This window comes from Hemicordylus capensis, chromosome 6 (assembly GCF_027244095.1).
Source record: "Hemicordylus capensis ecotype Gifberg chromosome 6, rHemCap1.1.pri, whole genome shotgun sequence".
Classification (NCBI taxonomy): Eukaryota; Metazoa; Chordata; class Lepidosauria; order Squamata; family Cordylidae; genus Hemicordylus; species Hemicordylus capensis.
Window position 1 is genome coordinate 58,698,493 of NC_069662.1, and position 113,333 is coordinate 58,811,825.

At 47.4% G+C, this 113,333-nt stretch overlaps 2 protein-coding genes and 1 long non-coding RNA gene across 4 annotated transcripts; 1 reads left to right on the forward strand and 2 right to left on the reverse strand.

Moving 5' to 3' along the window:
- Positions 1 to 997: 997 nt before the first annotated feature.
- On the reverse strand, positions 998 to 21,075 carry LOC128331330 (rap1 GTPase-activating protein 1-like). Its single transcript, XM_053264674.1, has 5 exons — positions 21,056 to 21,075; positions 19,790 to 19,919; positions 19,387 to 19,542; positions 15,609 to 15,743; positions 998 to 1,304 (listed from the first exon to the last, which is right to left on the reverse strand). Exons 1-5 carry the CDS (start codon positions 21,073 to 21,075, stop codon positions 1,290 to 1,292), a joined length of 456 nt encoding a protein of 151 aa, XP_053120649.1. The 3' UTR covers positions 998 to 1,289.
- Positions 21,076 to 28,047: 6,972 nt separating this feature from the next.
- Positions 28,048 to 48,013, reverse strand: LOC128331623 (uncharacterized). 2 transcript variants are annotated; one of them, XR_008310371.1, is made up of 4 exons: positions 45,815 to 46,965; positions 45,359 to 45,518; positions 35,910 to 36,034; positions 28,048 to 28,972 (listed from the first exon to the last, which is right to left on the reverse strand). It is a non-coding gene; the product is annotated as an uncharacterized LOC128331623 (long non-coding RNA). The 2 variants fall into 2 exon arrangements; XR_008310372.1 differs by lacking the exons at positions 28,048 to 28,972; positions 45,815 to 46,965 and adding an exon at positions 47,754 to 48,013 and having other exon boundaries at positions 35,992 to 36,034.
- A 37,232-nt stretch (positions 48,014 to 85,245) lies between these two features.
- Positions 85,246 to 108,910, forward strand: LOC128331331 (extracellular calcium-sensing receptor-like). Its single transcript, XM_053264675.1, has 4 exons — positions 85,246 to 85,472; positions 101,403 to 101,633; positions 104,450 to 104,573; positions 107,463 to 108,910. Exons 2-4 carry the CDS (start codon positions 101,442 to 101,444, stop codon positions 108,908 to 108,910), a joined length of 1,764 nt encoding a protein of 587 aa, XP_053120650.1. The 5' UTR covers positions 85,246 to 85,472; positions 101,403 to 101,441.
- The last annotated feature ends 4,423 nt before the right edge of the window (positions 108,911 to 113,333 follow it).

Sequence of the window (113,333 nt, forward strand, 5' to 3'; positions counted from 1 at the left end):
CTGCTCCTTAAGAGAGACAGCAGCAACAGTCACTGGAAGTACTGTGCTGGAGGGTGGATAGGGCCAGTTACTCTCCCCCTGCTAAATAAAGAGAATCACCATGTTAAAAGGTGCTTCTTTGCCAAGTAAGCAGGGGTAACAAGTGGGGCAAGTGGTTTCTGTAGAGATCTGTGTGGGCTTTTTAGCCAGGCTGAAATAATCCCCTTCCACAAGGTTTTTCCTACAAGGAAAATGACATTGCTCAGAGGCTCCCCAGAATGCTCAGGAGCCCCAGTCATCACCCTTGTAATAACACAGGATCAAAAAATGTTACATTCCCTTACAACAACGTAGGAATACTACTACTACTACTACTACTACTAATAATAATAATAATAATTCTTCAATTTCTATACTGCCCTTCCAAAAATGGCTCAGGGCGGTTTACAAAGAGAAATAGGGATATGCAGAATGGATCATTCTGACTGGGAACCAGCCATTTCAAGTGTTCCGAGCTCAGAGCAGAGTGCCTTCAAATGAGCTCAGAACAGAATAACTCGAGCTCAAAACATTCAAGCAAAATGGCACTCTTCTGGCCTCTGCACACACATGGCAGCCATTTTTGTGGTCAGCACCACCATTTTGGAGTCGAAAATGGTGCTCGGAGCGTTCTGACTCAAAACAGGGTCATTCCGTCGGAACAACTGACACGACTGGTTGTTCGGACAGAACTTTCCAGGAATTTTGCATTCCATTCCGAGCTTGGAATGCAAAATCCATTTCATGCACATCTCTACAACAAAGCTTTCCTGTTGTATACAGATCTTAAAGCCTGTTCTGTCAGAGCAGAACTGCTCAAGCCTCTAACTACTATGCTCAGTGGCTGACATGGTGCGCAGCTTACCACCTCCATAAGGAGGATCCACTGTGGGGCTCTGCAGCCCTGAGAGGAAGTGCCAACTGGGGAAACCTGGGGAAACATAACTTCCGCAGATGCTGCCTCAGGGCAACCTTGGAGCTTCCTTTGAAGTCTGCGACTGCAAGAGCCCCACAACGCATCCTTACAGAGGCTGGTGGGCTGCACATCATGTCAGCCAATGTCTTCTGTATTGGTAGGTAGCAACACGGTAGGGATGACCAATTTTTCTATGCTCTACTGAAACCTTTTCCAGCCTCTCCCTTCACAGCAATATTTTGTCTGAACTCACTTGCTCTTCCTGTTAGGGAATTCTGGGGAACTGGGACTGGAGGAACCATCTGACTTGAGGTCAAAGAAGGGTCCTGGACTCTCCAGTACCTTCTGTATTCTTTCAGCAACGTCTTTGCTAAGGAGAAATGAGAAACAGTTTACTACATAGAGCCAGGAGTCCTTCCAAAAGAGCTAGCAATTTCTATAAGGCTCATCAGCAGACGCTCCTCCAGCCCAGGCTGTGTAGGGACCATTTAGATTCTCCAGAAGCTCAAGGCCAGAGAAATGACTCCCCCTTTCACTAGTTTGACTAGTGATCTCAAGGATTCTTGACCCTTTTCTGTAGCAAACAGCACAATTTTCTATAATTATTCCTTGCACTACAAACATCACAGCAATTTCCAGTTCTCTGCTTGTGAGACACCACAGTATTGATACGGGCTAATCTGTCAGAAGAGCCACATAGTCACATTTCCTCTCTGCAATTATGTGTTTAGTGGTACCATAGAGAGAGGAAACCTGACTGGTAGGGAAGAGGGTTGTTGTTGTTGTTTTGTTTAAAGGTCATTTAAATCTCTCTTGGCTTTGTCCATTTGTTCTTTCCAACTAAGCTGAAGAAGGGCAAATGCACCCTAGTCGTTAGGAGTACGCCAGAAATTGTTACATGTAGCCAGAAATTTGGCTTTGTACTGCTCCCCATCCATTCTCATGGACAGTCAGACAAGACACAAGTTTGACATAATAGAAGGTGGATCCGATTTAGATATTCCAGCCCTCATGACTCTAAGGAGAAGGGATGCACACACACACACACACACACACACACACACGTACTTTCTTTGCAACTAAAACTGAGCTTTGCAACTAAAACTGAGCATTACTCTTGGAGAGCAAGGCAGGCCAGCTGCAACTTTGGTTTGTAGACTCCACTGTCACAGTGGAGGGTCAAATTAGAAGTGATGCAAGAGAAATCTCTCTTACTTTAATGCTGCCAAGGGGGGAAGCTGGTCTTGTGGTAGCAAGCAAAACTTGTCCCCTTAGCCAAGCAGGGTCTGCCCTGGTTGCATCTGAATGGGAGACTTGATGTGTGAGCACTGTAAGATATTCCCCTCCGGGTATGGAGCCGCTCTGGGAAGAGGAGAAGGTTCCAAGTTCCCTCCCTGGCAGCATCTCCAAGATAGGGCTGAGAGAGATTCCTGCCTGCAACCTTGGAGAAGCCACAGCCAGTCTGTGAAGACAATACTGAGTGAGCTAGATACACCAATGGTCTGACTCAGTATATGGCAGCTTCCTATGTTCCTAATTTAAATTTGATCAGAGCAGTAGCATTGAGGGAGGGGGTGATTAACGCCTTCCCTATAGGCCCTTTGCTTGATCAAAAACATTCTATCCAGTTGCTTTTCTTCTGACTGGGAAAGATACAGTGGCCGACATCCCCACTAATGAAGTATGCACACTTCAAGAGACTGTGGGGCCATGATGGGAGCCCAATGTTTTGTCCTTAGCCATTCTTGGGTGCTTTTAGCTGTGTGTTTTGGGTCATTATCCTGTTGGAGGATCTATGACCTGCGACTGAGACAGAGCTTTCTGATACTGGGCAATACGTTTCGCTCCAGAATGTCTTGATAGTCTGAAGATTTCATTGTTCCCTGCACAGACTCAAGGCACCCCGTGCCAGACACATCAAAGCAGCACCAAAACATAACTGAGCCTCCTCCATGTTTCACAGTAGGTAGGGTGTTCTTTTCTTTGAAAGCTTCATTTTTTCATCTGTGGACATAGAACTGATGTGACTTGCCAAAAAGCTCCAGTTTTGTCTCATCTGTCCAAAGGACATTCTCCCAGAAGCATTGTAGCTTGTCAATATGCATTTTAGCAAATTCCAGTCTGGCTTTTTATGCTTTTCTTTCAACAGTGGAGTCCTCCTGGCTCTTCTTCCATTGGCCCCACTGTCACACAAAAAGTGATGGATGGTGCGATCAGACACTGATGGACCTTGACCTTGGAGTTCAGCTTGTATCTCTTTGGAAGTTGTCCTTGGCTTTTTGTCTACCATTCTCACTATCCTTCTGCCCATTCTGGGGTCGATTTTCCTTTTGTGGCCGCGTCCAGGGAGCTTGGCTACAATCCCATGGACCTTGAACTTCTTAATAATATTTGCAACTGTTGTCACAGGAACATCAAACTGCTTGGAGATGGTCTTATAGCCTTTGTCTTTAACATGCTTGTCTATAATTTTCTTTCTGATCTCCTCAGACAACTCTCTCCTTTGCTCTCTCGGTCCATGTTCATTGTGGGACACACAATGATAGCAAACAGCAGAGTGGCTGCTTTTCTCCATTTCAATAGGCGGAATGACTGGAGGCACAATTGGAGACATGTGTGATACTAATTAAAGAAATCAGCTGATTTGAAAAATCACTCTAATTCAATTATTTATGATCTTTTCTAGGGGTACCAACAAATGTGTCCAGGCCACTTTAGAATATCTTTGTAGAATAAGCAATACTTTATCTCTTTTCACACTTGCTTTGCTTTGCTCGATGACATACCAAAGGCAGGCAGGTATACATGGGGCAATGTCATGGCCCAGCCCTCTGAGTCAGAAGAGTCAGAGGAGGAGCAGGAGAACCCGGTTGGGAGTACAGGCTCAGAGGCACAGCAGCAGGATTTGGCTGTGAGAACAGACTCTGGAGCTGAGCTGGGGCGGCAGCAGACAGAGCAATCTGAACAGCTGGCAGAGATGAGGGCTGAGGAGACTGATCAGGAGGAAGCTGGAATCTCACCTGTGTTAAGAAGACATCTCAAGAGAAAGGCTCAGTGGGAGACACGCAACTGCAAGATCTCACAGAAGAGGCAATAGAAATGCTGAGTCAGGAAAGCCTGATTGGCTGCTGGTTATCTCGAGCCCTATATCAAGCCGACGCGGTTCCTAAGTCAACACTGTCAGCAACATTGCCTATCGCAGACAGTGTCCGTACTTAAGACTTATTCAACCTTTCATGTTTCAGCCTGTCCTTGTTCTGTTCATTCTTTGTTCCCGTGTTTTCAGTTATTGCTCAGTTATCGTAGAGGGGGGTACCTAGTTTAGTTCAAGGGGCTTTATTTTGTTTATGCTACTTTTCTTTGTGAGTCATTTTTCGCTTTTGTTCGTGCTGATGTGGCAAAATTATGCCACTTTAAACTGCAGGTGGAGGATTGCATTTCTGAATGCGGCCCACCCTGCAGCAAACAAAACAAAACCCAACCATGCATCCACAATATTAGGATATAAGGCAGTCAAGTTCAGCACAACCCTTGCCCTGTGACTCTAGTATACTAGATAGAGGGAGGTGGTTCTGTTTTGTTAAGTGAAAAGTCATTCAAATGTTCACCTGCCACAGAAGTCATGCAGTCCAGAATCTTACCAGCTCTAGAGCCCATTCCTGCTTGTACCCCAGTTCTAAGCACATTTGTGGTTCAGTCTCCTTGCTTTGAATGGAATCTGCTTTCAAGTGAAAATGCCCTTAGGACTGAAACTTTAGCCATGGACTAGTATCATGTACAGCACAAGCAGTAAGCAGAGTCAGTTATTATACATAAGGGCCATCAATAAGCACCAGACCTGAGTGGGACAGATCTTCTACAAAGGAGAGAAGAATTTGGGATGTGTCTATATTGCAAAAAGCCCCAAGACGTAGAGCACTAAGCAGCGGCAGGTTACAGGATGTGCTGTGGACTGCAGCACCTATATCACAAGAGCAGATGTCACAAAGAGCTTGTGGCCAGCCTCCTTGGTTTTTGTCAGCCCTGAGTTTCACTAAACAGGGTGGCCAGCTTGGGAACTAATTTGGTGCCATTGGGAAGAGGTGCCTCTTTCCTCAGATAGACATTTCACATGTTACAGGATCAATAATCTCATGCACTGGAGAGGTTCCATTCTCACTCCAGGGGGGAATCAATTACATTTCTAAGGGTTCCCTGGGAAAATGAATCTAAAACCCATTTAAGTCGGTGGACTTGATATGGTCTGCCACTAGATTCAGTGCCCCCACATTCCCCACACTCCACAGTGGTGCATCCCAACAAATGATACCCTGAATGAGGGTATTGATTATGCTTTTTTTCTCTCCAGATCAGAGGCAGGGAAAGAGTCCATCACAGAAAGAGACCCTTTGCCCTGCTGCTTCCCATCCTCATTTTCTTAGTGAAAAGCCAGTAATGCAGATTGCCTCATTGATTCTTGCCTGATCCCTTTCCCTAGCTAGAGCTAAGCAGAAATATCAGCATCTCCTGCAGAAGTACCACAGGGTCTGATGGAGCTTGTTGAGGGGTTTAAAATGCACTCTCTAGATTAGGGCTGCAGCCTTCCAGCTGTTGGAGTACAACTCTCATGATCATCCCTGACTACTGGCCACTGTGGCTAGGGATGATGGGAATTGTAGTCCAACAGCAGCTGGAGGGCAGGAAGTTGTCTGGCCCTGGTCTAGATATGTGCTATGGAGACGCCTGCAGTAGGAGCGCCACAGTTCTGTGCAAATCCAGACAAGCTGCTGGTATTGGCAGGAATTCAGCATCCTGATCATCTCTGTGAACAGAAAAGCAGGTTTCAGAGCTGGCCAGATCAGTCAAGCAGGCAACGCCTACTCATGAGATACCCAAAGCCAGGCTAGCTAGAGGGAACGGGGGCAGAGGTACAAGTAGAATGCTCGTGGGCTAGGAAAGGGGGCTCCAATGCCTTGCATGGCTCAGTGCTTCTAGCAAAATCAGAACAAAATTGTGCAGAATACGGGAATACATACTGCACTTTTGTAATGTACACATATTGCATAATATGGGTTTCCTTAGGATCGGACATTTTTTGGCTTTTCTATTGCAACGTATCTGCATTCCTTCCTACATCACTGTTTTTGGGATGATTGTAACATTGTGGGAAACATCGCCATTGGGTGACTGGGCTACAAGTCTTGCTGTACGTTTGGTCATCTTGATTACTGTGTATGTGTCTATCCTCATAAGAACAGAAGAACAGCCCTGCTGGATCAAGCCCAAGGCCCCTATCTAGTCCAGCATCCTATTTCACAGAGTGGCCCACCAAATGCCTCTGAGAGGTCCACAGACAAGAGATGAAGGCATGCCCTTTCTCCTTCTGTTGCTCCCCTGCAACTGGTATTTAGGTATTTATTTTGCCTCTTAGGCTAGAGGTGGCTTATAGCCCTCAGATCAGTAGCCGTTGATAGCCCTCTCCTCCCTGGATTTATCTAAGCTAGTGGCCATCACCACATCCCATGGCAGAGGATTCCATAGATTAATTATGTGCTGTGTAAAAAAAGTACCTCATCTTGTTGGTCCTAAATTGATCAGCATTCAGTTTCATGGGATGACCCCTCATTCTAGTGCAGTGAGAGAGGGATAATTATTATTGTGTCTAACCAAGGAGTCAGGGATCTAAACAGCAGAAGGATGTTGAATGTTCCATCTGTAAGTCTCTCTCCAGTCCATGGAATGCAATAGCCATCAGAATTGGAAAGGCAATACCTTCTAACTGTTGGCAGGGCACAGGGAAAACAATTTGGAACCAGTTTATAGTTTGAATCCAGGGCACTTTCCAGATTAGACCCTGCAAAGGGGTCACGGCGTATCTCTGAAGTGTGCTTCCACACTTCCTGCGTCGTGACACCGCAGTCCCTATGCGGACAGCAGAGTGCCTGCCATTCACATTTCCAGTGCCTTGTTTTGAATTTAATCACTGCGATATAGTGCTATGACGTTGTATATCCGGTTTAAGAAAGTTGCTGTTTTTTCAGGTTGTTCGTTTCTGCAAGACTGCTCTCCCTGCTGTTTACGTTCCGAATACAACTTGCTGAACAGAGGCATTTCGCTGCTGTTGAGCAGCTAGTTTGGAAAGCGCCCAGGAGAAACAGAACGATAAATTGGCTGAAGCATCTTTGGGACACACAGGCTCTCTCTGAGGTTCTGACTGAGGGTTACTGGATCTGCTGTTGCTATAAGAACATTCGTTTGCTTTCATAATACTCTGCTTGTATATTTGTAAATGAAGCAATTACTACCAAGACAAGAGAAGTCTCCTGTGTTCTTTTCCATCCAAAGGAAATTAAACCCTTTAGTGCTGCCCCTGAAACTCTGCACCTTTTGGAGGAGTGCTAAATGATTGCCAACCATCATGAAAAAGCAGGAGTTGCATGCTTCAGGGCATTACATCATTTCCTGTCCAATATTCTCATTTCTTTCAAGCTCCTGCCTTTTACACTCCAGAAATCATCAAGAATAACAGATATGTGATCCCATCCCCGAGGCAAGGCACTCGGACAGTAGTGGCATCTGACCTCATCATGACTAGCAGGTAGGCTGCTTCCTGCCAAAACAAATGAGCCGAATTCTTCTTCCCCCATGCTGCTATTTAGAAGACTTGGCTGCTATCTCCTCTTAAAGTAAAGCTGTGCCATCGAGTCAGTGTCGACTCCTGGCAACCACAGAGCCCTGCGGTTTTCTTTGGTAGAATACAGGAGGGGTTTACCATTGCCTTCTCCCACACAGTATGAGATGATCCCTTTCAGCATCTTCCTATATCGCTGCTGCCCAGTATAGGTGCTTCCCTAGTCTGGGAAATATACCAGCAGGGATTCAACCCAACAACCTCTTGCTCCCTAGGCATGTTAGTTCCCCACTGGACCATTAGGTTACTCCCTACTTGATTCTTTTCTGGGCTCAATTAGCTCCCTCAGCTCCATCACCCTTGCATTGCAGTCTGGCTCACAGCACTCTCAAGTCCAGGTGGAGCAGAGCTAGCAGGAGATGTAGCGAGAGAAGGAGGAGCAGACCAGAACATGCTCATAAGAACAGCATCCCTCCTCCCACTGATGCACCCCCCTCCCTCCCTTTAATCTAGATCCGTGGTTCCCAGCCTGGGTTCTTCCCGATGTTGCTGAACTACAACTCCCATCATTCCCGGCTACAATTTATTATGGCTGGGGATGCTGGGAGTTTAGTTCAACAACATCTGGAGGAACCCAGCTTGGGAACCACTGACCTAGTTCCTAATTTTGTGTGTTGGTCTTGCAAAACCATTGTGTCCCTTCCTGTGCCAGGGGCAGCTGGGCCCTCCAAAAGGTGGGGGTGCTACAAGCCACTCCCACACCTCCATCCACTTCTCTCTCCCCACTCAAAGCTCCTCCTGCCTGTTCCACCAGCAGTACTGACCACTAGATCAAGCCTCCATGGGCAGAGGCAGTATGCTGCTGAATACCAAATGCTGGGGACAAACAAGAAGGGAGGGCTGTTTCCCCACCTGCCTGTCTGTGTGCAATTGGCTGGTCACTGCCGGTAACAGATGGAGGCTCAGAGTCTTTTTTAAAAAAATCCTAAGGCCAGAGAGAATGAATATTAGGTCCCCCACACACCCCTTTAAGGTGATGGTTCTGCGGTATTTGGTAGTCAGCAGTTGGTCTTCCGAAGAATACTGTCTCTGCCCATGGAGGCTTGATTTAGCTGCCATTGCTGATGGGTGGAACAGGAGCTTTCTGCAGGAGACGCTGCAACTGCCATGAGGGGCTTGTAAGTATGAAAAAAGCATCTCTCTTCTTCAAGGTTGCTTTTGACTTCCTCTTACCAGGCTTCTCTTTTCGGATGAAAAAGAAGCTTGGAATATAGAGGAATATCTACAACTACCGGGAGGGACTAGAAACCTCTCTTTCTTGCTGAAGTAAAGATTATTCGCAGAGTCTGCCCAGAAGCATCTGGAGAGAAGGAACTCTGTCCCCACAGACCTTTGTCCTCATATCTTCGGCCAGTGGAAGGAAGCCCCACAAGCATTTCTCCAGTCCTGGGCAGGGGCAGCTCCATCAAAGCCTGGGAAAGCAAGATGGGAACTGCTCAGGGGATGTCAAGGAAAGTCAGGTGGTGCCGTCGAGTCAGTGTCGACTCCAGGAGAACACAGAGCCCTGTGGTTGTCTTGGGTAGACTACAGGAGGGGTTTAGCATTGCCATCTCCCGCACAGTGTGAGATGATGCCTTTCAGCACCTTCCTATTTCTCTGCTGCCCAATACAGGTGTTTCCCATACTAGTCTTGGAAACATACCAGTGGGGATTCGAAACAGCAACCTCGTGCTCCCTAGGCACGTTACTTCCCTGCTGCGCCATTAGGTGGCTGCAAGGTGATGTGACAAGTTACAAACTTGGATGTGCCCAAAGGCTGTGGATGTGCCCAGCTCCAGGACACAACACTTTAGTTGACAACTGCGGCTGATGCAAAGGTTCTTCTTGTGGACTCCCCCAGCATTGTACAAAACAGGGTATGAAATCCTCCAGCCTTGATCCTATTCACACTTGCAACAAGTTCCATGCAAATCCTCCCGCTCACAATGAGGCACTTTGCCTGGGGTTATCATGGCATTTCTGTGTCATGATAGGCAAGGGCTGGGGTCCTGCTTCCCAGACCATGCACCAGACCATGTGTTGGAAATTCTCTGTGGTGAGAGAATCCCTTTTTCAATATAGCAGAGTGCACAGAGGCACAAACACAGCGGATTTAGTTATGCATGCATGTGTGCTAAGAGTAAAGTTACTTGGAGCCAATTGCTAGTTTCAAATCAATATAAAAGGTATTTATTAAGGAACTCCATTCTAGATAGGAAAGTGAGGATTTAGGATCTCTAATCTATCTATCTAAATGGATGCAGATGGATTCACCATCTTCTCTGCACATATGGTGCAGGGCAAGAGACTTGCCATGTTGCAAGGTCAACAGCCAGGTAGGAAGAGAGAGGAGGAAGAAGGAAGTTGAATCCCCTAAGATTAGCAATCTACATTTCAAAGGGATAGCATCAGAGCAGCAGGAAGTGATGACCAAATGTCTTTGACCTTCTAGCCCTCTGACTTACTAGTCTGTCCTCCACTGTCTGAGGCAAAGAGACAGCGCAAAGTCCTTTACTTCCAACACCCCCTCTCGTTGTCTCGTGACTCAGTTCACAATATTCATTTTCTCTCTCAGCTTTTCAAAGCAGGGTCTTGGTAGTGGCTTAGTGAGTAAGTCTGCGAGCATTTCATTTGTCGGGCAGTAGAGCAACTTGATTAGTCCATCTTTCTGCAGACTTCTCACTACATGGTACTTCACATCAATATGTCTGGTACTCCTCTTTACATCTTCTTGTTTGGAGAGTTGAATGCAGCTTTGGTTGTCTTCATACACTGGTATGGGCTGTGGTACATCTGTACCTAGGTCCTTCAGTAGTTGACACAGCCATTGTATCTCGTGACAGCCCTGTGCAGCTGATACATATTCCGCTTCAGTGGTTGATGATGCTACTATGTCTTGTTTTCTGCTTGACCAGCTTATCGCTCCATCTCCATAGAAAATTATGTGACCACTGGTGGATTTCCTGTCTGTTATATCTCCACCCCAGTCTGCATCTACGTATGCTTCTAGTTTTGGTTCACTATTAGCTGGCAGCTTGAGCTTAAAGTGTGCAGTACCCTTCAGGTACCTAACAAGTCTTTTCATTGCATTCCAGTCCTTGACTGTTGGTGATGCAGTCTTTCTACAAAGTAAACCAACTGCTGTACTAATATCTGGCCTAGTGAGTGTACTAATGTATAAAAGCTTACCCAATGCTTCACGATATCTATGGTTGTCAGATAGTGGCTCAGTTTGATATTCTTGCTTTATGTAGTTCACTTCCATTGGAGTTGGTGTAGGATTTGCATTTTCCAGTCTGAGCAAGTTGATCAAGTCTTTAATTTTCTGTTCTTGGTTGATCAGGAAACTTCCATCTTTCTCTCTTTGTACTTGAATGCCCAAGTAGTGTGCAATGTTGCCAAGTTGCTTGACTTCCACTTCTTTGTTCAGATGATCCATTATTTCCTTGCTGTCATCTGGATTTTCATAGGCAAAAATCAAATCATCAACATACGCCAAAATGTAAGTCCATTTCCCATCTCTGCATCTCGTGTACAGGCAGGGATCAGCTTCACTTCTTTTGAAGTTTGCTTGAAGCAGCATATCATTCAGTTTTATATTCCATGCTCTGGCAGCTTGTTTTAAACCATAAATGCTCTTTTGCAGTTTGCATACATAGTCCTCTTTGCCTTCCTGTAAGAAACCTGGTGGTTGTTGCATGTAAATGTCCTCTTCTAGTTCACCATGCAAGAATGCAGTTTTCACGTCTAGGTGCTCAACATGCATTCCTTTGCTAGCAGCAATACTTAACAGAGTCCTTACTGTGGTATGTTTAACCACTGGTGCAAATGTTTCATCATAATCTTCTCCATATTTTTGTGAATACCCTTTTGCTACTAATCTGGCTTTGTAGCGCTGAATCTCACCATCAGCATCATGTTTGCGTTTGAAAACCCATTTGCAGCCAATAACTTTTCTTCCTTGTGGTAACTTAGTAAGAGTCCAGGTTTTGTTTTTCTGTAGAGCCTCAAGCTCTTCAATTGCAGCCTGTTTCCACTTCTGGGCTTCTGGTTGTGGTAGCTGGGATATTTCCTCCCATGATGAAGGTTCTGGTTGTTCCGCTGTTCTTGCGAGGTAGGACAGCCTCGGAGCTGGAACACCTCTGTTTGAGCGCGTTGATCGCCTCACCTCACCCTCTGTGGTCTCTTCTATCACCTCAGGTGCGTCTGGTGGATCGCTGGGGGTCTCTGTGTCAAGTGTGGTTGGATCTGGATCTGCTGTCTCCTCCTCCTCCTCAGTTCCTCTGAGATCAGGAAGCATAATCCAGTCATCAGGGTGCTTGGTCTGGTTGCTTGCTTCAGTGTAGGCCCCCTCTGAAGGTGTAGTTCTTTCATCCTCTTCAAAACACACTGCTCTGCTTATGGTTATCCTGTTGGTGTCAGGATCCAGAATTCTGTAGGCTTTGGATTGTGCTGTGTAGCCTACAAAAATCCCTTTTGTGGCCCTAGGCCCTAACTTAGTCCTTTTTTCCTTTGGGATGTATGAGTAAGCCGTGCTTCCAAAGACACGCAGATGCGTCATGGACGGCTTATGACCATGCCAAAGTTCATAAGGTGTTGTTTCAATAGGTTTTGTGTTCATTCTGTTGTGTATGTATGTAGCAGTCATGATGCCTTCTCCCCAGAATTTCTGTGGGAGGTGTGCGTCAGCAAGCATGCATCTTACCATGTCCAGTAGAGTTCTGTTCATTCTTTCTGCGATTCCATTTTGGGGCGGGCAGTAAGGCACCGTAGTTTGATGCACAATTCCATGTTCTCTTAAGAACTGCTGTGTAGCATTGGACATGTATTCTCCTCCATTGTCTGTGCGCAGGATCTTTGGCTTCCAGCCAAATTTGTTGCTTGCCATCGCCACATATTGTTTTAATTTCTCCAGCATCTCTGATTTTTCCTTCAGTAAATAAACACACGTGTATCTTGAGAAATCATCTGTTATAGTTAGAAAATATTTATGATTACCTATGGTTGCTGGTAGTGGTCCAGATATGTCACTGTGGATCAGATCCAAGGGTCCTTTCGTCTTCCTTTCACTCTGCTTTGGGAATGGCTTGTTTACTGCTTTGAACTCGAGACAAGAAACACAGTTAGTTACAGTGTCACATGGTACAAAATCAATGCCATTAGCTAATCCCTGTTCCTTCATGTTTTGAATTGATTCAAAACTTCTGTGTCCTAGTCTTCTGTGCCATAATTGTAAGCAGTTTCCATGCTGACACAACTTGGCTAGGTTCATTACATTAGGCTGGTATGCCTCAGGTCTGGACTGGGCTGGTCTTTCTCTGTCTGTAAATTGCTCTTCCACATGATAAAGACCTTGAAATTCCGAGCCCACAAGGCAAACTTCTCCATTCTGGGTAACAACACATTGTCCATTTTTAATATACAATTCACAGCCTTGTTGCTCTAGCTTGGATATTGAAATCAAGGAGCTTGAGAATTCAGGGATATACAAAACATCTCTCAGAAAAAATGGTTTAACAGATCCATCCAGCAATTTGCAATATAAAATTCCTTCGCCCTTTTTCTTTGCTTTAATTGTAGTATTATTGCCCAAATAAACAGTCTCTTCAGGAATATCAAACAGTTCAGTATAGAAACTTAGATTTTTAGAAATATGGACAGATGACCCAGAATCTAAAATCAGCTTTTCATTATTTTTCATTAAATTAACACTATAGTTCTTGTTGAAATGTCTGTCTGTATACTTGGAATCTCTATTTTCATTCTCCTTTGTTTGACTGATATTCCCAGACCTCCTGGTCTGATTCTTGGGACAATGCGCCACCCGGTGGCCAAATTCGTTACATAGGAAACACCTGAAGGCTTTGTTTCCAGCTGACCTCATTTCAGCACTGGCGGTCATGTGACCTCTCTCTCTGGGCTGAGTTTCTCTGGTGAAATCGGCTCTCTTTGTATGCAAATGTGAGGTGCCCATGCGGTTCCCTCTTGCAGCATTTCCTCCAGCATTCCCTCCCCATCTCGGGTTACGTCTGGAATGATCAATTGTTGCTTTAAGAGCAAAGTTGCTAGCCAGTTCACCTTCATAGCGTGAGTTTAAAAGGTTTCTTCGGTTAGCCTCCGAAGACAATGTTTCTACAGCCTTTTCAAAGTTTAGATTGGTGTGGGTTTCCAATTGCCCAATTATAGTGCTATAGGAAGCAGGCAAGCTCAAGAACAGAGTCTCCAGCTTTTGACTCTCTGTAAATTCCTCTCCTGCTTGTCTAAATTGAAAAAAGAAATCTTCCAAAGTCCCAATAAAAGTAGAGAAACAGTCCCCATCTTTATACTGAAGATCTTGCAATTTTCGGCGTAAATTAAACGTGTATGCCCATCCTTTCCTCATATGCATAGAATCTAGCTTGTTTAGCATCTCCTTTGAGGTTCCAAGATCACAAATAGCATAAAGGAAAGTTTTACTCACGGAAGCTGTAATCATCGCTTGTGATTTTCGGTCCTTAATTAGCCAGAGTTCCTTCTCCTTTTTTTCAGCATCCGAGGTTCCATCTGGCGGGGGGTCTCCCTGAGTAACTTGGCGGAGTCCCTCTGCTTTCAGTGCAATCCTCAGTCGAGTCTTCCATTCCAAGTAATTATCCGCTTCCAGGATGGTAAGCCTGAGTTTTCCCTCCAGGTATGCAGCCATGCTCACTGGCTCCAAAAGGCAGTTGCTGTAGATTAGCAATTCAAAGTGTCCACGCTAGATCTCAATGGATCTCCTGGAACAAACCTAACTCTCTAGTTGCGGCACACGCAGCTCAAAATACTGCTCCCATAACTTGCTGGGCCCATAACATGTTGGAAATTCTCTGTGGTGAGAGAATCCCTTTTTCAATATAGCAGAGTGCACAGAGGCACAAACACAGCGGATTTAGTTATGCATGCATGTGTGCTAAGAGTAAAGTAACTTGGAGCCAATTGCTAGTTTCAAATCAATATAAAAGGTATTTATTAAGGAACTCCATTCTAGATAGGAAAGTGAGGATTTAGGATCTCTAATCTATCTATCTAAATGGATGCAGATGGATTCACCATCTTCTCTGCACATATGGTGCAGGGCAAGAGACTTGCCATGTTGCAAGGTCAACAGCCAGGTAGGAAGAGAGAGGAGGAAGAAGGAAGTTGAATCCCCTAAGATTAGCAATCTACATTTCAAAGGGATAGCATCAGAGCAGCAGGAAGTGATGACCAAATGTCTTTGACCTTCTAGCCCTCTGACTTACTAGTCTGTCCTCCACTGTCTGAGGCAAAGAGACAGCGCAAAGTCCTTTACTTCCAACACCATGCACCCCAAAAACCTGTTCTGCCTGCTCCTGGACTGTAGTGGGAGACAGCTACCAATGAAACCGGACTAAGTTGCTTACATCATGGCATGTCAGACCTCCCTCACTCTTCATTTCTAATATTATTCGACAGAATAGGCATCCCCTCCATTCATTGTAATTTTTTTATAGTAAGACAGGGAGAGTGCAAGTTGTACAAGTTAGGAGGACTGTAAAGTGTGCAGGCATTGGGGAGCACAACAAAGAGTGAGCTGGAAGGGAAAGGAAGAGACCTCTTGGAGAACTTGCACTGCGACCCCAGAACTTGGTGCAATAGCTTCCCCAGTCTTAACAACTTGCCCGCAAAAAGCAGCTAGACATGTGGAAGTATTTTCTATGGGTAGCCTTCCAAGAGCAGACGTTTGGAAATCAGGTACTGCAAAAGTGTAGCAGAGTGGTGGCTGGAAAGCCTGAACTCTGAGCCAGGGGAATCCTTTGCCTTGGGTAAGCCCCGTCTCTTGGCCTTGGCCTCAACCCTCCTCCCCCTTACACCGACAACTTGGAGGAAGTGTTACAAACCTACCTTGCAGAGGAAATAACCAAGAGGACTTCTGTGAAGTGCTTTCAATACTCCCAAGTCTGCCGTTGTTACTGTATATATTCTCCAGAACAACAAGAAATGGAGAAACACACCATTACACTAAAAGGAACGAAGTGTCTGTTCTCTCACCTTGAAATTCTCAAAGAAGCCACCACCCCCGTTCTCTATCTTGTCAGCATCTCCAGAGGCCAAGCCCATCATGCTGCGGCTCCGGATCTGCAGCTCCTCATAAAGACTCTCGAGAAGAGCACTGCGGGTCCGCTCCTGCTCCAGAAAGAGAAGGCCCCCATGTCAGAGAACAAAGAGGACACAAGCACAGACAGACTGACGAGTCAGAAGGACAGAAAACAAGGCAAGTGTGTGTGTATATATATATATATATATATAGGAGGGCTAGTTTACACAATCAGTCAATTCACAGAGGAACCTTTTCCCTGGGCTGCAGGTTAGAGGCTACATGCATGTCTGAATGCTCCCCCCACACAAAAACAGCCTCTGCACACAGAAAACGAGGTCCTGCCATGCTAGCAAACTCTGACTCTAAGACTGAGAAGCAAGGTGAAAGCGGAGACAAGGGGCTTTTCCAGAGAGCAGTAAAATGAAGGCTTTTCAAAGCTTCCACACAACTTCCTAATGCCATCTCGCCCACTGTCCAGATGCAAGCATCGGCTTGTGTGGGCTCCATTGACTCTCTGGCTACATGCTGAGCACAGACCTTGCCCCATTTTCACAGCACCACCTCCCAGCCAGCACTTGGCATAGCGTATGTCCCTTCAGCAGAAATGAAAAAGGGACAGATTCTTCTCAGAACCCAAGAGCTGGGTGGCAGGGAGCACTATGAAAAATCACGCAAAGTCAGGGGCGTAACTATAATAGGGCAAGGGGAGACAGTTGTCTGGGGGCTCACTGCCTTGGGGGCCCCCCAGAGGCAAGTCACATGACTGACTCCCCCAGCCCCACACCCACCCGGGCTTCATTCAGTTGTATTCATCCTCCAAAATTGATGTGAATGTTAAGACCTGGAGCTAGCAGAACAGCATGTCTTTCTCTAGGACCATTTAAATGACTTGCATCGTCCACAATTTACAAAGCCCTTTAAAAATAGGATGTGTGTGTGTGTGTGTGTGTGTGTGTGTGTGTGTGTGTGTAGACTTTTACTATGCTTTTTGTTACCACTATTCAGCCTCATTTAAGATTTCTTTACTTCATGAGCTGAGCTTCGGGGGGGGGGGGCATTTTAAAATCTTGTCTCTGGGCCCACTCCAACCTTGCTACGCCCGTGCGCAAAGTCCATGCTCAACATGTGGCCAGAGACTCAAACCATGATAGTAAGGAGCATGGGTGCCCACGCAAGGATCTGGACAGTGGGTAAAATGGCGGCTTAGGAAGTTATGCAGAAGCTTAAAAAAAAAAAAATCACACCTCTGCCATCTAGAAAAGTCCAAGGATGTCCACCTTCAACTGCAAACTCCTACCAAGTTCTGTTATAAATACTTCTCTTCTTTGGTCTTTGACCAGTTAGAAACTGTGTGGAGGAGACCCAGAAGTGTGAGGAGATGCAGCTCCTGATGGCATCGGCTCTTAGCCCAGTAACCCTATTGACCCTTAGGGGCACGAGGGGTAGAGATCATGAGCAAGGGAGCCCCATATCTGACTACACTTTTTCTACTCTACTTTCCCTTTCTTAGGCTGATAGTCTCAGGTTTCATTCTCTCACCTGAGAGACAGACTTCCTCTTCCTCCTTTTCCTTCCTAATGTAGCAAGAAGCTAGGAAAGGCCTTGGCATGCAGGCCTTTCCTAGCTCTCTGAGGCATTTCCTAAATAAACTACTTCACTTAGCCCGCTTAAGTTCCCCCCACGTTAGCACTCTGCTAACCCTGTTTTACTGGGCGCAGCAACACATGAGTAGACCCCTGACTGGGAGGCTACATACAAGCAGCCTCCCGGCCTCGGGGGTCTCCCCAGAATGCCCCGTGCACTTGCACGGGGCATCCTGGGACTTCCAGGAGCCGGGCAGCCTCCGATCCCCACCGCCCCTCCTGGCTTCGTGACAGAGCCCAGAGTTGTGTGGGCAGCCAATCTGGCCGCCCAGGGTCGGCTCCTGGCTCCTTGCTCAGCCCACTCTCCCCCCACAGAGCCCGGTAAGGCTCTCCACACTGCTTGTGTGGAAAGGCTCTTTGTGTAGGGCAGGGTCTGGAGCCTCAGAGCAGCAGGAAATGGATCCATTTTGCATGCAGAGTGACTTTGATGACTCTCTCCATTCCCCTCCAAAATGGCAACTCACATGCCAAAAAACACCCTGTGCTATTCAGCACTGTGCTATTCAAGAACAACACTGTTGGCTATTTAATTCCAACTTGAAAGTTTTCCTTTGCACATAATCCTTGCCTTTGCCAATTCTTTCTCCCACCTCACTGTAATATCTTTGCATTGATTCCCAGCTAACCGGCAAATTTACTACCACCACAACAAATACTTATATACCACTTTTCAACAAAAGTTTCCAAAGCGGTTTACACAGAGAAATAATAATAATATATGATGGCTTATTTGTGGTTTACTAGGCAGTGCTCTAAAAATGCCTTGATAACTCTAAAGAGATCAGATCAGCTGCATTTCTCTTCACCAGGGAACTCCTTCAGGTCATTCTCACAACCTGTGAGCAGGGCAGGGAGGGTGCGGTCGGGGGGAGGCAGGATCGATCTGACCTTTTCCCCAGATGATCTTTACTGTTTCCGGGACTGCACAACTCACAGGCCCACACATGCCGTGCTGCTCATGGCAGCACAGCCATCTGGAGGAACAGCCTGGGGAACACAGCCTGGCCTCCAGAAACCCCTCAATGCATTGCGCAAGGAGCCAGGCGCATTGGGGGCATTTCCACCCCAGGCAGCCCCAGCAGACACATGACCAGGGTACCAGTCTACCCCGAGAATAGCCCCAGGACAGAAATTCGGCTACCCGGCAGGGCAGCGCCAAGATCGGCTCTGACCGCCGGTGCTCCACACAAGCAGCTCTATCCAGGCTGCTCGTGTGAACAGCCTCCTTAGCTTTTCCGAAGAGATCGCAGACCAGAGTGGCAAAACACCTCGGCAACCTTTCCTCCCACTCTTGTTCCTTCCAGGATTTGTGCTGGGTGCTTCTGCAGCACTAAGAAACTAACCGGCCTGCCATTATCCAGGTTCTTGTCCCCAAACAAGAATGGGTCACATTATCACCAATCAGAGTCAGCATTACCAGTGTGATCACAGAAGTCAATTCGGTACTTATTTAAGGATAGCAGAGGACAACAAGCAGCACACTGTGCATTGGTGGAGAATGGCACACACATGATACACTGGCCATTCTCAACAAAATACACAGAACCAGTGAGCACGAAAGGCTTCCACATCTTTTAAGAAAGGACAAAGCAATCTGATCCCTGCCTCTTGAGGGACAAAGTGCAACTTAGATTAAGACCCTATTATACAGGCACGTGACTGCCGCTCCCTGCTGCTAATACAGCAGAAGAGCCCCACCGTGGCCAGTAGGTGCCCTGGTGAGCTGCAGCAATGTCTGGGAAGTGGAATCCTTCCTGTGCTTTCCCATGGACTCCTCACTTTCCAGTGCTCCCTGCGTGCCTTCCCAGATGCCACTGGAGTTTGCCAGAGCATCCAGCGGCATCTTTAAGGGTCTCCACCACTGCGGGGAACAGCACAACATTGTGAGCAGGTGGGCAATGGTGATAGTCACTTCGGAAGGGTGATTTGACTTTGGCCCGGAGGATTATCTGACTTTGGCTACTTGGAGCCAAATATTTACACAGGCCTAATGGCCAGGAGCAAGGAGCTTAGGCAACGGAAAAAGTTCAGAGATGCAGCAGGTGCTACTTTTGAAGTGTTTATGGCTCCCAGGTGTGCATTTTACCTTGTAGAGAGTCTCCCCAAGGGCATGGTGATGAAGCTGCACTACCACATAGGCATGCAGGAAATTGGAGGCAATCGTGTCAGGGACAAAGGGAGTATTTTCATCCTGGAAGACAATGGCCACAATATCGTTCCCAATGTGGCGCTTCCGCTGAAGCTGGAAGGAAGCACACAAGAGAGGGAGTTATCCTTCCAAACAGCAAATAGCCCAACATGGCCTACTTAACCCCACCGGCCTCCCATCTCAGTTGAAAACCTGAATCTATTCTAAACCCCACTCCCAGCTTGCTCCATCAACACTAAAATATCTATATGTTTCTACCAGTCTAGATGCTCATACATCACTCTCTCTTCCACCCCGTCCACAGTTTGCAGCTCCCTAAACGCCACGAAGCACCAGGTACCTGCTGGGCATCTCCCTCTGTGAAGGGTAGCTTTGTAGAGACATGGAACATGATCTCCTTGCCCCGGAAATTGGTGTAGACAGACTCTGTTCCTGTCTGACCTCTCGTAACATCCAAGCCACCTCGGAATCTGAGCAGATCAGTCCCACATATTTCAGGAAAGGTGGGGGTGGGGGGAGGCAGAGCGGGGGAAGAGGAGAAAAAGAAGGGAAGAGTGAAAAGAAGCACTTTATTCAGAGATGGAAATACAAGTCAAGTGAGGGCACATTTTGTAAAATGCACGTCTACCAATTCTTCATAATGCTTCTGCAAGACTAAAGTTCTTGTTGGAAGTGAAGGACTTTGCGCTGTCTCATGTCTCAGTGACATAGGAGGACAGACTAGTGGGTCAGAGGGCTAGAGAGGTCAAGACATTGGTCATCCTTTCTCTACTGCTCTGACATTATCCCTTTGGTATGTAGATTGCTACTCTCAGGGATTGACTTCCTGCCTGCCTGCCTGGCCACTTCCTCTTCCTTCTCTTTCCTTTCTTTTTCCTTGCAACATGCAATGCAAGCTCCTCTCTCCCTGTACTATGTATGCAGAGATGTAGAATCCATCTGCATCCAGCTATCGAGATAGAGTAGAGATACTATCTCTCCACTTTACTATCTAGAATGGAGTTCACTAATAAATGCTCCATATATTGATCTGAAACGATGAACTGGCTCCAGGTTATTTTACTCTTAGCATACACGCATGCCTGGGCAGACTCCGCTGTGTTGTGCCTCTGTGCACTCTGCTATATTAGAAGAGTATCTCTTACCAGAGAGAATTCCCAACACTTCTTTCATTCTGAGGTATAACTGGGAATGCATTTGAGCACCCAGGTAAGTTGTGGGAGAACATAATTCAGAATAACATGCCCTCATAATGGCAAATAAAAGGGATGGCTCTCTAAATCCAGAGTTGGGAAATAAAATGTGATCCAAGTTGCCATTTAAGATATAGATGAAAACTTGATAGTCCACTGTGCTGCAGAGGGCAATGGACTATGGTTTTCATCTATATGTTAGATTCCAGAGCATTTAGCCAAGAAGGCGATAGCAATACAAAATGGAGCCCATAAAGAAATATGGTTCTAAACAGCATAAGGAGAAGCAAGGATGGTATGTCTAGACTCCCATTCAGACACGTCTTGGGAAGACAGAATTGCACATGCAGTCTGTAGTGCTCTGGCAGGGCAGGGATACTGACCAAAAAAACCCAAAAATGGGTTTTTCTCACAGCAGGGATTTCTCTGCCATTGTCCAGGAGGGGAGGTTCCATTTGGGTCAGCAGCATGTCTACATCTTCTCCCTTTTCATTTGGAAATCAATCTGGCTAAGGCACAAGAGGGCAGGCGTGTGTGCATCCACCTAGACCAGGCTTGCACAACATAAGGCCCAGTGGCCGGATTCGGCCTGCAGGGACTATTTTACTGGCCCCCAGGTATCCTGCAGCAACATAGGAGCTGAAAACTGCCTTATAGCACCATCCTATGCATGGTTTCTCAGAAATATGTTCCATGGTGTACCCAGTGAGGCTTACTCCCATGTAAGCATGCCTAGTATTGCAGCCTGGAAGCAATGACAATTTAGGGAGAGGAGAGGACTTGGCATTTATTTGGGGCTGGTTTGCACTCCAGGGGTCCCACGGACTGAGCAGGGACAGGACCTATTTTCTGGCCACTATTTCTTGGTTAAAACGATGGGTCTGTTGATAGGGGGAATAGGTCCACAAGTAACTAACACTATTTTTAATTTTAATGTAATGTTCTAAAACTTGACCTCCGTCCTTTCACGCCAAGTTGTGTATGGTTCTGGCCCACTAGGGCATTTGAGTTGTGCAGCCCTGACCTAGACTCTTACGACTTGCAGCATCTTCCAACTTCTTCCTTCCCCCCCTAGTTCATCCACATACACGCTCCTGCACGCAGAGTGTTGCATATTTGTTTTTGGAAATATTTACAAGCTAACTACTCAGTACTCTGAGCAGGGCTGGCCCTATCATACACAGCGCCTTTGAGGAGAGAGGAGTGCTTTTGGCATGCACACGCACACATACACACACCCCTCAGGTTGGTCTTTCAGTGTTGCCAAGTTGTGTGGCTTGTGCAAACTCAGCTCTTTGCACTTGCTTAAAGTTGACACCCTGGGCAACCAGTTGCCTTGCCCACCCCTAAGGCCGGTCCTGGTTCCAGTTTAGAAAGGTCTGGACCGGGCCATCTAGTGCCTGCCTGGACACACATGGTAGCACTAAGCCCATCACATCTAGCAGCTGCCGAGAGCTGGAGGTTCTCCAAGCCGATGATTAATAAATCAATTGAGAATGAAGGGCCATTTAGTTTTGTGTCACTTGTTACATAGGAACATAGGAAGCTGCTATATACTGAGTCAGACCATTGACCTATCTAGCTTCAGTATTGTCTTCACAGACTGGCAGCAGCTTCTCCAAGGTTGCAGGCAGGAATCTCTCTTCCAGCCCTATCTTGAAAAGCCAGGGAGGGAACTTGGAAGTTGGAACCTTGTGCTCTTCCCAGAGCACCTCCATCCCCTGAGGGGAATATCTTACAGTGCTCACACTTCTAGTCTGCCATTCATATGCAACCAGGGCAGACCCTGCTTAGCTAACGGGATAAGTCATGCTTGCTACCACAAGACCAGCTCTCCTCTCCTCTCTCCATGTTCTTTCACACTTCTCTGCTTCACACATTGGTGCTTCACGATTTAAGATTTAAGCAATCTTACTGAAAAAACAAACAGAGTTCCGAGAATGATGATCTGTCGTAGATCATGGTTTTGTTTGCTCCACTTGCGACTACAAGTGTGCTTGTGACAATAAAAGACCTTCCTGTGCTGCCTTTCTTCTTTTATTTTGCCTGATCAACAGAGATGGATTTTGGGACAAGTTATTTCACTTTAACTAGTATTGTTTTAACACTTTGACCGTTTTAAAGAACTTCTCCCAGTGACCCTACAACAACCATCCTCCATCAGATTCCGGTTATTAAAGCAGAACTTTAAAAGAACCGCTCTTTGTCCGGTTTCTGTGTCAAACTGCGGGTGGCATTTGCAAGCAGAGGAAGTGTGTGATATTCGGCCCTGAGCAGTCTCTGAGATCCAAAGCACAGTTTGGATTATAATCAGCATTATTATTCAATACTCTTGATATTGCAGATGGGGACCGGAAGCTAAATGAATCTAAACTACTATCTTAGGAGGCCAACCAGTAAGTCCAAATCTCAACTTAGCTATGACTGAGAATTTCTGAGTTCACAGCCTATGCTTTTAGGGCCATGTTTGTGTGCGCGTCAATGTATTGCGCCGTATGGCCCCACAATTGTTGTTGTTGTTGTTGTTTTAAAAGTTAACACAGTATCTGACAGGGTGCCCAGAATCAGGACAGTGATGTCCAGCAAGGGGATACGTAACCATTTCCCTTCACGCTACAGTCCCAATGAAGATCATCCACCTGAAGCCAATGGGAACTTCTTTCCCAGGGCAAAGAGCAGCCTTATGGAGGGCCTGATCTGGATGGGAACTGTGGCAGCGGCAAAGAGTTTAGCCCTGTCCCACACACCATGGCCCCAGGCCAGACTCCCCTTCCCTGCTGTACAGCTGGCACACAAGGGCTAATCACGTGCTTGTTGTCACATTTATTTATTTACCAGACTTATATACCACCCAAAACTCATGCCGCTACACGTAGTTCGGCCCTTAGTTCACTGCCTGCTATACCCCCTTCCTTCAGCCTGCTTGCCTGCGGGCTGCCTGTCCTTTAGCTTCCTTATCTCCTGAGCCCTGTCTCCTGTTTTTAGCCATCCCCCAGGTGAGGCTTTAATTTAATTTAACTCGGTGGGCGATCCAGGGGGGGCGGGTGGGGGGATGCCACTTTTTGGCACCCCCCCACGTGACCCGCCGGGGTGGTGCCCAGGGCACGTGCCCTGCCTGCCCCCCCTGCTGGACTTTGAAAAAATGATCAGGAGTCATTCAATGAAACAGATCGGCATACGATTCAGGACAGACAAAAGGACTTACAGGTGAACCCCATTATCCACAGGGGTTCCATTCTCCACAGACCGTGGATATCGGAACCACAGATAGCAGGGTATTGCGGCATTGGGAATCCGGGGCTTAGGTTCCTGGAGGCTGGGGAAAGGGCAAAAATGGCAGGAAATGAGGGGAAATAGCAAAAGTAAGTGTCCTATCAAAGTCTTCAGCCTTCCAGGGAAACCGCCACCCCCATACCTCCGCTAGTCCCAAAATGGTCATTTGTCTTCTTTTTAAAAAAGAGCTACAAAATGGCTCCTACTCCCAAAATGGCAGCCGGAAATGACTTTGGAGATCGTTTCCAGCCACCCTGGACATGCAAAATAAACCCGTTCTTCACCTTTTTTCCCTGCGTAAGCCGAGGTCGGCTGTCAATTACTTGACAGCAGAGACACGAAAGCATGGGTGTTGGATCTGCAGATAGCGAGGTTTCCCTCTATTCATGCACACAGCAGCACTTAATCAGTCTTTGGAATTTGCTGCCACAAGGTGTATTGATGGTCTCTAGTTTAGATGGCTTTAAAACAGGATTAGACAAATTCATGGAGGACACATCTATCCGTGGATATTGGTCTTGAAGGCATACCTCCTTTCTTCCACTGTTTCTCCCCACAACTTCCATTCGGCACACTACTGAGCCTAGAGATAGCATATAGCCTCTCCCTCCTGCTTGTAGACTTCTGTTTGGTCATTGTGGGCAACAGGATGCTGGGCTAGATAGCAGGGCCAAGTAAATCAACACTGATTCGATTTGGGGATCACCTTGGTGCTTCAGGTGTGTTCTCAATTCAGTTTGATGCTTCAGGGGAGCAATCCAATCTACTTTGGCCCTGTTTGATGGAATCACTTCAAATCGAGCCTAAGCTTTGGCCTGCCTCCCTTCCCCCTCACTACTCCCCAAAGCCCTGCACATTCCACAGGACTTCTTTCATCCTATGCTTGCTACGTGGCGTCTTCTTTCAGTCTTGAATGAATACCAAAACAGACCACCTCTTCAGAGCTTGGAGCAACATGCAGGGGCTTCTCAGATGATCCAGGTACTAATCAGGCCCCAAGCAGAAGAATTGGTGCAGCGTCGTGGTTCCAACCACAAGCTAAAAACCCTTGGCTGCAGTGTTCCCTCTAAGAGGGATTTCCAGATGTTGACAACTCCAACTCCCAGAATCCCCAGCTGCAATGGCTTTTGCTTGGGGATCCTGGGAGTTGTAGTCAACAACATCTGGGAATCCCTCTTATAGGGAACACTGCTTGGTTCCAATCTCCACTCAGTCATGAAGCAGACCTTTGGCAGCCCATTGTCCACTAGCCCTGGCTCCCCCAACTGGCAATATACTAAACTATCTTACAGGGCTGTTGTAGGTATACAACATTAGATGGATAAGATGGGCAAATGTTTTTACTTTTATTCCCCCACCCCCACCTCCGGCTTTCCTCCAAGGATCCCAGAGCAGAGTACATGTTATGTCTGTCCTCACAACGAGCCTGGAAGGTACACCCACTGAATTTCACAGCTGCACAGGAATTTAAACTTTGTCTCCCTATTCCTAGTCCAAAACCCTAAGACCTTCACCACACTGGCTCTCAACACTGAAAAATATGCACAATATCACATCTGAAGGTGCCTCCGTACTTTTATGGGCCTGGAGAGAGTGCAGAATTGGAGACACTGAAGTCTAAAGCTACCTCGGACATGAAAATGTGTGCTCTACCACCCAACTAACTTTCAAGAGCTTCTTCACTAATTGTGGTATTAATTTTAGGCTTACAGGTACAAATGTCATTATGTGCACTTGCTCTGGAGTAAGTTATTAGTTATTAGTATTTACTGTACCATAGAGACAAAACCATCTCCACTAATGGTGGAATGAAATGGGTGAGTGGATGTGTTTTCCCTTTCCACCTATTGAAGGCACTCTCCAGACTAGAGCCATGAATGCTTCCTGATGGCAGACACACACCATCTATGGAAACCATGTGCTATTTTATACCAATAGACCTCGCCCATTCTGGTCTTCCGTTTTTGAAAGAGAGAATTGTTACAGAAAGCGGCAAGTAATTCTCAGGGAAGCTTTAGAGGGGATTTTGCTGCACTCTGCTTTATCCAGAGAATCCAGTATAATTGTAGAAGCAGCAGCAGGCAAAGGCTAGTTAGGTTAAATAGATCAGATTATGAGAGAGATTGTCAGGGTCTGGTCTCAACCATCCCCATGATTTGACCAGCTTTACTGCTGCTGACCCCAAGTGGAATTCCTTATGTTTCCTGGCTGTCTCCACTTGGCAGCCCATCAGCCTTCCGTCTCTCACTCAATCTAGGCAGGGTGGTGTGGCATTTAAGCCTGGGGTGGAGAACACAGACAGAGACTACACCAGAATTTAATCAAGAGGTGAAATCTTTACTTGAGAGGGAAAAATACCAATTTGAACATTGCAAAAGCTATCTTTAACAACCATAAGAGCAAAGAAGAAGAAGAAGAAGAAGAAGAAGAAAATGAGATAAGCCCATCCAGCGATTATCGGACACTCCACACTGGCCCTAACAGGCACCTCACCAGCAGCTCTTAGTCAGCCCACTTGGCTTCCCTGCAAGCCTGTCTCTCTCCCTCTCTGCTCAGCGCTGCCTTGTCTGGTCCTGCTGCTGCTGTCTGTTCCTCCAGCTGCTCCAAGAGGGATCCGGATCCTCTGTGTGATCTTCAGCTCTTCTTTGCGATTCAGCTCCTCCAACTGCTCTCCTGCTCCCTAAACTGTTCCAACCTCCCCTTTTAATCCCTGGAACTCTGCCCACCTCCTGAGGGCGCTTTCCAGATTAAACCCTACAACAATGTCTGATCTGCTCAGTGTGCTTCCATACTTCCTGTGTTGTGACTCCGCAATCCCTGCATAATTTCAGAGTGTAATCTGGAAAGCGCCCTGCATTAGCCAATCAGGGCAAACACAAACCAGAACCTGGGGGTGGGGGGTGGGGCAGGGATGTACACCAGACAGAAAAACAACCCTGGGGTAGGGAAAAGGTCAAGGTTTCATCTACTCCAGCAACGCAAGTGGGGAATGGACAGCCATTTTAAATATAAATCAAAATAAAGACCAAGCAAACCTACAACATGGAGTTTTTGGCCCCATTCTCCACAGAGGTCAAGGAGGATATTGTGGGGACTGAGTCAAATGCTTTGCAGAAATCAAGGCACACTTTGTCCACAGCATCCCTGTCCTCTGCTAAACTAGTAACTCTGTTAAAAGAGGAGGGGAGATTACTCCAGTCTGACAAATTCATGCTGGCACCTACTAAACACCAGATTCTCTCTTTTTGCTGTGCTCACAGACAGACTGCTGACAATACTTGAAACATTCAGCAAAATCAATGAGTAACCTTTTCCTGGATTGTATCACTTCAAGCTGCAGATGTGTGATTTGTGCATCCCTCCCCACAGAAGATCCCTGCACATCGAGAAATAGCTCTGAAGGGAAAGGGTTAGACTGAACCAAGAGTGCACATCACCCTTAACCAATTGAGCAGTTTCTCCTGCATTTTATCACACCACCTGCCAACTCCTGGCGACCACAGAGCCATGTGGTTGTCTTTGGTAGGATTGGGAAGGGGGTGACCATTGCCATCTCCCGGCAGTATGAGATGATGCCTTTCAGCATCTTCCTATATCTGCCCGATATCGGTGTTTCCCATAGTCTGGGAAATATACAAGCAGGGATTTGAACCAGCAGCCTCTTGCTCCCTAGGCAAGTTACTTCCCCACTGTGCCTTTAATAGCCCATACCTATCCACAAAATAAAATTAATGAGATGCTCCTTAAGCTTTTCCTCTGTTTGCACCCCTGAGTTGAACACTTGTTCCCAACATGCTATATATATTTTTTTTAACTATTATGAGGGAGAGCATTTAAAAACCCTACCTTCCACTTGCAGTCTGAAGTGATACAGTCTATGCAGAGCTTTGCCACTTGATTGTGTGAGTATGAATCAGACTCCCATTTGTGGGGTTGGAGGAGCAGAAGACCTGGCTAGAGCAGAAGGAGCAACTCATGCTTCTCCTGAATTTCAGATTCTGCCTCTTTGTAAAGCTTGCCTTTGTGGATCTATAGATCACACTCAATGCTACCTGAGAAGCTCTTGCAAGCGTTCTGTGCTCTGAAGTCCCTTTGCACCCATACCCAGAAATAAACGACAGCACACAGGAAATGGGTTGAAACTACGGCCATCACTTTATTGACTCATTTTAGCAGAGAACTGCCGTGCAGCTGAGGGAAATCGCACCTGCCACCAATGGGGTGGGGCACTGCATCCCCCCCCCCCCGGGACCTGCCATGGTGACCAAGGGGCTACACTATTTAGCGGCACCACTCCTAACATCTGCCAGATCAGAAATCCCTTCCAGTGCAACAGTGCAGAGTAGGCAAAAAACCAGCCACCTCCAAGCCAATCCGGGTGGATGGGGAAAATTCCTACTCGGCCCCAAATGGCGACCAGCTAATCCCACACTGTCACCTGAGGGGGGTGAGTGGATGCCGAGGTGTCCCTGCAGAAGGCCAAGAGAGGGCGGGGATCGCTTTCACTAGCGCACCCTCTGCCCCCTCGCTTGGCCCTACAGACTGGTTCACTGTGGGGCCCAGCCTTGTTTCTTGCACCCTTCCAGGACTGAATGTGACATTTGCACACCACACTGGATGCAGAGCCAGGGGAAGGAGGGGAGGTAGGGCACCCAGACTCGGAATCAAGAGATGGAACGGGTGCAAACCTGGGCTGCAACTTCAGTAACTAGTTTGAAGGGAGCTCTGTAAACTAAGGTGTGGATTCCACTCCTGGGGTGAAGTCGTTTCCCGGGAAACTATGCCCCCTCTTTGCAAAAGCCTCATGACCTTGAGTGTACACGAGGCTTTTGCAAACCTAGTCAAAAAGGGAATGGGCATCTGTTGTGGGGTTGCTCTCCTCAGCATCTTCTTGCCTTCTCTAGGGCCCACCATTCCGCTCAGCCACCGGAGAGATTTGTCATTGTGTCAATGCATATTTACCCGGCCGAGGCAACCCTCAGCACTCGCGTTGATAACAGTGCATCAGAACCAGGACGGGATCCTTTGTTAGATGTTGAAAGGGAAGCTCTTTTTTGCTGGTATAGCGGAGAGAGAAGAAAAAGGAAACAAGTGTGAGCTACTTAAGTGGTGTTTTCTTCACGACCCTCTGTTTCAACTGCCTGGTTTTCATGTTGATTCATTTATCCGCCCCCCCAACAAGCCATTGCTCAAAACGTGATGGTTCTCTTCATAAGAAGATCTGGATTTACATCAGGGGACTGTATTTGTTATTGCAGGTGCGGCCAGCCTGAGGTTTTCTAGCTGTTGTTGAACTCCCATCAACTCATGCCACAATACAAGGTGGCTGGGGGTGATTGGAGGACAGCTTCTATCATCCCCAGCCAAGCTTTATGGCAGGGGGTGATGGGAGCTGTAGTCCTGAACAAGAGAAGCTGGGGATGATGGGAGTTGTAATCCAACAAGAGCTGGGGAGCGTCGGGCAATCTCGAGCCTCTCGGCTTCCTCTGTGCCATTTCTCTTGCTTTTGGATGTCTGCTCTGTAGAGAATCAGTTTGCTGCCCTGCCCCCTCTTAACACCACAACTCCACCCGGCCAGAGCCTAAATGCTGTGAATAGATAGCCCCACCCGCTGCCCCACAAAACCACACATTTATTTTATTTAGCATATTTAGCATGAGGGCTCAAGTGGCAGCTACAGCAAACAAGCAGCAGAAACATGAAACATGTGGAAAGACACTACTATGGAAACATCTGTCGAGCTGGTCCAAGAGAAATCAAAGGGCTGCAGAGGGATCCAATAGGCTGTACAAAAATTTAAAGATACCATTTAAGAGAGAGGCAATTTAAAAGTACAAAAATTTCACATACAAAACTTCTGGGGGACATTGCCCAAATAAAGTGGAAGGGCCCCAAATATAGTTCCAGGGGAAACAAGAAAAGGGAACCGAGGACTGACAAAGGAATTGAAATAAAATAAGACAAAATGAGAAAGGAAATAATACTTGGTACAACCTTGGTTCATTAGTTAGCGAAGTCCTGTCCCACTCCTGAGAAAACAACTGGAAAAGCCTTGTGGGGTCCGGCAGGAGGAAGGAGCGCCAAGCCTTGTGGGGTCCGGCAGGAGGAAGGAGCGCCAAGCCTTGTGGGGTCCGGCAGGAGGAAGGAGCGCCAAGCCTTGTGGGGTCCGGCAGGAGGAAGGAGCGCCAAGCCTTGTGGGGTCCGGCAGGAGGAAGGAGCGCCAAGCCTTGTGGGGTCCGGCAGGAGGAAGGAGCGCCAAGCCTTGTGGGGTCCGGCAGGAGGAAGGAGCGCCAAGCCTTGTGGGGTCCGGCAGGAGGAAGGAGCGCCAAGCCTTGTGGGGTCCGGCAGGAGGAAGGAGCGCCAAGCCTTGTGGGGTCCGGCAGGAGGAAGGAGCGCCAAGCCTTGTGGGGTCCGGCAGGAGGAAGGAGCGCCAAGCCTTGTGGGGTCCGGCAGGAGGAAGGAGCGCCAAGCCTTGTGGGGTCCGGCAGGAGGAAGGAGCGCCAAGCCTTGTGGGGTCCGGCAGGAGGAAGGAGCGCCAAGCCTTGTGGGGTCCGGCAGGAGGAAGGAGCGCCAAGCCTTGTGGGGTCCGGCAGGAGGAAGGAGCGCCAAGCCTTGTGGGGTCCGGCAGGAGGAAGGAGCGCCAAGCCTTGTGGGGTCCGGCAGGAGGAAGGAGCGCCAAGCCTTGTGGGGTCCGGCAGGAGGAAGGAGCGCCAAGCCTTGTGGGGTCCGGCAGGAGGAAGGAGCGCCAAGCCTTGTGGGGTCCGGCAGGAGGAAGGAGCGCCAAGCCTTGTGGGGTCCGGCAGGAGGAAGGAGCGCCAAGCCTTGTGGGGTCCGGCAGGAGGAAGGAGCGCCAAGCCTTGTGGGGTCCGGCAGGAGGAAGGAGCGCCAAGCCTTGTGGGGTCCGGCAGGAGGAAGGAGCGCCAAGCCTTGTGGGGTCCGGCAGGAGGAAGGAGCGCCAAGCCTTGTGGGGTCCGGCAGGAGGAAGGAGCGCCAAGCCTTGTGGGGTCCGGCAGGAGGAAGGAGCGCCAAGCCTTGTGGGGTCCGGCAGGAGGAAGGAGCGCCAAGCCTTGTGGGGTCCGGCAGGAGGAAGGAGCGCCAAGCCTTGTGGGGTCCGGCAGGAGGAAGGAGCGCCAAGCCTTGTGGGGTCCGGCAGGAGGAAGGAGCGCCAAGCCTTGTGGGGTCCGGCAGGAGGAAGGAGCGCCAAGCCTTGTGGGGTCCGGCAGGAGGAAGGAGCGCCAAGCCTTGTGGGGTCCGGCAGGAGGAAGGAGCGCCAAGCCTTGTGGGGTCCGGCAGGAGGAAGGAGCGCCAAGCCTTGTGGGGTCCGGCAGGAGGAAGGAGCGCCAAGCCTTGTGGGGTCCGGCAGGAGGAAGGAGCGCCAAGCCTTGTGGGGTCCGGCAGGAGGAAGGAGCGCCAAGCCTTGTGGGGTCCGGCAGGAGGAAGGAGCGCCAAGCCTTGTGGGGTCCGGCAGGAGGAAGGAGCGCCAAGCCTTGTGGGGTCCGGCAGGAGGAAGGAGCGCCAAGCCTTGTGGGGTCCGGCAGGAGGAAGGAGCGCCAAGCCTTGTGGGGTCCGGCAGGAGGAAGGAGCGCCAAGCCTTGTGGGGTCCGGCAGGAGGAAGGAGCGCCAAGCCTTGTGGGGTCCGGCAGGAGGAAGGAGCGCCAAGCCTTGTGGGGTCCGGCAGGAGGAAGGAGCGCCAAGCCTTGTGGGGTCCGGCAGGAGGAAGGAGCGCCAAGCCTTGTGGGGTCCGGCAGGAGGAAGGAGCGCCAAGCCTTGTGGGGTCCGGCAGGAGGAAGGAGCGCCAAGCCTTGTGGGGTCCGGCAGGAGGAAGGAGCGCCAAGCCTTGTGGGGTCCGGCAGGAGGAAGGAGCGCCAAGCCTTGTGGGGTCCGGCAGGAGGAAGGAGCGCCAAGCCTTGTGGGGTCCGGCAGGAGGAAGGAGCGCCAAGCCTTGTGGGGTCCGGCAGGAGGAAGGAGCGCCAAGCCTTGTGGGGTCCGGCAGGAGGAAGGAGCGCCAAGCCTTGTGGGGTCCGGCAGGAGGAAGGAGCGCCAAGCCTTGTGGGGTCCGGCAGGAGGAAGGAGCGCCAAGCCTTGTGGGGTCCGGCAGGAGGAAGGAGCGCCAAGCCTTGTGGGGTCCGGCAGGAGGAAGGAGCGCCAAGCCTTGTGGGGTCCGGCAGGAGGAAGGAGCGCCAAGCCTTGTGGGGTCCGGCAGGAGGAAGGAGCGCCAAGCCTTGTGGGGTCCGGCAGGAGGAAGGAGCGCCAAGCCTTGTGGGGTCCGGCAGGAGGAAGGAGCGCCAAGCCTTGTGGGGTCCGGCAGGAGGAAGGAGCGCCAAGCCTTGTGGGGTCCGGCAGGAGGAAGGAGCGCCAAGCCTTGTGGGGTCCGGCAGGAGGAAGGAGCGCCAAGCCTTGTGGGGTCCGGCAGGAGGAAGGAGCGCCAAGCCTTGTGGGGTCCGGCAGGAGGAAGGAGCGCCAAGCCTTGTGGGGTCCGGCAGGAGGAAGGAGCGCCAAGCCTTGTGGGGTCCGGCAGGAGGAAGGAGCGCCAAGCCTTGTGGGGTCCGGCAGGAGGAAGGAGCGCCAAGCCTTGTGGGGTCCGGCAGGAGGAAGGAGCGCCAAGCCTTGTGGGGTCCGGCAGGAGGAAGGAGCGCCAAGCCTTGTGGGGTCCGGCAGGAGGAAGGAGCGCCAAGCCTTGTGGGGTCCGGCAGGAGGAAGGAGCGCCAAGCCTTGTGGGGTCCGGCAGGAGGAAGGAGCGCCAAGCCTTGTGGGGTCCGGCAGGAGGAAGGAGCGCCAAGCCTTGTGGGGTCCGGCAGGAGGAAGGAGCGCCAAGCCTTGTGGGGTCCGGCAGGAGGAAGGAGCGCCAAGCCTTGTGGGGTCCGGCAGGAGGAAGGAGCGCCAAGCCTTGTGGGGTCCGGCAGGAGGAAGGAGCGCCAAGCCTTGTGGGGTCCGGCAGGAGGAAGGAGCGCCAAGCCTTGTGGGGTCCGGCAGGAGGAAGGAGCGCCAAGCCTTGTGGGGTCCGGCAGGAGGAAGGAGCGCCAAGCCTTGTGGGGTCCGGCAGGAGGAAGGAGCGCCAAGCCTTGTGGGGTCCGGCAGGAGGAAGGAGCGCCAAGCCTTGTGGGGTCCGGCAGGAGGAAGGAGCGCCAAGCCTTGTGGGGTCCGGCAGGAGGAAGGAGCGCCAAGCCTTGTGGGGTCCGGCAGGAGGAAGGAGCGCCAAGCCTTGTGGGGTCCGGCAGGAGGAAGGAGCGCCAAGCCTTGTGGGGTCCGGCAGGAGGAAGGAGCGCCAAGCCTTGTGGGGTCCGGCAGGAGGAAGGAGCGCCAAGCCTTGTGGGGTCCGGCAGGAGGAAGGAGCGCCAAGCCTTGTGGGGTCCGGCAGGAGGAAGGAGCGCCAAGCCTTGTGGGGTCCGGCAGGAGGAAGGAGCGCCAAGCCTTGTGGGGTCCGGCAGGAGGAAGGAGCGCCAAGCCTTGTGGGGTCCGGCAGGAGGAAGGAGCGCCAAGCCTTGTGGGGTCCGGCAGGAGGAAGGAGCGCCAAGCCTTGTGGGGTCCGGCAGGAGGAAGGAGCGCCAAGCCTTGTGGGGTCCGGCAGGAGGAAGGAGCGCCAAGCCTTGTGGGGTCCGGCAGGAGGAAGGAGCGCCAAGCCTTGTGGGGTCCGGCAGGAGGAAGGAGCGCCAAGCCTTGTGGGGTCCGGCAGGAGGAAGGAGCGCCAAGCCTTGTGGGGTCCGGCAGGAGGAAGGAGCGCCAAGCCTTGTGGGGTCCGGCAGGAGGAAGGAGCGCCAAGCCTTGTGGGGTCCGGCAGGAGGAAGGAGCGCCAAGCCTTGTGGGGTCCGGCAGGAGGAAGGAGCGCCAAGCCTTGTGGGGTCCGGCAGGAGGAAGGAGCGCCAAGCCTTGTGGGGTCCGGCAGGAGGAAGGAGCGCCAAGCCTTGTGGGGTCCGGCAGGAGGAAGGAGCGCCAAGCCTTGTGGGGTCCGGCAGGAGGAAGGAGCGCCAAGCCTTGTGGGGTCCGGCAGGAGGAAGGAGCGCCAAGCCTTGTGGGGTCCGGCAGGAGGAAGGAGCGCCAAGCCTTGTGGGGTCCGGCAGGAGGAAGGAGCGCCAAGCCTTGTGGGGTCCGGCAGGAGGAAGGAGCGCCAAGCCTTGTGGGGTCCGGCAGGAGGAAGGAGCGCCAAGCCTTGTGGGGTCCGGCAGGAGGAAGGAGCGCCAAGCCTTGTGGGGTCCGGCAGGAGGAAGGAGCAACGAACGGGTGGACAGCCCTCCAGGAATGGGTGGCAGTTTAATATATGTTAAACATTTACTTACATAAAACAGCAGGATTCTGAATTTACGTCGTGACCCTGAGTTTTAACATCAAATTATTTGGGGTAATAGCATCTTAAATTCAGATCAATGTGTTACTTTAATGGCCTTCCCTTATTGGCCCTTCGTTTCAACCTTCCTATATTCATGTTGATTTCTTTATCCAGCCCCCTTATACAAGCTGTTGCCCAAACCCTGATGCTTTCTTTCACGATGCTTTTCACCATGGATTTGCATCAGGGGACTATATTTGTTATCACAGTTTTGGATTACAACTCCCACCATACTACACCTTCTACCATCCCCAGCCACCAGTTTTGATGGGGGTGATCATCTGTAGTCTCAACACAGCAGCAGGGGATGATGCGAGTTCTAGTCCAACAGCAGCTGCTGAGCTACAGGTGGGTCATCCCTAGCTTCTTGGCTAATTGCTGTGAATAGCTATCCCTCCCCACCCCTCTAGTGCTTCAAGTGGCAGCTATTGCAAGGAAGCAGAAGCAAGATGAAAGTGTAATGTCTGTGGAAGCAGATCTCTATGGAAATCTCTCTTGAGCACGTCTTGGGAGAAACCAAGAGGTAGTAGAGGGATCCGATGGGCTATACACAATCCTGCGTTGTTTTAACCAAGAGTCTTTTCAATATGAAATATATAAATATTTTTAAAATAAAGCATAAGCATCAACTTTAAAGTATTTGTAACTTCTAATATAACTTCTGTGTAATCTAACTTCTGACTTTTCAGGGCTCTTACAAGGACCCTTCCATTCCAAACATGCATGATTCCCTTTTGATCAACAAGACATGCAATACTCCTGCAAGGTTTTGTAGCTGAGGATGATGGGAATTCTAGTCCCAAAACATCTGGGGACCCAATTTTAAGAACCCTTGGCTTCTGGAATTTATATCTGCCCTTACTGCCGGGACCTCCAAATATGCAATTCTTCTATCCTCACAGTAGTCCTGTAAAGTAGGTCAGGCTGAAGAGAATGACTGGAAATAGAAGTTGGACTACAACTCCCATCATACCTGACTGTTAAGAACCTAACAGCACTGCTGGATCAGACCCAAGGCCTATCTAATCCAGCATGCTGTTTCCCCATAGGGGCTCACTGGATGCCTCTGGGAAGCCAACAGACAAGAGATTCTCAAACTTGGTCCCAGATGTTGTTGGGCTGCAACTCCCATCAAGGGAAGGGATTCAATCAGAAAAATAAATCCATGCATCACTGGTCCCTCTTTACCAATTATTGACATTAAAAAAGTGTTCACAAGTATACGTGCGAGTGTACCTCTATACTATCTATATCTGTACTTGGGACGGTTGTGTGTACCTCTGCAGTCATCTCTCCCGTGGGAAATTATTCTCAAGGCTTAGCTTAAATCTGCTTCCTCATAACTGCAGTCAACTTGGGGGGCAAATAGAATCAGTCTGGGTGTCGGGGGGGGACGGGACTTGCAGATCCCTTGCAGACTCAATGTGACGATCACAGCAGAATCATGGCATTTTAGAGTGGGAAGGCTCCTTGGAGATCATCGTTATCTGGCTTCTGTCTGAAAACCATCAGCAAAGAAGAGCCCAGGACTCCATGAGGTGACCTTGGCAACCCTTCTCCCATTTGGGAAAGCATTCCTACTGCCTAGCTTAAACCTGCATTCTCGTATTGGCAGCGTTCAGTGCTGCGCTCAGTAGCAACAGAGAGGAAGTACGCTCCTTTTTCAACACCTTTGATATCTGTGGACTGCTGTCTTTTCCTATGTAGCTCTCTGACAGTCTGGCCTCTGGAGGTGGTAGGAGTCAGACTTACCTCTCCATCTTCTGGGAAGACAAATTCAAGAGGTTCTTCAACACTGAAATAGAGAAAGATTTCTTATGCTTTGCTAATCTCTTAGGAGCTACTCAATGGCACAGCAGGGAAATGACATGACTGCCAGAGGTTGCCGGTTCAAATCCCTGGTGGTATGTTTCCCAGACTATGGGGAACACCTATATGGGGCAGGGGCAGCAGGAAGGTGCTGAAAGGCATCATCTCGTACTGCATGGGAGATGGTAATGGTAAACCACTCCTGGTCACTAGGAGTCGATACCGACTCGACGGCACAGTCTACCTTTACCTTTGATCTCTTAGGATTTGCTACAATCTCCATATACACAGAGGAGTGCTAGACAAGGCAGGGGAGTTTTATGAAAGCAAGTAGTTTTAAGAAAATAAAGTTTAGCAATTAGCTACTTAACTTGACTCAATTAGCAGCTACCCCAGCTAACTGAGCAAAGAGACACCTTTTAAAGTGCTGGTGCTCTGATATTTATATACCGATGGCATTTGTAAGGTAAAGTGTGCCGTCAAGTCAGTTTTGACTCCTGGCGCCCACAGAGCCCTGTGGTTTTCTTTGGGTTTACCATTGCAGGGGGCAAGCAACAGGCCCCATCCAACCCCAGCACAGCATCCCTCCAGTGGCTGTTGCTGGCGTCTGTCTTAGGGTTCTTTTTCAATTGTGAGCCCTTTGGGACAGGGATCCATCTTTATTTTTATTTCTCTGTGTAAATCGCTTGGGGAACTTCTGTTGAAAAGCAGTATATGAATATCCATCGTCATTTTGTGAGGCTTGATGTTTAGCAAATTTGAGATGGCTTTTGTATGTTTTCTTTATCTGAAAATAGATTGGTGGGAGTGTTCTGAGCCCGATCTATACTGTCTGTAAATACTCTTCAATTGTTTACATAGTGTCCTACAGCATGAGTCAAACCAATGATTAGTTGCTCTCTTACAATGAGCATAAGACTGTAACTTGCTCAGACATGAGAACTTTTGTATAAGAGCATCTTCTAATACTCTGGATATAAATCAGGCTGCACTCTAACGAGCAGTGGAAAAACCTGAATTGCGTGTGAACTGCTCCCCAATAACTTGTAGGGACTTCAGGATAAATCTGGCCAACATGTGAATGCAGCACCTCCATTCCAGAGGAGGTGTGTGTTAAAGGGCTTTAAAAGCCTCATGTGAAAAACCTCCTGGAATCAAACTTTACTGAATTTGTTCAAGAATTCTGAGAAAACAAACATAGGCTCACCCTGCATGGTTGAAAGTCTCCTTTGCTAATCTGCAGCGAGGAGGCCATTTTAATAATTAGTGTCTCTGGTGTGTTCTAGGCATTAAAAGTAGCACAAATATATAGTACTCAATGTATATCACTATATACTGTGAAGTGTGCGTGTGTGTATTCAGTGAAATGTATTTCCAGGCAGCATACTTATTTTGAAATATCAGACTTAAACCCTTGGGGGCCTGGGATGTGTGGAGGCCCTGGACTTTGAGGGGCTGGGGGCCCATTTTAAAATCTCATCTCTGGGCCCATTCCAACCTTGCTATGCCCCTGGTGGTCACTACACAAAACTTTCTGCACAACACCTGCACAGAAGAAACTTCCATGTAGAAAGTGTGTCTCTTGTAAATTGACCCTGAATTTTCCATCCATGACTGGGATATCTGAGAGTTAGAGTCAATAATAAAAGAACAGCACACTGCTTGTGACAGGAAGGGGCAAATTACAATGATTTCTTAGTCTAGCAGGGGCTGGTTTTGGCCCTGGCAGAACTTGGCTGTCTGCTCCTGTTGCAAATGCAAATTCCTCTGTCTCGTGTGGCAAACTAATGTATCCTCCTCCCTCCTGGTGGCAAAGTAAGCACTAGTGTGGTGAATGCACATATACCCCATCATGAGCCAACAGTCATCACAAGACAAAGGCTGGCAGGAATCATTCACTGGTTTAGAGACACACCACCACCACCAACAACACCTTCTTCTTCCCCTATTTTGCTAGTGGCTATTTGGGCAGGTGATCCTCTAGGACAAAGTCGCAGTTTTGTTTTGTTTTTAAAGCATGAGTTGAGACAGAAAATGAAACTTGGAATCCTCACATAACTCCTGACTGTTGTTCTAAGTCTTTTACAGAGATGGCTCATGTTTTCAGGTTTTGATCAACAACCATGTCTAGATGGTACAGTGTTCTACTCTAGATGGTACAGTGTTCCTTTTAACAGGCATTTCCAGATATTGTTGACTACAAGTCCCATCATCCCTGTTTGGACAGGAGTGCAATTTCAGTGCTTGCGCTAGGCACTATTTCCCCTAGATATGCCCCTAGTTCTAGGCCCCTGATTGTCTTGGTTGCCCTCTTCTGCACCTTTTCCAGTTCGACAATGTCCTTCTTAAAATACGGTGACCAGAACTGTGCGCAGTACTCCAAATCTGGCCACACCATAGATTTGTATAAGGGCATTATAATACTAACATTTTTATTTTCAGTCCCCTTCCTTATGGTCCCTAGCACAGAATTGGCCTTTTTTCACAGCTGTCGCACACTGAGGACACTTTCAATGAGCTGTCCACCATGACCTCAAGCTCTCTCTCCTGGTCAGCCACTGACAGCTCAGACCCCATCAGTGTATATGTCAAGTTGGGGTTTTTAAAATACCAATATGCATCACTTTACACTTGCTTACATTGAACCACATTTGACATTTTGTCGCCCACTCACCCAGTTTGGAGAGATCCTTTTGGAGCTCTTCACAATCTGTTTTGCATTTCACTACACTAAATCGTTGAGTGTCATCTGAAAATTTGGCCACTTAGCTGCTTACCCCAATTTCTAGATCATTTATGAACAAGTTGAATAACACTGGTCCCAGTACAGATCTCTGGGGGACCCCACTTCACACTTCCCTCCATGGTGAAAACTGCCCATTTATTCCTGCCTTCTGTTACCAGACCACATATGAACCTGTTCTCATTCAGCAAGGCCTATTCTTCTATTTGTTTAACAATTTTGTCCTTAAGTATGCTTTCCATCAATTTACCTGGCACAGAAGTTAAGCTAAGCAGCCTGTAGTTTCAGAGCCTGATTGTAGGGAGAAATTACGTATTTTTGCTAGGACCAAAGACTCTCTTTATACCTTGAATCTCAAGACAGGATAAATACTCAATGGGTGGGGTGTATTTGAACATAGAAGGACTGTATTTCAGGATCTCTATGGAACTCCTAATGCCCTCTCCTCCCTCCAATAAAGCAAGCCACAAAGGGAGGGGCTGATTTGGATGACGTTTGTAGTGTGCAGGAGGGGTATAATGCTTCCCCCCAAATCCATAGGCCTAATGCTAATTGCTACCAGAATTTGTTAGCTGTTGAAGGGGAAATGCCCATAAGCTTTCCTTTCCGTGATGAATACGGAGATCTAAGCTGGTAATTGGCACAAGAGCAGAAGACTGGATCCCCATCCCTCTGCACCCTGGCCCCTATCCAAATCCACACATCCTGCAGCTACAGAGAGGTGGGCTGGTCATGTGGTAGCAAGCATGACTTGTCCCCTTAGCTAAGCAGGGTCCACCCTGGTTGCATATGAACGGGAGACTTGATGTGTGAGCACTGCAAGATATTCCCCTCAGGGGATGAAGCTGCTCTGGGAAGAGCAGAAGGTTTCAAGTTCCCTCCCTGGCTTCTCCAAGATAGGGCTGAGAGAGAGTCCTGCCTGCAACCTTGGAGAAGCCACTGCCAGTCTGTGTAGACCATAGTGAGAGAGATGGATCTATGGTCTGACTCAGTATATGGCAGCTTCTTATGTTCCTACATTAAAAAAAGAAAAGAAAATGATGCTGGGAGTTCTAGTCACTATTGCACTGTTTTGCTAAAATGGAAATAAAAGTGGGGAAATAATGAAGACACTGGCTAAATAAGAGACAATCGAGCACTAATCATCCACCATGATGACTAGACCAGCAACAAAATTGGCTGAACTACCAGAAGTCCACAGCAACAACTACAATGTCAAATATTTCTATATCACTTTTCAACAAGAGCAACAAGGGTTTTAAAGGAACCCTTGCTAACTTGGCAAGGAGGCACCTTTTACTGTGGTGATTCTCTTTATTTAGCAGGGGGAGAGTAACAGGCCCTATTCACCCCCCGCACAGTACTTCCAGTGACTGTTGCTGGTGTGTGTCTTATGTTTCTTTTTAGAATGTGAGCCCTTTGGGGACAGGGAGCCATCTTATTTGTTTGTTATTTCTCTTTGTAAACCACCCTGAGCCATTTTGGAAGGGCAGTATAGAAATTGAATTATTATTGTTATTATTATTATTATTACATAGAAAAAAGGAAAAAGATGGTTGCCTTTCCCCAAAGGGCTCAAAATCTTTAAAAAATCTTAACACAACAACAACATATGGCTTGTTCACAGAATAGTCTGAATCTAGGTTTAATGTGGGTTACCAGCATTCGTGTGATTGCATGAACCCATGTCAAGGTGGGAATCTCAGGTTAACACCTTGGTTCACACAATCACTTCAATGCTGGTAACCCACATTAAACCTAGCTTCAAATGACTGTGTAAACCAGGCCATAGTGGTTTACTACTATGGAGGGGTGTTATGCTGGAATTGGATAGGAAGAATTGCTCCACCCACTGCTCAATATGACCAAGTCACCTCTTGAAAAGGTGGTGCCTCTTTCCTCAGTTAGCAGGGGCAGCAACATACTAGGGATGTGCACAAACCAAGATGTGCAGAGGCCATGTGTGTGCTGCTGCTGCTGCTCCGCTGCGCCAGGGCTACTGGGGGTAGCGCTATCGCAGTAGGAAGCAGCATGGAGAGGTGGAGGAATAAGCAGGCACCTGCTCTCTCCTCCCTTTTAAAGGTGCCAAAACGGTGCTGTGAATCTGTGCACAGATCTTGATTCATCCACATCCCTACAAGTAGGGATGGGCCCGGAACTGTCCGGACCTTGGTGTTCCGGTTCAGGTGGGGGGGTAGCTTTAAGAGCGGCGGGAGGGCTTACTTACCCCTCCCGACTCTTTCCCGCTCTGGCGCCGTAATGTTACGAGTAATTGGGGCAGCAGGATACCTCCCTGCCACCCCTTCCCCGCTGTTGCTGTAAAACTCCCAGGAGTCCTTTGCGCGTGTGCACGTCACAGAGACGTGAAGCACGCCCACGATGTGCGCGTGTGCACGCAAAGGACTCCTGCGAGTTTTACAGCAACAGCGGGGAAGGGGCGGCAGGGAGGTATCCTGCCACCCCAATTACTACTAAACTTACGGCGCCAGAGCGGGAAAGAGGCGGGAGGAGTAAGTAAGCCCTCCCGCCGCTCTTAAAACTACCCCCACCCCAGTTCCAGACCGCAGTTTGGCGGTTCCGTGCACATCCCTACCTACAAGATACCTCCATTTTAAAAGATTAAACCTCAAAGGGAGGAGCAGGTGAGCAACCCCAACCCAAGAAGCTCTCTACACCTTGCCCTGGTGTGGACAGAACATAGTGGGATAAACCAGTGCAAGGACTGCTAGGTATAGGGCCCTAGTTTTGTCTCCCCGTGCCATTCCTTGCATAAGCTAACGCAAACTCGCATGAAAAAAACCTCCCAGCTAGAGACAGCCCTAATCAGAAAAGCCCTTGTTTCCGAGGAGAAAATCGGCCTCGCTTCTCCCTCAGAAAAGCTGTGCAGGCTGACAGGAGAGCCCCCAAATAAGCTGTGGGAGATTCCTGCTTGGTTCCTAGTGTCCAGTCATGGCCTAGAGAAGTACCACATTTCTGACATGTAAATGAAGTTTCACTTCAGTCCCTTTACATTGTACCCTAACTACTGTGGATGTATGCAGATAAAGCATTGAGCTAAGGCATTCTTCTTATCCCCCCTCCCATCTCTCTGTTGCTATTGTTTTACAAATGCAACTGTCAGGATTTCTAGGCAAGAACATATCTTTGGATGGGTCTAAGAGCAGTGTCCAGAGCATCCTTAGGGATGTAGCAATGTGCAGGAAGTAGCGCAGAGCCCACCATATCCATGGGGATATCCTAATTTTCAACACAATCAAAGATGCATGGATTCTCCACATTCCATTGTGATCTGGGTAAGTGCCAGTTTCTGCATCATAGGTATTGTATTCACTAGCCCTGTACAGGTCTTATATAAGCATGGATGCTGTACCCAGCTACAGCATTCTCCAGTAGCACACCTCATCCTCACACTGACGTGTTCTTTAGCCCACACGATCTGTGACAATAGTATTTGAATGTTGTACTCATGGATAGTGTGGGGATGGAGTGTGGACGTGAGGGACAGAACATATTCTAGAGCAGGGATTCTCAATGTTGGGTCTCCAGATGTTATTGGACTTCAACTCCCATAATCCCCAGGCCCAGTGGCCTTTGGCTGGGGATTATGGGAATTGAAGTCCAATAACATCTGGGGACCCAATGTTGAGAATCTCTGCTCTAGAGGATGCTGTACTTGGTTTCAGTACATCTAGCACTGAAACCAGTACTAGTATTGAAACCAGTACATCCTGGTTTCAGCATCTACGGTTGATGTAACACCTGAACAGGACTACTGCACAGGGCTTATCTGAGCCAGGCCGTGCAATCCCTGTCTGGGACCAAAATGAGCAGGTGTGGGGAAGAGATGCTCTGGAGGCCCATGGGAGTTGCAGGGAGGGAAGGAGAATCGTGTGGAGTGTCTCTTGTTTCAATCTGCAAATCAACCCTATAGGGTAGGTAAGTCCCTCTGGAAGATGGGAAGCCTGAGGCCCTGGGGTTTTCCCGATAGAGGCAGCATCCAGTGGGGGCTGTCAGACTGCTAGTGCAGCCTCTTGGCCCTGTGCTACTCCAGTCTCCACGTTATGCAGAGGGCCTTGGTAAAAAGGAACGGGATGTTTTCTAGCCTCTCTTAATCTTAATACAGAGAGAGAGAGAGAGAGAGAGATTGACCTCTTTTCTTGGAACAATGGGTAAGTGTCTGCTGCCTATTCTTCTCTTTATGAAGATCTTTGTCTGAAGTTTAGAATTTGTGTGCACACTTCTTTCAGTTTGGGATTGGTCAAGATTAAGATTATGGAGTATGGAGAAGGCAAAGAGGACAGTGCAATATAGACAGTGCCATATATTTCTATGGCAGGGTAAAGTGTGCCGTCAAGTCAATTTTGACTCCTGGCGCCCACAGAGCCCTGTGGTTTTCTTTGGGTTTACCATTGCAGGGGGCAAGCAACAGGCCCCATCCAACCCAAGCACAGCATCCCTCCAGTGGCTGTTGCTGGTGTCTGCCTTAGGTTTCTTTTTCGATTGTGAGCCCTTTGGGGACAGGGATCCATCTTTATTTTTATTTCTCTTTGTAAATCGCTTTGGGAACTGCTGTTGAAAAGCAATATATGAATATCCATTGTCGTATTTTTACATGATTATTATTATCCTCACAACCATCAGAGATGTAGTTTGGGCTGAGAGACAAGCATGTGGGCCCACAGTCACACACAGTGGCTTTCATGGCTGAGTGGGGGATTCAAACTCACGCCTCCCTGAGTCATACTCCAGTTGTCTTGTGGTAAATAGACACAACACAATCAGCACACCAAATGTGGGGTTTTACATTTCACAATTTTGTGTTTAATTCTGCTTTTCCAAGGTCAGTTTGCAGAAAAGAGGACATAAACGTGTGTCTTGATGGGCTGCTCCTGTTCCTCAATGCTAACATTCATGCTATGATGATTCTGAACAGGCTGAGATTAATTTTAAAAATCAAAGTAACAAAAAAGGGAAATTCTTACTGAATCAGGAGTGAGTTTTACAGTGAATCTGTAAATTAAGTATGGGAGAGGAGGAGGTGTCACAGCAATAATGGGCTATAACTGCTGGGTAATTAACTGTATCTGCATTTCTAAGCAGATTAAAAGTTCAGCTCTCATTTGCCAATGAGGCTGCTGGGAGAATTATTTGGAGAATGTCTTCCAAATATTTTAATGCTCAGTAGGAATTACTCACAATTTCCTATTCCCACCCCCAGCCCCCGTGAGAATATACTGAGAAAACAGAATATTTAGGGCATATTAACCTCAAGCCTACCTTGGCACACTAATTGAGAGGCAGGCACAGGGAACCAAGGAGACACACAGGAATTCAAAAATGAACACACAAAGCCAGGCAGTAAGTGATACTGAGTCCTTCTAGCCTGGTACATCAGTTAGGCAAGTCCTTCCTTTTCTGCTCCTGGGACACTGACTGGAGATGCTCCCCTCTGCCCCTGTCCTCCTGGGATTCTGGGGGGTGAGGGGGAACAGCCCCCCTGCCCTTACTGACCAGCCCCCCCTGCTCACGGGGTCCATTCACTGCTACTGAGCATTGCGATCTGGCCCTTGTCTTCCACACAGCTGCAGTGACCAGGCCTTCCTGCAACCCCCTCCACACACTTGACTTCTGTAGCACTTTCCACAAATCCAGTCCCAGGACCGCCTGCTAGCTGCCACCTCCTTCCAGTCTGCTGCATTTCAGTCAACTTTGTGCAATATTTTTTAAATGTATTTTACTTAAATGGCAGAGAGACATTAAGAGAGGCTAAAAAAAACCCCAATTTCTTCTCACCAAGGCCCTCTTCATAACGTGGAGACTGGAGTAGCACAGGGCCAAGAGGCTGCACTAGCAGTCTGACAGCCCCCACTGGATCCTGCCTCTATCAGGAAAACCCCAGGGCCTCAGGCTTCCCATCTGCCAGAGGAGACTCGCCTACCCTATAGGGCTGATTTGCAGATTGAAACGAGACAAGCCACACGATTCTCCTTCCCTCCCTGCAACTCCCCACGGGCCTCTGGGGCATCTCTTCCCCACACCTGCTCATTTTGCTCCCAGACTGGGATTGCACGGCCTGGCTCAGATGAGCCCCACACCACCTATCCCAGTGACAGCTGGTTTAACTTTGGGGCCTACCTCTCGTGGGCCTCAGGGGCCATCTTGGAGCACTTGCTGGGGGAAAGAGCCCCAAATGCTCTCAGCATAGAACAGAGCCATGGGGAGAAGGCAAGCCTCCTTTCCCCAATCTTTGGAGAGATTCCTTGGAAGAGATCAGGAACGCAGCATCACAGCCCAGCAGTGCTTGCCCCACAACCCAAAGACAGCAGAGTTTTCCATGTTTCCCCCACAGAATTCAGAGACACAAATAGCACCTACTTTCTATAAGACGGACCCAGCTTCTTCCCAAAGCCCTCTCTGTAACTAGGAGAGCTACTAGGACCGGCTGACCAGGAGTCTGGATGACTCATCTGGAAGTCCCTGCTTTGGATCTGGCCTAAGAAGACTTCAGGCAAACCCCAATGCCTCAGTTATCCCATCTGTGATATGGAACCAACAAGACTCGCCTACCTTACAGGACTGTAGTATGGATCAGGAGACACAGCTATCAGGATCCTCCATTGCTTGCTTTGCCTTCATTCTTTTCCGATTCCCACTCCTTCTCCTGGGCACTTTTACTTTGGCACAGGCCCAACTCAGGGAAGGCTGCTAGGCCAAGTGGAGATCAGGCCTAAAAAGAGGACAGGAAGACAGTTTGGACAAGGACCAGAGAACTCCTGCAGAAAGGAATAACAGGAAAAGACAAAGGCCCCAGGAGATAAGCCAGCAGAGCCTGGATGCTGGACAGACAGAGACTCAGACATTAGAAAACACAGCTAAACATGCTCTTGTAGCAAGGGCTATCTAGACTCAGCAGGGCTTAAATAGGGGCCTGCAGGTCTCCACGCTGTAGCTGGTCTCTTCAGCCCTTATTGGGTGCAGCTGGTTCAGGCTCTACTGTTGCTCTTGAGAAGACCCCTTCCTCACCAGTCGGTCTCTCCTGAGGGAGATGCTATGCTCCCAGTTGGGTGCTTCTTTTCCATTACTGCAGATCGGCCTGGGCCCAGTAGCATTGTCACTCTTGGGGATCTGACAGGGATGGTGGTGCCTCTCTGCTGGCCATATGTTGTCCTTGCCCCCCAAGTGAATCCTTCTGTGGGGGGACAGGTCTCTCAGAGGGAGCAGAGATGTGGGGAGATCCCCGAAGGTTGATGGCTTGGGTTCCTCCATGATGTGACCCAAGGGTGTCTTATCCAAAGCCCTTTTGGGTATTGCATCAGGTTTCTCCTCATCGGCAAAGCCCTCAGAGTCTATGCCAAGGTTCCCCTTTAAGACGTCTAGTTTTGGAATCCTATCTGGTGCTCCTCTGAGTTTATTCAAGTCAGCTTGCCTGAAATCCAAGGTGCACGTCTGGTTTCCTTGAAATGTCTCCTCCCCTTGATTTTGTGGATTCTAAGATGGCACAGCCACTTTCTCCCAGGGTTACCCCCCCTTCTGCTGCATCAACCAGTGCTCTTGCCCAGCACATTTTCCACAGTCTTCATAAAGTGCACCCCCTCCAGGAGTCCTCCATGCAGGTCGCCTGGACATTGGTTCAAGAATCCAGACCTTTCATCTTGATTATGCCCTCATCACAGTCAGCTGTTTCCTTGCAGGATCCTGCATTCTCTTTGTGCAGCTTGACCTTCTTCCAGGTAGACAGAGGAAAAGACATAGGAACATAGAACATAGGAAACTGCCATATACTGAGTCAGACCATTGTTCTATCTAGCTCAGTAATGTCTTCACAGACTGGCAGTGGCTTCTGCAAGGTTGCAGGCAGGAAGCTCTCTCAGCCCTCTCTTGGAGAAGCCAGGGAGGGAACGTGAAACCTTCTGCTCTTCCCAGAGCAGCTTCATCCCCTGAGGGGAATATCTTGCAGTGCTCACCCTTCTAGTCTCTCATTCAGATGCAACCAGGGCAGACCCTGCTTAGCTATGGGGACAAGTCATGCTTGCCTCCACAAGACCAGCTCTCCTCTTGTGCCCCCAAATCTTTCACGGTCCTGCTTTGGTATCTCTTTTTCTTTTGACATAAAGAAAAATCAGATACATCCAGATGTGTAAGCACTTAACCCACAGTTCCCGGGTCTGAATGACATGCAGAGGTGTGTCTGAACAAGACCAGACTCCTCCCTCTCATGCAGGGAGGAGGGACCATGTGATCTCGTCACTCTTTCCAGTCACACTCACGAGCCACAATTAGTACAAAGGTTGAGATGCCGTTTTTAACTAAAAAGAGTTAACATTGCAAAAGGAATGAGAAGAGAGTTCCCTGTCCCAGAGGGGCTCACGGTCCAAGCAGCAGCTCAAGAGAGACGCCAGCAGTAGCCTCAGAAGGATGCTATGCTGAGTTGATTTGGGGACAGTTGCTCCCTGCCCCCCACCCCGAAATATAAGCGAGACACCACTTTAAAAAATGTTTTGCTCAGTTAGCAGGGAGGGAAGCCAAGCTGTGTGTCACAAGAATGCCCGAAGATGTTTCCGTGTCCCAAAAGGAACTGCGACTTCGTCCAAAGGTCCCTCATGGCCCAGGGAGCAGGGCCGTTTCCCAAACTGTGTGGCACAAGAGGAGGACCCCCCCCCATTGGCTCCCTGTTCCAAAGGGCCGCATGATTAGAAAAAAGACACAAGGGAGGCCCTGGAAAGGGCGCTGTGCAGTGCTGAAGAGGGACAACTGCTCTCCCCCTGCTCAAAAGAAGAGTCTCTACTTTAAAAAGTGCCTCTCTTGGCCCAGTGGACCAAGGTCTAGCTAACAGCCGGATAAAGGAAATTCTACAGAAACCCCCTACGTCTCCTCCAAAGGGAACAGAGGAAAGCCAGGGCTGCCCTTGAAACTCCCCGCCACTTGATGAAACTCTTTCCAGCACAGAAGAGAAGCCCCTTACCCTCCATCATGATCTCTATCCTGCACCTGGCACGATGCTGAAGGCGCCCAGGAGGGAAAGGCCTGCTGGTGTCCTTGAAGCCCTTAACTGCAGCATCTGGAGATCAACCTTTCTGCTAACCCCAACAGAGGAAAGCAGAGGCGAGAAGGATGCAGCTCCTCTCCCAGCTCCTCTCTCTCACTCAGTGATGGGAACGGCTCCAGCAATGGCAGAAATCAACCCCTTTTGCTGCCACCAGAAACTTCTGAGCAGCTGACAGTTGAGAGAAGGCAGTTGGTAATATCACAGAGAGTGATGTCACAAAGAGCAAACAGGGTTCAAAAAAAGTCAGTGAGGCACAGTTATAGACCGCTTCTCAAAAGAACTGACCACCCACAGGTTTAAAATAGAAATAAAAATATGTGTTATTGAATTCAAAAGAGAGGCTTGACTTGTATCTAAAGAAACACACATGACATTTCCACATGACACAGATCACGCAAGATGTTTCACGTGTCTGGCCACTAATACAGCATTACTGTCTAAAGTCCGATTCAGACATTATGCGGTACGAGTGTACAGATGTCTGTACACTTGTACACTTGTTTGTGTGAATGGCTGTGCCTGTGTTTATTTTAAAAGTGAACCTGGATATAGGCCAGGATATAGGCCAGAGAACAATTTGTTATGGGGCAGCTAACAAATAAAGATTATTATTATTAGTAGTAGTAATAGTAGTAGTATTTCCTTCAAATCTGTTCTCTATTATGGTACAGATAGGAAGTGTGCTTCTGTACTGCACTCAGCATAACATGTGAATGACTGTCCTGTGTACAGATCTTTACCTGTGTACATTGTACACTCGTCGTATGAGTGTTGAACATAACATGTGAATGGGCCTTAAGTGTATGTGCTTAACTGACTAGATGCTTATTATTAGAGGAGATGGGGAAAGAAAGCAAGGGATGTTTGGGTTAAGTGGGGGGACATTAAAGTAAGAAGAGCTGGTGAGGACCACTTGGTGGGAAAGGACGGTGAATAGGAAGGATCACGTCAATAGCTCACGTCCTTTCCATGTCTCATATGGATGAAGGTGGGGGGACAAAGGAGATGGGGGTCTCCTTCCTTCAGGGGAAGGGAGCAAATATTCACCCAAAGAGCTTATGTAACACCAAGGCGGAATTGGGCTGAATGTCAGTATCCACCCTAACTTACACCCGGAAGCATCCTTGGATAAGCACACCGACATTGCCACTGAGGGGCCCTCAGATGTGGAGAACCCCTACACAATCCCCAACAGGGCTTCAGATGAGACAGCCTTGCGTCATGTCATGCAGGAATCCAAACCATCAGCCTTCCGGGATCTCCCCACATTCTGTGAATCCCCTGACAGACCCCACCCCCATCCCACCCCTTCTCAGGGGGCAAGGGCACATCCTGGCATGGCCAACAGAGAGCTGCCACCATCCCTACTGCAGCCCCAAGAGCAACCAGCAGCACCGCCACCACTGAAAAGGGCCGTGAGCAGGGCTGGTGAGCATGGTGGCCGGTGAGCATCATGGCAGCACAGTGTGAGATCACTTGGAGCTCTGCCTTAGTGACTCTTCCCACTGCAGGGCATGCGTCAGCAGGGCAAAGGACCCAGAGCGACTTGGGCGATGGTGATGCAGGAGCTCTGTGGGCCAGTTGCAGTGGGCTGCACACTGCCTTCCAGTCCCTCACTGTGCACTGGTGGGGGCAGGAGAGATGGGGAGCTCTGGCGCTGGTGGCGTGGACACCTCTTCCCGTGCAGCATGACCCTGGGGGGCTGTGCTGCATGTGGAGGCAATGGACACAGACCACACGTCAGATGAGCTGCCAGCAGCCACGGCCCAGTAGGTGGATTCTAGGGTTCCTGGGGAGCCAGCCCTCCAGCAAGGCTTCCTGGTCACTGACAATGCAGCAAACACAGCCAGGGCTGCTACGCATGGTCAACTGGTGCACTTCTGTGGTGTTGTGCACACTTTCCACCGGGCCGTGCAGGATGCGCTTGGCCTCCAGGAGGGAAAGGCCAGGTGCAATGGGGGCTCCCACCACACAGGCCCTGCTGGGGCTCATAGCCAGCCTCAATGTACACCCTGGGACACCCCCTGGTTCCGGACCTTTGCTGCTCTCTTGGAAGTGCCACAAGGCTGAGGACTGCAGTGGCTCTTGGGTGCATCGGCATGGCAAACCTCTTGGTTGCATTGGCATGGCATGTCCCATCCGGTCTATTTGAAGGGGAAAACTGTCACCCTTGACCAGCTGCCCAGGTGGAGACACTACCTGGTGCAATGTGTTAGGCAAGCCAAGGGGAAGAGGCTGGGTTGCAACCAGGAGGAGGGGGCTGGAGCCCCTAGAGGAGGCGGCTGGGTCGCAACCAGGAGCAAATTCCAACCATAATTGGGGTTGGAAGTTGCCTATTCTGGAAGGACGGGGGAAATTTCCCTTCAGATACAAATGCCTGCCTCCGATTCAAACACTTGAAGTGAGCATTAGGAGCTCCCAGGGCCCATATTTCTGAAGGAAATATGAACTGCAGCAACACCTCTAGATGAAAAGCATCTTTTGGTTGTGACAACCCTGCTTTGACTGAACTCCCATATTTTGTTTGCATCTTGATGACAGTTTGAAGCAGCAGACAATCTGAATGGAATCTGTTAAATCTTTCAGACACACAGATAATCCAGGTACTTGCTTAATCTTTGTTCAATGCACAGTTTTTATTTTTATAGACAAAATCCACGTACTTTTCTCCAGCAAACATTGATTGAGAAAATCTCATTCATCTCATTCATATACCAGTCATTTGGAACACGGTCTTTAACATGGATAACATGTAATAAATAGTTAGTAGCTCAAGTTTCTCTTCTTTGGAGTAAAGACCTGGTAAACTTCTCCAAAAACATGCTAGTGATACTTTCTTTTATGCTCATGTTCCACTACATTTGTGCTGGCTTCCTGTTTTTAAAAAGAGAAAAAACTCATTTTCTCAAAGAAAATGTTTAATTTTTCCTTCTTTATTTCTCATACTGATAGCCTGCTCTTCCTCTAAGGACTTCAGTGCAGAATACAGGGTTATTCCACTTTATCCTCACAACAATGCTGCAAGAGAAATTAGACTGAGAGGAAGAGAAATTGACCAGGGCGCTTTCCAGAGTACACACTACAAAAGTGGCATTACTGTCTGTTAAGTGTGCTTCCGTACTGCCTGTGTTTCGACATTGCAAACCCTGTGCTGTCACAAAGGTGTCATCTGGAAAGCTCCCAGGACATTTTCCAGATTACCCGCTGAACATCGGTAGTTGACTTCAGCTTGGCAATATTGTTTTGAACTCGTAAATAGCGGTTGTTGCACAAAACCAACACCAGGGGAGCAGTCTTTTCTAGCTTGCATGAAACTTTTGCATTGGGAAAATACAGCTTTCTATTTACAAGGTGGTAGCGCTGAATTGCAAAGAGAACACCTGAAAGAAGGCTTTGGAAATGTGGACGGCACCTTGCTGACAGCGCAGGGACTGCGATGTAGAAACCCAGGCAGTGCGGAAGGACAATTAATGGACATGGAGTGACCCTGTTATAGTGTCCAGTCTGGAAAGCATCCGGGAGGCTTTTTAGACAGCAGGCCTTACCACGAGGCTTTCCTGCAAGTTGGGGGCATAACGGATATGCCGATGGAAGAAGAGGAGTTTTTAACCCTAGACGTAAACAGGGCTAGGTTCCAATACGGAGGAAAACCCCTGAATGGTGTGTGAAGTGCTCTCTGAAATATTTCAGGCACTTTGGGTTAATCGGGCCGATATGTGGCCGCACACTAACCCTCCCAAAGTGAAGATGCTCCCGGAAAAAGCTCTTGCTGAAGGTGACTCAGCAAGCAACTTGATAGAGCAGCAACTTAAACCAGGTCGATTTGATCCAGGTTAATCTCACTCTTGCCACTATACTGCTGAGGATTCTTGTTCATCCATATCGGTTAACCTTTCATGTATATAATTTCAAACTGTCCTGTGAAGTATTACAGCTGATTCTTCAAAGATGGTTTTAAATTTAAATACAGAGTAAAAACCATCACCATATGCAGTCAGGGTGCAGTGCACTAAGCTGCAGAAGCCTAGAGATGTCTGTACACTCGTACCACATGTGTTTGTGTGAATGGCTCTGTACCCACATTCATTTTAAAAGTGAACCTGGGTACAGGCCCCTCCAATGTATACTACAGATAGGAACATACTGCTGTACCTATGTGCAACATAACATTTGATAGCTGTCCCCGTACAGAGTTGTGACTGCCCTGTGCACCCTGTGCACTCATTGTGCAAGTGCTGAACATAACATGTGAATGGGTCTGATGTCAGAATATGAACGCAGAATGCAGGGTTTTAGTGGATCAGTCCATGAATTATTCACAATCAACAATACTAAATATAACATGGCAGTTATCAAAAAGATAAAACACAATTAAACCCTAGACATTTCACTAGAAATAAGATACCTTACTTTGAAATGTAACGTCATGAACAGTAATAAGAAAGTCTGTGGCTATATCTCTGCATGAATTTAAGAAGCTTTGACTCTAATTTGAACTCTCTTTGGATACGGTGGACTGTGTTTTAGATACGCTTTGTCCTTTCCACACTGAAGAACTATTTCCTTGTGGATGTTGGTGGGACTGGACTTGGAATATACTTTGTTAATGAAGTATGGGATTCAATCTTATTTTTATGTTTTTGTCAATTTATTTCTAGTGTTTAATTGTGTATGTTTTATGTTTTTAATAACTGTTTTTTATAAAGTATAATTTGTCATAAAAGTGCCAATTTATATGTATTTAATCCCCACTGGTATGTTTCCCAGGCTATGGGAAACATCTGTATCAGGCAGCAGTGATATAGGAAGATGCTGAAAGGCATAATCTCGTAGTGAGCGAGAGGTGGCAATGGTAAACCCCTCCTGTATTCTACCAAAGACCACCTCAGGGCTCTGTGGTCGCCAGGAGCTGGCATCGACCCGATGGCATACATTACATTTATGTATGTTTTAGGGGCGTAATTGGCTTCTCTGTGGATCGTTGCTTCATTTTCTGAATCTAGCTAACTCCGTTTGTGCTGTTTGTAAATATATGGCAGTGCCAGGAGTATTTCCTGCATGCCCAATAGTAGAATGCAGTAGTTCAGGAATTTCGGCCCAGTAATGCAATGAAATGAAGATGCAGAGACAGTCACAAGCTTTGCAGGCTCGCACGCATAGCTGGCTCAAAATTCACCAAATACTTTAAAATTGCTTCCCTTGTAAACACAAAATAATCTCAATGTGTTGAATAGATTTCTCTTGGACTGGAATGAAAGCAGAAATATGATGAATTATAGATAGAAAGAAAGGATGACATATTAAGTGGGGTAGTCATATATTTCTGGTAGTAGAATATTGAGACCTATATTGTTTCAATTGTGTAATGCTTTCTATTGTTTTCTATTTCACAATAATGTAACACATGAAATTAATCAAGCTGACATACACAGCAAGAAATCACCAGTGCTGTTGGGAATTCCCTCTGGAAGGAGAAACCCTTATTCATGAGAGCAGAGTGCACAGAGGCACAACACAGCGGAATTTGGTTAGGCTGAGAGTAAAATAACTTGGAGCCAGTTCATAGTCTAAATGGCTCAAGACTAAAATCGTCCTGACTGTTATTCCGTGGCAGCAGCCACTTAATGGAGGGGTTTTTTCCCTACCCCTCAAGTTTACGCTCAGGGGAAAGAGGGCTGCTTCCCCCCCCCCCCCGTCCTTTCCAACAGGCCGCAGCCCCTGGTGGGGCCCCTTATCTTGATCCCTGCCTCAACCCCTGTGGCTATGCTGATCCTCTAGGTCTCAGCTTCACCTTTGACCATGACTCAGTGCTAGACCCATCTAGCAACCGCCCTTCTATTAAAGAGGAGGAAGTACTGCACCTATTTGGGTTGCTTAGCTTACTATGCTAATTCTTAGGAGGCAACCAATAGGATTTACCAGATGAATTCTAAGCATGGCTAGCACTTGAATGAGGAGGAAGTACCCTCAGCTAATAGCTGGGGAGAGGAGGCTGTCTCTTGACAGCAAAGGCAAATATCTCCCCTTTGCCTAGCAGAGTTTGCCCTGGTTTGCCTTAGCCAACTCTCTTCCCTCCCCTAAAGGGGAGGTAGATTACTGTCAATGGGAGGACTGCAACATGCAGAAGGTCCCAGGCTCAGCCACTGACAGCATCCCCCAGTCAATTCTGGAGAATTATTTGGCTCAGTATAAGGCTGCTTCCTATTTATCCCCGCTTCTGAAACGTGGGTGAGCTGCCCAGCTGGTGTGATGCAGACATGAATATCTGCCAGCAAGGTGGACTTTGGGCATGACACCAACATGGGAGGACCTGAATGACCTCGACCTGGGGTTGGCGACCCTCTCCCCAAACAAGGGTTGCTGGCGTTTGGGTGAAGCCTCTGCCCCATCACCCACACCACAGGTGACCTGGCGCATAACAGATGCTGTGAGGAGAACCTAGTTGGCATCGATCTGGGGTTGGCAGCCCCCTCCCCAAACATTGGGAGCTGGCGTTTGGGCAAAGCCTCCGGCCTCTCACCCACGCCACAGGTGACCTTGGCGCATGACAGATCCTGGTTGCAGAACCTTGGTTGGCCTCGACCTGGGGTTGGCAACCCCCTCCCCAAGCACGGGGAGCTGGCATTTGGGTGAAGCCTCTGGCCCCTCACCCATGCCACAAGTGACCTGGCGCATAACATATCCCGCGAGGACCAGAGGCGTCTGCTCAATGAGCATCTTGATGCGCTACTGTGCTCAGCGGTCAATGAGCGGGCAGCCAGGCTGCACCTACAACGTGGACCCATGTGCCAGACGGGCCACAGAGGCTACCAGACAGGGACAACAGCATGAGGCGGTAAGTCCGGATCCTCGACAGGTGAGTGGTGCGTGTGGAGATCAATCTACTCCAGCAGCCTCCCATCCCTCCACCAGCCACACTGTGGAGATTATCATGATTTCATCTCCCATAATGCAGCCCTCTAATGCTGAGCTGCCTGTTCCTGTGCTGCAACCTCTGTGGGAGAAGAGCATTGTATTTATTTGGTGGTCCCCCCTCCCATCTCCTAGACGCCTGCCCTCCTGGTTAGTCCCTCTATGACTAAGCGAGATAATTTAGATACAGGCCGATTGCAGTGATTCACTGCAACAGCCGGGAGGCCTGAGGATGCACGTGGCTGGTGGGTCAGCAGTGGGGCATGGGGCTCGACTCTCTCTGGCTCCTGAGTCCACCCACTCTGGACCACAAAGAAAGGAGAGGTCTAAGTGGTTCCTCCCTAGGACTCCCCCGACCTTGCGGGTCCCTTGACGCCGAAATTGATGATGATAAAATTAATAAAGCAGCTTTTCCACTTCTTCACGAGGTGTTACCACCACCTCGCGGAGGACATGGACGCACTCGACTCTCCTTAGCCGCAGGGTATCCTGGACGGCCTCACCCCGGTAGGTTGTCGTCCAAGGCTGATGGCACAACTCCGACAGAAAAGGGCACAGGTAATATAGGGGCCCCGCTCTAAGGCGACCATGGTTCGCCGGACTGGTACCCCTCTCTGTCACGGCCTCAATGCCTCTGCTGCAACGGCCGGACCTTCTGACCCAAGGGCTGTTGCTTCAGCCAGACTGGGCATGGCTCTACTACATGCCTGGAGTTAACCGCACGCAGTTAGCGAAGAGAGGGCTATTCCAGGACGGTGCAAGACACAATCTGGGCCACTAGGCGCCAAAGCACCAATAGGAATTACCAGATGATTTGGGCCGTCTTCCTCAGAAAGGCCACCTTAGATGGGCTAGGCATAAAAAGTTGAGATATGCTTGGCCAAAGTCCCCCCAAGACACGGCTTTCCCTTCCTGCAGGCAGGCCTGGGCCAGGCTCTGGGACCCATTACTCTGAAATAACAGGTCTCAGTCTTAGCTTCGGTCCTGAGCCTGAGGAGAACAGGGAGTATTCAACTCCACCTCCACCTCTCTTGTTTTTTCGAGGAGCTACCAATATCGCTCTTCCACTGATTCATCTCCTTCCTTCATGGAGCCTCAAAGAGGTACTGAATGCCCTCACATGGGCCCCTTTGAACCAATTTCATCTATCCCGCTAAAGTATCTATCCGACAAGGTCCTCTCCTAGTGATGATCACTCTGGCACATAGAGTATCGGAATCAGGGGGCGCTCTCGGTTCAAAGGGAGCTCTGCGTCTTCCAGCCAGATGTGCTGGTCCCTAAGATGTAGGGTCCTTTGACCCTACCTTGGTCAAAATAAATAATTAAATAGATTAACAAACTCAGTCTTCCAAGCCCATACATTCGCTTGTACGCAGTTGGCATTCCCTGGAGGGTTGCAGGGCCTGACACACCTACATTCAAAGGACCTAAGGCGGTCCGAGGCCCTCTGCGTTCCCCTCCACGTGACTTCACAGGGCTCTAAGGCGCCTAAGATGACCTTAGCTCGTTGGACGAGGGCATGCGTCAACACAGCCTAACAAGCCCCGTCAACCCAGCTTCCATGGGGCATCATAGCACACTCTACCACAGGGCAGCCACCTCGGCGGCTTTCACAGCACAGGCGCTGCTAGGGGAAATATGCCGGGCATCCACATGGCCCGCCATTTCTCCCTTTCTCAAGCACTACAAAATTGGGGGACGGGTGCTCCAGCAAGTGGTACAGAACTGATCCACTTCCCCACTCCCCATGGTAACTTATAACTGCTCTGGTAAGTCCCTTTGTGAGCCGTGACCTCCTACTTCGAGGGAGAAAGAAACATTGGACCTACCGTGAAGGGTTCTTTCTCCTCTGAAGTAGGAGGTCACACAGCCCACCCGTGGATCAGGGACTAGTGTGGTGTCAGGCTATGTCTCTCTGCGCCAACCTTTGGGACTAATTGTTCCGATGCTAACCTTGGAACAACCTCCGTTTCTACCTTGATTAATATCTCAGGGCATCCGTCCTCTATCCTACTCCCTTTGAGTGCTAACCTCTAGTTCCACAACACTGTGGAGTTCTGCAGCCCAATCATGAAACGCAACAGTCGGAACTAGGGAATCACACCTGAGCATGCTGGGAGAAGGGGGACAGACTTCAGCTACTTGAAAAACACCTGAGATTTCCTGTCTATCGGGAGCAAGGAGTGGAAGTCAACCCTTTGTGAGCCATGACCTCCTACTTCAGAGGAGAAAGAACCCTTCACGGTAGCTCCAATGTTTCTATTTCCTCTTCCATTCTCTGCCTCTTCCCATTTGGGCACTGTCTTTTCCCCTCACATTTGGGGGCTGGCTTTTTCTATACCTGGGACCTTGGTCTCATGCTCAACAGCGACCCAGCTGCCAGGCTCAGTGAAGAGGGCAGAGCCCAGCCGTCATGCCTAGCAGCAACCTCAGCTGCAGGGCTCAGTGGAGGAGGAGGTCGATGACCCAAGAGAAGGAAGTGGGTAACTGCTCCACCCATATATATTGCCCCCCCCCCCACAAAGACACACACACAGAGACAGGAATCAAACATTTGAGATTTTAATGTGAAGTACCCCCCCCCCCCACACACACACACACAAATTAGACTTAAGTGCAAGGCTGCCACAAGAAGTTATTACAAACAGAGGGGGAATTTGATAAGAAAGCATATAATGTGCACCAAGCACCCAGTCCTAATAGGACTCTAGCAATAGCCCTGCTCAAAAGATGCCAGAACAAGGATGTAAAGGTAAAGTGGACCATCGAGTCTTTGCTAGAATACAGGAGGGGTTTACCATTGCCTCCTCCCGGACACTATGAGACGATGCCTTTCAGCACCTTCCTATATGGCTGCTGCCCAAAATAGGTGTTTCCCATAGTCTGGGAAACACAGTGGTGTAACTATAGGGGGGCAGGGGGGCACGTGCCCGCGGTGCCACCCCGCCGGGTCACGTGGGGGGCGCCAAAAAGTGGCTCCCCCCGCCGCCGCCCCTTGGATCGCCCGCCGAGTGTGGCGGCGGGCATGCGGGCGGCAATTCGGCAGCGGGTCGCCCGCAGAGTAGTGACAGCGGCGGCTGGTGTGGTGGCTGGCCTGGCGGCGATGGGATGGCCAGGCCTCCTCCTCAGTGTATGTAGCGGGCGCAGCCGAGCGGCGGTGCAGAGTGCAGGCAGCGACGCCGAGCCAGCCTTCTGGCCTGGCGTCGCTTCTGCGCAGGTGCGCCTGGCACGCCTGCGCAGTTGGGACGCCGACGTCTGCGATGTCGGGATGCCGGCGTCGGCGTCCCAACTGCGCAGGCGCACATGCGCAGAAGCGACGCCGGACCAGAAGCCAAGCTCGGCGTTGCCGCCTGCACTCCGCACGGCCGCTTGGCCGCGCCCGCTACATACCCTGAGGAGGCCATCCCATCGTCGCGAGGCCAGCCACCACACCACCCACCGCCGCACTCGGCGCGGCGGGCAAGCCGCCGCCGCCGCCACCACCACTCCGTGGGTGATGCGCCGCTGCGGCCCGCCACATCGCCGCCACTGCCGTCGATCTGCTGCCTGGGCGGCGGCGGCCTAGGTATGTGGGGGCCGGGGGGCAATGCGGGGGGAAGCCATTTCAGGGCGATTGCCCTGGGCGCCGTTTCCCCCCGATACGCCACTGGGGAAACACACCAGGTGGGATTCGAACCAGCAACCTCTGGCTTGCTAATCAAGTCATTTCCAAGCTGTGCCATTAGGTGCATGTACTGGTGATTAACTGCTTCAATAGCAATTAATTAATGCTTTCATTTGGGCCTTCCTGAGTCAGCCTGAGCGGGATCTAAAATGAACTGAGCTGACATCAAAAGACATGTGACAGTGGGCACACACCTTAGAGCAGGCCTGCTCAACTTAGGCCCCCCAGCTGTTTTTGGACTACAGCTCCCATAATCCTCAACCACGGTGGCCAATAGCCAGGGATTATGGGAGTTGTAGGCCAACAGCTTCAGGAGGGCCAAAGTTGAGCAGCCCTGCCTTAGAGGGAACACTGGCTGTGGGCCCTATGGGCCTGGATCTTTTAATTATCTAGCAGTGCCCCTACTTCTCTCCAGTACTCACTCTGCATATTTGTCAATAATCTCAATATTCCAAAGACACCACCATAAGCCTGCATTGCTGCTCCAGAGAAAGCCAGAATTTGGGTAGCACTGTCCCTGGAATATCTCACCACTTGGAGAAGTGGGGAGTGCATGTAATAGAAGATCCACTTTTGAAAAGATAACTTGGCTGTTATCGTTATGTGCCCTTCTTTGAGTGGCAGAGCTCATAGATGGGGCTGGGGAGGAGAAGAAACAGAAATCTTGGCATCTCTGCAGACTTACAACTTTGTTAGCCACAGGCCTGCAGAGATGCAAATGGAATTTGGTGGATGAACATTTCTGTTGGCTCCATCAAAGCTGGATGGAAGCACTGCATATTTTGGGCCTTCTTTGCTCAAGATGCTCTTCACACCAGTTGTGTCATTATTTATTAGTTATTCTTCCCCTCACGGAAATGTTGCTTTTCAGAAACGGTTCAAAACTTCCGCTTCTGCAGAAATGATTGCAGGAGATGAATGAGTAAAAGATCATTTTCCAGATAAAATCAATTTAGTAGCCTAGGCAATGTGGCCTTTCAAATAATATTTTGACACAGGTCTTGTACCTTGTGTAAATAAAAAAACCCACACGATTCTAATCTGCATCCTAGGCAAACTAATGCATTGCTAGATTATTTTTGAGAAGCAGAATAACGAAAGGTAGTCTAAAACATAGGTATCCTTAGGATTTCCCCCCAATTTTAAAACAACAACAACCAATTTTAATCTCTTTTAAGAGACTGGTATAATCAAGTGTATATCAATAAACATGACAGGTGTACATTAAACGGTCAAATGGATGAAATCAATATTTGTCAAGTTTTGAAGTGGAAAGCAAACATTGTGATGCTACAAGCAGCACACTTCAAAAATATGTAGAAAGACTTCCAAGAAAAGAAAAAGCTAGAACAAGTATCGATGGGTTTTCTGCCATTTCCAAGGATATACACGATCCTAGTCTGTATTCCAGGCAAACAGATATATTATTTTGAGAAGCAGAATAATTCAGTCAAAGGTAGCCTAAAACATTAGGTATGCTTAAGATTGTTTTCAATCAAAGTCCCCCCCCCAATTATTTATAAATATTTTCATATTTTCATATTATTTTTCATATTGTATTTTATTGTATTTTACAGTCTGCAGACAGATATGTATTTCTGAAATAAATATTTGAGTCAGGGAAAATTATATTGGGAGCACTTTATGCCTAAACACAGAATTCAAAATCCAATTAAAAGACAGAGCGGGTTCAGATGAACCTCAGTCCAGCAGCACCCCTTCTACATGTGATAAGACTGGAGCCTTGTCACCAATGTAGCCACCTCTAGGTCATTCAAGGATATACAGACATGTTCTCCACATCCTTTACTCAGGTATAAATGGTGATCATCTGAATGTTTAAACAGGGTTTTGCAGCGTGTGTGGAGGGGTGATATGGAAGAGTACGTGCTTTAGAATCCAAGGGAAAGTGTGGTATGCAAGGACAAGGCAGTCAAGTGGAAGCAGGAATATTGAATGAACGAGAGATGATTAGCTTATCCCACGCACAGCATTTGCACCCTAGGATTTTATTGTCCCAGAGTGCAGAGGGGCAATTAGGATGAGGGATGCGCACGGAACCGTGGCGGGGCAGTTCAAAGGCAGCAGGGGTGCCGCTTTAAGAGTGGGGGAGGGTGCCCTTACCCTTCCTGCCACTTCCCTCCGCCGGCGTCCTTTGTTTAGAAAGCTAATCGAGGCGGCAGCATACCTCCCTGCCACCCCGTTGGCCGGATATGGCTGGAAGTCCCTGACCCTCCTGCACACGTGGGCGTGTGTGCATGCTGGTGCGTGCAGGCACATCAGGGACGTCCAGCCAACGGGGGCAATGGGGTGGCAGGGAGATGCGCTGCTGCCCCGATGAGCTTTCTAAGCAAACTGCTCCGGCAGGAGGAAGTGGCGGGAGGGGTAAGTGTACCCTTCCCCACTCTTAAAGTGGCACCCCTGCAGCCTTTGAACTGTTACCTGTGAATCTAAGGATAGATATGGTCTGGACATCTAAGGCTATTACACCATGTATGAAAAGAATGGATATTTTGCCTAGGACTTTTTCAGACCATAATCCAATTTTTTTTACATGGAAGAAGAAAGGAATGATTTCATTTCGTTGGAGATTGAATGAATACCTCTTGAAAAAATCAGATGTTGTGGAGAAAGCCAAAAAGAAGTTAAAGGATTATTTTGAATTGAATTTAAATCAAGGAATGGACAATAAAATAATCTGGGATGCAAGTAAAGCGGTTATGAGAGGTTTTTCCATACAGCAAAAGGCATATTTTAAAAAGCAAAGAGGATTGAAAAAAGAGACACTATTGATGCAGATCTCCAAAAAAGAAAGGGAACTATTATGGTCCAAAGATAAGAAGACAGTTACTCAAGCTATCAAAATGTTACAACAACAACTTTCTATGTTAGTAGCAAATGAACTTGCACGGAATTTGAAGTATGTTAAGCAAAGGACATTTGAGTTCGCAAACAAACCAGGCAAGTTGTTAGCTTGGAAAATTAGATCTGCGGGGGGGGGGGGGATATTACATATCCAAAATACTTACAAAAAATGGGCTCTCTTACGATGGAAAGGAAATAAGAGCTGAATTTTACAAATATTATTCAGAACTATACAAAGGCAAAATAGTTGAAGACCAAAAAATTGAGCAGTTTCTTAGGACCAAAAACATTCCAAAACTCTCTAAGGAACAAATAGAAATTAGGAATGCTCCGATAACAATCATGGAAATAACAGAAGCAATAAATTAAAGTAAGCCCAACAAGGCCCCAGGTCCTGATGGATTGACAGCTTTGTACTACAAGTCATTTAAAGATCAAATTTTACAGCCTTTTCAATGGACTATGAATGATATTTTACAAAAAAGGATTATGCTGGATTCGTGGAAGTATGCAAATATTGCAGTAATCCCCAAACCAGATCAAGACTTAACGTTAGTCAAAAATTATAGACCAATCTCACTTTTAAATAATGATTACAAACTTTTTGCTGCCATTCTGGCAAGAAGAATGAAGGTTATATTAAGACATTTTATTCATGAAGATCAAGCTGGCTTCTTGCCAAAGAGACAATTGAGAGATAATGTGAGAACAGTCCTGAATGTATTGGAGTATTATGAAAAACATAATGATAAACAGATGGCGATGATTCTTCTGGATGCAGAGAAAGCTTTGGATAATGTTTTGTGGCAATTTATGTGGAGATTATTAGATGCAATGGGTGTTGGCAGTAACTTTATTAGGGCAATTAAGACAATTTATTCGGAGCAGTATGCTAAGATTATTGTAAATGGGGAATTATCAGACAACTGTGAAATACAAAAAGGGACTAGACAAGGATGTCCACTTTCCCCATTGCTTTTTATATTGGTTCTAGAAGTGCTTTGTAGAAGTATTAGAAAAGATGATAAACTACATGGCCCCAAAATTGGGAAACAAGATTACAAGTTGAGAGCCTTTGCGGATGATGTTGTGTTTTTTTTAGAAAATCCAGTGGATAAGATTGGAAGACTCTTAGATAAAATACAACAATTTGGCCAGTTGGCTGGATTTTATATAAACAAGGCCAAAACTAAGGTTCTGACTAAAAATAAGGATCAGAAATCTTAGGACAGATTCTCTGAAATAAGTGAGTTGAAAGTGGAGAAGAAAATCAAATACTTGGGGGTCTGGTTAACAAATAATAATTCTTTGTTGTTTACAAATAATTATTTTAAAATATGGAATACAGTGAAAATTGATTTACAAAGATGGTCTAAATTGAATTTGTCTTTAATGGGAAGAATCTCAGTGGTCAAAATGAATGTCTTGCCTAAAATGTTATTTCTTTTTCAGACTATTCCTATAATTAACACTCTAACTTGTTTTAAGCAATGGCAGAAGGATATAACTAAGTTTGTTTGGCAAGGGAAAAGACCAAGAATTAATTTTAAGAATCTAACAGATGCAAAGGAAAGAGGTGGTCTTACCTTGCCGGACTTAAGGTTGTATTTTGATGCTGTTTGTTTGACGTGGCTAAAAGAATGGATAACATTAAGAAACCCTAGAATACTTGATTTGGAAGGATTTGATAGAAGGTTTGGATGGCATGTGTATCTGTGGTATGAAAAAAGCAAAATACATAAAGATTTTTTGAACCATTATGTAAGAAGGAGCTTAATGAGGGTGTGTCTGAAATATAAAAATTGGTTGGAACCTAAAACTCTGTTATGGATATCTCCGATTGAAGCTTTATCACGTAAAGAAGTAAATATGCAATTGCATTGGGGTACCTATAGGGATTTGTTATATTTTTAGGAAAAGGACTGTAAGTTAAAAAGTTTAACTGAAATACAAAATTTGGTTAGAGATTGGTTTCAGTATCATCAGTTAAATGAAATATATAAGAAGGATTTTAAAGTTGGATTTGAGGATCAGATTTCAAGCTTTGAGAAGGAATTATGTGAAAATGATGAAAAATTAGTTTCTAAAATGTATCAACTTCTACTTCTGGAAGAGACAAGAGAGGAAGCGGTTAAAACGACCATGATAAAGTGGGCTCAAGATGTGGGTCATAATATAGAAATGGCAGCCTGGGAAAAATTATGGAAAAATGATTTAAAGTTTACTGCATGTTATGCTTTAAAAGAAAATTATTACAAAATGATGTATAGATGGTATCTGACACCAAAAAAATTGGCATTAATGTATAAAAATGTTTCAAACAAATGTTGGAAGTGTCGACATTCTGAAGGCACTTTTTTTCATATGTGGTGGACCTGTGGGAAGGCTAAAGCCTATTGGGATATGATATATAATGAGTTAAAGAAAATATTTAAAATGACATTTCCTAAGAAGCCAGAATCCTTCCTGCTGGGAATAACACAAGGTGTAATTTCTACAACGAATATAACATTTTTAATGTACGCTTCTACGGCGGCCAGAATTATATATGCACAGAAATGGAAGAGTAATGAACTGCCTTCAAAAGAAGAGTGGCTGATAAAAATTTTGGAATATGCGGAGATGGCAAAACTTACACTGATAAGAGACCAAAATTTGGAATGCTTTAAAGAAGATTGGAAACCATTCTTGTTGTATCTAAAGAACTATTTTCCTACTATGGACTTTACAGCAGGGTTTGAAATTTAGTAAAAAACCGCAGGTTGGGTAGATTAACTGTGTTTGTAAGGGTTTAAATTTATGTTTTGAATTACTATTATAGCAAGGGCAAACCTTATAGCTGATGATTCACGAAGAGATGTGTGCGGGAAGTCCATCTTTGTGTATTTGTGTATGAATGACAATATTACTATTGTTAAAATCAATAAAAATTGAATTTGCAAAAAAAAATGAATCTAAGCATTTCAATTGATCTCTATGTATTGATCCTAGGGTATATAGTTAACGGAGAACTGAGCTCTTGCTACACCATTTTGATGGTAGCTGAGAAGAGTCCCCTCCATCTTGTATTCCTGAACGTATGTCAGTGGGAAAGAATCTGCTTAGTATGCTTTGGTTCTCATACTGAGGAGCCGGGTAGAAGGACCACTGGACAGCTCACACCCCCCCACGGCCATCTGCTCGGCTGCGCAGCAGCTGGAATTGGAATAACTTTTAAAAAAAACATGGAGCTTTGCAGCGGAGGGTGGGGGGAATTCCTCAAGTCGCGGACCGGCACTCAACTCATCGTGGACCGGCACCGGTCCGCGGACCGGCCATTGAGAAACTGCGCCCTACATAGCCACTGTTAACTCTGCAGCATTCAATAAAGCTTCTCGGAACTATAAAGTTTTCTCCTCCTTGGTATGTACAAAATTGGCTATCATCTACCAAGTAGATAGTAACCCGTTAGTTAACACCGCCACGGTTCTTAACTACCCCTCTACATGCATTCCAAATATTAAAGTACCCACCCACCCCCCACAAACACACACAATTTGTGGAACAAATGCTGGGCTGAGGAGATGTATGAACTTTCATCTCTGTTGTGGGGTGGACTTGGGTGAATTATTCTCCAAATCATCTGTAATGTATGGTCATCTGTTCATGCTGATCGTAGCAGGAATTGCTAGGCAAAGGAAACCTAGGAGAACCTTTTCTGTGATGGACTAGAGACACTGATGTTTTTGGGGATGGGGAGAGGGAGGGAGGGAGGGGTGTTAGTAGGAACTGTATATACCATCAGAGACTACACTGCCACAGCTTCACTTACCTCAATCTGCTCGAGAAAGAAGCTGCTCCATTGACACAACATATTATGCTATAAAATTCTGTCTATGCTGCCGGATATATCAAGTTCAGATGAAGAAACATGTTGTGCAATCATTCATTTGAGAATGAGATGCAAAATCCAGCTGTCCTGTGAACAGGGGCATGGCAGATTGAAGAGGGCCCTGGCTAAAAAGTGAAGATGGGCCCCTGCCCCTACCCCTACCCCACCCCCCTCTTCTTCAGAGAGACATGAATGGGAAAGCAAAGGACAAGCTGTCACCAAGGCGGGTGGGTCTCTCTCCCCCTGGGCTTCAGGGACCTTTGTCCCCCATTGTTCAATTGTAGCCACGCCCCAGCTTGAGAATATTTTATTGAAAAAACAGGATAGAAATCATGCTTCTAGACAAAGACCTTTAGCTACACTAAATATGTCTGTGTTGGATGTCTGCCTTACACTTGAAACATCCTTTCATTTATGAATTCCTTCCCACCAAAACACTAAACACACTTCTTTTTTAAAAAAGTTTGTAGAACTCCAGATTTTTAAAAAATCTTTGTCAGGCTGAACTGCAAAACTAGGAAACACTTCATAAAATGGCAGCCTGTCAATCAAACGCAAAAAAGAAGCAAGAGGTTACTGAAAGGAGAAATAAATGGAAGAGCAGCATTGAACCCAGGTTAAAAAAATTCAACAAGATTTTTTTTAAAAAAAAAAAAAGATTGGTCGGGGTGGGGAGAGAGATTAAATTACATTCCTTCATCTTATCTGACACACTCTAGTTGGTGTATGAATTGTTTAAGACAGTGCCTCCTTAGAACAAGGAAAGTGGCTATTCTAGGCCCCCATTGTGAAGGTTCCTTTTCAACTGCAAGCAACACAGACAGGGCAGCTGTGGCACTATAGAGGAAGGAGGTTACGGCGTTCAGGAAGTGACAGGAGGAGGAGGAGGAGGAGGAGGAGAGAAAGAAAACAGGAGGAATCCACTAGCTCTTGGAGGCAGTTCTGAAGGAATGCAGCGTATTACTTTCTTCAATGACTGAAAGACTCAACCCTAAGTGCGTCCAAGTTTTATTGATGGTTGGTTTGAATTTGTTTTATATGATGGATAGTTGGGTTTTAATTGCACACTGCCCAGAGATTTTATGTAGTGTGGTATATACATATGATAAATTAATAAAGAAAGTTCTGGAACCCTGTAGACTTCTATCAAAAGGAACAGTCATCTGCTCTCGCTAAATGAGTGGCAATGGTTCTTGGTATGCTAGCCATATCTGTAATCATGGGGGAAGTTAACATCTCAAGAGCCTAGAACTCTTAATGCGTAAGCAGAACCCTTTGCTACTGTGTTGGGTTTTTTTTAGAGATGACCCTCGGGGTTCTGTTCTCACCTATAGACGTGACTACAGAAATGGCAAATAACGGAACCTTACCCCTATGGGAATCTAGAAGCAGCCACCGACCTGCTCTACGCTGCCTCCTGGTGGGCACATGATAGCATGGCCACACTCTGGAAAGAGCAGAGGACAGAGCCCGTGGGGGGGGAGGGGGGGAGAAAGCAAACCGATGTGTGTCCCCGCAGGTGTGAATGGGTGTCAAGATGGCACCGAAGGAAGGAGTCCTTGTGTCTTGCAGAAACAGGAGCAGACCCCAGCCACAAAGGTGGCTGCTTGGATGAATGGCAGTGGATGGAGGTGGAGGTGTCTGCTCTGAGGGGCCTGCGGTTGTGGTGTTGCTTGAAACAGGGTGGGGGAAGAGAGCCCTCTGATTTCTCAGACAAACAGATAGAAGAACATGAAGGGTGAGGTTTGAAAGAACCATTACTACTACTACTACTACTACTACTACTACTACTACTACTTATATTCCTCATTTTGACACAAGTTTCCAAAACAGTTTATGTAATAATAATAAAGAAAGGTAATAATAAGAAGAAAGAAAGAGTAATAATAAAGAAAGAAAGAAAGATGGATTCCCTGTCCCCAAAGGGCGCACAATCTAAAAAGAAAGATAAAATAGACACCAGCAACCATCACTGGAGGGTTACAGTGCAGGGGGTAGAAAGAGCCAAGTACTCCCCTCCCCTGCTCCATGAAGAGAATCCCCACTTTGTCCTCCACTTGGGATCCTCTTGCCCAGTTGGCAGGAGATGCCCCCAAGTCCTGAAGCAACCTCTAGGGGCAAGAGGACCAATGGCCATTGCTGAGGCTCGTGACACATCCTCTAGAGAGGCAAGAGGACAAGAGGACCAATGGCCATTGTTGAGGCTTATGACACATCCTCTTTCATGACACCTCCAGGGCTCAGCTGCTCTTTGTGGGTGAGTTAGGCCAGGAGGGAGGAGGCGAGGTGGAGAGGAGCTGGAGAGATAGAGAGGAAAGAGAGTACTAGAGTTCGTTTCTGTTTTTCAAATTTATTTATTTATTTATCCATCTATTTATCCATCTATTTATTCATCCATTCATTTATTTATCTATTTATTTATTTATTCAGTGTTACAGTTAGTGTTAGTGTTTGTTATTTTGTTGTTTGTTGTTTGTTTGTTTCTTTGTTTGTTTGTTTGGGGTGGTTTTGGGAGGGGTCTAGGGGGGGAGGGAGGGACAGTCAGCTTTTAGTTACAGGAGGGATAGTTAGTCAGGAGGGAAGAGTTAGACAGGGAGGGAAATGGGGGAGAAGATGAGGAAAGACCTCCTCGCAATGTAAGTTGGATTTCATCACAGCTTTGCCTGTCTCCCTCTGTTCCTGGGCCAGGTCTGACTAGAGTCCCCTGCCCACCCAATTAGGAAGGGCAACAGCTGTGAAGACGCCTATTGTGATGTGCTCCACAGATGTCCCAATTCTAGGGGAGAATTTGAATCCACCCCTCATTTAGCTGGATGAGAACAGAGCTCAGAGAGGAGGTCTGGAGATGAGTGTTTTTTAAAGGCTAAAACAGCAAGGGGTTGTTTAAAAGAAGTTACAAACTTAGATAGAAAGCCTGCACCCTGTACTAACTAGCTCATGGGGAGGGAGGCAGGGAGGGAAGGAGGGAAGGAAGGAAGGAGTGTACCAGGAGTGTCAGCCCATCAGATGAAACTCAGAGATGGACAGAGCGAGCAAACAAGGGGACAGTCCTACACTCTCTGCCTCTGTTCCTAATCTATGAGTGCTGAGAATCGATGCTTATGGAGTCACATTTCCAACATGGGTCCCATCAATCTATGGGCCCCATCATCTCTCATCAAGTGTGAAGACGGTCAGATAAAATTCAATGTGGGGAGAGCTGGTCTACCAGTTGGTTTTCTGGGAGGACTAGTCTATTATTATTATTTCTTGTTTACACAGTCAGACAGGTGTTATTGACTGGTTTGTTTTATCCAGACATCGACTCCTTCCCAAGGACCTGGGATGCCAGAATTTTATTGTCAATGGTTATAGATATCGTTGCAGAATATAGGCTGTTCCCAGTAAAGCTGCTTTTTGTAATTGGCTGATGGTGATTTCTGTGGCCCCTATGGTGTTGAGGTGCTCTGCAAGGTCTTTTGGAACTGCACCCAGGGCGCCAATTACCACTGGGATTACTTTGGTCTTTTTCTGCCACAGCCTTTCGATTTCAATTTGTAGATCTTTGTATTTGGTGATTTTTTTCTATTTCTTTTTCTTCTATTCTGCTATCCCCTGGTATTGCTATGTCGATTATTTTGACTTGTTTTTCTTTCTTCTCGACTATAGTGATATCTGGTGTATTGTGTGGCAGATGTTTGTCTGTTTGTAGTCGGAAGTCCCATCATATTTTTACATCTTCATTTTCTTCAACTTTTTCAATTTGATGGTCCCACCAATTCTTGGCTACAGGTAGCTTGTATTTTTTGCAGATGTTCCAGTGTATCATCCCTGCTACCTTGTCATGCCTTTGTTTGTAGTCAGTCTGTGCGATCTTCTTACAACAGCTGATCAGGTGGTCCACTGTTTCATCTGCTTCTTTACAAAGGCGGCACTTGCTGTTTGTTGTGGATTTTTCGACTTTGGCGCTTATTGCATTTGTTCTTAGTGCCTGTTCTTGTGCAGCCAGTATTAAACCCTCTGTTTCTTTCTTCAAGTTGCCATTCTTAAGCCATTGCCAGGTCTTGGTGATGTCTGATTTTCCACTTATATTGTGTAAATATTGACCATGCAGGGGCTTATTTCTCCATTTTTCTGCTCGGTTCTTGACTTGTTCTTTCTTGTAGGCCTGTTTTGTTTCATTGGTGTTGAATAGTTTCGTGTTCTTGACCATTTGAAGTGCATCTTCTTCACTGTCCCTTATATATTCTTCAAGGCCTCTTTTCTCCTCCTCTACTGTTTGATGGACTTGCAGCATTCCTCTTCCACCTGAGCTGCGAGGGAGGTAGAGCCTATCTACATCACTGTGGGGGTGCAGAGCATGATTGATGGTCATGATTTTCCTGGTCTTACGATCTAGCGTCTCTAGCTCTGCCTGGGTCCAGTTTATTATTCCTGCAGTGTATCTAATAACAGGTATAGCCCAGGTGGTTTATGGCTTGTATGATGTTCCCGCCATTGAGTTTGGACTTGAGGATTTTTCTGACTCTCCTGATGTATTCACTTCCAAATTTTCTTTTAACTTCAGTGTGTGCGATGTTATCAGCCTGGAGAATGCCCAAGTATTTGTAAGGTTCTTTCTCTTCCAGGTTCTTGATCTTGCTTCCATTGGGCAGTTCTATTCCTTCTGTTTTTGTTATTTTCCCTCTCTTCATTATTAATGCAGCACACTTGTCTAGTCCAAACTCCATTGCTATATCGCTACTGAATATACGGACAGGGTTTAGCAGTGATTCGATTTCTGACTGGGACTTTCCATACAACTTCAGATCGTCCATGTACAGCAGATGGTTGATTTTACTGGATGTTTTAGACGTTTGGTATCCGAGGCTTGTTTTGTTTAGTATTTGTGAAAGTGGGGTCATGGCGATTACAAACAATAGAGGGGATAGTGAGTCCCCTTGGAAAATGCCTCTTCTAATGCTAACCTGTCCAAGTGCCTCGCCATTGATTGTTAACCGTGTACTCCACATGCTCATTGCTTTTTAAATAAATATCTGAATGTATTTGCTGACACCAGTTGTTTCTAAACATTTTAGTATCCATGTGTGAGGCAATGAATTGAAGGCTTTCTTGTAGTCAATTCATGCAACACTTAGATTTGTTTTTCTTCCCTTGCAGTTTTCTAAAATCATTTATTATTAGTATTCTTCTTCTTCTTCTTCTTCTTCTTATTATTATTATTATTATTATTATTATTATTATTATTATTTCAATTTCTATACCGCCCTTCCAAAAATGGCTCAGGGCGGTTTACAAAGAGAAATAACAAACAAGTAAGATGGCTCCCTGTCCCCAAAGGGCTCACATTCTAAAAAGAAACATAAGACACACACCAGCTACAGTCACTGGAAGTACTGTGCTGAGGGTGGATAGGGCCAATTACTCTCCCCCTGCTAAATAAAGAGAATCACCATGGTAAAAGGTGCCTCTTTGCCCAGTTAGTCTAACCATTAACCCAATTGGTAGACCAGCTCTTCCCAGAAAAATGGTCCTTGACATAACACTGTTTTTCTGGGAAGACCTGCTCTACCAGTTGGGTTTAATGGGTAGACCAGCTCTCTGTGGTAAAACAGAATCGATTTGACAATGGAGTGCCAACTTCTAGTATGCAGTCCACACCCAGCAGCAGTGTCATCTCCACTTCCTAGTCCAGCAGCATGGTGTCCCTAGCAGCGCCAATGCAGCCGGCACACCAGTGTTAGTTGCACGTGAAAAGTGACTCCTGGCTAGGGCACTGGCCTTCACTTCATCTTGTGGCAGCATAGTCCCAAAACCCATCCCAAACATGATGCACGATGGTGCACCTCTGTCATGCCTCCCATTCTTGTCTTCTTTCTAAATAAAAGGTCCCAGTTGCCTCCACCTTTTCCCTTCCAGGAGGGAGCTGCACCCCTGAGCTCTTTCATGGTCCTTTTCTATACCTTTCAAAGCTCTAACATAAGCTTGGTGTGTTGGGTTGAGCAGAACTGCACACAATGTCTCTGCACCAATGCGTTTTGGCAGCTGTCTCGACTTAATTCCTCAGCCAGAAAGAAGACAATGCAATAGCTGGAAACATATTAGGCTACTTGTCTCGCTGCCCCGGCTGTTCTGCAATCCTTCCCTGTCCCATTGGCCCCCTCTCCTCCAAATGTCTGCTTAAAGGTCTCTTGCTCACCTTCTCTCCGCTCTCTTCTAGGTTGCGAAGGGTCTGCAGCACCTGCAGGGACCTGTTTCAAGCCTCCCCCTCATGTGACTCCATCACGGGCAAGCCCCCCAGACGGAGGTTCTGGCAGAGGAGGAACCGGATTGAGCCCACTCTGGCTCCTCGTCCAACTCTGGCTCCTCCTCCAACTCCGGATCCTCCGCCAACTCTGGCTTCTCCGCCAACTCTGTCTTCTCCGGTTCCACAAGGGGGCTCCCAGGCATCTTCAGGAGTCACCATCGGTGAGGAGGTGCCCCAGGCTCCTGGGGAATGGTTGGGACTGGGGGTGACTGTTTGAGGAGGGTGGGATAGCTATTGCTTAGCAAACAGGCAGATTTGTGGACCTTCATTCAAAATTGATGGGCCTGAATGTCTTCTTCCCTTCCAGACTTCCAGAGCCCTGCAGCAGAGAAAATAAGAGAACGAGATCAGGTAGGGTATCATGGAGTAAAGGGCAGCCCTCCACAGAGCCCAGGTCATTTCTGTGAGAGGCATTTGCCCCATAGGGGATCTGGGAGCACCCACCCTCTGCTCTGATCCCTTTCCCAGTTCTGCTGCAGTCTCCCGAGAAGCAGCAGAATAATCCATGGAGGGGGTGGGTTCTCAAGAAAGGACTTGAAGCGACCCTCAAAGTAAGGGTGTCTGGTCCATTTCCAGGAAGTCACAGAGAAGTCCTTCCATCACTAACAGCTCAATGCTTCTAATTTTCAGGTCATCCTCTGGTGGACAACCTTGCTGACTTCCATCGTGGAGAGAGTGCATGACGCTGAGTCCAGGTGGGAGTATCCAGTGGAATTCAGCAAGGTGATGGCTGTGAAAGCCGTTTTGGTGAGTGAGACGCAGCAGAGAATGGAAGAGAATGGCCAAGCGCAGGCTCAGTCTCAACCTGACCTCCAAGACTGTGTGTTTGCGGCATCATCTTGTTTGTTTCTTTGTTCTTCTATTTATTATTTCTCTGTGTAAACAACTTTGGAAACCTCTGTTGAAAAACAGTGTGAAAATGTAGTTGTTGGAGCGATCCCAATGATGTCCATGGGTACTGATCAACTCTCCTCTGCTCTTTACCTTCTCCCAGGAGATAATGGAGGATGTTACCGCACATCCTGACCCTGGCTCCTTCTTCAGGAAAACCCTGGACACCGTCACGGAGCTGAGGTAGACTCATAGTCATCAGGGATTAAATAGGAGGGGTTTGTTTCAGGAAAGGGCAGTGGCAAACTAGACAAGATCTGTAACTGGATCTGCCCCTTTTAAAAAGATGACAATGAATTCTAAGGGGTTTTGTAAAATCTTCTTAAGTTATAAGGCTAGAGGCAGATAAGGCTAGAGGTAGCCTTATCTGCATCAGAGCCTCCCCAGGCCTGGATTGGTCATTTTTGAAAAAAGAGGAGAAACTGTCACAGACCAACCGTCTTGACACTGGCTTTGTTGCCCTGTGTTCCTCTTCTCTCCATGAGCTTCCCTTGGCTGAATCACCAGCCCTGCTCACACTATGAAATCTTATATTCCCCCCTCCCCCCTTCCAGCAAAATCAAGCCGCCGTTGCCCGAGGAGCTGCGGTCGGCAGTGCTGCACGTGGCGGTGTCCGGGGCCAACTACCTGGAGCCAGGGACCCAGGTAACTTCTCATTGAGCTTTTTCCTCCTGCGGCACAGACTCCTGCTGCTTCTACTCCTGGGGTCCTTGCAATGGTTTGACTGCCTGCAGAGGTTCATCCTTACATTTCTGATCTTCCGGGATCATTGTGAGTAGCCTTTTCTATTTCCAAATAGCCTGGTTATTTCTCGGCCCAACTGGAATCAAACACGATACTGCCACAAGCATGAGTGCTTTTTCAGTATTGTGTTCTTAAGATGTGTTGTCTCTCATACTCATGCCTGATCTTCTCTCTTCCCCCTAGAATGAGACCTTTCAATCTCTTCAGAGAATGATTAGGGGGTTTCTGGAGGAGGCCCCCTCGGTCCACAACTTGACCAGCATCTTGACGGTAAGTGCAATTTAATGTGTAATGTGCAATTTAATGTGTAATGTGCCCTATTCGGACATTAGGCAGTACGTGTGTACAGGTGTCTGAACACTTGGACGTGATTTTGTCTGCATGACTGTAGTTGCATTCCTTTACAAAGTGAACCCGTTAGAAACACTGCAAACTAAGTTCATAAGAACTATATTACAGCTGCCATGTTGTCTCCCAAATACTGTTATTAGAAGGGAGGTGGGTCTGGTTAGATTTGAATCACATTATTGGAGATCTATCATACTCTACTGGTTAAAATTGGTTTTCATGAAAGTCGGCTTAGTGCATTTAATTCTGGAAGACTCCTTTAAATCCAATTGGAAATTGGCAATTACAGAAAAACTTCTATTATATGGATTCTCTCATGATGATTTTATTAGATTAGGTTTCGATCAGGCCAGAAGAGAAATTGTGCAACGTTTCCATGACGTGGAGTTGCAGATGGATCATGCAAAGTTACCGATTAGCATTTACATAGGTAGCCAGTGCACCGAGCTCAAGCCTGCTACATATCTAAGTAGCATTTTAATTCCAAAATTTAGACGAGCTCTAACACTTGCCCGTGTAAATGCTCTCCCAACAGCTGTGCTCCATGGGAGATTCCAGGGTATACCATACACATCAAGATTATGCCCTTGTGGATCTGGTAACGTTGAAACAACTGCTCATGTTTTACTGCACTGTGAATATTACAGAGACATAAGACGCCAACAAATTGCCCCACTTTTGATAAATCTTCCGGGTCGTGGAGAGGATTTCTATTTAAACTATTTGCTCACTAATCCTAATCCGGATGTTATTCATATCGTGGCCAAATATTGTTATATAATATGCCAAATGCATATAAATGTACTCTGATTTTATATTATCATCTTATTATTGTTATTATCATTATTATTTTAATATTGTTGTATTGCTGGTCTACGACCAAAATAAAGTTTTACAATCGAACTGAATTGGGGGGGATGTTTGTACAGGAATAGATCCCTCTGAAACTTGTTTGGGCAGTCAGTCAATGGGTATCCTGTAATGGGGCCAATTCCTTCCGGGCTTAGCTCTCGGTAGCATGGCCAGGGATGATTGAGGCCAGTGCAATGACTGAGCTGCTCTTTCAACCCACAGGAGCTCCAAAGGTACAGCACTGCAAAGGATCCCCAGCTACAGGCTCTGGCCCAGGAAGCCTGCAGCTGTCTCCTGCAACATGCGGCCAGCCTGCCAGGTTTTCATGTAAGTCCCCCTCAGTGGACATGGCTTGGCTCTTCTTCAGAATCCTCTGGGACCCCTGCCAGGTGCCAGCTTCAGAAGAAGACCTCCTATGGGTCTCTGGTCACCCTGGGGCTGCCTGGCAGCACACTTGCTGCAGAAGGGCTGTTTCCACTGGGGCTCACCCAATGCCCCTTGGGACAGCAGCAGTGGCAGGAGGAACAGCAGAGAGCTGGGTTCCCCCTGTGTCTCTTCTGGCTGCCCAGTGCCCCAAAGAGCCACGCTCCATCTTTGGTAATCCTCAACTTTGAACCCAACTGTATCATCTTTTTGGTACTCATAGACATGGAAAAAGAAGTCCACATATTGAATAAATAAAACGCATCTCTATCTCTGCAGCTGAAAACACTGAAGGATGCTTTCCCGGTAGCATCCAAGAGCAGCATCCAAGGTAACTTGGGCTATTTCCAGGGAAGTGGGGAGGTCGGAACTGTATCCCTGTAGACCCTCCTTCGTTGATTCAATATGCACGAGTCCCTCCTTACCTCTTATCCAAGTCAATTCAAATAAGAAAATCAAGTCTCTTCTCTTCTCTTCAGATGACCTTGTGTTGGAAGAATTTGACGAAGAGGAGGAGTTTGGTAAATGTATGAGCATCAGAAAGGAGAGAGTGGGAATGATTGAAGAGCCATTTGATATGCCAGAGACTTAATGTTTTGTTTTCTGTTTGGTTTTGCAGGGTGAGAGATAACTGCTGTTCAAACCAGAAGAATATGCTATCCTAGACACCAGGCCAGGTTTATCCAACACTTGCTTGGGCTGATGGCATCATCCACTGTGGCACTGCCCCAGGCCTCAGCAGTTGAGTCTCAGCAGTTTTTTATATCATTGATCATGGTATCCTCCTGGAGCCCCTGAAGGGGTCCTTCTGCTTCCACGGCTGCGCTTGTGGAGAAGTGCTGCAAGATTGCAACCCATTTCCAATGGAGTGAGAAGGGGAGGCGCATGCTCCGTGAGCAGCAGCGTGAGCTTGACCTCCCTCGACACCTCATCCATGGGGATGTTGAGAACTGGTGGGTCGCCACCCTTCTCTTGCTCCAGCACCTGCTAAAGCAAGAGGTGGCCATCCACAACTTGGCAAAGTATCGTGGGGTGTTTGTGTGTGTGTGTCCTTTCCAACTTGGAGTGGTAGCTCATGTCTGGGCCAGTCTTGGCACTCGAGCCCTCCCTGTTTGCCACAAAGAGTGTACTGAGGCAATGCCTCTTAGCCAGGCTCTGCCCACCACACTTCTCCTGGAGAAGGTGATGAGAGAACTCCAGACCTCCCTGACCATTAGGGACGCCAAAGCCCTGGCAGGTTGGCTGAGGACTGGGTGGGTGGAGAAGCTATGCAACAAACTGAGTGACGCAGGAGACCATACTTTGGCCTGCCTGTGTTGACCCAACTATGAAGGGCAATGCCATCAGCCCTGGTTGAGTGGGTTAGTGAAGCAAAGCAGAGGAGGCTCAATAACCAGGGGGAGGGTGCTGGCGCACCTACTTCTAGCGCATGTTCCACACCCAGCACCAGTATGGGTAGGTCCTCGCCCCCTCCTCTTCCCAGTCCAGCAGCGTGGCATCCCTGGCAACACTGCTGGCAGCTCCACATGTTTGTTCCATCCAGCAGGGGTGCCTTGGCACAGGAGGAGAGAGGGGGCACCCTGCCTGGAAAACGGCGCTAGCCGAAACAAGGTTGGGTGTACGTCTACCAGGTGATTCATAGTCAGAAAAATTAACCACGTGTTTGGCAACCTCTGGTTTCGTGTTACGTGCGAATGTGGTCAGTGTGTATCATCATCCCTACATGAGTCTGAAATGCTGACTAGCCAGCATAAAGCAATGGGCACTTGACAGGGTTTCACACTGAACAATGTACTACTGCTCCATTCCAAAGCAGGTTAGTTGCCCTTCAGTCTCATTGAAATCAAAGGGACCGTCAAGTCAAGGCTCAACGTTAAGCTCAAAGGAAAGCATGGAGCAAACCATGTCCACATGAAAAATTCTGAAAAGCTGAAAAGCTTGGGTATACTCTCACCAACAGGAGTTGGTTCAATGAAAGAGATTACCTCACTGACAATGATTCTTAGGAACAGAGTTACGCCCTTGCAGACTGAGCTGCCAGATCAAACCTAGACCTTTTGTCTAGGTCACTTTGCAAGAAGGCTGTGCGGGTGTGTGTGTTAATAGAATTTAAGAGCAGATGCAGATACAAAGCTGCTACTTTGCTTCAAAATAAGGACAAATATCCTCAACTTTATTCTGTGCCTGGCATAATATTTAAGATGGAGAAGGGGGAAATGTCATCTTATTCTAGATCTTCAAATATACGCAGATATGAGGTTTGTGTGGATGCAGACCCCCTAGCACAGGAAATATAGTGCATAAATGAAAAGCAGACAGCTTAATTTGGCAGATTTAATTCTTTTCCCTTCTATTATACAAAATATTTTACCATTTAAACACATTTTCCCAACAAAAAATCATATACAGATATTTATATTTAAAGAGCCAATTACACAGAAGGAGAATCATGTGCACAGAGATCACCAGGCCCCTTTTACTTTACAAGAACAAAATGGCAGAAGGATCATTCAGACATAAATCTTGTCCTGATCTTTTGAGGTGCAGGGATTCAACTCCACTTGCCCTCACCCTCCTTCCCTTGATGCATTCCTATCTGCATCAGCAGAGAAGTGGGAGAGTTGCTCCTTCTTCTCATCCAGAGGGATATTGTTGCCTGTATTCTATGCTGGTGCTCAACGAGATACTTTCAGTCATTGTGTGTTGTACCTTTAAAGTCAGCAACACCTTTGCAGGTGAAGGCTCCAAATTCCACGGTGATTCCTCCCCTTGAAGAGGGGCTGTTGCATGCAGGAAGATGTACCAAGGACACTTCCGCTCTCACAACTGATCATGTGCAATTGTAGGCCCCCTCCACTCCCATTTCTTTCACTCCCTTCCAGTTAGTACCCTCTTAATCCAAGTCCAGCTGTTGAGCAGAATAGTGACTGCACGTTTTGCTCCATAACTTTGCTTTTACAAGGGCTAGAGTTTACCTTTAAAAAAAAATGAAAACTGAAATCTGGGTGAATCTGGGTGGCTAAGTAATCCAGGTGAGATGCTTGAAATCCGGGTAAAACCCGGAATTCCGGAAGCATGGCAACTCTAGTTCACACTGAATTATTGGAACATCCATGCCAAAGTCTAGCTTGACCAAGAAACAGCCCCCAGGAAAAAGGTTCTGCCTCTGAAAGAGCATGCAGTTTGGAGCAGGACTGAATCTCAGTGGCTCCCATTAAACTGGCTACAGTCTGGGACGCCATGCGCTGAGGAAACTAGACCTGCCCATCATCTCACACACAAGTGAGTACTGTGCAATGAGCACTATAAGATATTCCCCTCAGGGGATGGGGACGCTCTGGGAGGAGCACCTGCATGCTTGTATTCAGATGGTTCTAAGTTCCCTCCCTGGAATCTCCAAGATTAGGCCTGGGAGAGACTCCTGCCTGCAGCCTTGGAGAAGCCGCTGCCAGTCTGTGTAGACAATACTGAGCTAGATGGTCCAAAGGTCTGGGCAGCTTTCTATGTAAGTCATTAGAGGTAGGGAGCTGCATTAGCCCCCACCCCAGCTGTGCCCCATGCATATCCTTTACTTTCCCCCACTCACTGGTATGGGGGAGAGCTAAATGCTGCCATTGAGGATGCATTTGTGGTAGAGGGAAGCATGCAAGAGCCTCCTGAGAGGGATCCCATTAGAACACTCACCGCCACTAAAAGCCATGGAACTTAGAGGTTCCCCTTCCGCACACACTCTGCATGTCATACCGATGAGGGCTTTTGCTCCTAAGTAACAGTGATCACCTTCCTCACGAGTGTGTGTGTTTTCAAGCCTGTTGAACAATCCACATTCTCTGCCCGTATCATTGTGTGACTTTTGCGGCTTTTTATAGGTTACAGCCTGTCAATGATTAGCCCAAACAGTTCACTGTTAAGGGCTTGTCATTTATATTTTGTAACTAAAGATAGAAACATAAATACCAAAGAATAAATTCAGCAGTATTTAAGAGAAGCCCAGTTCATTCAGGGCAAGGTGGGGGGTGGATAAAGCAGTGGGCGGGAGGCACTACAGGGACAGTTAAATTAGTATGCAGTATAAGGCTAGTAATATGAAACCAGGGTGGGGTGTTTTGTTTTTTTTAATGGGAGCAAGGCACTGTTGCTATTGACAGCTGGTTGTAGTGATGCTCCTGAAGAATGACATCTAATGTTGCAGTACTCCTGGGCACTTTCCAGACTGTGAGCTTTACACCACAAAAAGTGGAGTAAACGGCAACGGTTTGTGGCGCCAAATTCAAACTGCATTAGAGATCCATTGTAAGGGGGCAAGCCTCCTACCACGGGCAGATACGGCTATTTTTTTGCAACACAGATATGATGTTATAGGGCTGTGACACAGCAATAAAATCTGAAAGAAGGTGTCGGAAATATGAACGGCACCTTCCGTACAACGCAGGGGCTGTGATGTCAAAACACAGGTAATGTGGAAGCACACTTAAGGGACCCATTGCAACACTGTGATAGCGTGCAATCTGGAAAGTGCCCTGCTGACGCACCTGCTTCCAGTTGACAGGACCTGAACTCTCCTTTGCCGTTCGGCTGCTGTCAAACGTGCTCCCTGGATGAACACCTTGCAGAGTTCCTGCTTGTAAACCATGACAGCAGAAAGGGCTATCATCATTTATCACACACACAAGAATAATGGTGATGGAGCTGTTAGTGCAAAGGACAGGTTATACACCATTTACTACTACAGTGAATGAGAAAGGAAATTCTACTTCATTGGTTTGATTTTTTTTTTCCCCCATTGGTTTCCTGCTCTTCGGTAGTGGGGGTATACCTCAGTAGCACAGATGTAACCTAGATAGTTAGGTTAGAACCTGGTTAGAAGCTAGATGGTTAGGCAGAACCTGGTTTACAAAGATCAAGGGGATCTAGTGATCCCCTGCATCTCCAAAGAGAGCACTGTTACAGTGCAGTTTTAACTGGTTTGCTCAAAAGAAAGATGATTTCTTTCAATGGGATTTATTCCAAAATAAGAAGTACTTGCACTATTAAACTCAGATTACTAGAGCCCAATTATGCACATAAATAACAGCATTAACCCAGAAGGGAAGGAGTTTCTTTTTCAGAGAATTAAATTGAGGTCTCTGCATTAGTGCAAATCTGCAGGTCCAATGCATGTCTACCCTAGGAGTTATTTGCCCATGGCTTCATGCTTCAGAGTAAATATTGAGGGAAGCCACTTTGAATTACACTCGCATCACTGAGGGAAGCAGCCCCTCCCCTCTGCTCTCAGTTTTTGTTTTTGCAAGTTCACATGGCATGCCTCCATGTTTTCCTTCTAGCCAATTGGGGGAAGGGGGGAAGAGAGATTACTAAAGAGCTATATCTGCATTTCTAAAGAGAGTATCCCTCTTATCATGCTAATGATTCTATGTCAGTGCCTCTCCCTATTTGCTCCAGCCCTTTTCGGGGAAAGTAGCTTAAAAAGAGCATTTAAAAAACCTGAAAATACATTAAGATAAGCTAGAATTTGCAAGACAAAGCCCCATTTGTGTGTGGAGTGGGTCCAAGGATCTTGAAGGGACTTCAGGGTATGTTTGGCTGGTGTGTGAAGGCACACACTCTCTTCTGAAGGAGATTTGAGGTAGAAGCCCTGTCTGCAAAGCCTCCTGCACATTTACACTGTGCTTGTACACCTACTCCTCACCTTCTGTCATCAGTCAAGGTCTGGTAGGGCATCAGCATGAGATATCTGTATGGGATTAGTGCCAGCAGGGAGCTCTCCTGTGGCACTTCATTCCTGATTCAAAGAAGGAATAATTCCTTGCATTCCCTGGGCTCTTTGAGGTTTTGAACTTGGATCCAAATGTTTTATTGCAGGGGTTCTCAAACTGTGTCTCGGGACCCCCAGGAGCTCGCAAGCAACTTTAAAGGGGATTCAGAGTCAGAGAGAACTGTTGAGAAACGGGAACTTACCCACTCTCTGTGTGGCATGGGGACAGTCAGGGGAGATGGGAGGTAGACACAGACAGGAGCTGACACAACCCCCTTGGCCCTCCAGCTGTTGTTGAACTACAACTCCCATCTTCCCCAGCCAAAACAGATTGTGACTGGAGATTCTGGGAGTCGTTCAACAACAGTTGAAGGACCAAGTTTGCCCACCCTGACCTAGCTCCTCACTGCTTTCAACCCTGGGGGCAGGCACAGAAGCCGATAGGCCAGAAGAGAGTTTCCCAGTAGATGAGTTCCAACAAGTGTCCCTCCCCTCCCCTCCCCGCTCTCTCTTGAATTTTCTTCTGGCCCATCAACAGAGGCGTAACTAGGGAAAACGGCGCCCGGGGCAAGCACTGAAATTGCGCCCCCCCGCCGCCGCCCCCGGCTGGGGAAAGCTACGGTGGAGGGGAAAACACACACACACACACACACACACACACACACACGACTAGAAAGGCGCTGGGGAAAGCAACGGTGGAGGGGAAAACACACACACACACACACACGACTAGAAAGGCGCTGGGGAAAGCAACGGTGGAGGGGAAAACACACACACACACAGGAGGAGGAGGAGATGGGATTCCTCTGCCTGCCGAAGGCTGGTAGGGGGAGGGCTTGCCTTGGGCTTGAGAAGAGCCGAAGGGGAGAAAGCATGCCTCTGAGGGAGACCTGGCATACTTTTGCTTGCTTGCTTCTAGGGACACCTCCCGCAAGGAGGGGGGCAGCCCGGCCAGAGGTGCCAAGAGTGAGACACCCACCCCACCATACAGTTTTCTACATGTTTTTACACTGACTGAATCAATTGAGCTCTCTTTAAGAGTAAGAGAGAGAGAGAGAAACTGACAGAAGCTGCTTTACCTTGATAGCCAGCCTGTTAGTAGACCTCTAACTATCAAGATATCTCAAAAGAAGGAAAAGGGTGGGGGGAAAGAAAGGCAGAGCTTAGTGCTGTTAAGTCTAATCACTGTAAGGCATGCCAAAGCAAACACCTCTCTTAATAGGAACAGGAGATAAAACAAACAGAACAAATGAAGCACTGATGAGGTGTATTTGGAATGCAGGAACCTCCTGCCTGTCTCTCCCCTCCGCCCTGGCAGGATGCTGAAAGTCCAAGGAGGGACTAGAGAGAATGGCAAAGGGGTGAGAAGTGTTAAAAGGAAACAAAAGTGTTAAAAGGAAACAAAAGAAAAAAGAAGGGGACCCAAATAAACAGGAGGCTGGCACCTTCACTGAACCTTATCTCCTCTCCCAGCTGGATCTCATTGAAGGCACTTTAAATCCCATCAAGGGGGGGCTCAAGGAAGGATCCGCGGGGGTGGGAGGGAGGGGGCTCGGCTGGATCGTGGGGAGCTGTTTGGGAGATGAGTATTTCCAAAGGGACTGGCTTCCCGTTTCCCAGCTCTTAGATTCTAATTGCGCTTACCGAAGGTAAGTGTTTGCTTCAGTGCTTCCGAGGCTCGAAGGTAAGTGTTTGCTTCAGTGCTTCCGAGGCTCGCAGATGGGAAATGGGCGCAGGAAGCTGAACAGGAGGAAGGGAGCCAAGTGTGAGCTGAGAGCGGCTTAGGAGGTTGACCTTATCCTGCTTGCCTTAACCCGGAGGTAGCGCAGCAGGCTGACTACTGATGTGCACGGTCCGGAGAAGTCCGGACCGGCACCGAAGGGGGGCCTTGTTTTTAGGGCGGGGAGGGCTTGCTTAGCCCTCCCGCCTCCTTGCCCCCGCCAGCGCCCGTATTTTCTAGTACTGGGGGGGCTGGAAACCAGCCGCCCCCCCTGCCGCCGCTGCCGCTGCGGCGAAAGAACTCCCCATGCCAGCCCTCCCTCCCAGCTAGCTGCCCGCCCGCCCGCTGCTCAACCGCTCACCGGATAGTAAACGAGAGGAGCTCCGGCACAGAGCTCCTCTCGTTTGGAAGGCCTCCGGCAGAATGGTGTTTTGCGCGTGCGCGCATGCGCGCACCGCAAAGCACGCCGTTCGCCGGAGGCCCGGTCTACCCGCTGGGAAAGGGCCGGGTAGACCGGGCCTCCGATCGCCGGAGGCCCGGTCTACCCAGCGATCAGAGGCCCGGTCTACCCGCCGGGAAAGGGCCGGGTAGACTGGGCCTCCGATCGCTGGGTAGACCGGGCCTCCGGCGATTGGAGGCCCGGTCTACCCAGCGATCGGAGGCCCGGTCTACCCGGCCCTTTCCCGGCGGGTAGACCGGGCCTCCGGCGAACTGTGTGCTTTGCGGCGCGCGCATGCGCGCGCAAAACACCATTCTGCCGGAGGCCTTCCAAACGAGAGGAGCTCTGTGCCGGAGCTCCTCTCGTTTACTATCCGGTGAGCGGGTGAGCAGCGGGCGGGAGGGCAGCTAGCTGGGAGGGAGGGAGGGCTGGCATGGGGAGTTCTTTCGCCGCCGCCGCCGCGGCGGGGGGGGCGGCTGGTTTCCAGCGCCCCTATACTAGAAAATACGGGCGCTGGCGGGGGCAAGGAGGCGGGAGGGCTAAGCAAGCCCTCCCGCCCTTAAAGGCATACCCCCCACCCGGACCCGAACCAGGCAGGGCCGGACCGGTCCGGCAGTTCGGCCATTCTTTGGAATGGCCGCCGGACCGGTTCGGGCACACCACTAAGGCTGACCTGGGTGGTGTTGGGGGAGACGCAGTTTATGGCAAAAGGAGATCAAGATCAACCCGGGACAAGCAATCTCTCTCTCATTCACTCACACATACACCACCAGTTCTATAGTTCTATATCCAGGGCACGATCCAGCCAAGCTGAGCACGGCTCAGTTCCATAGATGTCGATGGCAAAGTGAAGCACATCCTTACATTACTCAGCTTGAAACCAATGGCGCTTCAAAGTGCTTAAATTGGCTGGTTTACGTGCGGGTGATGTTTTGCTATTTCCCTTTTTAACATCCCAAGGTTTTGGAGTGCTGCTGTTGTCTCGTGTACAGAATTAACCCATGGGAATCCCGCAGGGAAAGGACAGGTCGCCACTCCTGCCTAGTCGCTGCGCGGTTTGGCGGTCCCCACTGAACCTCCAGCCGGGGACGATGGAGCCTACGCGGGGAGCCCGTGGCAAGAATAGCCCTGTGTCACCCCTGCCCCCATAACTAGTCAGAATCCCGGCTGCCAGCAAGAGGAGGCGTGATTTCCACCCGCCTCCTTGATTAAAGCCCGAGAGGGTCGAAAATACGGCCAGCTCCCCGCCGAAAATCAAATCAAAAGGCCGCGGAATAAAGCTCCAAACCCCTCTTTCCCGCCAAGATCCAAACCTCATCCCTCCACATACACACGGGAACAAGTTGTATGATGGAGAAAGAATGTCGCACGCATCTATTCCCTCTAACAATGGGGCGGGGGGGACCCATCAGAACCAAAAATGTCAATCTCACCATCCCTCCAGGTAGTTTTTTTTCCTAGCAGGGAACACGGTGGGCTGCGCGGGCGCGAAATGCAAAGGTTGGTCACGTTAAGTGTTTGGACAGAACAAACTGTAGTTGGCTCCAAACAGGTGGCCAGTGCTTGGCGGGAATTTGCAAGCACCACTGCAGAGGGGCAGACACCGAGAAGAGTGGTGGGTGTGTGAAGGGTTAGGACTTAGGAGCCCTTGCAAGTGGAAGGTGGTGCGCTCTTACTGCAGTCCAAGGGGGTGCTGGAAAGCTGAGCCCCCCACCCAGAGGCGTAACAAGGGAAAACGGTGGGGGCCGCCTGCTTTGACGGGAACCTCCTGCTCCCGCCCCTCTGCCGCCCTCCACAGCCTACAGGGCAAATTCTTCGGGGGGCTCTTTTCCCTCCCAGCCCCAGCCCACGCTCCCTGCCCTTCCCTTCCCTCGCTCGCCTCTCCGGGGAAGTGCACTTACTTTCCTTTGGAGCTCGCAGCTAGTTGCAGCGGGATCCCAGCTCTGCTTCGCTCCAGCCAGCAGGAGGAGGAGGCAGTTCAGCAGCAAGCCAGCCCTGGTGTTGTTGTGCCGCGCACCCCTAGTTAACCATCAGCGGAGCATCAAGCAAAGCGGGGGGGGGCCCGCAGCCAAAAGCGGAAGGGGAGAGGAGGACTGCTAGGAACTTAGAAGCCGAGAAGGAGCGAGGGGAGGGGTCTGAGAGGCACTTGCACCCAGCCCTCCGCTTGTTACTCATGTGGAATGATTAAGACATGGCTCCGCTCTTCCGCTGCCAGGAGCCAATGGTGGGAGAGCGCCCACCCCACCCGGAAAGATCTCATCTGGCAAGTCGCGCCTGCGCCGAGGGGGGGGAGGGCCGCCGCCGCCGCCGCCCGACTCAATTTATTTTATTTTTTTAAAAAAAAAAAATTTGCAAAAAAAAATTTGGGGAAAGGAAGGGGATGGGCAGGGGCACTTTTTGGCGCCCCCTACCAAGTGGCGCCCCCTACCAAGTGGCGCCTGGGCCCCTGCCCCCCCTATCGTTACGCCCCTGCCCATCAACCCAGGAAGTGCTGCTACTGTGCCTGTCCTCGGCTTTGTGACTGAGGAGGAGTTGGAGGTTGTCCTCTCCTGTCTCCTCCTCTGCCTCAGAGACATCCGAGCAGCTCTTCAGGACCACTTTAAATTCCCGATTATCTCTCTTCCTGGATTTTGGATGAGTGTGCAGTCTGAGCACAAAAAATTACATGAGAATGTTATGAAAATACTGATTCCCTTTGTAGCATCCTATTTGTGTGAATCAGAGTTTTCAGCAGTTGCTGCTATGAAGAATAAATACCAAACAAAAATAAACTTGCAACCTGAAATCAGATTGGCAGTCTCAGATTTGAAGTCTGGTTTGAAAAACTAAACAGGAACAAGCAAGCTTATCCTTCTCACTGAAAAGGTAAATATGCTTTGTTTATTTCTACCTAATCAAATCAGAGACTTTAATAATGGGGTGGGGTGGGGAGATATCACTCAACTCTATATATTATATTAGGGGGTCATAGTATCAAAAGGTTTGAGAACCTCTGGTTTATTGCTACACACTACACACTTCTCAGAATAGTGAGAAGTTCCAGGGACAACATTGTAGGGTTTAGTTCCTTTTGCATGAGAAAGTACAGGATATTTATGGTGTCTTTGGAAGCAAATCAGCATTCCTAGAGTAGGCCGCAGATCTACTATCCTGCATCAGATTCCCAGAAAGAGATTTTCCACCTCAAGTTGCTTCATTCATCAACTTATGGCTCCAAAGTTCCTCTGTCAATATCTGATTCTCTCTCAATTCAGAACTTCAGCTTTGACTCCAAACTGTTTCTCTGCATCCTCCCTCTAGCTCTGTGGAATGTAAATTTCTCAAACTCTGATGAGTATTACAAAGATGGAGTGGAGTCACTATTAGAACAATGATGGGTTGTTGTTTTTTGTTAATTCCCTGGCCACTCACATGACATTTAAAATGTTATTACCATGATGGGCTTAATTTCCCCCCCTCAGTTGATAGCAGCTGAAATCTTAGGACCAAAGTGGGGTGGTAGGGGGCATTTCCTTCAATTCTGGTCCATAAGGGCCCCCAAAATGGAAAATGCCATGGGTGGGAGCTCCTTTCCAGGGTAAGTTGCCAGATTGGGGCCCCCTAGAGACTGGAATTGTGGAGGGTAGGATTAAAAAACCCCTATCACGCTGAGGTGGCCTAGTCATCAGGAACTCATAGGAAGAAACTGCCTTCTTCTATTGAGTCAGGCAATTGGTCCATCTAGCTCAGAAGTCTATCTATACTAACTGGCAGTAGCTCTCCATAGTCTTGGGCAGGAACTGAATACTTTCCCAGTCCTATATGGAGAGGCCAGGAATTGAAACTGGGACCTTCTGCATGCAGAGCAAAGCCAGTCTACCTTCTAATACTAAAGAAAAAACCAAGCCCTTCCGAGCTAATAATATTATAAACATCACATGTAGTGCCAAGAACCAAGATATAAGGTATCACTCCTATTGAGCAAAAGTGTTGCCTTCCTACCCTCTCTTCCCCAAACAGAAACAATCCACCCTCTCTCTGGCCTGCCCCCCAGCCCCTTGTCCTAAGAATTGCTTTCTCTGGGCATGAGGGAATAATTTGACCCTACCCAAATATTTTTGCAGCACAGTTTCTTCTAAGGGGTGTTCCCAACCAAAGGAGGAGCCAAAAGTTCAACAGAAGAACATTGGGCTCAACATTTAGGAGCCATGGGTGCAAAGGTGGCACTAAGACTGCACCTGGTTCATCATTTTAAAACTTCCTCTTTTATGGAATCTTTCAAAAATCCAAACAAAACAAAACAAAAACTCTTTCCCCCACCCCCGTTCACTGTTTGAAGATTAAAATGTCCATGTTAGAGGTTCAGATTAGAGGTTCATTGAAGAACTTCATATAAACATACTAAGGTCACACACACAACCAAATAAGCTGCTGGCGGGGAGGCAGGCTTGCCTGACACACGATTGGTGCCATGGCGAGTGGGGGAGGAGGTGGTTTTCCGGCATCCCTCAATGCACCGTGGCAGGAGCGCAGTGCACTGAGGGATCCTCTGTCCGCCGGGCACTCTGGCCGCCTGGCTCTGTGTGTGCGCAGGCTGCCTGCAATCCCAACCCTTAAACCCAGGTTAAAGCCCGGGGTAAATTCCCAGGCTTGGGGCCGAGGCAGCGCTGGAATTGGGATTGCTCCTGGCAGCGCACATGGGCATCCCAGCCCAGGTTGGGCGACTCAAGCCAGGTCTTGGCTGCCTGTGTGAATAGCCTCATAGTTTGTATTTGTTTAACATAACCCAGTTCACAGGTTTAGGTTCCAGATAAGTAATCGCTGCTCAGCAGACTTCCATGAAATGGTCTAGATACTGCCTGTCTCCCTTGCTGAGTTCAGGTTTACTGCATTATCTTCCCCACTATCAACAAATCCCAAGTGTTTTGTATCCAGTTCCGTTCTGTCACTGGGTCTGCACATTTCCGGTTATGTGGAATGCCTAACTGGTCCTTTTAGTTTCAATGGGACTACTTTGAATAATTTTCCTCATATCCACCAATATCTTTTTAAAAAATCCTTTATATTTATAAATAGTGATTTATTTGAGGTTCCTGTCTGACCATCCTGTTTCCCAGTCTTTTTCTGTGATTTCAAGTTACTTCAAATCATAGTAACTTTGATTTCATAGAGGCTATTCAAATCAAGTTACAGTGCAGGAAGTAACAGTTACTTCCTCTTCTTCATCTAAGACATTTTATGATCCTGCTTGTCTATAAGTAGCATGTGATATATCTGCAAGACCAGACCTTTGTTTACTGAATTTGCTTCTTGGTTTATCTTTTTGAAGTGAATAATTCTTTTTTCATAATGCTTTGTTTCTATAAGTATTCCATTCAAGAAAAGGAAATCTCTGGGAATAACTGTTACAATTGATCCAATGGTAATAGTTTTTTTTAGCCACCACTTTTTTGCATTTTATATATTTCACTTTTTATATATTCATATTTTTAATACAGCTGTTTAATAATCTCATACCTACCCTCTTTTCCAAGGATAACAGCTTTATAGTATTATAATATAGCTTTATACTAAGTAAAAAGTGTGCCATAGAGTTGGTGTCGACTCCTGGTGACCACAGAGCCCTGTGGTTTTTCTTTGGTAGAATACAGAAGGGGTTTACCATTGCCATCTCCCACACAGTGTGAGATTATGCCTTTCAGCATCTTTCTATATTGCTGCTGCCTGATATGTGTTTCCCATAGTCTGGGAAACATACCAGTGGGAATTCGAACCGGCAACCTCATGCTTGCTAGGCAGGTCATTTCCCGCTATGCCATTAGGTGGCTTAGCTTTATACTATTAGTGTAGTAATTTTAAAGTAATATAGTTTCATGGTTCCATAATTTGGTTTGTTGTTTTTTATTTTGAATCATGCTCTACTGTTCTATCTTATGCTGGTCTTGGACCATAATAAAGATGATTGATTGGTAATAGATTGTGATTGTGGTACTAGTTGAAAACCAATTAACTTCCACTTTGACCCAAGAAGAGAAGTCATTAAAGGGAAGCTTTTTCCAAAAAAAGAGGATACACTGAGAACCATGTTAGTGATGACATGCCTAGTGATAGATGTTTACGCCATCCATCCCACATGTTAAGTATGGTGGCAACTGTTAAATTTTTTATTAGCGACTGTAAGTTCACTTTATTTTATTATCCATATAATAGCTCCCAGCAGGTAGTGGGAACATGGGTGGAGCCACCATTGCATGAACAGGTTCAAAGAACACAGGCCACTACACTTCAGGGGCTGTGCCTCACCGCAGCCACACCCCTTCGTCTGATGTCAGATGCAGGGGCATTATTTTGCTCGCAAACAGGGCCGCACAGCCCCATTTGCGAGCAAAACAAGTGCTGCGTTCGCAGCATGGCCGGGAGTGACTCCCCTTGCCTTTGAAAGGCAGCAGACTTAGCTCGCAAACAGGGCCACGCAGCCCCATTTGTGAGCTAAGCTATGCCCCCTACGGCGTGGCTTAACTATGTGCCCTGCGTCTGATGTCAGACACTTACATCTGATGCAGGAGGTGGGGCTAGTTGGCCGTGGTGGCGGGCTGAACCTGGGCCACCGCTGGTCTCCCTCCACCCCTGAGTAGGAGATAAGGTTTTGCCCGATACAAGACTATTGTAGTAGGTGATTCGATCATTAGAGGTATAGAGAGATGGGTTTGTGACCTGCGTGTTGACCACACGGTGACTTACCTGCCTGGTGCAAAGTTTGCGGACATCACACAGAGTCTAGAAAGACTGTTAGGCAGTGCTGGGGAGGAGACAGGAATTCTCAGGAATGCTACCTGTTCCACGTGCAGGTACAGTGAGACAGGCAGAGCTGAGGGGTTTCAATGCGTGGATGAGACGTTGGTGCCAGGAAGAAGGGTTTAGATTTGTTAGGCACTGGGATACATTTTGGGGTAAGTAAGACGGGCTGCACTTGAACCAAGATGGAACCAGACTGCTGGCGCTTAAAATCAAAAAGGTTGCAGAGCAGCTTTTAAAATGACACCTGGGTAACAGCCGATGGGAGCTGAGCAGTATCCCATTTGGCAAAAACCATCCTTTAAAGTGCGAGGGTGCAAAGGATACAGATAAAACAGAAGGGGACAGAGCAGTACCGCATAAAGAGCAGAAGGGAGACTGTGCCAGCTTGTCAAAGAGTAAAAAGAAAGATAGCATACATCTGGTGAGAGATTCAGCGTATAGGTGCTTATAGAAAAAGAAACTTAAGTATGTAGTACACTGCTCTGGGCTCCTTGGAGGAAGAGTGGGATATAAATGTAAAAATAATAATAATAATATGCCAATGCCAGAAGCCTCCGAGCCAAAATGGGTGAGCTGGAGTGCTTGGTGGCTAATGCAGAAATAGATATAGTGGCCATAACAGAAACATGGTGGAACAGTGAGAACCAGTGGGACACTGTTATCCCTGGATATAAACTCTATAGAAAGGACAGGAAGGGGCGCCTTGGAGGTGGAGTAGCACTGTGTGTTAAAGAAGGCATAGAATCTAACAAGCTAGAAAACCTGGGTGGACTGGAGTCCTCCACAGAAACCCTGTGGGTGAGAATACAAGGCCTGAAAGGGAATGTGCTACTGGGGACATGCTATCGCCCTCCTGATCAAAATGCTGACAGTGACTGGGAGTTGCAGCAGGAAATCAGGGAGGCGTCAAAGAGAGGCAGGGCTGTAATCATGGGTGACTTCAATTACCCACACATAGACTGGGTAAATTCACAGTCAGGTCATGACAAAGAGGTCAGATTTCTAGATACGCTAAATGACTGTGCCCTAGAACAGTTGGTCTTGGAAATGACCAGAGAGAAGGCAACCTTGGATCTAATTCTGAGTGACACCCAGGACCTGGTGCGTGATGTCAGTGTCATCGATCCTTTAGGGAACAGTGACCATAGTGCCATCAAATTCAGCTTACATGTGGGGAGAGAATCACCAAGGAAGTCTAACACAGACATTTTGAATTTCAGAAGAGGAAACTTCTCCAAAATGAGGAGTATGGTGAAAAGGAAGCTGAAAGGGAAAATCAGGAAAGTCACATCGCTCCAGAGTGCATGGAGTTTACTCAAAACCATAGTACTAGAAGCCCAGTTAGATTGTATACCCCAAAAGAGGAAAGGTACCACTAAGTCCAGGAAGATGCCAGCTTGGCTAACGGGTACTGTCAAGGAAGCCATAAAAGGGAAGAAGACTTCCTTCCGAAATTGGAAAGCCTGTCCCAATGAAGAGAACAGAAAGGAACACAAACTCTGGCAAAAGAAATGCAAGGCAACAATAAGGGAGGCGGAAAGTGAGTTTGAGGAACATTTAGCTAAAAGCATCAAGGGGAATAACAAAAACTTATTTAAATACATCAGAAGCAGGAAACCTGCCAGGGAGGCACTTGGAACAATAGACAATGAGGGAGTGAAAGAGATTATTAAGAAGGATATGGAGGTTGCAGAGAAGCTAAATGAGTTCTTTGCATCTGTCTTCACGGCAGAGGATACTGAGCATATACCTGTTCCTGAACCAGGCTTTTCAGGGATGGTGGCTAAAGAACTGAGTCAGATAGAAGTGATGAGAGAGGATGTTCTAAACTGTCTGGAAAAACTGAAAACTAACAAATCACCAGGGCCGGATGGCATCCATCCAAGAGTCCTCAAAGAACTCAAATGTGAAATTGTTGACCTCCTTGCTAAAATATATAACTTATCCCTGCAATCAGGTTCTGTACCAGAGGACTGGAGAGTAGCAAATGTAACACCGATTTTCAAGAAGGGATCCAGGGGTGATCCGGGAAATTATAGGCCGATTAGCTTAACATCCATTCCAGGCAAATTGATGGAAAGCATCCTCAAGGATAAAATTGTAAAGCACATAGAAGAACAGGCCCTGCTGGGAGTGAACCAGCATGGGTTCCGCAAAGGTAAATCTTGCCTGACCAACCTTTTGGAGTTCTTTGAGAGTATCAACAAGTGTGTGGATCAAGGTGATCCCATTGACATAGTATACCTGGACTTCCAAAAAGCTTTTGACAAAGTTCCTCATCAACGACTCCTGAGGAAACTTAGTGGTCATGGGATAAGGGGACAAGTACATGTGTGGATTGCTAACTGGTTGAAAGACAGGAAACAGAGGCTAGGTATAAATGGAGAGTTTTTGCAATGGAGGGAAGTAAGAAGTGCGATCCCCCAGGGATCTGTACTGGGACCGGTGCTTTTTAATTTATCCATAAATGATCTAGAAGCAGGGGTAAGCAGCAAGGTGGCCAGATTTGCAGATGATACCAAACTCTTTCGGGTAGTGAAATCCATAACTGATTGTGAAGAGCTCCAAAAGGATCTCTCCAAACTGGGTGAGTGGGCGACAAAGTGGCAAATGCGGTTCAATTTTGGCAAGTATAAAGCGATGCACATTGGGACGAAGAACCCCAACTTCAAATATATGCTGATGGGATCTGAGCTGTCAGTGACTGACCAGGAGAGGGATCTTGGGGTCATGGTGCACAGCTGGTTGAAAGTGTCAACTCAATGTGCGGCAGCTGTAAAAAAAGGCCAATTCCATGCTAGGGATCATTAGGAAGGGGATTGAAAATAAAACTGCTAATATTATAATGCCCTTATACAAAACTATGGTGTGGCTACACCTGGAGTACTGCGTAAAATTCTGATCACCACCTCTAAAAAAGAACATTGTAGAACTGGAAAAGGTGCAGAAGAGGGCAACCAAGATGATCAGGGGCCTAGAGCACCTTTCTTATGAGGCTAGGCTACAACAACTGGGGCTATTTAGTTTAGAAAAAAGATGACTGCAGGGAGACATGATAGAGTTCTATAAAATCATGCATGGTATGGAGAAAGTGGATAGAGAGAAATTCTTCTCCCTCTCCCGTAACACTAGAACCAGGGGTCATCCCATGAAATTTATTGCCGGGAAATCTAGGACCAACAAACGGAAGTACTTTTTCACACCCCGCATAATCCATTTGTGGAATTCTCTGCCACGAGATGTGGTGACAGCCAGCAACCTGGATGGCTTTAAGAGGGGTTTGGATAACTTCATGGAGGAGAGGTCTATTGATGGCTACTAGTCGGAGGGCTCTAGGCCACCTCCAGCCTCGGGGGCGGGGTGCCTCTGGGTACCAGTTGTGGGGGAGTAACAGCAGGAGAGAGGGCATGCCCTCAACTCCTGCCTGTGGCTTCCAGCAGCATCTGGTGGGCCACTGTGCAAAACGGGATGCTGGACTAGATAGGCCTTGGGCCTGATCCAGCAGGGCTGTTCTTATGTTCTTATTTATTTATTCATTTTCTATTCTATTTCTATAATTAACTACTCAAGCCATTTACTTTTTTCCACTGCTGTAGTGTCACATTATCAGTACTCCTCTTGCTGCCAGTGAGCAGAACCACTCCTCAGTGGTTCTGGAAAAACCCCCACACATTTTTACCAGTATGAGTGGGATAACATGGTTTTTTCTATGATGGGGAATATATAATGCCTGCTCGCACAAGGCCAAATCCTAAGCATCATTTACTCATTTTCAGGCATCCCTTCCCTTGGCATGAATGGGCATAATGACTCCCTTCATCCTGGGGTTAGCCCTCATGTCTTCATCCAAGGAATAGTGGGAGATGACACCATTCAAGTCCAACAAGAACCAGAGAGGGGAGTTGGTGTACATAAGGATTTCATCTTCCTGCCAGATTCCCACGTGCAGCTGAGATAGCTTCCTGGAGAGGAGGCATAATTTAGACCTCAGAGTCTTGCCACTGGATGGGGAGGTTGCCTTATCTTTATTCCCCAACCTACTCTCAGCCTTAGGAGCACTGCGCTACTTAGAGGGTCACTGAGCAGCTCAAGGGAGATAAGCCCTCTTCCTCTAACAATTCACCATCGGCCAGGTCTACCTAGCTGGTTGGGTCACAATCCAGGCATCATTCATAGGAACATAGGAAGCTGCCATACCAAACCAGACCATTAGTCCATCTCGCTCAGGATTGTCGGCACAGACTGGCAGTGGCTTCTCCAAGGTTGCAGACAGGAGTCTCTTCCAGCTCTATCTTGGAGAAGCCAGGGAGGGAACTTGGAACCTTCTGCATGCAAGCGTGCAGGTCCTTTTCCCAGAGCAGCCCCATCCCCTAAAGAGAAATAGCTTACACATATAGTCTCCCATTCAGATGCAACCCAGGACAGACCCTGTTTCACAAAGGGGACAATTCATGCTTGCTACCACAAGGTCAGCTTTCCTGGGAGAAGAGCTTCACAATAGGGTGTCACAAGCTGGGATGGGATTCCTTCACAGGAGGCAGCCCCGGTCCTTGCAGGAACATGCACTCCAATGAGGGAAGGGAAGGACACCCCTGTCTAAAGGGGGACAGCAGGCTACTCGGCAGCTGTTGTTGCTGCTGCTGCCAGGCAACATATAATGGTGTCACCCTTTCCAGATTTCTGGCTGGAATTGCAAGCATCCCCCCTCCCCAACATGATATTTCATGAGCTAAGAATGCACTTGGCCAAGGCACAGTGGTATCATCCGCATGGACATGCTTTGAGCTCAGCTGCATCCTGACAGTTCCTTTTTAGATTTCTGTCCAATCCCAAATGGACTCCAGTTGTAGGGGAGCAATGGCAGATGTGTATGCCTTCATTTCCTTCTTCTGTGTTTCCTGGAGGCATCTGATTGGCCACTGTGGGAAATGATTTGCTGGACTAGATAGGCTTGGCATGATCCAACAGAGCTCATCTTATGTTTTTGTGACTTTGGTGGTGAACACAATCATTCTTAAGTGCCCTCTCCCACTTAGCAAGGCTCATTCGACTCCTTGGTTTAACAGAGTTGGGGAATTGAGATGAAACAGCTAGAATTTAACGAAAGTGAAGGAAGACTTGGTGTGAATCCAGTCAAACACACATAAGAGCTTGTTACTGAGCCTAATCTATGGCAGGTAACAAAGCAGCAATACCCTGACTCCGTGAATCATAACAATGGAATATCTCTGTCCATTGCAAAACGCTTGAGCAGGTGGTTGCTACTACTTTAGGCATTCTTGTATGAGACTATCTAGATCCATTTCAGCCTCGTTTTGGACCAGGTTTTAGCACAAAAATTTGCTTAATCCTTCTGGATAGGTTCATATTTGCAGCTGGAAGCATTGCTTTGCAGCAGTTCCCCATATATCCAGAGGACTAATTCCAGAAGGTGTTGCTGGCCGACTACTACTTAGATTCATGGCTATTATGCTGTGGGATCCCATAAGGTGCCACCTTCCTTACTCCATTACTATTAAAAACTGCTGAATAAGATCATTGAGGATTTGAAATGAGCTGCCATCAGTATGCTGATATCACCCAGGTCTACTTTTCCTTTTCATCACATTCAGGTGAGGCAGTGTAAATGCTGAATTGGTGTCAGGGTCAGTAATGGGCTGGATGGGGGCCAATACATTGAATCTCAATCTTGCCAAGACTGAGGTGCTGTTGGGAAATGGTTTGTGTGATCATGGAGTGGCTGTTCAACTTACCCCAAAGAATCAGGCTCAGAGCTTGGGGGTGCTGATTTATCCAGCTTTGCCAGGCGGCTTTGCACACAGGGCTTTCAGTTCAATTCTGCTCTGGAATGGAGTGTGCCAGTCCACATATTAGTTGCATTTACCCCGAAGTCCCTGTGGCTGATCAGGGATCAGTACAGACAGGACTCTGTTTTCCCCCGAATCAAGGCTGCACATTCTGGCTTAGCCCAAAGTATGTCCAGCTTTAAAAAAAAACAAACCTCTAGCTTCAGCAGCTTTTTGGGGGGAAACCCGAGGCTTCTATTATGCCCCGTCGCTTCCCCCTTGATGTGTGGAGTGGCCATGCCAGTAATTCAGCGTTTTTCAAAACTCAGTGAAGGGGAGTTTGACAGCTGTGTTGGGTATGTTGTGAGGGAGAAATTCCTGAGTTAAACACAAGCACAAACTGCAAAATGTGAGCCTTCCTGTGCTTTTTACAAAGGTTTAGATATGCTGAATAGAGACTACAGCAAGCTTCAATGTCCATGCTTCTAAAATAACCGGAGCTTGCAGTAATGTATTCTGCTAGTCCCATTACAAAGGCATTGGATAATGCTGCTTGGCTTCAGGAGTCTCGAAGCCTGTTGTTAGGCTGCCCTAGAACAAGAGTTGGGAGGTCCAGCACATTCTTTTTACTTTATAGTGCCAACAAGGAAGTGTTCAGGGTTTAAGATGTCCTCTCGCCAGCAGCCAGCTAACCAGCTGGGGTTGGGGGCAAGTTTGGCGACTGGACTCTCACTCTCTCTCTCTCTCTGTCCCAGACTAGTGCAGCTGTTTCTTTCTAGGGATGGCTGAATTGAGAGCGGTCAGTGCCGCAACAGGTGGACAGGTTTGGGTTTTTTGCCAGCTTGTAGCCGGGCATCTCTAACCTTTTTGCCAGCACACACCTGGTTAGGAAAACACACCCAGAATGTAATATATCCCTTTGTTTGGTTCCATCAGTCCCATTAGCTCCATCAGCCCATTGCTGCCTGGTAAGATCAGCCATTCATCTCTCTCCCTGTGTGTGTGTCTGCATTTTGTCTGGCTCCCCTTTCTGCCTCTCTGCTTGCGCTCCACCTTCGTAGCTCCCTCTGTCTCTCTGGGGAAACCAGGAGCATAGCGCCCCCCCCACACACACACACACCATTCCGTGTAAACCAGCAAATGTGTTGCTGCTTTCTGCTTGTGATTGAAGCGTTGCCACCCCCTCTCTGGTGTTGGGCTTTTTGTGCAGAGGCAATTGGAGCGGCCAGGACTCAATCCCAGATCTTGCCCAAATGCTGTGAGATTGGATGATGAGGCTAGGGAAGGCTGAGCATGGTCAGAAGCAGGGCAAGGGGCACCAAAGGGTCATAAGTGAGCTGCTAGCAAGCCATGTCCCCACAGGGAAGCTTTTGCGGGGGTGGGGGTCAGATCTCATTGTGCAACCCAAAGGCTCCTGGCCAGACGGGTCTCTCACTGCCACCTCCTTTGGATAGTGCTTAGTTGAGGATCAACAGGCTCAGTCCTCTGTTGGATCCCGTTCTTGACACGCCAGGATAACGCAGTACTGAAAATGCAGTAGCTGCAAACTAATGCACTGGTTTCTGCTTTAAAATTCCCTGCCTCTTAAATGGTCTGGGGTGGGGGTGGGGGGACATGAGGTGATGAAGGCAGTCACTCACAAAGGCAAGGCTTGGCAACTTGTCATGCCATTCTTCCATAGCTGTCAAACTAAAAAACAACAACAAAAAACCTCTCGTCTCCTCTGTTGTGATTGGTTGGAAGAAAAACCCGGAGCAAGCCGGTGGGAACGCACAGGAACAAAATCTGCCAGGGATTGCGGAGAGGAGCCAACCCTATGTGAACTGTCCATTTCATCTCCCAAATTAAACATCTTGTGAATCTGCTGTGAAGCAGATTTGCTCTTCAGATACCCCAGGGCATGAAGGCATGTGTGAATAACTTCCAGGGGAAGCCCAAGTAACATAGGAACATTGGTATTTGACTTATACCAAGTCAGGCTATTGGTGTATCTAGTTCAGCATTGTCTAAACAAATGGGCAATGGCTTCTCCAAGGTTGCAGGCAGGAGTCTCTCTCAGCCCTATCTTGGAGATGCTAGGGAGGGAACTGGGAACATTCTGCATGCAAGCAGGCAGAGATGCTCTCCCACAGAGCTATGGCCCCACCCACTAAGGGGAATACCTTAAAGTGCACAGATGTAATCTGCCATCCAGGGTGGACCCTACTTAGCAAAGAGGACAATTCATGCTTGCTACCACAAGACCAGCTCTCCTCCCATTGTTACAAAAAACCAAAAATGTTGTGTAGTAAGAACTAATCTGCCTACTTTCCTTTCCCTATCCCTACAACTGGTCTAAATTTGATCCAAATTGGTTAGGCAGTTTACACGTTAGCCCACTTGCACCTCAGATGTTCACGTATCTGCCTCTTGAATTGGGGTGGATGATATCATCACAAACTATGCTTTTGAGGTGTCCCTATGTGTCTCTACAACTTTACCAAATTTGGTCCAAATCGGTTCCTCAATTGCACCTCAAATGTTCATGCATCCACCATCTTGGATTGGGGTGGATGACATAATTACAAACTAGGCCCTTGAGATGCCCCTGTGTGTCCCTACTCCTGTAGCAAATCTGGTTCAAATCAATTAGCTGGTTCACAAGTTAGACCACTTTCGCCTCAAATGTTTACATATCTGCCATCTTGAACTGGGGTGGATGACATTATCACAAACTATGCTGTTGAGGTGTCCCTATGTGTCCTTACAACTGTATCCAATTTGATTCATATTGGTCCAGGCATTGCAAAGTTGATGGAGTGCAAGGAGACCACACACACACGGAATGCTGGGTGAGCTCATAAGCCTACTGGAAAGTAGGCTAAAAACTACAGAGAAGTCTGAAAACTCTGTAACTTGAAGCACTTTTCACCAGCTAAGGCTGATGTGACAACTATGACCTCTTCTGGACAGAGAGAGCCTGGGCATAGTTATCCACACCCTGGTAACCTGCAAAATCAACTTCTGAAATACATTATACTCTGAAGACTTCTCAGGAACATCAGTCAGTTCAGCATAAAGTTGCTAAGTTGCTAACTAGGACTGGTCCTAAGTTATATATCATGCCTGTTCTGAAACAGTTTCACTGGGTGCTGTCCATTTCAGACCTCAGTTCAAAGTATTGTGCATAAATGGCTCAAGACTTGGGCACCTTTTCCAATGCCTGTGAACTAAGATCTCCACCAGAAACCTTTCTCCAGGTGTTGTTGCCTTCTGAAGTTAGGCAAGTGACCACTGTGAAGAGGATGTTTTCACGGTTTACTCTGGTTATGGAACATTTTCTCTAGGGAGGCACCCACTCTTGTGCTGCTGTTGACTCAGGGCAAATAACATTTTGTTTTTGATGGAGGAACAGGAGGTAAGATACAGTGTGTAGGCTTCATGAGAAATCTGTGGTGCAATACTGGGGTGTGTGTTTTCTTGAAGATCTTTCCTCTAACAGGGCTGCTCAACTCCTGCAGATGTTGGCCTACAATTCCCATAATCCCTGGCTATTGGCCACTGTAGCTGGGGATTATGGGAGTTGTAGTTCAAAAGCAGCTGGGGGGCCTAAATTGAGCAGGCCTGATAAGAGCTGGAATCTGCGTGTTTCCAGGCCCACAGGTGCTGCAGAGGAGTGGGGGCTGGAGGAAATAAAAATGGCTGACAGCCTTTGGCTTAGGGAATTAGCGATATCTCCATTATTAATGGTCATACAGTAGCCATTCATATCTCAAAATAAAGGTAATTTTATGCTTTTTATTTATATAAAGTGCAAATTGGGGTGGGGGGTGGAATTAATTTCCCAGCCTAACCTGATTCTGGAGATGGAATATCTGGCTTAGCTTGGATACCATTTTGCCAAACGATGCATTGGTAATATGCCCATAGTGTGGCATGTTAAAGAGCAGACTGTGTTGGAGGCTGAGCCTTCTCAGCAGTTTTCTCCTGGAGCAAAGCCCATTGGATCAGCATCCACCCTACCCAATCTCAGTTATCAGCATTTTAGACCCAGCCTTCGGGTCCTTCTTTCATGAAGACTTGGTTGGCAAGTACCAGGGATAAGGCATTTTTAGTTGGGGCACTGCCATTTTGGAATTCCTTCCCTTGCGAGCTTAGCCAAGGCCCAACCCTCCCTGTTATAAGCATGATCTTAAAACTTCCTTTTTATATGGCTTTTAATTAGTTGGTTTTATTAATTTTTTAGCTCTGCCTGCTATAGTTTTATTGGTTTTTCTTGTCATTATGCTTGATTTTATGTGTTTATATATTATTATTGTTTTTAACACTTTTAGCCGTACTAAGAGCCCCTGGTGGTGCAGTGGTAAAACTGCCGCCCTGTAACCAGAAGGTTACAAGTTTGATCCTGACCAGGGGCTCAAGGTTGACTCAGCCTTCCATCCTTCCGAGGTCGGTAAAATGAGTACCCAGAATGTTGGGGGCAATATGTTAAATCATTGTAAAACCGCTTAGAGAGCTCCGGCTATAGAGCGGTATATAAATGTAAGTGCTATTGCTATTGCTATTGCTAAGGACATTGTCCTAAATGGCAGGCCACAAATATATTAAATCAATTAATCAGTCAGTATCACTGGCCATGTTAATGTTATATTGGCTTCTATTTTCCAGGATCTGTGCAAACTACTCACACTTAATGATAGGCAAACTCTCCTTGGCTCACCTCAAAAAGCCTTTTTTTAAAGTGTTCCTGTGAATATTGGGGGAAAGGGGTTTTGTTTTGTTTTGAGAGGAAAAACCGTTTTTTTAAAAGCCCACATGATTTTAGCACACTGTCAGCACTACCCACAAAAATTTATGCCTGAGAAAGGGGAGAGGTGGTTAAAAGTACAAATCCCATGCATCCAAGCAGGAAATTACCCCCTTATGTTCAGGGTCATCATTTAGAACAGGGGTGCACAACTCAAATACCCTGGTAGGCTGGAACCAACCATGACTTGGTATGCAGGGGTTGAGGTAAATTTGCAGCACACTAATGATCACATTGAAAGTATTAAAAATATTAATGAAAACAATTATTAGTTAGCCATAGCATGAGGGAGGGAAGAGGAGGCTCCTAGCATTCCTCTTCCCTGTCTCCCATGTACTTTCAAAGCTTGCCAAGGTCAGTTTTGAAAGGGGGCTGAACCCACCAGATCCATGGGGCAAGATGGCATTTTACACCTCAGCACAGACACCATCATACTTTGGGGCCCCCTGGGGCCAGCAGAAAAGTCCCTGTGGGTTGGATCTGGCCCCGGGGCCTTACATTGTGCAGGCCTGATTTAGAAGAACTTAAGAGCGGGCAGTCAGGCCTCCCCTGTCTCTAGTGAGGCCTCCCCTCCCGCTTCTTAAAGTGAGGGTTTTATTATTATTTATTTGCGAAGGGGGGCTGGCAAGAATAAAGGGATAAACCCGCATTTCAAGCTGGGCCATCTTAAAGGAGGTTGGGGACCTGTTAAAATGGGATGAGGCTTTTTGAACTGGGGGAGCATATTTCAAGCTCCCCCAGTTGTAAATTCACCCCCATCACTACTTGCTATGAAGATGTCACACAAGTCTGCAAGAGGAAGTATAATGGGCACCATGAGAAGGCTGATGTGTAAAAGCTTGTTTGTTTACAAAGTTTATATATCCTTTTTCCAAGTAGTTTACATAATAATAGGAATGAAAAGATAGTTCCCTGCCTCAGCCTAAAAAGAAACAAGAGAGAAACCAGCAACAGGGAGAGAGACTGCTGAGCTGAATAGGGACAGTAGCTCTCCCCGTACTATTTTTATTTATTTATTTATTTACTTACTTACTTACTTACATTTATATCCCACTTTTCCTCCGAGGAGTGGTGTACATGGTTATTTTTATCCTCACAACAACCCTGTGAGTTAAGTTGAGCTGAGAGATACATGACTGGCCCAGAGTCACCCAGTGAGTTTCATGGCTGAATGGGGGTTTGAACTCGGGTCTTAGTCCAACTCTCTAACCACTATGCTATGACAGGGACACCACTTTTAAAGGTGCCTCTTTGTCCACTTATCAGGGGAAACCGTGTTTTATAAATCAGTTCATTACAGTAGTAGCAGCAATGTCTAATTCTGTCATTACTTTATTTCAAGCACTTTACGACTTTTACATTTGTCCCAGAAGGCTTTGTTCACTTCAGCAGATGCCAACACCACTGGCGGCAGGTTTCAGTATGTCTCCCTGTCTTTCTCTCTAGGTACTGAACCATCTGCTGCATTTGAAGTTCACGAATAATATGGGAGAGCAAGTGGTTTTTGATAGGTTTGGGGACATAACAGGGAATTACTCAATTATCAATTGGCACCTGTCACCAGAGGACAGCTCCATAGTGTTTGAGGAGGTTGGACACTACAGTGTTAACGCCAAGAATGGAGAGAGGTTATTTATCAATGAAGACAAGATTTTGTGGAACGGATTCTCCAGAGAGGTAAGATTGGTCATCCTGAGTTTACATCATATTTACCATACAACTCCATGGGTCCACAAACTTGAGCTGAAATTCTCCTTCTTGTAGCCACTGAGGCTCCATTTTCTATGCATCCCTTCTGTATCCATTGTCAGGTAAGAATGTTTTGCAGGCGAGGATCAGCAGGGAGGTGTATGTGTGAGAGAGAGAGTGAGAGAGAAGAGTTTTTATAGCAACCCTTCCCCTCCAGCCCTTGACATGGATACTGCATCCTAGCCCAAGCCACAGTCTGGCATCCTTTTGAAAGCAGTACTGACTGCCTTCTTGTGCAGTTGGCTGGTTTTTTAAAACATGTTTTTCCTGTGGCAGAGTATGTTTAGAGGTTTTCCCTGCTAGTCACCAGAAAGAACATTGTGGCAATGCATGTTTCTTTTCTGTTTTTTAAAAAAGAGCTTTGTCAATCCCCTATTTATCTGAATCCAGGACTATGTTTTTTCCAAGTTTTTTGATTTTAGAAATTGGGGTGGGGGGCTGGGATTTATTTATTTATTATTTATTATATTTTCTATCCTGCTCTTCCTCCAAGGAGCCCAGAGCGGTGTACTACATACTTAAGTTTCTCCTCACAACAACCCTTTGAAGTAGGTTAGGCTGAGAGAGAAGTGACTGGCCCAGGGTCATCCAATAAGCATCATGGCCTAATTGGGATTTGAATTTGGGTCTCCCCGATCCTAGTCCAGCACTCTAACCACTACACTACACTGGCTGTCATAAATTGAGTCCTCTTCCTTTCAGAAAAATACAGGTATAGCCTGTATTTAACCTGTATTTTTAAGGAGGTCATCTTAAATTCAGAATTATCTATTCGAGTAAATATGAGTATTGCTTCCTTGCTTTTGATTGCAGAATTAAGAATGACAAAGCTTTGGATGGGAGGCAATCTTCCCTATTCCACCAATCTATCTCATGCAACTAGATGTGGTGCTATGAAGAGCTTGTAGAGCAAAGAAAGAAAGAAAAACCATCAGGAGGGATATGCTTTGCAGAAACCCTGAGGATTAATCCCTGGTTAAAGCCCTCAAAAGAAAGATCTCCTATATACCATTTGTCTCTGGGTAAATTTGGGTAGTCTATCAACAGACCAGTCACATGAACTTTCTTTCTATTGGCAAAAGCTGTTAAATGATGAGAAGATGACGGGTGGTAGTATGGAGAGGCAAGTTTATGAAGCAATGCTTAATTCTCATCGAGGTGGTAAACCTGTGTCTGGAATGTTCAGACTGCCAGAGAGTGCTCATGTGACTAATGTTCCTCCATACGAAGGAAAAAATGAAGCTAGCCCATGTAGAACAGACTAGCATGACAAGGAAAAGGCTAAGCCAGAATTCTTCTCCCTGGATGCTAATTTTCTATCCACGGGGCGGGGGTGGGGAGGGCGGAATATGCAACAACTTAGTCCAGTATAATTTTATGATCAAATGTATTCTCAATCTAAGATAAAACAAAAGATAACAATTGGAAATCACATAAATGAAACTAAATATGTTGCATTAGAAGAACGGTGAAGTCCATTGTGTAGAGAGTAGTCTGTTACAAAGAAGTCCACACATCCACAATGGTGACCCAGTGTCCTCCGTTTTGATGTTAGTCTTTATCAAATGGAGAACAGTCTTCGAGAAGTGACAACACTAGTTCAAATGCCCCCAAATCCAATTTTTATATGTACAGCCATCTCTGTTACTTCTAGAAAATTCACAGAGAACCAAGTTCTTATAATATTCGATTAAGGTACAAAGCTACATTAGTAGAATATTACAAAAACTTGTAACAAAGCTATGTTAGTAGAATGCTACATAATGAAGGCCAGTTGAGCCAGTTTTTGCTTCCCTGAGCTAGCGGCTTTTTGTTTCCCTGAGCTCGCATGGACCGGCTTTCCATGGATGTCCTGGCCCTATATCTGCTGGTAGAATGACTGCAGTCAGCTCATTATCTTAGGCTTCTGCTTGGGCACTTTTCTGCTTGTGGTATCAACTCCTGCTCAGAACTTGAATATGAAGTTATTAAATTTGGAAGTGAGATACATGTTAGACTTAATGGTGAATACATTTTTGTATTCTCAGTAATCTGCCATGATCTGCTATGCTCAACTGTATATAAATTATGCGAGCTGGATTTAACAGAGAAATAAAAGTAGGCGACCAGCTTGTATTTTTCCTTTAAACCTGTTGGTCTCCCTGTTCCCTCCCTGCCCAGGGATCCCTTTTGAGCAGCAGGAGAGAGTTCCCGCTGTTTCTTACCATCTTCATATCCAAGTGCAAATGAGAGAAGACCTGCTTCTCTTCTAAGCCCTCTGCCTGTGTGTCAGAAAGGATTTGAGAGGGGGTTGGTGGCAAGCACAAAAATGGCTGGCTGGTGAGCTAAGCCTAAATTTGTGGATCCCTGTACCTAGTTGATAAATTTGCACTGAGAGGTAAGGCAGTTCCATGTCATTGTTGAAGTGCTAGTAACTTTCCACCTCTAGACCACTAACCGCTCTCAGTGTTTACTTCTGCCTTCATCTTGTAGCTGTTTTGTAAATGTGCAAGATCTGCTATTAGGTTTGTATGTCATTTTCTGCAAAGCCACAGCAAAGCGTACTAGGGTGGTCCAAAACAATGGATTTCAACCCATCCACTCTTTCACCCAATAACAGAGGAACATGGGGCAGCAGCATCCTGAGGTAGGATCACTGCCTGGTGAGTGCATGAATGGGTCCTGAGTCCCCTTATCGAAGATGTGCGGCTCTGCCTCGTGATCATGCCTCTCTTACTGTAACCAGATGGTTTTCATTCCTGCAGGTGCCATTCTCTAACTGTAGCAGAGACTGCTTGCCAGGCACAAGGAAAGGCATTATTGAGGGACAGCCTACCTGTTGCTTCGAATGTGTTGAATGCACGGATGGAGAGATCAGTGACGAGACAGGTATGTAAGAAAACCTGAGTAAGAAAAGTGCTCTCTCTTTTGCTTAGAAACATTCCCTGAGATGGAGTCAGAAATCTTGTCTTGAGATCCTTCTGAGAAGAGTTCATGGCCAAAAGATTTTGGCAAACATTGCTGCATTCACCGCTGCCAGTCTGTATAGACAATACTGAGCTAGATAGACCAGTGGTCTGACTCGGTATACGGCAGCTTCCGATGTTCCTATGTCTCCCCAACTCCAGCTAAAGATCACTGTTACGTTTTATGGACAAGAGACAGGCTTATTTGCCATAGTAGAACATATCTAGTAGAACAGTTCTTAAAAATGTTTTTGTTTTTTATTTTAATGCCTGCACCTCTTTATACTGCTTTGGCACTGTCTCTTCTTCAGCCAAGTCCTAATTCTCACTGGTGGTAGACCTGTGCCTGGGATGTAGTGATTCAGGTTGTAGGTAGAAGGCTTACATGATTGAATGATTCTTCATACAGAGAGTTCTCTGCACAGAGAAAACTAATATGCCAAGGAGAAGGCTGATTAAAAAACTAGCATGACAGGGAGAAAGATCTGAGTAGCCTTCTCCCAAACATGCTAATTCTCTATGTGTGAGGCATTTTGTATGGAAGAACTTTCAATCATGAGAGCATCCACCCCTGCAGCTGAAGTGGTACAGCCCAGGCTAAAATTTACCACCTCAGTGAGAAGTAGGCCTGGCACTGCCTTGCAGTTGTTCGAGATTCTTCTGACTCCATATTTGTGGTCCCAAGTGAGGGAAGGGAACAATTCACAAAAGACAAAGGTTTCCTCTGTCAGTTACTGCTAGTAACACAGAATACCCAAATGCATCATGAATGATATTTCTGTTCACAAAGTACAAATGATAACTCAGCTGTTTCAGATTTTGTGGCCCCTCTGTGCTAGATCACACTGATGGCTATAACTGGCACCCTTGTGCTCTATTTGTAGTGGTCTGCATGTGACCAGTCATTAAAGCTGTTCTCACAATTACCACTCACCTTAAGTGGCACAGCAGGGAAATGCTCGACTAACAAGCAGAAGGTTGCCGGTTTGAATCCCCGCTGGTACTATATCGCTGCCTGCAGCAGCGATATAAGAAGATGCTGAAAGGCATCATCTCACACTGTGCAGAAGGAGGCCATGGTAAACCCCTCCCGTATTCTACCAAAGAAAATCGCAGGGCTCTATGGGCGCCAGGAGTCAAAATCGACTTGACGACACCCTTTACCTTTACCTTACACAATGACCACTAGGGTAGGAGAAGCTTCTGAGCCTAGTTCCGATGCTCCCAATTGGCCATCAGGAGGATTCTACAAGCAAGATAGGAGGAGGGGCAAATGTTCATCTGAGAGCTGGCATGGAGGTGGGCAGCAACTCCAGAGTGAGGGTGGAGAGGATGCACTTCCCATGCTTTCAGTCTCCAGACCCACCTTGCAGATGAGCATTTTCTCCTCCTCTTACCTTGCTTGTAGGATTCTCACAATGCCCAATCAGGAGTGAGCTCAGCTCCCAAACTAGGGTCAGAGGTTTCACCTATCCTCGATATCGTTGTGAGAACAGCCCCTATGATGGGGTAAGTAGCCCGTACATAACCCTCGTTATAAAACCGACAAAATAAGTAAGACAAGTGAGACTCAGTGGTGCGCCTCAGCCCAATATTGTGGCTTAGCCAGGCCGTCCACTTCATGTGGCACAAAGATCATTTGAGCTGTAGGTTTAAGGAATTGTGTATTTAAACTTATTTATTTATTTATTTATTTATTTATACATTTATCTCCCACTCTTCCTCCAAGGAGCCCAGAACGGTGTACATGGTTATGTTTATCCTCACTACCACCCTGTGAGGTAGGTTAGGCTGAGAGTCAGTGATTGACCCAGAGTCACCCAGTGAGTTTCATGGTGACTGTCCCAATGTGGTGACATATCACTGTCCCTATGTGGTGAATGGGGATTTGAACTTGGGTCTCCCTGGTCCTAGTCCAACACTCTAAGCACTGCACCATGCTGGCATCCATTTGGCATTGGATGCAGGGTCGTTGGGGGCCTAGTGATCATAGTGAGATCAGCTCTGCTAATAAGGGCCAAAGGGCAAAGCTAATACAACCCATTAGCAGGGCAATACATCAGCCACTACGAGTGGCTTGTCACTTTCTCCTCAATACAGCTGCCACAACAACATCAGCCATCAGCAACATCTGAGAAGGGTTCCATTCTGCTCCCTTTTCAGGCATTTTAATGGAAAACTTCACTAAAATTTGAAGTTTTGCCATAAGAGCAATATTCTCCTCCTCTGTTGTGAAGAAACAAGAATGGGGACAAAATATAACAATGTACAGTCCAACCCATAGTTTATTTTGGGCATGACCCACTAGGAAGTTCTTCATTGTCAACCCCATTGAAATAAATAGGGGCTGTTCAATTGATTTCAATGGGACAACCCACTTCATGCATAATCGTGCAAAATTTCTTTTTGATGTTCTCCACCAGAATGTTTTATGTCAATAACACACAAGGGTTGTCCTCACAATCAGAACTAGGGCAGGACAAATGCCCTACCCTAATTCGAGAACTGTGGGCGCTCCCAGTTTTCAGCCATGAGTTGGTTAAAAGCTAGGTCGGAGGAAGGGAAAGTGATTGTCTGGGAGGCGGGTACAGGCTCCAATGGCATCCTCTTACCCAGCATATTACCTAGATAGGAGGAAACATCATAGGAGCCTGCATCCGCTCCCCAGATGATCACTTTCCCCTCCTCTGACCTAGCTTTTAACTCACATATGACCAAAAATCGGGAACAAGCCTATGGTTTCCTGAAGGTGATGCAACGCACTGCTGTTCAGGCATCTCTTCTTCTAACCTAGAGTCTCTTGTCTTTTCAGATCCCAGTAATCGTGAGAAGTGTTCTGAAGACTCCTGGTCCAATGAGAACCATACTGTTTGCATTCCCAAGCAAATCGAGTTTTTGTCTTGGACAGAGCCATTTGGCATTGCTCTCACTCTTTTTGCAGTGCTAGGCATTTTCCTAACCTCATTTGTCCTGGGAGTCTTTACCAGATTTCGGAACACACCCATCGTCAAGGCTACCAACCGCGAACTTTCTTACCTTCTCCTCTTTTCCTTGTTGTGCTGCTTTTCCAGCTCCCTTTTTTTCATTGGCGAACCCCAGGACTGGAACTGCCGCTTGCGGCAGCCGGCCTTTGGCATCAGCTTTGTCCTCTGCATCTCATGCATTCTGGTGAAGACTAATCGTGTCCTCCTGGTCTTTGAGGCCAAGATTCCCACAAGCCTCCATCACAAGAGGTGGGGCCTTAACCTTCAGTTCCTCCTGGTCTTCCTCTGCACTTTTGTGCAGATAGTCATCTGTGTCATCTGGCTTTATACAGCTCCCCCCTCCAGCTTTCGCAATCATGAGCTGGAGGATGAGATCATCTTTATCACCTGCAACGAAGGCTCCTTGATGGCACTGGGCTTCCTGATTGGCTACACCTGCCTCCTGGCTGCCACCTGCTTCTTCTTTGCTTTCAAGTCCCGCAAGCTGCCTGAAAACTTCAATGAGGCCAAATTCATCACTTTCAGCATGCTGATTTTCTTCATTGTCTGGATCTCTTTCATCCCAGCCTATGCCAGTACCTATGGCAAGTTTGTTTCTGCTGTGGAGGTGATCGCTATCCTGGCTGCCAGCTTTGGGCTCTTGGCTTGCATCTTCTTCAACAAGGTCTACATCATCCTCTTCAAGCCCTCGAGCAACACCATCGAGGAGGTGCGCTGCAGTACCGCTGCCCACGCATTCAAAGTAGCAGCCAGGGCCACGCTGCGGCGCAGCAACGTGTCTCGCAAGAGGTCCAACAGTCTCGGTGGCTCCACAGGCTCCACCCCCTCCTCATCCATCAGTAGCAAAAGCAACCATGAGAACCCCTTTGCCCAGCCAACTCCTATTGAGCAGCAGCAGCCGCCGCCGCATGGATGTAAGCAAAAAGTGAGCTTTGGAGGTGGGACGGTCACTTTGTCGCTGAGCTTCGAGGAGCACCAGAAGAATGCAGTAGCCAACAGAAACGCAAAGCACAGGAACTCTTTGGAAGCCCAAAACAGTGATGATAGCCTCATGCGGCATAAGGCACTGCTTCCTCTGCAGTCCAGTGAGCCACTAGGCACAGAGCCCAATTTCCAGGCACCCTCAAATCAAGACACCAATGCACAGGAACCAGTATTGGGAGAAACCAAGGAAGGAAGACAGAACTTAGAAGAAGAGCAGCCTCCCTTGTCAGCCACATACTTGCAGACTTTTGTAGGCAGTGACTCTGTCATAGAGAATACCATCCATTCTTAATCAAGGAGGGACCAATTCCCTCTGCTTTTCTCCTGAATGGGGAAAAGGACTGGAAATGTCTGTTCCACAGCCGATCGCTTCTATTAGAATCGGCAGAGTAAACTCACCTCCAAAGGAAGCGGGGGGGAAGGTTTCAGAAATGTGTGTCTAGTGATCCTTTTCATGACACTCTGAGTTAGTCCATTGCAACAAATGTGTTCAAATTTTGCCTTTGTGCAAATTGCTCAAGTCCAACATTACTAGGCTGACGTATTCTTGTGCCGTGTGTCAGCCAATGGTTCTGTGCTGGAAGAACCCTGGCGACTTACAGCATTACGCATATGCTGGGAAGGTGTATTGTACTGACACAGTAGTGCCAGTATCATTAAAACAAGGAGAGGGGAAACATGCTATCTACTATAATCCTAACCCTGAACATTCTGCTGGTCACAAAATCTGCCCATCTATCAAATTTTCCTGAGATTTGGTATATCTAAACTAGCTGACAAGTACCACCACTTCTCCAAATGCCATGAAGATCCATTGGGAAATGGCCAAGATATAGCAGTTTGAACATGTGTATGGGGTTTTCAATTGAACTTTCATCATTCATAACAAATCCTCTCCTCTCCTCTCCTCTCTTGTTCTTCTAATTGTATATAAAGCTGGGAGTCATCCACCTAGTAGTAAGACCCAACAGCAAAATTCTGGATAACTTCCCTCAGTAGTTTCATGTGGTTGCTAAAGAGCATGGGGGACAAAATAGAAGCCTGTGGGACACCATAGGCCAATGGCCAAGGCATCAAGCAGAAGTCCTCCAGCACCAGCTTCTGGAGCTAACTCTACAGGAAGGAGCAGAGACACTGAAAAACAGTGCCCTCTATCCCCATTCCTGTAAGGCATTCCAGAAGGAACCAACTCCTTCTGTTCCATTCCCAGCATGAGCATCCTCTAGAGCAAGGTGCTCAACTTTGGCCCCCCTGCAGATGTTTGCCTAGAACTCCCATAATCCCTGGCTATTGGCCACTGTGGCTGGGGATTATGGGAGTTGTAGTCCTAAAGTGAGCAGGCCTGCATTAGAGCATCCAAGGCAGTTTCAGCCCCCAAACCGGGATGGAAGCTGGATTGAAAGGAATTGAGATAACCAGTTTCTTCCAGGCATCCCGGGACTGAGTCTACATGCTCAAGCACCTTGCCCAAGAATGGAAGATTGGAGACTGCCCAATAGTTGTCCGAGATCTACAAATTGTGCAGAATGAGGTGATAAACTGAGCTAGTGGTATTATAGATTATCCCACTTTAGATTGCAGGTTGCTGATAATGATCTGCATGTAATCATGACAACATGGTGCATAGTTCTAATGAAGATGATAGGATTTGTGATGCTGCTTCTGCAGACTAGGGAGCAGTAGTGCCACTGCAGAGAACCAGTGTTGCTGTGTTTATTCTCATTGTTGCAAATGGGGAAATTTGTGGCAACTGACAGCACTACTGCTGACTCTCTGCTGCGCCACTGCTTCCGGATCCACGGCAGCAGCGCTACAAGCCTGACCATCTCCGTTAGAACTGCGCATCATGTTGATGACTATTTCAGAATGCTTTTTCGCATCAAAAACTGCTGCATTTTGTAAACTAGTATACCTGGGAGAGTATGAAGCTAAAACTTCTTTCAGTTGTTTTTTTTAAATCTCCCTGCCTCAAGAATGATTATACTTTCCTGTTTTAAACTTCCACATTGTCCTTTTATATCGGTCTACAATTCCTCCATTCTCATATCAGCAAATGTTGGTCCAAAGGATGCCACCACTTGACCTGTTTACAGTATCATTTAATGAACAACAGAGTGGTGGCTCTTTGGGAACCAATTGTTGTTGGTGTAAGAGTACACAAAGCGCTTTACCACCTGGAGAGCTAGTGTACTCAACAAAAGAAGGACTTTTTATTGTTTCAGTTGCTTATTCCCCAGGTTTTGTTGTTGCTCCTAATTGTTTTCAAAGATTTTTCATTCTAGACCTGGGAGGAAGTGTGTATATTCTTAATTTTTTTCAATATGGGGGTGGGATTCACATCTTCAAGTTGGATCCCTCTTGCAGTTTGTGCCCTGACCGACATCTAGTGTCATCTGTGGCTTGGCACCTAGGGCAGATACCTGTTGCTCTACCCTCCTTGCCTTCAAGTAAGTTGCAGTATGGGTGCTACAAGGTAGTGGGGCTTTTGTCGCAGTACTGCGCAGAAGGAACGGAGGCCTAGTTCCGGCCAGGGGTGTAGCCATAATTGAATGGATGGGTTCATAATTGAATGGGGGGCCCCAGCTCTTGAGGGCCCTCCAGCTCCACTCCTCTCTATTTTTTCCATTATCTCCCTCCAAGGGGCCACTGGGGAGAGGGGCGAACACAGGCCCCCTTTCCCCTAGCTACACCCCTGGTTACGGTTGGCACAACTTCAGGTCTGCCTTCTGGGCCTGCCTCAAATGAAGTCAAAACAATCCGCTCAGAAAGAGACTATGTGCTGCACTGCCCTCCCGAATAGTTCTCTCTCATCATACTCCGTTTGTGGTGCACTCCCCAACAATAGATTAGACACCTGAAGGCACTCTGTCACCATATTGGCTTCGTGGCACACTCACCAAAAAATGTTAAGAGGCTTCAAAAATGGTGAGTAATCAATAAAATCACTAGTATGGCTACAGTTGAACAAGGTGTGTGTGTGTGTGTGTGTGTGTGTGTGTGTGTGTGTGCGCGCGCGCAGATGGGTCCCGGAGGGAGGGGGGACCACTGACTGGGAGACAGCTTACTTTTTGCTCTCTTTCTCCCCCCCCCCATGCCTCTGGAGGCAACGGGCCATCTTCACTTTTTGTCGCAGGGCCCTCCCAATTTTGCTACGTCTCTGAATAATGTATAGCTGTGCTTACTTTACTAGCTGTCTTGAAGTAGCTCAGGTTTGACTAGCTTACATGTCTGATGCTTTTGGAGTCTGTGTAGAGTTCACAGAGCAGAAAATGGTTTTTTAAAACACTCTTTCTGCAGCTTATATTGATTCCTCTTCAGATAAGAGAATGCCAATCAAGTATTTTTTTAAAAATTGTTGTAACCATGTAGGCCAAGCTCAGTATGTAGTATTAACATCAGAAATGAGAGTGAGGACCATTGATCACAGGACGTACAGAGGCTAGGGCAAAAACTGTTTAAAATAAACTAAACTTCAAAATTCTTGTGTTAAATACTTCTTGCCCTAACCTCAGTTCGCCTTATGATCAATGGTTCTTCCTCATCCTTGTATTTTCTTTTCCCTGTGTCTTTCTTTCTGTGCTGTCTGCAAACTTCAGTATGTGTTACCTCTTTGTACCTTGTTCCCCAGAGGGTTTAATAATGAGATATGCACTCTACGTGTGCTCAAATGCTGTGCCCCCTGTTGACAACTTTAATAATATTGTGCTTTGTGTCTTTCTTTCTCTGCTGTCTGCAGACACCAGTAAGCAGTAGCCTAGAATTGCAGCACCATCTAATTTTAGATTTGGAAAGGACCCTGGAGGTGTTGAAGCCAGCCAGCCCTCTGCTCAGGAAACTGCTACAAGATCTGACAGAAGCCAGCCCCATCTCTTTGCAAACCTCCAGCCAAGAAGAGCCAGTGCATGACTGTGACTGTTGCTTTGTCACACAGCTCTTCCAGTTAGGAAATTCCTATTAATGTCTAGCTAAAGTTGCTTCCTTGTAATTTCAACCCATTGGGTCTAGTCCTGCCCTGTTAAGAGCAACCGAGAAGTCCACTCCTCCTAGGTGACACACTTCACCTATTTGAGAATGGCTATCAGATCCTCCTTTAGTCCCCTTAGCTGAGCAGGGTCTACCCTGGTTGCATTTGAATGGGAGACTTGATGTGTGAGCACTGGAAGATATTCCCCTGAGGGGATGGAGCCGCTCTGGGAAGAGCAGAAGGTTCCAAGTTCCCTCCCTGGCAGCATCTCCAAGATAGGGCTGAGAGAGATTCCTGCCTGCAACCTTGGAGAAGTCGCTGCCAGTCTGTGAAGACTGAGCTAGAGAGACCAGTGGCCTGACTCAGTACCTGACATCTTCCTATGCTCCTAGGCTCTCTTCTCGAGACTAAACAGGCCCAGCTCCTACAACTGTTTCTCATGGGGCCTGGCAGTCAGACCCCTTTGCCATCTTCATGGCCCTCCTCTGAACCCATTCCAGTGCATCACCCTAACCCTTAAGATGCAGTGCCCAGAACTGAAGACAGTGGCTGACATCCGAACAAAGCACCTGGGTAAGGAGGGAGTGTGGGGGTGCGGCTGAGGCTGGCTTGCCACTTCCCCAGTCCCTCTACACATGGCCTGATGGGTAAGCCAGCCAAACATCCCCTCTATCCCGTGCCCTGGAAGAGAGGAAACCGACTGCGGAGAGCCAGGGACAGGTTTCTTCTGGAGCAGGAGCAGAGTGAGGAC

Bases quoted from the DNA above. Each gene is read 5' to 3' on its own strand.
- LOC128331331 (XM_053264675.1), top strand. From the start codon at position 101,442: ATGGGAGAGCAAGTGGTTTTTGATAGGTTTGGGGACATAACAGGGAAT. The intron at 101,634-104,449 runs GTAAGATTGGTC...TCATTCCTGCAG, and splicing joins GGAACGGATTCTCCAGAGAG to GTGCCATTCTCTAACTGTAG. The intron at 104,574-107,462 runs GTATGTAAGAAA...TTGTCTTTTCAG, and splicing joins AGAGATCAGTGACGAGACAG to ATCCCAGTAATCGTGAGAAG.
- LOC128331330 (XM_053264674.1), bottom strand. From the start codon at position 21,075: ATGGCAGAGAAATCCCTGCT. The intron at 19,543-19,789 runs GTACCTGGTGCT...GCTTCCTTCCAG, and splicing joins CAGAGGGAGATGCCCAGCAG to CTTCAGCGGAAGCGCCACAT. The intron at 15,744-19,386 runs GTAAAATGCACA...TTTCTGGAGCAG, and splicing joins TTGGGGAGACTCTCTACAAG to GAGCGGACCCGCAGTGCTCT.